The following is a 144,179-nucleotide window of genomic DNA, read 5'->3' on the forward strand; positions in this document are numbered from 1 at the left end:
GGATATATAAAGAGAGTTTCGAAAAATTAGGGCTTTTAGAGAGATGATTGAGGTTAGCAATTAAAGAAAACTATGTCCACACACGAGTTCTCTCTCGCGGTCCCCAGAAAAATTCCAACATGCGGCTTCATGAAATTGACGAATACACATTCGTTAACCATTAGATCACGCTCAAATTTTGTGGAGATTATGACAATATATTGTTCTTGAGTTTCTCTGGTGTGATTGATGAGAAAATATGTGGAAGTGTATCTTTGAAGGATAAAACTGAACTGGTCAGACTTGGATCAGGACTGGAGAGCTCAACACGCAGTCCCGAGAAAACGGTAAGTATGTGTTTGTTCTAGGTCGGAATGCAATGAAATTTTGAGGAGACCTCCACGATACCTAGTTCTTCAATTTCACCAAATTAATCAAGCATCAAAGATCTAGAGATCCCCTTGCCCTTGTGATATTAACAGTCCTTGTCGTTGTTTTGCCCACCTCTCACTGTTCCTCGCTGGTTGTCCTCACCACCCCCTTGCTAGCAGTCGTCATTTGAGTCAGTAATCCAACTCACATAATATGCGAAGTCATTTTTTATTCAAATATTCAATTGGTAAATTGTGGCTATTCAATTCTAACATGATTTGGCGTGAGATTTTAGGCATACCCTGGATAGGAATTTTTCTTACTGAATCATGCATATAATTGATAATTTGATCTTTAAGACTCAAGATCAGATTCTCGATTATTTTTGTTTCCTCTTTTGGGTTGAGGTGAATATGTGAATTATATAACTTTGTTACATTGCATGTTGCTAATTTAGTAAATTTTCCTATTATAAAAAAGCATTCAGAATTGCATATTTAGGAGCCATGTAATAATTTGTAAGTTACCTATTTTAGAATAGGATTAATTTAAATTTATTTCCTAGTTTAAATTAGGTAATTACAAATTTTAATTAGTTTCCTATTCTATCTTCAAAGAAAAATCATTAAAAAAAATACTTATATCTTGTAGAAGTAGTTTCATCATGGCCTCATCATCAAATGCCATGTCATTTAGTGATTGCATGTTTAGGCTTATATAAATTAGATTGCATGTCATATTAGATTAATTCATAATTTTTGTTCATAATTAGAATTAGGTTGCATATAAATTGCATGTCATATGTCATTAGTTAAATTAGGGTCACATAAACTTAGATTAAAATTACATCTCATGCATTGCATATAGTTTAATTTTTCTAAAAAGAATAAAAACCCCCAAAAAATAAAAAAGAATTAGATATCAACATGTAGAAATCATATTTAGGACATGCATGTATTTTCTAGTTAATATCTTGCAGAACATTCGATGCATTGCATTTAATGGGCTTTTTCTTGCTTGGGGTATTTATGTTCTTGCTCTATCTCTAGCAATTTATTCACTGCTTTGATTATTGATTGTTAAATTCTTGTTTGTGCACCCACACTATCACTCATTACATGTTCGTGGCTTAAGACTAAAATTGACCAAGATGACTTGCAAGATAATTTTGATAACAAAGAGAAAAGGAATGAAAAGGTGTTGGTTTAATCTAGTGTAACCAAGTTTTCGTATCCATGATATTTTTTGTTTCCAGAAGTAAAGTGGAGAACACTTGGATTTCTAATCGACTTGTAATAAATTAATGGCAACTCCTGAATAAACAGATTTGCATGTTAAGTTAATTAAATTAAAATACAAAAGTTGTGGTTGACAAGGATTTGAGAGAGTCCACGTTTCTATGCCTAGTCATCCATTAGCTTTTTGTTTTATGGTTCACTTCGTTGCGACAAAGACTTCCAAATTTTTTGGTTCCCAAATTCTATTCACCGAGATGGGAATACCTATTGAAAGCATTATATTAACTACCGTACTCAGAAATAAGTATCCTTATTTAGGAAATTTTTAATTTTAAGAGTACTGATTACGCATATCTTACAGAAAAAAATTATGAGCACTTTGAAATTGAAAATTTATTTATTTAGCTATCTAAGTATTGTGTTGGGGATACTCCGCTTATAAATTTTCAAGCAATGGATTGGCATTTTTGAGCTGTTTAAATTCTTGATGATGTCGTGGGTGGATGGCAGACAAGCAATCACGAGCGGAAAGTAATTGTGGCTATCGTAACAGGGTCAAGTACTTGTTCACGCAGCTTGGTGTTGCTTACAAAGGCACTGAACTCAATGAGGGGAGTACGTTTATGTTATCCTCATCGTGTTGGATGCTGGTAGAGATAAATCTATGTGGTCTTTTGCTTAGTCCGCTGAAGAGTGTCCCTACTTGATATGATTGAGGTTTGAGCTTCGATACTTAGGTTCCATTTGTTTCGCATAAAATGTGGCATTTCTGGAAAATATTTTCCATGAAGTCATTTTATAGGCAAATGTAATTATTTTCCGATGTCCGGATGAAACTTGAAAATGAAGTGAAAAATATATTTCGCTGTTCAGTAAGAAAAATATTTTCCTTCATATACTCTTTTTCATTTATCTTATTTTTTTAAATGGATGTTTCATATTTTAAAAAATTGATTTTTAATCAATTTTAATTTTTAAAATCTATTATTAATTTTTTTTTCATTTAACTTTATTTTCCATCTCCTTCTTTCTTGGTTGGTTGCCGGCCATGGCGATGGCTCACAACCGGCCACAAATGAGCCTCGAGTTCATCGACGAGCACGAGGCTTGCCGCTCCCTAGATTGGCGAGCATGAGCGTCGAGCTCGAGGCTTGCCGATCGACGAGCATGAGCTTGAGATCGACGAGCTCGAGGTTCGCCGGCGACGGCCGACAACTAGCCAAGAAAGAAGAAGATGGGAAACAAAAAGAAAAAAAGAAAAAAAGAAATAGAAAAGACAAAGGAAATTAAAAATAATTCGAATAAAAAAAGAAAAGAAGAATAAGAAAGGGGAGGAGGAAGTAAGGATTTATAGTGAAGTGAGATAAGAGAGATTAAGTGAGGAAAATGTTTTTCACTTTTCAAAAGTGGAAAACATTTTCCCATAATTTAAAAGATTTTTTTTTTCCTTTCATGAAAAATATTTTCCCCAAGAAATTCATTTTCCATGAAACGAACGCTGAAAAATCCGAAAACATTTTCTCGAAATTATTTTCCATGAAACGAATTGAGCCTTAAGCCGTGGCACGGGACAGGCATGAGATTTAGTCAGCTCTAGCAGGGTGGACCAGCGGCAAAAACATCAGTGGCTCTGATGTTTAAGTTTATTGAATGCAGTACGGAGTCATCATATCACTAACATTTCTCACATAGCATTAAGTCTTCCAATTAGTCATCGACTCTATCTTGTTGCAAAGGTTGTTAAGATGCACCGTTCGGGAATATTGACGCCCCTCCTTATGGATGCTGGAGCAATCGCTGACAACTCTACTGGGCTGGATTTAGCCATGCCTCAACCTCCACTTGTTCTTGCCTCCGGCCTCCCTTTTTCTTGTTTTACTTGGTCTCTACGAACTCGGAACCATAAAAAGGCCATAGCTTCGACTTGCTTCGTCATTAATTTAATCCCTCAATCAATTTGCCGCAGAAAGGGTTCTTGAAAGCCGTGTTAGGACTCTTCGGGCTTGCCACCCTCAAACAAATTGAGTTGAGTGGATTTCCATTCGCACAAATTATACTTTATGCGAGCTAGAGAGAGAAAATAAAAAGTTGAATCCTAAAGCTGTGTTTCAGTAGTTGTCTTTTCCTTTTCATCAAACACTTCATGTGCACTCTCGCTATCCATGCACGTTGTTAAAAAGTTTTGGATTTGTGCATGTCATGCCCCAATTCTCGAACGCGTGCCCATCCCTTACCTGGTCGATTAATAGCGACGTCCCAAGAGGCATCGCCGACCTTTTTATTTTAATATACGCATGCGGAAGCATATAATAATCCCCAAACAATAAAACACTTGGGATAGAAAAGTAGGGTTTCAAATTTCCATCTTAAAATCATCCACACTTATATACATTGCCAATCATAGTGCAAATATATACAAGTCGAATTGTTAATTCAACTTTAAATCACGAGTTTCTAAAACAGAGTCTGCAAAATGGAATCGGCTTTTATCAAAAGAGAATTGCCCTATGACTAGCTAGTCCAATAGGATCGTCAATTTTTCAGGCTTCCCCTTCCACACTTTGGGTCTCTAGTCCTTCACCGATGCCATCTAAGGACCTAAAAATGGTTATTCAATAACTAGTGAGACAATGTCTCAGCAAGTTCTACCCCCTAAGACCTAATTAGTAAATCAATACACTATGAGCTGCCTAAGCACACACGGGTCAAAGGACTTACCTTAGCCTCAGATTCCGCCTGCAAATCAGTACAGTCAATAGGCACCCAAACAATCACAACAGATCGAAACATTGATCAATCGATCTAGTCGATTATATGTCAAACAGACCACCCCTCGTCATTTCAATCAATACTGTCCATTCTTCGAAATAACTTATTGGGTTATCGAGCCAGTATTTTAAACAATCCATTCTTTGAAATGACATTATAAGTCACCAAGTATATTCATCATAACGTACATTCTACAAAATGACATGTTGAGTCACCGCGCCATTATGGCATGTCGTCCATTCTACAAAATGACCTATAGGGTCACCGAGCCGGTAGTGCATACCGTCCATTTTACAAAATGACATATAGTGTCACCGAGTCGGTATTGCATACTGTCCATTCTACAAAATGACATATAGTGTCACCGAGCCGATATTGTATAACATGATACTTTGAACGTACAATCAATTTATCCTTTTATTCATTTCTGACAAAAGTATACGTGCGTAGGCACACGATCAGCTTTAGCCAAAATATTATAATTTCCTTTCCACAAATCCTACCCTTATCTGTAGTCCACCAAAAAAAATTTGGTGCTGTCAACCGACACTCAGTTATTCTTCAATTAATTATCCAAATTAATTAATTTAGGAAAATAATCTTATAATCACAAATATTTCATTTTAGCACAAAATAAAGCTTAATTAAATAAATGGACTGCACCACAACAATCGGCATAAAATTCCCATCGTCGACCATCCTAGTCTAATTTTCAGAAAATAAATAAATAATTAATTAATTTCGAAAATCATTAAATAAATATAATAAATCCAATTTAGGCCCAAAATGCCTAATTGGAAGTCGATACGAGCCTAGAAAATTACCGAGACTCGTTCAATAAATAATAGAGCATGTCTACTTGCTAATTACACTAACCATTTGCCTAACATGCATAGGTAAATCCCTAATTTAATTATTTTAATCTAATCTATCCACCTAATTACACTTAATTAAATCTAATCAACCTTTAAGCATCATTAGCATACTAATAAGGGATTAGTGAGCAAAAATCACTTGAGCAAAGTGAAGACCGGAACACCACGACGGCGACGTGATAGCGGCCAAATTTGGGCTTGCGATGACACCAACGGGGTTGGACTCGGGCCTTAAACTTGGCCCAACAAATTTTAGTCCAAACTGAGATTTGTTATTGCGTTGGACTGGGCTTGCTTCGCGGGCTTGGGCTCAGAACTGGGCTTGACTGCGCGGGCCTCAAGTGAGCTGGAATTGGGTCGAGGATGGGCTTCAATTCTGGGCTTGGTTGGAGGACTGAAAGTGGACTGTTGGGCTGCATGTTGAGCTGAAGACTGCTGAGGTGAATTCGTGGGCTTCAATAGGCCGAATTTTCCTAAGCTGAGGCGAACTTGAATCGAGTTGAAGATGGCCATGCAAACTGGATTTGCTTTGGCCAAGCTGCTGGCATGAGAAGATGCGAACGAAGAGGCAGCTGCCTCGATCGTTGGTGCTGGACGCAGGAGGAGGGGGCCTCATTTGTTGGCTCACCGACCAAGTGGCGGCGAGGCAGAGCTGCTCGGTTAACCAAGGAGTTTCGGTGGGCTTGCTGTTGACCAAGCGTAGAGAAGACACGAAGCTACTACAACTTCGGTGGATGCTGAGCTTCTCGATGAGTTGTGGGCTCCAGGGAGTCAACAACGTTCTGCTGTGTTGACTGGCGTGCTGGCAGCATGAGGAACGCTCGGTGGAGAGAGAGACGCGCGTGAAGATGGAGGGTGATGGTGGAGATGGCCGCGTGGCTTAGGTGAAGGAGCAGAACCGAGGAGGGGCGGTCTTCGTTGCTAGATGCTGACCGAAGGGAGGCAAACTACGGACGTGTGACAACTTCTTCAGTGGGGGCTTCGCTCGGTGGGAGGTGTGAGGCGAAAAAGGAAAGCGTTGAAGCAGTAGCTGGCCTTCGGTAGCTTCTCTGGTCTACTTGGCTGCTGGTCGCACAAAATGGAGGGAGAGAAAGGGTCTTGGGCGGTGGCTGACCAAGAGGGAAGAGAGAGAGGATAGAGATGAGGGGAATGTAAGGGCCCTTTGGCCTTGCTTTTGCACCAAGTTGTCTCCCACAACTTGTCCAAGAAGCCAGCTTTCCTTGGCTGAAATTGAGCCATCAAAACTCTCTTTTACAACATATGAAATGGTCCAAAGTGCTAGGGAGAGGGGGAGCTACGAAATTGCTTGAGTTCTCCTCTAATTGGCCATAAAATCTCACTTGATTAAATCTCAATTGGCTTCAATAAATTCAATTGGTCATCCATCGACCATCTCAGCATTTTTCATTACCCATATATCCATCTTGCATCTCAATTTTGCAACCAAAATAATCCCCGACCTTAATTGAACGAAAACGGTCCTAAACCGACTTTTTCCCAAAAAGTCTCGGTTGTTAGAAAAATCTTCTGAGATTGAGTCGATACTCCTAGAATTTATTGTGACACAACAGAATCTTCAATTTCTAAAATCGGACTTGAATTGATAGTTAATTTCCATTCGGCGTGTTTTTAGTGTAACCTAGACAATCGGGTAGTTTTCAGAACTTTTTAGGGCAAATGACCCATGGTCGATTTTCTTCGAGCCACAATGAACCCACTCGACACATTGGCCATTCTTGGTTGTCGTGAAAATCTCGAGGATCCAAATACGGACACAGGGTACCAAAACGATAGTAAAATCAAATTAGCGTCGGTCGATGAGAATTTCCCAATTTTGTGAAGTCACCCACGATCGGTCACACCTCTCAGTCGAACCATTCTATCTCTGATTTCAATTCGATTTTTAACTGTGTTGTAATGGCCTCTAAAGATAAGCACGATCGAGAAGTCGGTTTTTGATCAAATTCTCAAGTCTATTGCCTTAACATTTCTTAATAGCTTCCCTAAGTAGTCTAGTTATCTCGAGAGTGATTAGCTCTAAGAACAACCTTATAGGTGCGTCAATGAAATGCCCAATTTATTCAGTAGAAGACATGATTGAAAATTTGGGATGTCACAGTGCATGCGGAAGCATAGTTTTGGTATTTATGATAGTTTTTGGTTAGTGGTGTGTGTAAGTGTATGGTATAATTTGTAGTGGATGGACAAGGGACAAGATAGGATAGTTCAAGAATAAAGAACATGGATATGGGGGAAATTAGTTTCATTAGTTGAACAAAGTAGTTTGATGGAGGTGTTGGTAGTCACTCTCCATATGGTCATGATGGAGGTCTAAGACCTCTTACAGTGGAGGGTTCACCCCCACACACAATGTCACGCCCCGATCCTCAGGCATGCACACATCCCTTACCTTGGTCTATTTTAGAATGCGATATCTCAGGATTATGTATCGCCGACCTTTTCATTTTTGATAGCACATGCGGAAGTAGTTATAAATCCCCAGACAATAAAATAATGGAATAAAAAAGCAGTGCCATAATTTTCATACTGAAATTCACAACCACACTTTTATACAAGCACCTCATGGTATATAATACAATACTATTCACAGGGGTATAATCTAACACTTATCCACATATAATCAAGGTCTGACAAAACAGGATGGGATCTTAGTCCTCATCCGGGTCGTACTCAGGATCCTCCGCTGGATCATTTTCTTTTTGTTAATCTTCCTTCTCCTCAGATTTCACATCAGGGTTCTCCTCCTCAGGTTCCTCCTCCTCAGGCTCCTCATCAGGGTCCTGCAATGGTTATACAATAACCATTGAGACCACGTCTCAGCAAGTTCTACCCCCCCTAAGACTTGATTAGTAAACCAATACGCTAACCGGGCTGCTTATACACACACGGGTCAGAGGACTTACCTTGGCCTTGAATTCTACCTGCATATTAGCACAGCTCAATAGGCACCCAAGCAATCACATCACAGATCGATATCTCGATCAATCGGCCTAGTCGATTTCACGTCAATCGGACCATTCATCGGTCATTTCAATTCAATCAATCAATTCACGACATCAGATCAAAGCAATGATCAATCGACCTAGTCGATTACATGTCATCTCGACCCTTTCTTGGTCGGCTCATCTCATACTATCTATAAGTCCGTTCATATCAGGACTACTTACTGTTAACCTGATAAATAGATAGTATAGCTCGCTTCTGAGACGATCGGGTATATTGCTCTCTGCTAAGCTGCCATATTGCCCTTAGGTTGATATAGTATACTGACAGTGCTCAATCTAAGCTGACAAGGTATACTGTTCTCTGCTAAGTTGTCATATCAGAGCCCATAGATTAATATAGTATACTGACATATTCAGTCAAAATTAAGGTATATTGCTCTCTGCTAAGCTGACATATCGCCCGTAGACTGATATAGTATACTGATATACTGCTCTATGCTAAACTGACATATCACCCGTAGGTCGATGTAGTATACCATCCCAATCATACAACCAATTCCATCTTTTTATCATACTCGATAAAATATCGTGTGTGGGCACACGGCAAGCCTTAACCAAAATATAATATTTTCCTTTCCATAACTCCCACATTTTCAGTAGTCCACTCAAATATTTTTGGCATTATCAACTGATGCCCGGTTATTTTTCAATTAATAACTAACGATTATCCAATTAAAGAATAATTCCCACTTTCACAAATAATTCAATTCAACATGAAATAAAGCTCAATTAAATAAACAGACTGCACCACGACAATCAGCATAAAATTCCGATAGTCGGCTATCCTGTCTAATTTCCAGAAAATAAATAATTATTTAAATTAATTTCAACAACTAATAATTAAATACTAAAAATCCAATTTAGGCCCGTAATGCCTAATTGAATGCCAGAACGGATCGGGAAAAATCCCGAGATGCATTCAATAAATAATAGTACGTCTCTACTTGCTAAATGCACAATTCAATTGCCTAACATACATCACAATTATCTAATAATCACTAATCCACTCTAATCTAACCACCTAATTGCACTTAATTAAATCTAATCAACCCTTAAGCATAATTAGCAAACTAAGAAAGCATTAGTGAGTAAAACTCACTTGATTAAAAGGAGAGACCGGATCACTGCAACGACAGCGTGACGGCGGCCAAATTCCAACTTTTCGGCGGCGTCGACGAGCACACGGACTGGGCCCAAAGGCCTTGTAAGCCCATAGAAAAAGCCTGGCTTAGGCCGAATTTGGGTCGACTAGCTTCGCGGGCTGAGCTGCTGAAACTTCTTGGGCTTCAAATGGGCCTGACGTGTGAAGATGGACTGCTGCATTTCATGGGCTGACCAAGAAAGCCCGAAAGAGCAGCTAGGCCTAACTGAAACTCATATGGGCTGAGCTAATCCTAACCAACTGTGGGTTAGAAATCACGCGGGCTGAAGCTTGACTCAATGGAGATGGGCTCACGACGCTGGAATGAAGAAATCGAGCAGCAGCTTCGGCCAATGGAAATGCTTCGTGCGGTTGGCGTTGAAGACCGAAGGGAATGGCAGCTTGGTGGAATTCCGGTGTGAGGCCATGTGAGCTTCGGTCAACAAAAGCCTTGGTGAAAGATGTGGCTTCTACTGGTGACTTCGCTGGTTTGGTGAGATGCGAGACTAAGGGGCTGCTTCGGTCAATAATCTGGCTGGAGAAGACCACGCAGGGAGAAGACGTGGACATGGCAACTTGGACGGTGTTTTGTTGGGCTAAGGGCAGTTGTTTCGGTAGAAAATTCTCCGGTGGAAGCGTGCTGGCAGAAGCAGGGATGCTGGCAGCAATTGGTGATGTTGGCCAGAAGACTCGGTGGGAAAAAAGTGAAAACATGGAGGGGGCAGAGAGGCGTCGGTCTTCGTTTGCAGAGAAGCGAAACGGTGGAGTTAACCGAACAAAGTGTAGACGCGACCAAGTGGCAGCGTGGAGAAGTAGCAGTTGCTCGGTGGAGAATTAGCAAGGAGGAAGCAGCAGGCATGAGGTAGTCCCGGCGTTGCTGGCTACTTCTGTTTCCTCTGGCTTCTTGATTGATGTGGGCGTGCGAAATGGAGGGGAGAGAGAAAGCTTGGCTAGTCAACGAGATAGGAAGAGAGAGAGGATAGAGATGAGGGGGTATGGGGTCCATATGGCCTTATTTTCCAAACTTGGTCTTCAAGCTTTCATTCTTGGCCAAGCATATATCCTTGGCTCACATTGAACCACACTTGCACTTCTCACAACCTCTTGAAATGGTCCGAAGACCATAAGGAATGGGGGCACACGAATTTCATAATAATTGGCTTCAATTGGACTTAAATTCTCTCTTGAATTAATCCCAAATGACCTAAATAAATTCAATTGATCACCCATTGATCATCTCTGCATTTTTCCTCACTCAAGAATCCATCATGCATCTCAATTTTTCCATCAACAACCATCTTCGGCATTTTCCGCACAAAAACGACCCGGCGACGACTTTTTCCCAAAAGTGTCGAGTGTCAGAAAAATCTTTTGAGACTGAGTCGATACTCCTAGAATTTATTGTGACATGACAGAAACTTCAATTTCCGAAATTGGACTTGAATTCGTGGTTAATTTCCACTTGGCACGTTTTTAACGTGACCTATAATACCGGGTAACTTTCAGAAATTTTTAAGGGCAAATGACCTGTGGTCGATTTTCTTCGAGCGACAATGAACCCACTCGACTCATTGGCGACTCTCGGTTGTCGTGAAAATATCAAGGATTCAAATACGGACACAGGGTACTAAAACAATAAGAAAATCAGTCTAGTGCCAGCCGATGAGAATTTTCTAATTTAGTGGTGTCACCCATGATTAGCCACACCTCTGTCAAACTAGTCTATCTCTGATTTCATATCGATTTTTAACTGTGCTGTAATGGCCTCTAAAGATGGACACGGTCGAGTAACCGATTCCTGGTCAAATCCTCAAATCAATTGCCTTAAAATTCCTTAATAATTTCCCCAGGTAGTCTAATTATCTCGAGAGTGATCAGCTCTGAGAATAACCCTATAGGCACATCAATGAAATGCCCGATTTATTTAGTAAGAAATAGGACTGAAAAATCTGGATGTCACAACTCTTCCCCTCTTATAAAAATTTCATCCTCGAAATTTAAACATTTACCAATCCTTAAACAAAAAGGTGGGGGTGCCGTCGTCTCATCGAGTCTAATTTTTCCATGCTGTTTCTTCGATCTCGTGGTGTTGTCAGACCACTTTGACCAAGGAGACCATCTTGGTACGCAGAATCTACTTCTTTTGAACTAACAACTGAACCGGCTTCCCATGTACGACACTCTATCGTCCACACCTAATACTTTAAGATTTAGCACGTGGGTCAAGTCAGGCTCATATGTCCTCGACATCGACACGTGAAAGACGTCATGCACTTACGCCTACTTTGGCGACAATGCAAGACTATACGTTAGGATCTTGATTCTTTCTTTAGAATCCCTAAGGAACTTACATACCTCAGTCTCATCTTTCCCTCATTGCTGAAGTGCAAGGTATTCCTCATTGGTGACACCTTCAAAAAGATGCAATCACCAATTCAGAACTTTAAGGGCCTTCATTACTCAACGATTTAACTTTTATGGCGATTCAGTGTGGTCTTTACTCTAACAATAATCACGGCAATTGCAATCACTGATTACTAAGCTGACCCTGGCCTGTGATTTTCTTCACTTCTCTTTCTTCTCACCACTGAAATTCTATACTCATTGCTATGTAAGCTTCAATAGGAACCATCTAAAAGTTCTGCCAAAACTGAAAACCTCTGATCTAGATCTGACATATAATCCTTCCCTGGCATTCTATGCAGATGAATTATCTGATACATACACACCCATTCAAATCGTGTTCTTTTCTTTGCATCTTGATCAAGTGAGTTGGCTCCATCCATCTATTGACCACAACTCCAAATGGAATCGGTATTTCCCGACTCCTTAGTAAGCTTGTCACAACATTCTATCATGATATACTTTCATTCCCACTCGGAACTCTCGAGTGATTATAAATGTCCTCTCAACTTGCATTACTGAACTTTCACTTATTAGCACATCTGACACTTGCAACATGTCCGACGATAACTATCTTCACATCGGTCTACCATTCGAGCTGACGTTGATGCTGACTTACCTTGCACTGTATGTCAAATAATGCAATTGCTACTGTGAATTCCTGACCACGTCTCTTCCCTGAGTGCTACCTCGTCAGGTACACTCAATCTCTCTCGGAACTTAAGTATTCAATCCTTAGAATTTTGAAGGCCAGCCCCTCTCTTATCCGTATCCTTTCACAGGACCTTCTGAACCTCCCGGTCGGTCAACCGAAGCGTCTAACTCCAACTTGAGTATCCGGTTCAATTTTGAGGGCAGCCATAAAATTCAAAGGTGGCCCACCTCAAATTTAAAAACCGAATTTCAACTTTCTCAAGTAAGGTCCATACTTTAACTAGCATATGCACAAATGAAGACTCTCGACTCAACGCATCAGTGACTTCTTTCATCCTTCTAAGGTGATACCAGATACTACCCTCTTATCCTTCAAAAGTTCTTATTCACAGCGTTATCTCATGTTCAATTCATTCTGAGAGAATAAATACTTGAGACTTTGTTGGTTAGTGAAGATCCAGAATCTTTCTTCACACAATTAACATCTCCAAGCCTTCAGTATGAAAATTAATGCTGTGAGTTCCAAGTTACGCGCCAAGTAGCTCAACTCATGGGGTATCAACTGATGGGACGCATATGTAACACTCTACCATGTTACATCAACACGCAACCCAATCCTCTAAGCGACGCGTCACTATAAATTTTGCACCCTCCCGAACCATAAGAAATGGTCAACACAAGTGCGGTAGTCAACTTTTACTTAAGCTCTTGGGAATTATCCTCACACTCGTCTGTCCATATGAACTTCTCTCCTTTCTTCATGAGTCGAGCTAATGGTGACACTGATGGTGAGATTTCTTCCACGAACCTCCTATAGTGACTTGTCCAACTCAAACGGTTTCTAATCTCTGATACTGCTGTCGGTCTTGGTCCACTGATAACTGATTCGATCTTGATCGGTTTCATGGAGATTCCTTCACCATTCTCAAACATCTCTTGAGCTGCTTAGCATTCCTCGAATACACCGGAATATCATTACACAACACGATCACAACTAATCTAGACATTCTTTGAACACTCGATTTGTCAAATCCATGACAATGCTAGAACGCTCATCGACCCAATGGCATTACATTGCACTAACAAGGGCCATATCGAGTATGAAACACTATCCTTAGTATAACCTCCCTCCTGGTTCTCTACTGATGATAACTTGACTTCAAGTCGATCTTCGGCAATGCACACTTGTCCTTGCTCGTCACCTAATTGAGTTGACAATGGTTGATGCATAATTGCAACGAACCATCTTTCTTTCTCTCACCACAAAACTGATGTTCCATAAAGTGATGCACTGATATACATGAATTTCTCATTCATCAATCCTCACATTTGCATCTTTGGTTCTATCAATTTAGGCAACAACAACTGGTAAGAAGCCTTAGAGAGTGGCTCCGTTCTCGTTGTTAACTCGATCATAAGTTCTATCTCTTTTTCCTAACGACAAGCCTGACCATTCCTTTTTGGCAACATATCTAGAAATTCTTGGACTATTGAGATGTCCTCAACCTTCAGTTCTCCAATCTATCCTACCTATGACAATCGCTAAGTAACCTTGGCAACCTTCGTCTAACAAACGGGTTGTCTTCAACCAACGAGATTAATAAAAGCAAGATTCTTTTCGACTCCCAATAACCTCGACACTTTCACATGCTATTGGACTAAGCTGGATTACTCCATGACCATAATTCATTACCACAAGATGCTCCATGAGGCCCTTCTACTCATGTGGTGTCCCAATTATTTCTTGGCAACTAGTCAAACCCGACTATAGTTAGCGTTTCCCCTTTTTTCCACTTTATTTCAACTAATTGAAATTCTATAAACGCAGTCCAACGCTCTGTTGCACTACGCAGTCCAAGAACATTCTTACTTTGATTGGTGTAGAGTCGGTTCCATTCCTGTCCCTTTCGCCATCCTAGTGGCGTCCTAGCTGTAGTAGCAGTGTTTATGCTACCTTAGACTTTCATTGACAACCCCTCACCTGATGGCCATGCTGGTCATCATCACAGCATGTTCTAGCCATACCCAGACACTGGATTTATCTACGCTTCCTTCCATACTTTTGGCACCCATCTGGTGAGTCTCCTATCTCCTGTCAAGTGACAGCACACGCTCTTTCTAGTTATCCCATCGATCTGCTAGGACCACTCCTGACCAGATATCCCTGTCGGCTACACTCCGAACAATTTCTTGTCCTAGGAAGGACATAAGATCGATCTCCGCCATCATGCCCGAAAACAACATGATCCATTTGACTCAATGCTGACCTGACTGCCCCCACCCTTCCTATTATGCGGAATAGAATACTCTTCTCTCGACATCGGTCCTTTCCTTGACCGATTTCCATTTATGCTTGAACTGAATCTTGACTCAGACGTAACAGTTCACTCACAGATCACATCTCTATGCTAGACCTCAGTAGGTGCGGTAACGACAGTGATGACAACATTGGCAGCAGTAGTAACAGCAGCAACAACGGCGGCTTGATCCTGAGCTTACTAACTCAACAAGTTCCCAAGGAACACTAGCACCTGAACGATCCAGTCGAACCTAGGATCGCTCGGTGCTGCTACACTAGTACTAGCCTACGGCGGTACTTCTACACTCGCATTGGTCTGAGCCAATGCTCTGCCACAACTGCCTCAGGCACCGATCCTTGTCGGTGTTCCACCCCGAGTCACGGAGGTTACAACCCTCTTACTAGGAGTCCTTAGCTCCTGCTTGCTCATGATTCAACCTTTACACTGAAACCTGTCTTCCAAATCCACACTGGATTAGAAGATGAGCGATCCACACACGATAAACAATTCTAGCACTTAGTTATCATAGACATGCACCGGTTGCAAATTTAAAGGTCTTTCCTACCATCTATCCCATGGTCGTCGCACCTTATCACTCCAATTTCTAAACTTCGCTCTGATACCACAAAAAAAGGGGATGTCACGCCCCGATCCTCAGGTACGCACACATCCCTTACCTTGGTCGATTTTAGAATGCGATATCCCAGGACTATGTATCGTTGACCCTTTCATTTTTGATAGCACATGTGAAAGAAGTTATAAATCCCCAGACAATAAAACAATGGGATAGAAAAGCAAGGCCATAATTTTCATACTAAAATTCACAACCACACTTTTATACAAGCACCTAATAGTATATAATACAATACTATTCACAAGGGTCTAATCTAACACTTATCCACATATAATCAAGGTCTGACAAAATAGGATGGGATCTCAGTCCTCATCCGAGTCATACTCAGGATCCTCCTCTAGATCATCTTCTTCTTCTCAATCTTCCTTCTCCTCAGATTTCACATAAGGGTTCTCCTCCTTAGGTTCCTCCTCCTCAGGCTCCTCATCAGGGTCCTGAAATGGTTATACAATAACCATTGAGACCACGTCTCAGCAAGTTCTACCCCCTAAGACTCGATTAGTAAACCAATACGCTAATCAGGCTGCTTATACATGCACGGGTCAGAGAACTTACCTTGGCCTCAGATTCCACCTGCATATTAGCACAGCTCAATAGGCACCCAAGCAATCACATCACAGATCGATATCTCGATCAATCGACCTAGTCGATTTCATGTCAATCGGACCATTCATCGGTCATTTCAATTCAATCAATCAATTCACGACATCAGATCAAAGCAATGATCAATCGACCTAGTCGATTATATGTCATCTCGACCCTTTCTTGGTCAGCTCATCTCATACTATCTATAAGTATGTTCATATCAAAACTGCTCACTGCTAAGCTGATAAATAGATAGTATAGCTCACTTTTGAGACGATTGGGTACACTGCTCTCTGCTAAGCTGCCATATCGCCCTTAGGCTAATTGATCATCTCTGCATTTTTCCTCACTCAAGAATCCATCATGCATCTTAATTTTGCCATCAACAACCATCTTCGGCATTTTCCGCACAAAAATGACCCGGCGACGACTTTTTTCCAAAAGTGTCGGGTGTCAGAAAAATCTTCTAAAATTGAGTCAATACTGCTAGAATTTATTGTGACATGACAGAAACTTCAATTTCTGAAATCGTACTTGAATTCACGGTTAATTTCCACTTAGCGCGTTTTTAGTGTGACCTATAATATCGGGTAACTTTCAAAAAATTTTAGGGGCAAATGACCCGTGGCTGATTTTCTTCGAGCCACAATGAATCCACTCAACTCATTAGCAACTCTCGATTGTCGTGAAAATCTTGAGAATTCAAATACGGACACAAGGTACTAAAACAATAAAAAAAATCAATCTAGTGCTGGTCGACGAGAATTTTCTAATTTAGTGGTGTCACCCATGATTAGCCACACATCTCTGTTGAACCAGTCTATCTTTGATTTCATATCGATTTTTAACTGTGCCATAATGGCCTCTAAAGATAGACACAGTTGAGTAGCCAATTCCTGGTCAAATCATCAAGTCTATTGCCTTAAAATTCCTTAATAATTTCCCCAGGTAGTCTAGTTATCTCAGAGTGATCGGCTCTAAGAATAACCCTATAATGAAAAGCCCAATTTATTTAGTAAGAAATAGGACTGAAAAATCTGGATGTCACACACAAGGTGGAGGTTTCACCTCTCCCATCTCAAATGTTGAACTACATGCTTATTGTGACATCCCAGATTTTCAATCATGTTTTCTATTGAATAAATTAGGCATTTCATCAACGTGCCTATAAGGCTGTTCTCAAAGTTGATCACTCTCGAGATAACTAGACTATTCAGGGAAGCCATTAAAGAACTTTAAGGTAATAAACTTGAGAATTCGACCAGGAATTGACTTCTTGACCGTGCTCATCTTTAGAGGCCATTACGGCACAGTATAAATCGATTTGAAATCAGAGATATGTCTATTCGACTAAGATGTGTGGCTAATCGTGGGTGACACCACTAAATTGGAAAATTCTCATCGACCGACACTAGACTGATTTATCTATCGTTTTGGTACCCTGCGTTTATATTTGAATCCTCGAGATTTTCACGACAACCGAGAGTCGCCAATGCGTTGAGTGGGTTCATTGTGGCTCGAAGAAAATCGACCACGGGTCATTTGCACTAAAAATTTATGAAAACTACCCAGTAGTCTAGGTCACGCTAAAAATGCGCTCGAGTGAAATTAACTGTGAATTTGGGTTCGATTTCAGAAATTGAAGATTCTATCATGTCATAATAAATTCTAAGAATGTCACTCGTCTCAGAATATTTTCCCACAACCCGAGACTTTTGGGAAAAAAAGATAAAAACGCTTTTTGTTAAGAAAAAGGCTGGGAATGTTTTTGATCGCGAAATTGAGATACAAGATAGATCTATTCGCAAGGAAAGATATCAATTAGATCAAGGACTCGACAAATGGATTTATTGAGATCGAATTGAGTTGAATTGAGAATCAGTAAGTGACCAATTTGAGGAGAAACCATGCAAATTTGTACGCCCCTTCATCCCCCATGGTTTTGGACCATTTCAGAGGTTATGAGAAGTGCTTTGGTGGTCATTGACAACCAAGGAGCAGCTGGTGGCCATGGTTGGTCAAGGGGACAAGGCATTGGAATAAAATGGCCATGGTGGCCCACCCCCCTTATCCCTTCCCTTTCTCTCCCCCTAGTTGCTATCCACCCCACTTCACTCTCTCTCCTTGCTTTGTTTGAACCCTCAAACTAGCAGAAAAGCTAGCAAGCCGCCGGAAGCAGCCGCCCCTTCACGCTGCGACCACCGCACGCCGTCCTCGCCCCACATTGCCTCGCCGTCGTCCCGCTGCTGCTCTGTTTCCCTCACGCCATTCCAGCAGCTCCGCCGAGCAGCTCAGGCCACCGCTAGAGCTCCCTGCATCGCCGTTCAGCACCGCCGGACCCGAACCTAACCCTCGCTGCCTCCGCCAACCGTGCCTCACCATTTTAGCCACCGGAGCAACATCAACCAACAACAAATAGAGGATAAGAAAGTGGGTTTCCAGCACTATTCCGGGCCCATTTTGAGGTGTTTCTAGGCCTCGAAACCTCGGCCCGTTTTGGAGAAAAGTGAGCCCCTCGACGTTCCCGTTGGTTTGATCCGACCCATTCATTAATCAAGTGAGTTTTGCTCACTAATCCTCACTTAGTAGGCTAATGATGCTTAGGGATTGATTTATTTAATTAAGTACAATTAGGTGGATAGATTAGATTAAAGTAATTAAATTAGAGACATATCAATGCATGTTAGGCAAATGGTTAGTGTAGTTAGCAAAGAAATAGGTCCTAGTATTTATTGAACGAATCTCGAAAATTTTATGGGTCCATTTTAGCATCCAATTAGGCATTACAGGCCTAAATTGGATTTATTATATTTATTGAATATTTTCCGTAATTATTTAATTAATTAATTATTTTTCGCTAATTAGGCTTGGATAGCCGACGACCGGAATTTTATACCAATTATCGTGGTGCAGTCTGTTTATTTATTTGAGTACTAAATCGTGCTGAATTGATTTAATTTTGATTTTAGAATTTTATTCCTAAATTAATCAATTTTGATAATTGATTGGAAATTAACCGTTCGTCGGTTTATAGCGCCAAAAATATGTAATGGGCTATTGAAAATTGTGGGAATTGCGGAAGGTGAAATTATTATATTTTCGCTAAGACCGACCATGTACCCACACATGACTATTTTTATCGGTTATAATAAAAATGAGAAATTAACCATATGGTTGGAGTGGTATACTATATCAACTTATGGGTGATATGTCAGCTTTGGGTGAGCAGTATATCGGTATATTATATCAGCTTACGAGTAATATGTCAGCTTTGGGTGAGCAGTATACCTTATTATATGTTTTGGGCGAGCATATATAGTATACTCTGATGGCCTGAGGGCCCTAATCAATCAACTTTAGGCGAGCATATATACAATATACTATATTATCAGTTTTGGGCGAGCTATACTATCTATTTTCAGTTTTGGGTGAGCAGTCCTAGACTATGGTCGGACTTTATAGATAGTATTGAATGTACCGACCAAGAGATAGTCGTGATGACATGTAATCGACTAGGTCAATTGATCGATGAGTCAATCTGAATTGATTGAGTGTTATGTCTGTCAGTATTTATGAATTGAACTAACTTGCAGGAAGGGACTGAGGCTAAGGTAATTCATCTGACTCGTGTTGTGCTTAGGCAGCCCTAAGGTATATTGGCTTCCTAATCAATTCTTAAGGGATGGAACTCGCTGAGACATTGTCTCACTAGTTATTGTATAACCATTTTCAGATCCTTAGATGGCATTGGTGAAGGACCAGAGGCCTAAAGAGTAGAAGGTGAAGCCTAAAGAATTGACAATCCTGTCTGACTAGTTAGTCATAGGACAATTCTCTTTTGATGGAAGTTGATTCCTTTCTGCAGGCTTTGTTTTATGAACCGGTGGTTTAGAACCTAACTTAACAGTTCACCTTGTATATATTTGCACTATGATTTGCAATGTATATAAGTGTGGTTGCTTTTAAAGTGTGAAAATTTGGGGTCCTACTTTTCTATCCCATTGTTTTATTATTTGGGGATATGTTTATATGCTTCCGCATGCGTATTAAAATTAAAACTTCGGCAATGCGTCATGGGACGTCACTATAAAATCGACCAAGGTGAGGAATGAGTGTGTGCCCGAGGATCAGGACGTGACACCTATTTATAGGCAATTACAACCGACTTAGTGACCACCATAATTTAGCTGTAAGACAACTAATTTTCTTCTTCTCCAAGTACTCTCGCTGCCCACGTACTCTTGATCCTTCTTTCTTCATGGTTAAGAGTCAACAATAGTGGGCTGCAACTTTTCCTTCACGTTCAAGTTAGCAAGTTGAAGCTTGCTTTTCTACTTCTTGAAGCTCCTATATATAATATTTTATAATGTGTGCCCCCCTTTTCTTGATCAGCTTGTGGCTTCTTCACGTGTTTCCCATGCTCGTAGACTTCTCTAGCTTATTCTAGGATTTCTTCTTCAATTTGGCTTCTGCTTACTTGCATTCCCACGTGAATCTTCTAGGTTCAGCTAGCAATTCTTGCCTTCATGATTAAGTCAGTAGTTTCTAGATAATTTTAGGGAAAATGGATCACAATTTCCAACACACGTGTTACGCCTGCTGCAAGGTCTTAGCTCACACCCTCAACTTTGCCTTCATCTTTGTTTCTCTTCCTGTTAATGAAGAATTGGTGTACATGGCTGCTTGCGCTTTGCTGAGTGGTGGTGAAATTGGCAGCGACAAGGACGATGAATATGGCTGCCACAAGAGCCCAAGCTACATGAGCTCCTCCAACGTCAGCGGTGGGGGCGGTGGTAACATTGATCATTGAGGATCAAAGACGAGGGAGAATGCTCACCAAGTGCGAAGATTGACGAGTTGTGATCGGTGTAATCGAAAAGGGAGAAGAGAGGAGTGAAGATGTGAGACCTGTTTTTTAATTTTAGTATCCTGGGTTAAAATTGGGTTTATAAATAAGCCGACAAAACCATTCTTGCGGTTTTTTGTTTGGAAACCATTAAGACCCACATTTCATATTTAAGGTGATTCATATATAAATCACTTTAATAAATTTGAGTTAAGATATGGGTTTGTTACGTATTTTTACAGTCTTGGTATAATAATCTAAATATTTATAATTATTATTCTAGATAATGATATAATATGTCTACCTTGCCAAACTTCACTACGAGTAATCTTTGGAAATCTCTCTCTTTTCTTTTTTTTCAGAGATTCGATTTTTAGGTAAGGAGTAGCTTCTTCTGTAGAAGGATAACTGTAACAGAAGTTGTTGTCAGTCTTTTGTTGATTTTGGCTTCCATTCTTTGTGTATAGGAGTGATTGAGTTGGAGATCCAGAAGCTGTAGATGAAGCAAATGGCCATTCCACTTGTGGGTGTAATAACATCTCTTATTGTAAGGGACTTATTATCTCATCCTCTGAAATGATTCACAGTGGAACATGGCTTTATTCAAGTCAGGTGAGCAGGCAAAGGCAACCTTGGCAACACGTGATGTCCTAGATTAATTTTTTTAAATATGTTATTTGAATCATGTTATGCCAAATTACACTTTGCACCCGAACATGTTCTTGTGGCTCAAAATGCGAGGTTTCTCGACACAACTGTTATAAATGAGAAACCAAGTTACGCAAGATCCTACAGCCACTGAACTCTCAAATGAGCTTTGTAACTTATAGCCTACTCAAATGGATGCGAATCTCACAAAGCTTGGTAGTTCTCTTCCAGTCCCAAGTGTTCAGGAGATGGCAAAAGAACCCATAACTGAAGTCCCGCCTCGCTATGTCCGTGCCAACCAAGATCACCCGTTCATGCATGCTGAGCTTGGGACATCGTTGCTTCAAGCGCCAGTAATTGATCTGAGCAAGCTCTCATCAAGCAATGACGATTTTATGGAGTCTGAGCTTGAAAAGTTGCACGTTGCATGCAGAGATTGGGGATTCTTCCAGGTAAAATGTTAGAAAAGCAGCTTTTACTTTTTCTTTCTGTGAGGATTATTGAGACAAAAGATCTGGATTTCTTTTTCAAGAATCAGAGTTTTGAAGTTCATTAATCCCTTTTTGCGCATGCAGTTGATAAATCATGGAGTGAGTTGTTCATTGGTGGAAGAGGTGAAGTTGGGAATACAAGAGTTCTTCAACCTTCCAATGGAGGAGAAGAGGATGTTTTGGCAAGAAGAAGGAGACATGGAGGGTTTTGGGCAGACGTATGTCGTGTCGGAGGAGCAAAAGCTTGATTGGAGCGACGTCTTCTTCATGGTGTCCCTCCCAAGACATTTGAGAAAACCTCGCCTTTTTCCCATGCTTCCTTCTCCGTTCAGGTTCTCGCTCACTCACTCATGCATTTAGTACGCTCTACACCTATGAGACATTTAGTTAAGATGAGGATTCTTGTGAAAGGAGCGAGAGGTGGCAACAATGGTAGCAGAGCCGGGGTTTCGGGGGTAGATAGATGTCAAACGTGCACGCGAGAGAGAGAAACACGGACGACGGCCCATGGTGAAAAAGGAGGGACGAAAGAATAGAGTAAATTTACTATAAAAAAGAATAACATTGAATTAAAAAAATCTTTTAACGAAATAGTTCACAAAGTAGTTGAAGTAATTTTAGTATACAAATTAGTTCATCTAGCCTGACACGATGCAATAATTTACGTAGCGTCCCCTTCATGACCACGTGATGATTGAGACTCTGGGGTGTGGGGACAAAGAATTGTCGTTTTCGCTGTTGGCAAATTCAAGATAAATGATGCCGTTCCTTTTTGCTGTTCATGGGCAGGTAAGATGATTGTCGACGCAGTTAGAATGATTTGCCCATCCCTTGCTCCTAAAGAACGATACAATCAAAGTGAGATTAGGAAGCAATCGAATGATTCATCGGATTTCTTGTGCCTATTGAATAACGGTTTCATGGGGGATGGGTACCCGTTTAAGAATAAGTCTTAAATACTTTTTGAAGTCTTTTTGAAGTTTTTTTTATTAGGTTTTGGAAAGAAATTACAATGAAATATGCTTATGTATATGGTACTTCTACGAAAAATAATTCTTTAAGTGTTTTTGTATTCTTGTGAGAAAATTCATGCTCTCTCTCTCTCTCTCCCTCTCCCTCTCCCTCTCACACACACCTTGCTAACCTGTTTTTATATGTATCAACTTATTTTTATGCAGAGACGTCTTGGAAAAATACTCCTCAGAGTTACGAGATCTTGCAATGAAGATACTACTTCTCATGGCAAAACCTCTGAAGATGGACACCAAGGACGTGATGGAACTGTTTGATGGAGGCAGGCAAGCCCTTAGGATGAATTATTACCCTCCATGTCCACGACCCGAGCTCGTCATTGGCCTCACTCCTCACTCTGACGCCTCAGCCCTCACCATCCTACTCCAAGTCAATGAAATGGAAGGTCTGCAAATAAAGACAGAGGGCAAGTGGGTCCCCGTCAAGCCTCTTCCCAATGCTTTCGTTGTCAATGTCGGAGATATTTTAGAGGTAAAGCTTTTCGATTGGCCCTATATCTGTTGTTTGATGTGGAATGCCACCAAATTTTGTTTGATATGCGAGCCAGTATTGCTAGATTCATGTGCGATTGACGACAAGAATGTCATTCCATTCAGAATATGCACAACTTTTTTATTTATGCTTTATGGGGGAAAAAAAGCCTTGGATTAGTCTATCTAAATGAAAATTTATGCAGTTGAGAATGCAATAGTAATCTTGAATGATATGGTGGACTAAACCAACCATGGAGTGCACGAAATCTGTGTAGTTACGTAACTATTTTCCCAACCCTTGTGTGGGCATCATTGTTTATTCAGATGCATTGAGTTACTTAGTTACATAAAATGAGAATAGATGATAGAATTTTTGGAACAAAATCCATCAGAGTCATGACATTATATTTTGTGTATCTGATGATTGACACAGATCGTGACAAATGGTACTTATCGTAGCATTGAGCACCGAGCTACAGTTAACTCGATGAAGGAAAGGCTCTCATTTGCCACATTTTACGGCCCAAAGTTGGACGGTGAAATGGGTCCTGCACCGAGCCTGGTCACATCGGACAAGCCAGCATTATTTAGAAGAATAGGCGTTGCCGATTACTTCAAGGGACGTTTTTCTCGTGAGCTTCAAGGGAAGTCATATCTTGACACTATGAGGAATATTCAAGGTGAGAAAGAGGGAATTGAATTTGGCCATTGAGAAAGCAAACTATCATTTTCCTTTTACCGTAAACTATACTAGCTGAGATCATATCTTTATGTTGACACTCTCCATGTACCTCGAACAAGTTGATTACACATATTCCTTTCGCTTCCTCCCTGCTTTTGTTGATCAATTTTACCACTTGATTTGCTGGATTAATGACATTAAGAACTTTTAAACTGGCATTCATTTTTTTTTGTCGGGAACGCAAGGGAACATTCAAAATAAAGAAAGTAGTGTAAATCTGCGACAGAGAAAGTATTAGTTCAACATTCCCGCATTTCTACGAATCTCTGTTATTCTTTCCATCGCAAAATGTGCATCGTTCATTTCCAACAAAGTAAAGCTAAATTATTCGTAATGAACCCACAAAATTGATGGGAGAACGGTAATAATTCGAATAATATCGAATCAACACAGCGGAATAAAATAATCTCCCCTCTTGTGTAAACCTAATAGGAATCGATATAGTAGAGAAAATAAATACCAAAGACGCGAACACAAGACGATTTTTTACGTGGAAAACATCCTCGATGTGAGGAGATAAAAACCACGGGACTGGAGTCCACCTGAAAATCTTCACTATCAATAAAATTGTTCTTCTCTAGCAAATACTAGAGGTACATAGCAGCAAACACCTCAAGAACATAATTCTTGGCAATACACATGAACTTCACAAGAGATCAAGGATAAATCGACCAAAAACGCAGGTTTGATCAATCCACGAAAAACCTGATGTATGGAGCTTCAAACGAAAATCAAACCGTTTAGATTCGAATAAATTGCGCCACGAACATGCTGACAAAATTTCAGCTCAATCGGACCACGAATCAACCTCCGACACCAGCTTGATGTAAATAAGATATCGCCCCAAACCTCAAATTTTTCGCTTTTTTTTTTCTTGTTGTTGTTTCCTTTTTTACCGCTACCTCTTTATATGATAGTGAGAAACCCTATTTCCTCATATAACTTATTATATGCCAAGCTTTTGGCCAGACCACGCTTCCTCCACATGTGAGTGAACCGCCTAACAAATCTCCCCTCACGACAATGTGGAGGATTCACCATCCCCGCTATCAAACAAAGAATGTTCAAGCTTCTCTCTTGGTAGAGTCTTCGTCATCATATCAGAGCCATTATGATCCGTATGAATTTTCTCAAGTTCCAACAACTTTTCATCTAGAACATCCCTTATCCAATGATATCTAACATCAATATGTTTCGATCTAGAATGAAAAGATGAATTCTTACCAAGATGAATTGCGCTTTGATTATCACAAAATATTACATACCTCTTTTGCTTGAACCCAAGTTCTTCTAAGAACTTCTTCATCCATAGCATCTCTTGACTAGCTTCAGTCGTTGCAATAAATTCAGCTTCAGTTGTAGAAAGTGCAACACACTTCTGCAATCTTAACTTCCATGACACAGCTCCACCCGCAAAAGAAATCAAATAACTAGAAGTAGATTTACGAGTATCAATATCTCCTGCCAAGTCGGAATCTGTGTATCCAACTAACTCAAGTTTCCGGTCCCGAAACCGAGTTTCAAATTTGAAGTTCCCCGAAGATACCTCATAATCCACTTCACCGCATTCCAAAGGTTTCTCTACTTGGATTTGACAAATAGCGACTAACAACGCCAACTGCATGCGCCAAGTCTGGGCGTGTACATACCATCGCATACATTAAGCTTCCTACAGCTGAAGCATATGGAATACTTTCCATATCTTTCTTCTCTTTATCGTCCGTAGGACTTTGCATCATATTTAACTTAAAGTGGGCAGCAAGAGGAGTACTAACCACTTTAGCCTTGTCCATGTAAAATTTCAAGGATGTTCTCGATATATTGCTCTTGCGACAAAAATAACTTCTTAGCATCTCTCTCTCGGTAATTCTAATGCCAAGAATCTACTTCGCCGAGCCCAAGTCTTTCATGGCAAAAGACTTGCTCAACTGTTTCTTCAATAACTCAATTCTTGAAGCATTCCCGCCAACAATCAAAGCATATCATCAACATAAAGCAAGAGAATAATAAAGTCATCATTAGAAATTTTTGGACAAACACATACGTTATCTCGAGGAAGTCTTCTTATAGCCCCGTTCGTCATAAATCGACGCAAATTTCTTATACCACTGTCTCGGTGCTTGTTTTAGGCCATAGAGACTTTTCTTCAATTTGCACACATAAGCCTCTTTCTCTTTCACTTTGAAACCCTCAGGTTGTTCCATGTATATATCTTCCTCCAAGTCACCATGTAGGAAGGCTGTTTTAACATCCATTTGCTCAATTTCCAAATCTAGGCTAGCTGCCAAGCCTAGTACCACACGGATAGAAGACATTTTCACTACCGGAGAAAATATATCATCAAAATCGATACCCTTTCTCTGACCGAATCCCTTAACAACCAATCTAGCTTTGTACCGTGGTTGTGAAGTATGTTCATCTTGCTTCAACCTATATACCCACTTGTTCTTCAAAGCTCTTTTACCTTTAGGTAACTTCACCAATTCAAAAGTATGATTATCATAAAGTGATCGCATCTCATCTCGCATAGCATCGAACCAATTGCTTTTGTACTCATCTTCTATTGCTTCGCATAACACTCGGTTCACCTACATCAGTCAATAATACATACTCATCTTCAGAATACTTGGTGGAAGGTCGTCGGTCTCTAACGGATCTCCGGACTGGAACATCCAGTGGAACATCTAATTGAGCCTCTGGTTCAGGAATAGTATTATCTATTTCAACATGTTCAGGAATATGTTCATTATTTGGAACATTGACTTCCCGCTGCTCTTCATCAACCTGTGTAGGAATATTTGTAAGAGGAACTGGATCTAAATCAACCAGATTATCACTAACCTGTGGTACTGAAATCATCTTCGATTTCTCAATATCCTCTATTGTTTGATCTTCCATAAACACGTCTCTGCTTCTTACAATTTTCTTTTCAAGTGGATCATAAAATTTGTAGCCAAGCATATCCTGTCCATAACCAATAAATATGCACTGTCGTGTTTTCACATCAAGTTTAGACCTCTCATCTTTGGGAACATGCACAAATGCTTTGCACCCAAATACACGCAAATAATCATAAGAAATATCTTTGCCTGTTCAAACTCTATTAGGAACATCAAACTCTAAAGGAACGCATGGAGTAAGATTTAATATATGCACAATTGTACTTAAAGCCTCACCCCAAAAGGATCCAGATAGCTTTGATTGTGAAAGTAAGCATCTTACCCTTTCAATCAATGTTCTGTTCATTCTCTCAGCTAAGCCATTTAACTGAGGCGTCTTGGGAGGTGTCTTTTGATGTCGAATACCTTGTTGTCTACAGTAATCATCAAAAGGCCCAATATACTCTCCCCCGTTATCAGTTCTAATGCATTTCAATTTCTTTCCGTCTTGTCTCTCAACCGAAGCCCGAAATTGCTTAAAAGCATCTAACACTTGATTTTTAGTTTTCAAGGTATAAATCCAAATTTTCCTTGAAAAATCATCTATAAAAGTAACAAAATAAAGAGAACCACCAAGTGATTTTGTTTTCATATGACCGCAAACATCAGAATGCACTAAATCCAGTATACCTGACTTTCTTGAAGGAGGGGAGCTTTTAAAAGCAACTATGTTCTGTTTTCCTGCTAAACAGTAAGCACACTTCTTTAGCGTTGAACTTTTCAATCCTGAAAGGAGCTTCTTCTTGGCCAATATTGACAAACCCTTCTCACCGATGTGACCGAGCCTCTTATGCCATAACTCAGCCTGCATCTTCGCTATCTACTGCATTAATTTTGTCTATAGACAACTTTGCCTGCATAATGTATAACAAAGAATATTTTTCACCTCTAGCCACAACAAGAGAACCTTTGGTAAGTTTCCATTGACCATTACTGAAGGTGCTGCAATACCCCTCATCATCCAACTTGCCTGTAGAAATCAAATTCAAGCGGATATCGGGTATATGTTTAACATTATTCAATACTAACCTTGTGCCATTGCTGGTTTCTAGGCACACATCACCGATGCCTACAGCTTGAGTTAGTCCATTGTTTCCCATCTTCACAGATCCAAAGTCACCGACTGTATGATGTAAAGAAATCCCTACGAGATGTAGCATGAACGGATGCACCACTATCAATTACCCAACTGGTCTCATGAGAAACAAAATTCACCACATCACCATAAAAAATAGTGAGAAAGTCTTCTTTAAGTGCAGCGACACAATTGTCATCACTGTCATCATCACTTTTCTTCTCTTTACCTTTCTCCTTTTGTTTTTCCCTTTTTAACTGGCGACAAAACCTCTGAATATGTCCCTTTTGATGACGATAATGGCACTCAACATTAGCAAATTTATTATACTTACCTCTGCTTTTGTCTCGACTTTTATCTCTATTTCTCGGACCTCGAGATTCACTTCTCCCCCTTTTCTCAACAACCAAGGTATCATAATGTGAAGAGGACGATCCCTGTGTCTTCCTTCTCATCTCTTCATTCAAAATACTACTCTTGGCTAAATCCATGGTAATTGTACCATCCGGGGCAGAATTAGACAAAGATGTTCGGAACGTCTCCCATGAGTCCGGCAAAGTACCAAGCAACCATAGTGCTTGTATCTCATCATCAAACTTGATTCCCATCGCAGCCAACTGATTTATAATTCCTTGAAAAAAATTTAAATAATCAGTCAAAAGAGTACCATCATGATATCTCAGAGCCATCATCTGTTTTATCAAAAATAACTTATTATTTCCAGTCTTTCGAGCATATAACTGTTCGAGCTTATTCCATAAACTGCATGCATGTGTTTCCTCAATAATATGGTTTAAAACATTATCATCTACCCACTGCCTGATATAACCACACACTTGACGATGAAATATAAACCATTCAACGTCAGTTTTATTCTCTGGTTTCTCCTCAGCAAATACAGGCAAATAAAAATCTTTCACATATAAAAGATCTTCCATCTTCCCTTTCCAGATATAATAATTCGAACCATTCAGTGTAACCATTCTACTCATATTCGTTTCCATTGTTTAACACAAGGCAGAAAAATCAAGCAATAACCTGATGCTCTGATACCACTCTGATGGGAGAACGGTAATAATTCGAATAATATCGAATCAACGCAACATAATAAAATAATCTCCCCTCTTGTGTAAACCTAATAGGAATCGATATAGTAGAGTAAAATAAATACCAAGCATGTGAACACAAGACGATTTTTTTACGTGGAAAACCTCCTCGATGTGAGGAGATAAAAAACCACGGGACCGGAGTTCACCTGAAAATTTTCACTATCAATAAAATTGTTCTTCTTTAGGAAATACTATAGGTACATAGCAGCAAACATCTCAAGAACATAATTCTTGGCAATACACATGAACTTCACAAGAGATCAAGGATAAATTTGACCAAAAACACAGGTTTGATCAATTCACAAAAAACCTGATGTATGGAGCTTCAAACGAAAATCAAACCGTTTAGATTCGATTAAATTGCGCCACGAACATGCTGACAAAATTTCAGCTCAATTGGACCACGAATCGACCTCCGACACCAGCTTGATGTAAATAAGATATTGCCCCAAACCTCAAATTTTCTGCTTTCTCTTTTTCTCTTGTTGTTGTTTCCTTTTATGCTGCCACCTCTTTATATAGATAGTGAGAAATCCTATTTCCTCATATAACTTATTATATGGGCTCAAGCCCTTTTTGGGCTTGCAACTCATTAGGCTTCCTCCACATAGGAGTGAACCCAACTAACAAAAATAAGTGGAGCACAAAAGGTGGTTATAAACGTTGTTGATGGGATTCTACTTCGCAAGTGTGGAAGTCTAAGTCACTCCCCATGAGCCACGGTTAGATCCGTCAAAAAATGGGTCTTAAATACATATATGATCACTTCAAATTTGAATAGCTGCTCATAATGTGTTCTAAAATTTAAAGCCTAAAATAAAAATAAAAAAGGTCTAAATGGGTTCAGTTTAGAACCCATTTCCAACCCATTAGAGCTCAAATTGTCTTCCCTCTCCCATATTACTTTGTTCTCTCCAGTCGTCGTCTTTTTCCAGACGCCTCAACTCACACATTAGTATCTCGTTGGATGCTTCCACCTCTATCACCATTAGGGATGTGCAAAACGAATTGCCTGGACTGGGAACCACTTGGAACAAACCGGACCGACTAGTTTGGTTCGGTTCCCAATAATGTTGATCCATTTCCTAGTTTCTAAAAGTGAAACCAATGTTTAGACAGTTCGGTTCCCAATTCTAAGGGGAAGCCAAACCAGACCGACTAATACACTTTTTTTTTTATTTCTTAAAAAAACAGTAAAATGTGAACTAAACACTACCTTGGTCCAGTTCCAAGTAATAGGAAAAAATAAGTGACTGGCCTAGTTCTCAATCCTAGAACCAACTGGTTTGGTCCTCAGTTCTGACTATTGGAAGTGGATCAGGAACCGATCACCCATAATCACAACCATAATTGTTAAAATATGTTTTCAGTTTGAGCTCACGAATGAATCTTGACCCAAGAGAAATATATTTGTGGACGTTTGAATAAATGCATGTGAAAATATGACTGAAATGACTAAAGTACAGCCCAAGTGCCACAACGGAGGGACATTTAAGTGTAAAATTTTTTGAAAGGTACACTTAAGTGCCAAAATCAGAGCAAAATTGATCATTTAAGTGCCAATTTGGTCAAAATCCGACCAAATTGCTGACGTGTCAATTTTCTAGTGAGGTGGGTGCAAAACGGCATTGTTTTGCATGCCGATGTGACAAAAAAATGCAAAAAAAGACGTTGTTTTGTCTCTGATGTTGTCAATAATTTATATAAAAACTAATTTAATTAAATTAAAAATTACATTTATTTAGAATATTTTAAAAAACTTTTAAAAAAAAGGTGGGGGTATGTGGGACAAAGGGAGGCAGTTGAGGGTTGAGCCCTTGCCACCACTGCCAGGAAGGGCCGGCGACAGAGGGGGAGGCTTGTCGGGGTTGCCGGCCCCGGGCCGACCAAGCAGCGAGGGCTGCGAGCCCTCATCTCCTCCCGCTGTCGCCAAGAAGGGCTGGCGACGCTAGGGGAGTGTCGGCCGGGGTTTGCCGAGCCATGGCTGGGGTCGACGACATCGGTCGACCGGTGGCGAGGGCCTACAAGCCCTCACCCAAATCTAGCGAGGGTTGCGGCCCTCGCCCAAATCCGGTGAGGGTCGGCCTGCCGACCCTCACCCTAGATCCAACAAGGGCTCGCAAGCCCTCGTTGTAGACCGGCCAAGGGCCGGCGATCCGAGCGAGGGTCACAGTTGTTGCCCAAATCCGGCAAGGGCTCGCGAGCCCTCACCATCGGTTGGCTAGGGGTCAGTGACCCTGACCGACCCTCTCCCCTTCGTCACCGACCCTTCTTGCTGGCGGCGAGGAGGCGGCAGCAATGAGGGCTTGCGAGCCGTCACCATCGATTGGCCAAGGGCTGGCGACCCCGACCGACCCTCTCCCCTCCATCACCGACCCTTCCTCGACGGCGGCGAGGAGGTAGCAGCGATGAGGGCTCAGCCCTCGGCCACCTTCCTTCCCCCCCTTTTCTTTTTCTTCTTCTTTTTAAAATTTTTAGTTTTAATTTTTTAAATATTTTATATAAATTTAGTTTTAAATTTAATTTAATTAATTTTTATATTAATTATTTACTACGTAAAGATAAAATATGTCATTTTTGCATTTTTTTAGCCACGTTAGCGTGCAAAACAATGCCGTTTTGCACTTACCTCGCCGGAAAATTGCCACGTTAGCAATTTAGCCAGATTGGCATTTAAGTGATCCACTTTGTTCCAATTTTGACACTTAAGTGTACCTTTCAAAACTTTTGGGACTTAAGTGTTCCTCCATGCCAAGTTTTGGCACTTGGACTGTATTTTAGTCTGACTGAAATCATTGAACGTTCTCGGACGTGGTGTAAATTAGCAAAGTCCGTATCAAAGTTTGATCATTGTTGACTTGGATCACTTCTTGGAGACTGACTTTTGGTTAGAAAACGAGAGAAGGAAATCACCTTCTAACTGAAGTCAGCGCAAGAGAAATTTATTTTACAAGGAAATATTCAGAAACCTATTGCACGTTCGAGATAAGGATTAAATTTGAAGAGTCAATCTAGACTTTGAGCTTTCTTTCTTTGACTCGGTCAACATTGGTAGGAAGAAATAACAGATAAGATGCACTTTCGTTATTTTGTTGAAGTCACAGCAAAGAAAAGACAAAATAGGAAAGTCCAATTTTTGGACTTGGTTGACCGAAGCTCACCAAGATTTGATTTTCTTTTTCTCCAATACTTGGTGACTTGTTTTGCATATATATATATATATCAAGAAGCCACGATGTTGTTAGAAATTGCATGAAGCATCACTTTTACATGAGTGCTTGGAAGAGATTGTTGTTGATGCACATGGATGGGTTTTTTTTTTCTCCGCTGGTTCATTCATGCAATTACACCAAGAAGTTTTTAGAGTTGAAGTTGATTAATTTCTTATGTTAAGAATTTGTGTATAATTATTTCGTGAGATTGAGAGAATATTTCAAGAGGAATTGTGAGGCTAAATATTGTGTGCATTATTGGATGTAATTGGGGTTGAGATCCACTTAGAGTGTTTGAATTATTTGAGCATGTAATTTCCGTTGTATCACTTGATTTATAGTAAAATTCATTGTTGCTCTCCACGTGAATGTAAGTCGCTAGGACCGAACCACATAAATATGATGTCTAATGTTTTGTCTATTTTATTATTCATTCGCCCACTTTCCACAACAATTGGCATTAGAGCTAGGCTTGGTTGAGTTGAAGTGAATAGATGGTGACTGAAGAAAGAAAGTGAGAATCAACAGATTTGATGGGAAGGATTTTGGTTTTTGGAAGATACAGATTGAAGATTATCTCTATCAAATGAAACTGCATTTGCCAGGGAGAAGCTAGAGACAATGGAATAGGCTAATTGAGAATTGCTGGATAATTGAGTTATAGGTGTTATTCAACTAACATTGGCTGGTAACATTATGTTCAACATTGTGAAGGAGAAAACCATTGTGGGTTTGATGAAAGCCTTATTTACTACAAGAAAAGCCCCCTCTCCGATCAACAAGATTTATTTGACACATGTTTGTTTAACTTGAAAATGAGCAAAGGTGCATCAATTGTGGATCATATCAAAGAATTCAATGTGATTGTTAGTCAATTGAGTTTGGTTGAGATTGATTTTGAAGTTGAGGTATGTGCTTTCATTTTGTTATCCTCATTATTTGATAGTTAGAATACTATTGTTATTGTAGTTAATAATTCCTCTAGGTCAACAAACTTGATATTTGATGGGTTTGAGATTTAATAGTGAGTGAGGACATCCATAGAAGAGAATCTAGCAAACCAGTATCTACTATTTTAGTAGGTGAAAATAGATAAGAACCAATACATGAGTAGTCGTTTTTATGTCGCCGGTCTATTTTATATGGTTTGCTCATGTGTAGGTTAAGATGAAAGATAATAAACAAACTTGTGCGACACTTGATATCTAATCATTAAATGAAAGAAGAAAACCATTGGTAGCGTTGGTGGCAATGCCTCGTTCATGAGAACGGGATGCCTTGGTTGAGTTAGGATACTTGGGTTGAGCTCGAATGCCTCGAGTAAGTTAGCCCTCGAGATGCCTCGATTGAGCGGAGATGCCCTAGTTGAGCTAGGATGCCTAACTTGAAGCCAAACCCCTCAATTGAACCAAGATGCCCTAGTTGAGGCAAGATGTATGTTAATGAACCTTTTATGCATGCCGGTAAGTTTATTACTACATGACTTGGTGTGTTCATGGATAAACTGAAGGTAAGCATGCATTGAAGTTACGTCGAAGGGATACATATGTGTAGTCGAGGTGAAGCAATAATATTTCTATCAACATGCCATCAATATTTTAATACGAGTACTATTCATGCTAGATTTGATGACAAGTTGTCATTTTAGTAGAGGATTAGGGATTTTTACTTACTGAGTTCGAAATATGAAAGTTCGGGATTTTGAATAAATTAAACTTGATATTATCACAATTAGTTATAAATATGTGCTTCAAGGGTTCACAAAGAGGGTTTGGAAATACATAATAGAAAAGAACAAGAGCACAAGAGAGCACAAAAAAACACACCCACATGAGCTCTCTCTCTAGCGACCCCCCAGAAAAATTTCCACAGGCAGTTTTATGAAATCAACATGCACGTATTCCTTAATCGTTGGATCATCTCAAATTTTTTGGAGAGTTTGGTAAGATATTGTTCTTGAGCTTGTCCGGTGGGATTGATCATAGAATATTTGGAAGTATATATTTGATGGAGAAAACCAAACCAGTCAAACTTGGGATCAACACTAGAGAGCTCAATGCTTGGTCTCGCGAAAACGGCGAGTATGTGTTCGTCCTAAGTTGGAATCCAACCAAATTTCGAGGAGACCTTCAAGACAACTAGTTTTTCAACGTCACCAAGAAAATCAAGCATCAAAGATTCAGAGATCTCCTTGTGATGTTCACACTCCTTGCTATTCCCACCTCTTGCTCTTCCTCACCATTCCACCGCTGTGAATCTTCCTTGCGACCCCCTCGCTATCGGTCATCATTTGAGTCAGTAATCCAGTTCAGGTGAGTTCCAAGTTTACTTGTTCACTTTGAATACCTAGTTACCTAATTTGGATTATTTCGATTCTAACTCAATTTGGTGCAATATTTTAGGTGTCCCCACAATAGAAAGTTTCGTAGTTTGATATATTGCATTATATGCTTAATAAACGAAAATTCAATCTTAAAGACTTAAGGTCGAATTTCCAATTATCTTTTTCTTTCCTATTTTGGGTTGAGGTGAATGTGTGGAATTTAGGGGCTTGTTAAATGACATGTCATTGAATTAGTAAATTTTCTAATCATGAGAAATGTAAAAATTGCATTTCATGATTGGATAGATTGCATTTATATCTGTTTCTTAGGTCATCACATGTTTAAGCCAATTTCCTAATATAGTTTAAAGGAGTATCATAAAAGTAACATGCATATTTCATATAGAATTATTTGCATTATTGTTATCTCATAGTTACTACGTCATCATATCACCAAGTCATAATTTCCATGTCATCAAATCAATGTCATTTAGTTATTGCATGTTTAGGCTGATATAAATTAGATTGCATGATAATCTGTTAGGTTACGTATAGATTGCATGATAATCCTCGTCCAATGTCATCAGTTAGATTAGCTCACATAGACTCCTTTTTTTAGTCAAATATTCACATAGACTTAACCCAGAATTATATTGCATCTCATGCACTGCATAGTGTAATTTTTTTTTTAAAACAAGAAATATCCAAAATAAACATTATCACTAGTGCATTTAAAAATTATTACTTAGGACATGCATATTTTAGTAAACACTTGCAGAACACTTGGGGCATTAATATGGTGAAGTTATGCTTTGCTTAATTCATTGAGATTGTTGTTACCTCCCCAAAGCGAGTGGAACCACCTAGGGGTTCACTAACAAATTATTAAGACTAGAGTTTACTCGGATTCTACCAAACTCATACCAATTCACAACTCAGGGTTCATATTTTTAATATGCAAATCATTTTCAATATGAAGTCGCTACTAATTAGTTTACGGTAGGTCAATTAAACAACTAAGTAAAATAATGGGAGAATTATTTTGTTTCTCCTATGAAGCAGAGATTTTGAATACAAGGACTTAATTACACTATATTTCTCTAATGTGATACCATTCTTTTCATGAATATATATATATATATAGCATGCAACTTTGATCAATTTATTACTTCCTAACTATAAGGCGATTATGCGGGTGCACAAATCACAAATTTAAGAACCAATAAAGTAGAAAATAAATTACAGGACTCACCTTATAGTAATGAAAGCATATGCAATGTTAACTCATAATTCACATCAACAATTCTATATATGATTTTTAATTAACATGCAATCACTCAATTTTTTTTCCGGGTTTTCACTTATTTAAATGAAACTTAGAAACTATGTAGAATGCAATGCAATGATGTGCAAAAAAGGTCAACTGAAATAACATGTGACACGTGGCATACAACCTAACATGCAAACTATATGTCACGCAATATTATTTAATTCACCTATTCTAATGATGAGAAAAGATTAGTGCAATTATTCTAATATGTCATGCATTTTAATTTAAATGACCCTAAACATGTAATTTACTAGATGGCGTGCAATGAATGAACTACTCTTACGTGACATGCACATGTTTTGTTGTGTTTTCCTTTTAATTAAAATTCGAAATTAAAAATGCCTAATATTTAAACATGCAAAATATCCTAGAATAAGAAAATCCAATTTATTCTAAAAAGAAACTTTTCGTATTCTATTTAATTTGGAATTATAATATAACCAAAATAAACATGCAATCAATCTTAAAAAAAAAAATTAATTTAATCATATCTAATTTTTTTAAGAAATAAAATCAATTAAAATCAAACAAAAATGGAAAGAAATTAAATCCACATTAAACATGGCATCAAATCACACAAGATAGTATCAATATCCATCTAATTTCGGAAATAAATTGACGAGACGTATCTTGAGCGTAAGATTAGACTAGCCAATTTTTCATGTAATCGTGAATCACATCATGAGATCAAATTGATGATTTTCTATGCAATTGCGAATCGTATCTCGGATATAAGATTAGATTAATGATTATAGCGCGTTAAGAAATTAGGAAATGACTCCTAATTTAGAGGCTACTCAGGTTTCATCACTATGACATCTTTAAAGATTTGAGTTCAATCACAATATCAACAAATTATGAAATTAAGTAATGAAACAACTAAATCACATTTTTTCACAAATAATCCAATTTGATGACAAATGTTGCACCCCCCAAGCCTAGCTCCGAATTTACTTAATTTGCACTTAAATTTCATCTCCAATCTCTCCAATTTGAGGTCCAATTTCGCTTGAAGAAAAAGCCCACACAATTTCCACACTTTCCTTTCATGAAGTAGCTCGGTTTGGAAATCAAAAATCCCTTCAATTTGGCCAATCCAAATTTCCATTCATTTCTGATTCGTCCAAATTGATTTTTCATAAAAATCGCAAACTCAGCGGAATTTTTCCGAAAGACAAGACGACGTTCTATAAATGACTTGTGACACACTCGAATGTCCGAATTCCAAAACCGAATTCAATTTCATGATTAAAATCGACCGAACGCAATTTTAGTCCAATCCAACCAATTAGGTAACTTTTAGGAATTTTACCGCAGTTATATCCCTGAATAGTTTCACCCAATAGATTAGTTAACTCGTGAGTGATCAGCTTAGAGAAAAAGGACCATAGGTGTGCCGACAAAAAGCCCATTTCATTTTATCGAGACGGGTCGAAAATTCAGGATGTCACAACTATTTTCCTCTTAAAAAAATTTTGTCCTCGAAATTTAAATCATTACAATTCTTCTTCAAAATGGTGGGGGTATTGTCGTCTCATCGAGTCTTCACTTTCTCATGTAGCTCATTCCGTCCCGTGGTGTTGCCAAACTACTTTGATCAAGGGGATCGCCTTGGTGCATAGAATCTTCTATTTTCGATCCACAATCTGAACTGGGCTTTCCACGTATGACATTCTGTCGTCCATGTCTAATTCTTCAAAATTCAGCACGTGGTTCGGGTCAGGCTCATAAGTCCTCAACATCAACACGTGAAAGACGTCATGCACTTATGCTGATCTCAGCGGCAATGCAAGACGATACTTTAGGATCCCGATTCTTTCCAGAATTTCAAATGGACCTATGTACCTCGGACTCAGCTTTCCCTTTCTTGACAAAGCGTGAAGTACTCCTCATTGGTGACGCCTTTAGAAATGCGTGTTCACCAACTTGAAATTCCAATGACAATTGACGCTTATTAGTGTAACTTTTATGGTAGCTTTGAACGGTCTTTAATCTGTACCTGATGACTGTAGCTGCATCAACTAACTGCTAGACTAACTCTGTGCTTGTGATCTTTTGTTCTCGGATCTCATCGCAACACACTGGTGTTTTGTACGTTCTGCCATACAATGCTTCAAAAAGAGTCATCTGAATACTCTGTTGGTAGCTATTGTTGTAGGCAAACTCAACAAGGTGAAGCTATTCCTCCTAGCTTCCTTTGAAATCCAACACGCAAGTTTGCAGAATGTCTTCGAGGGTTTAAATCGTCCTCTTAGACTGGTCATCCGTCTGAGGATGATAGGCCGTACTATACTGCAGCTTCGTTCCTAAGGCGGTCTGTAAACTTTCCCAAAAAGCAGCTATAAATCTTGGGTCTCGGTTTGATGTGATCGTCACCAGCACTCCATGCTGACTAATTATCTGACGCACGTACAATTCTACATGCCTATCCAAATCAAGGTCCTTTCATACTGCAATGAAGTGAGCCGACTTTATCAATCTGTCGACCACTACCCAAATGGAATCATTACCTCTCTGACTCCTTAGTAAGCCCGACACAAAATCCATTGTGACGTGTTCCCATTTCCACTCGAGAATCTTAAGAGGTTGTAGAGGTTCTTCCAACTTACAATGATGTGCCTTCACTTGCTGACATGTCAGACACTTGGTGACATACTTAGCGATATCCACCTTCATACCGGACCACTAATAGTGTTGACGTAGATTCCGATGCATCTTTGTACTGTTAGGATGAATGCTGTAACTGTTACAATGAGCTTCTGACAAGATCTCTTCCCTAAGCGCTACATCGTCAGGTACACACAATCGTCCTCAAAACCTTAGTGTTCCGTCATCAGAAATCTGAAAATCAGTCTTTCTTTTATTGGTATCCTCTTGCAAGTTCTTCTGAATCTCTAGATCTGTCGGTTGAAACGTCTTGATTCTAATTTGTACTTCCGGCTCAATTCTGAGGGTGGCCATAAGATTTGGAAGGTGGCTTATCTCAAACTTAAAAATCGAGTCTCGAGCTCTCTCTCGAGTAAAGTCCATTCCTTAAATACCATCTGCGCTACTGAAGATTTCCGACTCAGCGCATCTGTGACCTTGTTAGCCTATCCAAGGTTATATAAAATATCACAATCATAGTCATTCAGGAGTTCCATCCAGCGATGTTGTCTCATATTCAACTCCTTTTGAGAGAACAGATACTTGAGACCTTGATGGTCAGTGAAGATCTGGAATCTTTTTCCACATAAGTAATGTCTTCAAATCTACGAAGCGAAAATAATTGATGCGAGTTCTAAGTCATGCGTTAGGTAGTTCAATCCATGAGGTTTCAACTGACGGGACGCGTACGCAACCCAGTCCTCTAAACGACGCATTACTATTGATCTCGTATCTTCCAAGACCATATGGAATTGTCAACGCAAGTGCGGCAGTCAGCTTCTACTTAAGCTCTTGGACATTACGCTCGCACTTGTCTGTCCATACAAATTTCTCTTCCTTCTTCAATAGTCGAATCAACGGCGAAGTTAATGTTGAGAATCCTTCCACAAACTTTCTGTAGTACCCTGCCAAACCCAAAAAGTTTCTGATCTCTATCATGGTAGTCAATCTTGGCCAGTTGTTTATTGCTTTGATCTTGGTCGGGTCCACGGAGATTTCTTCATCTGAAATCTCGTGACCTAGGAAAGCAACATGAGCCAACCAAAACTCGCACTTGCTGAACTTGGTGTACAGTTCATGATCTCACAGAGTCTGAAGTATTGTCCTCAATTGTCTTTCGTGCTTCTCAGGACTTTTCGAGTATACCGGGATGTCGTCGAAGAAAACATTCACAAACTGATCCAGATACTCATCGAACACACGATTCATCGCAACAAGTGGCTCCTTGAGCCAAACCCTTTTATATATATGATATCAAAGTTATATATAGGCAAAATATTCAAGTACAACCCTAGCCAGTGATTCTCCTTTCTACAACTTCATCACAACAACTGAGGTTATATAAATTTAACCAAAATTCTGCTGTGCTACTCTGATAAAATTGTTCTGGGAATACTGTCCTTCCTGTCCAGTGCATGACTCGATTCATCTCTGAGATGGCAGCCTGTTCAATCCACTCCGCAGTGCATTTTACAGCGCAATTCGTTGGTTTTGACCCATCGGTGGCGGTGGCGGTGGCGTCCCATCGGTCTTCGGGGACAATTCCTAACTATGTGACCCTGCTGGCCACATTCATAACACGTACCCATCTCAAAATGGCATGGGGCCGATCCATGTCATTTTCTACAGAAGTGACACACGCTATTCTGTCTTGGCGCTGACTTTTTGATCTCACCATTCTTGTTGAGCGTAATAGGATATATTCCTCCAGACATAGGTCTCTTCCCAAACCTATTCCCATCTCTATTCAAGCCAAACCACGACCCAGATGAGGCAGCTCTTTCTTTTTTATCTCTCTTTATCATATGGACCCGTTCATACAAGTCATTATAGTTCCTCAGGTTGAGTAGTATCAGCGAACTCCTCAGTTCCGGCCTATGTCCATCTTTGAATCTCCTAACTCGATTTACCAGATTCTCAACCAGTTCAGGAGCGTACTACGATAGTTCAGTGAACTTCGCCTCATATTGATCTGCCGTCATTGAGCTTTGGCGAAGATGCTGGAATTCTGCCATCTTCAGTTCTCTAGTAGTCTCAAAAAAGTATTTGTTGTTAAAAACCTCAACAAAGGCGTTCCACTATGGGAACACACCTTCCGGGAAAACTATCCCTGTAGTGGCTCTCCACCAAGTGCTTGCAATTCCCTACAGCTAATAAACTGCAAGGACGACCTTTTCTACCTCAGTGCACATCGGCAGTGCAAAGGCCTTTTCCAATTCCTAGATCTAGAGGGTTGCAGCCTTGGGATCTCTAACGCCAGTGAACTTCGGCGGTTTCAACTTTAAAAACTGCTCCACAAGCTTGTGCATCGGCCTCACTCTCTCAGCAACCACGTTCCCAAGTGGAACCTCGACAGGTGCGGCAGTGGCTATGGCAGCAGCAACAATAGCATTGGTTGCGGCAATAACGACAGCTATAGCAGCGGCAGTAATGGCGACGGCTTGATTTTGGGCGTACTGCCCCATTAAATCTCTCATCCCCTCTAGCGTCTACATGATCCCAACAATTCTCGGATCACCAGGTGTTGCTACACCAGCACTGACTAGAGACGGTGCTACTCCACTTGGAATGGCCGCAGCCTACGCTCTACCACAACCGCCTCGAGTATTGACTCTTGTCGGCATCCTACCCCGAGTCATAAGGCCTACCACCCTCTTCTTAGGAGTCGTTTACTCCTGGTCACTCATGCTACAGGATCTTTATAGAAACCTGTTTTCCAATTCCAATACTAGATTAGAATTTGAGTGACCTCCATAAAACAATTTATCTATAAGCTATCACTTACATGCATCAGCATAAAATAAATGTCATTCCTACTAAATATTCCAAGAACCCATCGCACCTTATCACTCCATACACATACCTAATCTCCGATACCACTTAAACGAGGATGTCACGCCCTGATCCTCGAGCTCGTGCCCATCCCTCGGTGGTCGATGAAATTTTGCGACTTCCCAGGATGAGTCACCGACCCTTTCATTTTATTGTACATGCAGAAACGAATAACAAATCCCCTGACAGTAACTATCTTGGGATAGAAAATCAGAACAATAGATTCAAAAACAAAACATGATGTTGTAGACCAACTAAGTCATATACAATGGGCTATACCCAAAAGATTTCAAAGGATCAACTCTCAAAAGAAACTATTCAATCTGACCTACATTTCAGATCACCTCAGCTCGGCTCCAGGTTCTCCACTCTACAGCCTTGAAAAATGAGCCCATGGACAGGGTGAGATATAAACGCTCTAAACTTCGATTAGGAGAGTAATATGCACAATCATATAACCACGGAGACTTACTTTGTCTCAGATCCTCCTTGCAGGTCAGTACAGTTCATATCACAACCATATGCATATAGCAAATTCACACATCAATTGGAATATTTAAATCAATCACTGCTAACACAAGCAAGAATTACAGACACACTTTGGTTCATCAATTCAATCAACATGCGTTCCAATTAATTAATACTACCAGCACAAGCAATTTTACCCGACACACGCCGGTCCTCTATCCACCGACACACACCGAGGATAGGTAACACCCAACGACAAACACCGGGGATAGGTAACATCCACCGACACACGCCGGGGATAGGTAATATCCACCGACACACACCGGGGATAGGTTACATCCATCGACACACGCCGGGGATAGGTAATATCCACCGACACACACCGGGGATATGTAATATCCACCAACACATGCCAGGGACAAGCAACGTCTACCGACACACGCCAGGGATGGGTTCTTTTAACCAGCACCCGATCATTCAATTTTGGCCAAGGAAATTGTGCTTTGCACTCACAAGCCTCAATTAAGATAATTACCTTGGCATATTTTCTTCTTATTAAAAACATCCGGTGAAAATATCGTGTGTGGGTATATGGTCAAATTGAGCCTGAAAAATTGATATCCTCCCTTTTTAAAATCCCACTGTTTTATATAATATATTAGACTATTTTCGGTGTTAAAACCTGACACCCAGGATTTTCTAGAATAAATATTTAAAATTCACAATTTTTGGAATAAATGACCAAAAATCCAATCAGCACTCAATTTGCACAAATTAACACTCAATTGCAGAAATTAACCACACCATTGCAATTAGAATGCAATTCTGGTCATCGGCTATCCCGGTATAATTTCCGGAAAATAATTAATAAACAATTAATTACCAAAATTAATTAAATAAATACAATTTAATTCCATAAATGCATACTTAGGCAGTAATTGCTAAATTAACCACCTAAACAGGCTGGGAAAATTCCCGAACCTATCAAGATAAATAGCACATCCTATCTAGGCCTTAATTACTCTAATCTAACCCCCTAACATGCATAATTGAATAATTAAATCACTAATCTAATCTAACTAACCACCTAATCCATGATTAACTTAAACTAATCATCCCATAAACGTCATTAGCATACTAAGTAGAGTTTAGTGCATAAAATCACCGGTTTACACGAAAACCGGTTTGCCGCGACAGTGGCTGCAACTCAAGCTTGCGGCGGCGCCAACGAGGGCTTGGACCAAGCCAAAAACAGTCCAACAAATCTCAGCCCAAGTTGAGATTTGTTCTTGAACTAAGCTGGATCAAGGTTAGGCTGAAGCGGCTGGAGTTTGCGGGTTCAATTAGAGCTGGAAAATCGCGTGGGCTATAGCGAGGCTTCGAGATGGGCTGGATTGGCGTGGCCTGGAGTTGCTAGATGAAAGAGGTGGAGATGGGCTGGCGAACGAAGCGCAGCTATAGGGAATTCGGTGGAGACGGACAGCTTGATTCAGTGGCTACTTAACTCGCTAGGCTTCTCGCGGACGGTCGGTGGATGATTAAGAGACGTGCGACAGAAATTGGAACTGCCTCAGTCAACTATGGGGAAGTGGCTGACTTTGTGCAGCCGAAAGAGGGACAAACCAAAGTGGAGCAGCTTCGGTGCTGCTTGGGGGAAGGCAGCTAGCAGCTTAGCAGTAAAGAAGAACCGAGGGAGATGGGGTGGCGCAAACGTTGACTCAGTGGGGGGCTTCGGTGGCTTGACTTCGGGCAGTTGGGATGAAGACATGAAGAAGGTGGAGTAGTAATTTCGGTGGTGTTGCAAAGAAGGGAGGGATGAAAGAGAGGTGACATGGAGAGGTGGCTTCGAAGGAAATGAAAGAGAGACCGTGAAGGAGGAAGACAGCTAGACGTGCGAAGGAAGGAGGGGCGGCTGAGCTTGGCATGAGAGAAGATTGAGGGAGAAGGGCAAAAGTCACAATAATTATCCAAATCAATTAAAGCTTGGTCCCCCAAAGTCTCCAATCTTATCCCTCTTGTCCCAAATTGCTTTCTTGCTCATAATTTCCACAAATAATCCAATTTGATGACAAATGTTGCACCCCCCCAAGCCTAGCTCCGAATTGACTTAATTTGGACTTAAATTTCATCTCCAATCTCTCCAATTTGAAGTCCAATTTCCCTTGAAGAAAAAGCTCACACAATTTCCACACTTTCCTTTCACCAAGTAGCTTGGTTTGGAAGTCAAAAATCCCTTTAATTTGGCCAATCTGAATTTCTGTTCGTTTCCGATTCGTCCAAATTGATTTTCCGTAAAAATCGCGAACTCGATGGAATTTTTCTGAAAGACAAGATGACGTCCTATAAATGAATTGTGACACACTTGAACATCTGAATTCCGACACCAAATTCAATTTTGCCGTTAAAATTGACCGAACACAATTTTAGTCCAATCCAACCAATTAGGTAGCTTTTAGGAATTTTACCACTGTTATATCCCTTAATGGCTTCACCTAATAGATTAGTTAACTCGTAAGTGATCAACTCAGAGAAAAATGACCATAGGTGCGCCGACAAAAAGCCCATTTCGTTTTATTGGGACAAGTCGAAAATTTAGGATGTCACATGGACAGACCGACTGTTGAAATTCTTTCCGCTCAACTTTGGAAGTTGCAATTGAACGGAACTAGTAGATACCATTTCTAGCTTTGATATCAAATGTAAGAACTAAAAAAAAATATAATAATGGCAACTTTTGAAAGTTTGGAACCAGATACAAATGAAGATCCACAACCAGAAATAATGGAAATGCAAATGCTCTTTGCTTGATGTAACTACAAATCAGAAATCCACAACCTTTTAAAGTGGTTGACATGCATGTAGCTTAACTAACATTGAATGAGCAAAATAAGAAAGTCCAAAATGCTGAAGAAAAAGCAGAGACAAAGAATCTTTGCTCCTTTTGACAATGAAAAAATCTCACGTTCTTTGAATAAAGAAAAACAAAAAAGACCTCTCATTTTTAATATGAAAGCATTTACTCATTGTTGAATGGTGGAGGGGCTACCCAAACATAACCCATCATAAATGATGCCGATATCCTTCCGTCTTCAATCTTCTTTTGACACCCACCAAGATCAAGCATTTTGAAGAATAGGAACAATAAATCCAACATGTTCAAATCTTCAACAATCAATTTTATTTTATTTTAACATACACAACGTAAAATGGTGTTTCCGAGTGACTTTTGGGATAGCAAATCCAAATTCAATCCCCTTTGTTTTCCCCACCCTGAATCGTCCTCATGATATCAAGATATGACTTTCCTCGCAGCTCATTAGAGTAAAATCCCCTGAAGTAATCGGCAACACCTATTGTTCTGAACAATGCTGGCTTGTCCGAAGTGATTAAGCTCGGTGTAGGACCCATTTCACCTTCCAATTTTGGGCTATAGAATGTGGCAATCGAGAGCCTCTCCTTCATTGAGTTAACTGTTGCTCGGTGCTCAATGCTACAATAATTACCATTTGTGACAATCTGCGTCAATCATCAAATACACAAACTATTCAGTCATGCCTATGTTGGATTCTTGTTCATGAAATTCTATTCTCTACTCATCCTAACAAATTGCATAAAGTTCAGTTTAGGTAGACTATTCATCGAAAGGTATCTGTAAGTATACCAATTTTTTTTAGATAACAGTCTTGTCATCAATAGCTCATCGAATCTAGAGAACATTGGCTAGTATATAAGACAAAATTAGGTGGCACTCTGCAGCAAAACTATAGAGATTTGGCCGATCGAAAATCTTTACCTCTAAAATGTCTCCGACATTGACAACGAAAGCATTAGGAAGGGGCTTGATGGGAACCCACTTGCCCTCTTTTCTTACTTGGAGACCTTCCACTTCATTGACTTGGAGAAGAATGGTAAGGCCTTTAGCGTCGGAATGTGGAGTGAGGCCAATGGCCAGCTCAGGTCGCGGACACGGAGGGTAATAGTTCATCCTCATGCCTTGCAGGCCCTCATCAAACAGTTCTATCATCTCCTTGGTGTCCATCTTTAAAGCTTTTGCCATGAGAAGGAGTATCTTCATTGCAAGATCTTGGAGCTCTGTGGAGTATTTATCCAGCACATCTCTGCATAATAATTACACATATAAGAATAGGTTACAAAGGTGAGAGAGAGAGAGAGAGAGAGAGAGAGAGAGAGAGAGAGAGAGAGAGAGAGAGAGAGCATGGATTTTCACACAAAATGTGAGGCAGTGATATGAGTATGTTTGTTTTCAGTATGTAATTAATTATTCATCTTGACGTCGAGAGATTTGGGATTTGTAGAAAATAGTTACACAGGTTGTTAATACAATATTCATCATGCTGCTAAAGTTAAGGTATTATTGATGATGCGGGCTAATCATCAAGCCAATCTTTCATGCATCCCGCTCATATAAGCCCAACTCACATGAATCATTGGTCACACACGCACCCGGTGTAGCCAAGAATTTTTCAAACTTATTATCTTTTATTCGATTGTTGATGTATCAACCAATTATAGTAAATTAAATAGTTAGCTAGTAAAGGAACCAAAAGTCCAATAGGAGGAGAAGGTGAAGGCCAAAGTTTTTGCGTCTCTCTTAGAAATGATGGGGGGCACACTTTAGATATTGCGAGATGTATATTTGAGCTTTTAGTTAAAAAATAAATATAAAAAAAATTAATGCCATTGATCCTTCAACAATGAATGTTATTGTTTCGTGTGACGCTTGGGATTACAGAACTTGGTATATAAAATTAGTTACCCTGTTTCTCGGACTAATTTTGCTGGAAAATGGGTTCTTTGTATCTCTAATGTTTAAGTTTCAGTGACGAGCAGGGGCGGGATTTGCGCATGTGGCCTCTCAGCCTCTGTCGATCTTCAATCTGGGTTGACTAAGGGTCATCCAATGCAACATGGGAGGGAGGATAGGGAAGGACATGATGGACGAGGGAGAGAGCGGGGCCATGTGTCGATAGCGATGGTGGCTGCGATGGTGACATGACCAATGGTCAGGTCCCGTGGCTTATCAGCGCTCGTGGGAAGACGACGGTGGAGGCGGTGTGTGGAGGTGCGAATGGGAAGGGCAAAAGTAGACAAAGAAGAAAATTAAATCCGGCCAGTTCAAACCTCCATCTTAATGCGTCAGCCTTGGAAGGGTAAATTTACGGCATGCATTCAGACAATCTCGATGGATAGAGTACTCAATGCACGAGAGAGAGAGAGAGAAACCTGAAGGGAGAAGGAAGCATGGGAAAAAGGTGAGGTTTTCTCAAATGTCTGGGGAGGGACACCACGTAAAACATGTCGCCCCAATCGAGCTTCTGCTCCTCGGACACTACAAACGCCTGCCCGAAGCCCTGCAAGTCTCCTTCTTGTTGCCAAAACCTCCTCTTTTCCTCCATTGGAAGCTTGAAGAACTCTTGTATTCCCAACTTCACCTCCTCCAACAACGAAAAGCTCACTCCATGGTTTATCAACTGCATCCACAAAAAGGGGATCGATTAACTTAAAAGCCGAATTCTTGAAAAACAGATCTAGACCTCACGGAAGACCTGGAAGAATCCCCAATCTCTGCATGCAGAGTGCAGCTTTTCAAGCTCGGACTCCGTCAAATCGCCATCGCTCGACGAGAGCTTGCTCAGATCAATTACTGGTACTTGAAGCACCGAAGTCCCATGGTCTAGGTCGGTACGGATATAGCGAGGCGGGAGTTCGGTTATGGCCTCTTTTGCCAACTCCTGAACGCTCGGGACTGGAAGAGAACCACCAAGCTTATTGACAATCGCGTCCATCGTCGCAACGAGAGGATCAGATGACGAAAATCTCATAAGAGCTGGCTAAGGTGGTTTCTCATTTATGGCAGTGTTGTCAAGAGACCTTGCATTTCGAGCCACGAGAAGTACACGTGGCTTCCGGCCAAACCCAATCTACTGACCGACAAACTTGTGGCTTCGTGATCGGTAGTCGGTGGCCTTGTCTTATTTTAATAGTAGAAGCTTCAAGAAATAAGATTTGAAATTGGCCATGAGATCATGCTGACTACTAATCAAACAAATTATTACGGTTGACCCGATAAACTAGCAAGCGTAAGCAAATCACTTTTGTGTTGATTTCTAAAAAGCGATATCGCAAGAATTAGAATTTACGGAAGCAACAAAACTTGAGTAAACTAAATTGTCATTACCTTTCGAAGATTCAATTAATCAATTTTGGTCAATTATAAACCCAAATGAAGTAAAAGAGAATATTTTACTTTTATGAACCAGAAATTTAATGAATTTGGGGACATGATTACGTTAAATAGCCTTACACTTTTTCCTTCTCGATCTCATTTGAAACAACCCCCTTTCATCGAAAAATGCTCACTTTGTTAAATCAAATCTGATTTGTTTAAATCTCCACACCTCTCACCAAATCACCGAATTGCCCTCAATTTCCAATCTCCAACGGAACTCCTTTTAATTCCTTCTTATTAGGATTATTCATTGAGTCAAATTCAAGTTCTGACTATCTCAACAGGATCATGGCAGAGCGTTATCTTATTCTGCTTGGCTTGTTTAGTAACATTATCCCCTAGCTCATGGTTTTCATTTTTCAAATAGAATCTGCTGTGCTTGCCGGATAGTGACCAAACTCCCAAATCCCACTGGTCGCGCCTTATATTTTTAAACTGACCGAATCCGTCGATCTTCTCTCTTCAAATCCTGCTATTGTCTCCTATCACGCCATCGATTACGTGGGTTTTGAAATTTGGCCGTGGGATAAGATGAAAGAGAGATGGTCAACCATTATGAAGAAGAATCTGGCGCACGCTCACCATCATGATGAAAATAGAAATCCATGTGATTGGCATGTGATGACGACATGACTTCTATGCAGATGATATTTTTATTTTGGGGTCGGGGTCCATCAATTAATTATATAGAATAGCTTAAATTTGCGCGTCAAGAGGGATTTGAATAAACAGATGAAATTTTTGGGTAAGGTGTATTGATGGTGCTGCCTTGAAAACAGTGATTTCCTTCATATGATTTGTGATCCAAAGCAGTCGGTTCTAAAGCAGTCGGTTCTGATGGAAGTCCTGTCCCCATGATGCAACGCGCAGACACTAGCCTTCCTCACTTGGTCTGCGTTCTAAGCGAAATACGATCCCAATTCAAGCCTTGAAATGATAGTCTTGAGTTGATCTCGGTTTGTATGCAATTTTAAGAGACACGGACCAATGAACGTGCGGACCAATCTTCGTTCTAGTGGTCGCATGAAGACCACAATGGGAAGGGAAATTCATGCCGATCCACTTTGTGGGGTTCCCAATGAAGGAAACCGATTCCCTGCAAGCTATTTCCTTGAACCATGTGGCAAAATCAATACGAACCTTATTCTCAAAATATTAATTTAGATTTTGATCATATCAAAAAAGACTTGTCGGTTCTTTTAAGGTTGTGCGTTATAGGTCATGCTCTCATCCCGGTTAGCAAGAGCTTTAAAGCTTTATCATGACGCTGGGAAGCGATCCTAAATTCCACACTCACAAAGTCGAATCTCATCCTCCTTTTTCACTCCACTTGTCTAATGGGTTTGTTACGAATGATTAAGTTCAGCCTTTGTTATGATGTAGCAATCCACATTTTGCATCGGTAAGAATGAATATAGATTTGTAGAAATTTGAGAACGTTACACTGATACATTCTCTATAACAGATTTATGCTGGTTTGTTTTATTATGAGTAAAGTTCACTTGTTTTCCCCAACAAAAAAAGAAACGCATAAGAGTGAAAGGGCTCTATTTATCTCATCATAATGTCATCCAGAAAAAAAAAGGATGAAATTGATCAACAAAAGCAAGGAGGGAGTGAAATGAATATGGATTATACAAATATTCCATCAATACATGATCCACTTATTTGAAGTACATGGAGAGTGTAAACATAAAGATATTATTCAATCCTCATTACGTCAAGATATGACTTCCCTTGGAGCTCACGAGAGAAGAGTCCCCTCAAGTAATCGGCCATACCTATTCTTCTGAACAATGCTAGCTTTTCCAGTGTGATCAGGCTCGGTGTAGGACCACATTCCCCTTCCAATTTTGGGCTGTGAAATGCAGCAATCGAGAGCCTCTCCTTCATCGAGTTAACCATTACTCGATGCTCAATGCTACGATAAGTGCCATTCGTCACAATCTGTGTCGATCATCAAATACACAAACTAATTTGTCATCCCTCTTATGGATTCTATAGATCAAACTAACTAGCTCATTGCATATCAATAAACAATGATGTCCACATGGGGATTTGGAAAATATACTTGTAACTATACAAATTTCCCACATTTCGTAATTGAAATGTCTACCATTTTATTCAAGATTATTGTTGCGTTCACAGCACATAAATTTTCATTTAGATTGATAACTCGTCCCTCTTTAACATTTATAAGTGAAATGTTAGATGGATAGTGTATGATATTATAGTTTCGTCATCAACAGCAGATGGATATAGAAAATACTAGCTCATATAGCAAACAAAATTAGGTGGAACTCCGTGTCAAAGCAGTAGAAATAGGGCCAATCGTAAGACTTACCTCTAAAATGTCTCCGACGTTGACAACGAATACATTAGGGAGGGGCTTGACAGAGACCCACTTGCCCTCTTTCCTTACTTGGAGACCTTCCATTTCATTGACTTGGAGAAGAATGGTGAGGCCTGTGGAGTCGGAGTGAGGAGTGAGGCCCGTGACAAGCTCAGGTCGCGGACACGGAGGGAAATAGTTCATCCTAAGGGCCTGCCTGCCCTCATCAAACAGTTCTATCATGTCCTTGGATTCCATCTGCAGAGCTTTTGCCATGAGAAGGAGTATCTTCATGACAAAGTCTCGCAGCTCCGAGGTGCATTCATCTAAGACTTCTCTGCATAATGATAAGGTGATACATGTAAGAATAGGTTACAAAGGCGAGAGAGAGGACGGGATCTGTAGAAGATGGTAAACAGGCTGAGCATACAATATTCACTGTAAAGTTAAGATATTCTTGATGATGTAGGCTAATCCTGAAGCTAGTCTTCCATGCATCCGACTCATAATGTAGATTTATTATATTTTCGGCCCTTGCTAATCTTATCATGCAAACTTAGCATTAAGCCTAATAAGTGATTTGATCACATACTATAGACATAATTTGTTAACATAATTTCATTAATCTTACGATGTGTGCAAAATAAGTCATGTATGGTTTCCAAATCTTGTATATGTCATAAACGAGAGTTCTCTATAAATGACAGACCATTGATGTTCTTAATTAACTCAAACTCATTAGAATTCCAATAACGCACTTCTTATTCTTGAATTTAAGGCAACCAACTCTCGTACATTCACACTAATACTAATCTCTACTGGCCTTTCAATGAAGTATTTGTCCGTCGAAGTGTGTTGTAGCTAAGTAGATTTCATCGTTATTTTTACACAAAGTCTAGTAATACACAAACTCTAAGAAAGATCTTCAATAAAAATTAAAATCTACTTATCTATGATTAAATAGGTAGCAAACCCTTAAGAAACTGTTGCTCAATAGAAGCCAGAAATCCGGGCATAGGATCACCTCATAATCTCCCCCACTTTGATTAAATTGCTCTTTATGGACAAGGGATGTGCAAATCACTTGAGTTGTCAGTAGACATTATAAAATAATTTGAGTGTAATCTTCGTTTGATTTGGCCAGCTATAATTTGCCTGAATCCAAATATAGAATGTTTACGTACGTGTACCCAACAAATCGCGTGAACAATCATCTCGCCTGTCCATAAAATAATTTGAGTGTAATCTTCGTTTGATTTGGCCAGCTATAATAGAATGTTTACGTACGTGTACCCAACAAATCGCGTGAACAATCATCTCGCCTGTCCATGAAAAACTGAAAGCGACAATTTTTGTCCTCACTCCCAAGTCTCACTCGTCAACCAAATTATGCTTACGAAAGTGACTATGCTAGGACAAGTAGAGTAACGGTCCGATTATAGAAATCTTCCCTTTATAATGTGAATCGTTGCGGAAAGATCGTTCTACAAGGGCCTGGATGGTGCGAATTGCGAACCTCGACCTCCAATCAAACCTGTGATTGACAACCTCGGTATGAACGTGACCTGTTGATGAACGCGTGTCAACCAACTAACGTTATAGACGCCATGAGCGAAAGAATTTGCTATCTCGCTCGATAAATTAAATCAACCGCCACAAGAGAATCTTGATAAGGTCAAATCCTCAAAAAAACAGTAGAAGAGAACCGCTCAATTCTTTTTCTAAAAAATAAAAATATATCTGTCCCCAAAGAAATTTGGCAAATCCTTTATATAGGCTTTCTAGCTGCCACACAAACCCTAAAACCAACCCTAGAAATCTAATGCGTCATATTCTATAATATTCCTAAACAAGAAGATATATATTATTTTTTTTTACTTGGTCAAATATTTGATGACCAGATAATTAAATTGCGCCAAGATTTCCAAAATTCTTCAAGATTTGATCCAAGGTCATCTCCGCGCCAATGATCACAAACCATGACACCAACAGCTTGCCTAAATTGCTTGGCCCACGCTTGAGTGATCGAACCAGTAGGAATAGACAATGGGTCCTTAGCACCTCCTCCTCGATATGACTCGATATGCACATCATTCCCTCCCCCGTGCAAAGGATTTGCCCTCAAATTATCACTGACATCGAAAAGAGTCAAGTCATAAACATTAAATGTGGCACTAACGTCATACTTACCTGGAAGATCAAGCTAGTAGGCATTATTGTTAACTCTTTCCAAAACCATGAATGGTCAATCCCCTCACAGTAATAACTTAGAATGTCGCTACTCAGGAAATCTCTCTTTGCGCATATGAACCCAAACCCAATCGCCTAGTTCAAACACCACTTCCTTGCGCCCTTTATTGGCTTGTCTTGCATATTGGTCAGTCTTGCACTCAATATTTGCGCGCGTCTTCTCATGCAACGCCTTGACAAATTCAGCTTTCTTTACTCCATCTAAATCCACACACTCATCAATAGGTAAAGGGTTAAATCTAACGGAGTTAATGGATTAAAATCATAGACAACCTCAAATAGTGTAAATTTAGTAGCATAATGCATGCTCCTATTATATGCAAATTCAACATGTGGCAAACAATCTTCCCAAGATTTTATGTTCTTTTTAATAATAGCACGCAACAATACCCCTAAAGTTCTATTAACTACCTTGGTTTGACCATCGGTTTGTGGATGACAAGTAGTAGAAAATAACAACCGTAGTCCTAGTTTTTTCCACAATGTTTTCCAAAAGTAGCTAAGAAATTTAGAATCTCGATCTAAAACAATCGATTTAGGCATGCCATGCAAACGTACAACCTCCCTAAAGAACAAATCAGCAACATGAGATGCATCATCAGTTTTATGACAAGGTATAAAATGAGCCATTTTTTAAAACCGATCAATAACCACATAAATAGAATCTCTACCATACTTAGACCTAGGCAATCCTAACACAAAATCCATAGAAATATCAGTCCAAGGATGCGTTGGAATAGGTAATGGTGTATACAAGCCATGCAGTTTAGTTGTAGACTTCGATTGCTTACAAGCAATGTATCTCTCACAGACACGTGTGACATCTCTTTTCATATGTGGCCAATAAAAATGTTCATGCAGCACTTCATAAGTCTTATTAATGCTAAAATACCCCATTAAGCCACCACTATGTGCTTCTCACACCAACAATTCACGCAAAGAACACTTAGGCAAATTGTTTGCTTTCACGAAAAAGATAACCTTCACGTATATAGAATTTATCAAATGCAGCATGCTCACATGCTTCAAACACTCTCCCAAAGTCATCATCATCAGTATATAAGCCCTTGATATGCTCAAAACCTAGACACTTTGCTTCTAAAGTAGTTAGAATCGCATACCTTCGAGAAAGTGCATTGGCTATCACATTCTCCTTACCTTTCTTGTACTTGATCACATTTGGAAAAGTCTCGATGAACTCCATCCATTTGGCATATCTTTTATTCAACTTTTGATGCCCTTTCAAGTACTTCAAGGTCTCATGGTCGGTGTGGATCACAAACTCCTTCGGCCATAAATAATGTTGCCAAGTCTCCAAAGCTCGCACTAAAGCATACATATCCTTATCATAGATAGGATAATTCAATGTTTCTCCACTCAATTTCTCGCTAAAATAAGCTATGGGACGCCCTCCTTGCATCAACACGGCTCCAATTCCTGTACCAGAAGCATTGCACTCTATCTCAAGAGTAGCACTAAAATTCGGCAAAGATAACAAAGAAGCATTAGTTAACTTATCTTTTAGCAGATTAGATGCTTTCTCTTGCTCTTCTCCCCACATGAAATTCACGTGCTTCTTGATAACCTCAGTTAAAGGTGTGGCAATGGTGCTGAAATTTCTCACAAATCGTTGATTAAAACTCGCCAATCCATGAAAGCTACGTACCTCTCCCATGGTCTTAGGTGTTGGCCATTCACGAATTGCTTTGACCTTTTCTTCATCAACCTGTATACCATAAGCACTAACAACAAATCCTAGAAATACTAATATGTTGGTAACAAAAGATCACTTTTTTAGATTATCGTATAATTGCTCGGCCCTTAAAACCTGCAAGACAACTCGCACATGCTCAATATGGTCATCAAGGCTTCGGCTATATATTAAGATGTCATCAAATAGACAAACACAAATCGACCAATAAAAGCACGCAAAACATGATTCATAAGTCGCATAAACGTGCTCGGTGTATTAGTTAATCCAAATGGCATGACTAACCACTCCTATAATCCATACTTGGTCTTAAATGCAGTTTTCCATTCATCACCTTCTTTCATCCTAATTTGATGATAGCCACTTTTCAAATTGATCTTAGTGAAAATGCAAGAACTATGCAACTCATCCAACATGTCATCTAACCTAGGAATAGGATGTCGATACTTTACCATAATGTTATTAATTTCTTGGCAATCGACACACATTCGCCAAGTTCCATCATTCTTTGGCACCAACAAAACAAGGATAGCACACGGGCTAAGACTCTCTCTCACATACCCCCGTTCCAATAGTTCGCTAACTTGCTGCTGAGGTTCCTTTGTCTCCTTGGGATTGCTTCGATATGCGGGTCGGTTAGGTAATGGCGCACCAGGAATCAAGTCAATTTGATGTTCTATGCCTCGAATAGGTGGTATCCCTCCAAGAAGTTCATCAGGAAAGACATCTTCAAATTCCTGCAATAAAGACACAATAGGACTAGGCAAACTTGCGTCAAGATTGTTAGTAGAAAATAAAACCTCCTTGTACAAAAGTACAAGCATCGGTTGGTTTAGAACTAAAGCTCTCCTCACCTCACTCAATTTTGAATAAAAATTCTTTTGTCTATTTTCTTTCCTCTCTTCTTTTCCCTCAGTTTTTACCACAATTCTCCTCTCGGCCTCTCCTTTTCCTTGCATCTCAGACACATCATGCAAGCCCTCAAACTTATCACATTCTCTCTCTCTCTCTCTCTCTCTCTCTCTCTCTCTCTCTCTCTCGACTTCTCGTTGTAACTTTAACTGATCTTGATACACCTCACTAGGTGTCATTGATACCAAGGTATAAGTCTTTAGATTCATCACCAATGAATAACGATTGGTATACCATCATGATGTACCTTTTGATCATATTGCCATGGTCTTCCAAGTAAGTTATGATCCGCTTGCATAAGTACAACATCACACTCTACCTCGTCCTTATATCTCCCTATCTCAAATGGGATTCAAACTTGCTTCGACACTTTCACCTCTCCACTATCATTTAACCATTGAAGTCTATAAGGCCTAGGGTGCTTTGTCATCTTCAAACTCAACTTATCCACCATAATGCAACTTGCCACATTTGCACAACTACCTCCATCAATTATCAAACTACAGATCTTACTCTTCACCACACATCTTGTATGAAACAAGTTATCTCTTTGTTGATGATGCTCCTCCTCCTTTACTTACACACTAAGAGAATGCCTAACCACCAATAGGTCTCTTTTTATAGCTATTTCTCCATCACTACAATCCTCCAACGGTGGCATCTCATCATCCTCTTCTTCCCTTTCACTTTCGGACTCAATAACACCATGTCCAGTCATGATCATCACCATCCTATTAGGGCATTGATTTGCCATATGACCCTTGCCCAAACACTTAATTTAATCTCACGAGTTCTAGTGTTAGGGTTTTCAGTTTTACCTGAAGCCGAATTCGTTCCAACTATACTGTCCCTCTCCTTCTCCTTTGAGGTTTCGATTTGGTGTTGTTTTCTCTCCAATTTGGCTTCTCATCTCTCTTCCAATTGGATCTCCAATTCTGATTTGAACCTCCTCCACTCTTGTGATTTCGGTCCAACTTAAATTGCCGCTCAACTTTGATGGCTTTGTCCACCAATTCCTTCAATTCAACATAGTGTTGTAGCTCCACCACCCTTGCTATGTCTCAGCTCAAACCACTCAAAAATCTTGACATTGTGGCCTCACGATCCTCCACCACATTAGCACGGATCATGGCAATCTCCATCTCCTTGTGATACTCTTCCATGCTCTTATTGCCTTGTGTGAGATTTTGTGACTTTTGAAACAAATCTCGATGGTAATGACTTGGTACAAAACACCTCCTCATCACCGCTTTCATCTCATCCCACGTCTCTATCGATCTTTCACCATTGCATCTCCTACTAGTCACAAGTTTATCCCACCAAATTATAGCATAATCAGTAAATTCAACAGCTGCAATTTTTACCTTTTTGAGCTCGGAGTATCATTGGCAATCAAATACCATCTCCATGCATTTCTCCCATTCTAGATACGCATCGGGATCATTCTTCCCTTGGAAAGAAGAAATCTTCATCTTGATATTGCCAAGTTCATTATCTTCTCGGTGTCTATACCCTCAGGCTCCATTCCACCTTTCAAATCGAGCATCTCAATCATCCTCCATGTCGGCCTCATCATCATCATCATGCCGTTGCCTTCTATGTCGTGTTCTAGAGGCGTCTCGCTGATGTTGCGGCCTTCCCCAAGGTAGCTCTCGATCACCAACCCTCATGCCATTCCCCATCATTCGGCCACTAAGCTCCTCCACTACAGCCCTCAATTGTTGGATGCTTTCCACAAGCAGTTCATCCCTTCGTATGGAGTCAACCTCCCTTTGATTCAGGCTTTCTTCGCGTGACATATTTTAGACCTGCAAGTAAACATTAGTCACAAAAATTCTTACCAATCGCTCCCTCACGTGTTTCTCTCAAGGTGTTTGTCACTCCCCTCGTGTTTAACTCAAGTCTAGGCTTTTTCCACCCTCAATTAAGCTTACACACTCTTGCCTTTTCCCTCTCGTATTCTCTTTTCACAAGCTCTTTATTGGACTCAAAACCTGTCTCTCAACCCCCTCACGATAATCAATCAAACTAATCAAACAAGATTAGATCACTGTTGATTTTGTTTTAGCAAGTAACAATTTCAAACCAACAAGTACAACTTTCGAAATTCCAATTGAAACGCAAATTACTACTGATTTTATTTCAATTCGGTCTACTAACAAACAAGTCGCCTTCTTGATTTTTTTATTGTTCGGCTATTTTTTTTTTTGCCGAATCTGTTTTTTTTTCTTGCGCACGTTTTTTTTTATGTGTGCGTTTTCTTTCTCTCTTTTTTTTTTTGACGAACTTTCTCATCTTTTTTTGACGAACTCAGATACAATTTAAGATGCTAGAAAAAAAATTTAAAACTAACAGCAAATAAACTACGTATGGAAGCACAAAAGCAATCGGATTCCTAAATTAGCTAGAACCGAAACCCTAGCTCAATAAATCTCAAATTGCTGAATATCAACATAAAATTAAAGATAAATAAATCTTGTCGAAGCAAGCTTTGATACCAAATGATGTGAATCGTTGCGGAAAGATCGTTCTACGAAGGCCTAGATGGTGCGAATTGCGAACCTAGACCTCCAATCAAACCTGTGATTGACAACCTCCGTATAAACATGACCTGTTGACGAACGCGTGTCAACCAACCAACGTTATAGACGCCACGAGCGAAAAAATTCACTATCTCACTCGAAAAATTAAATCGACCGCCATAAGAGAATCTTAATAAGGTCAAATCCTCAAAAAAACAGTAGAAGAGAACCTCTCAATTCTTTTCCTCAAAAATAAAAATATATTTGTCCCCAAAGAAATTTGGCAAATCCTTTATATAGGTTTTCTAGCTGCCACACAAACCCTAAAACTAACCCTAGAAATCTAATGCGTCATATTCTATAATATTCCTAAACAAGAAGATATATATATATATATATATATATATATATATATTGACTTGGTCAAATATTTGGTGACCAGATAATTAAATTGCACCAAGATTTCCAAGATTCTTCAAGATTTGATCCAAGGTCATCTCCACGCCAAAGATCACGAACCATGACGCCAACAGCTTGCCTAAATTGCTTGACCCGTGCTCGAGTGATCGAATCAGTAGGAATAGACAATGGGTCCTTAGCACCTCCTCCTCAATATGGCTTGATGTCCACATCACTTTACATGAGCATGAAGACAACCCCACATGAATTATTGTTTCGTGACACACCAGAGATACCAACATTGGTATATAAAATTAATTCAGCTATTTTGTGAAATAGAGAGAGAGAGAGAAAGAGAGAGAGGGATCACCACAAAAGGCCGCAAGAGAAGGGGCAAAGAGTGGGGCTAGGTGCGACATAGTGATGCTAATATGATATGTTGAAATATCTCATATCGCTTGACTATGAAGTTTATATATTCATTATATATATGTAATCTCCATTTACTTATCAGCTTAAATATTTAGGTTGAACCTTCAATATTAGTGTCAAAGTCGTCCACCTTAGTCTTTAATATCTCCCTTCACCTATTGGTTTAATTTTTGACATAATGAATGGTGAGGGTCAAGTGGCTTATCAGTGAGGGTGGGGCGACAGCGGTGGAGACGTCCTGTGTGAGATATGGTCAGGTAGGAAGCTATGTTAGTGCACGTTGGGAATGAGAAGGGCAGACGTAGAAAGGGAGAAAATAGAAGAAAAGAGGGGGAAATTGGGGAAATCAAATCTGCCAATTTAATCCTACTCCATCTTAATGTCTTAGGCTCGGAGGGGTAATAAGTCTATTCCACCAAATTTAGACAACCCCGATTTGTTTTAAAACGAAATATCTATTTGATGTAAAGTGTCTCAATGCATGAGAGAGAGCGAGAGAACCTGAACGGAGAAGGAAGCATAGGAAAAAGATGAGGTTTTCTCAAATGTCGTGGGTGGGACGCCATGAAGAAGAGGTCGGCCCAATCAAGCTTCTGCTCCTCCGACCCAACAAACATCTGCCCAAAACCCTCCACGTCTCCTTTTTGCCAAAACTTCCTCTTCTCCTCCATCGGAAGCTTGAAGAACTCTTGGATTCCCAACTTCACCTCCTCCACCAAAGGATCGATTATTCTTGAAAAAGAAATCCAGACCATTTGTCTTAAGTAATACTCAGAAAGAAAAAGTAAAAGTACGCCTTAATGAAAATTGTACCTGGAAGAATCCCCAATCCCTACATGCAACGTGCAACTTTTCCAGCTCGGACTCTACCAAATCTTCATGGCTTGACGAGAGCTTGTTCATGTCAATTACTGGTACTTGAAGCAACAAAGATCCATGATCATCACGCATGAACGGATGATCTTGGTCGGTACGGACATAGCGAGGCGGGACTTCGGTTATGGCCTCTTTTGCCAACTCCTGAACGCATGGGACTAGAAGAGAACTGCCAAGCTTCATGAGATTCACCGCCATCGTCGCAACGAGAGGATCGGACGACAAGAACCTCAAAAGATGTGGTAATTTGTAATGGATAAAGAGCTAATGAACTTACAACTCTTTTTTAGTGGGCTTCACTATAATGGCTTACTTAAAGGCACGCTATCTTTATATTTGTATTCGCTTTCATCCCCACGAGATTCCTGATGCCAATTAAAGAAATTAAATAATTATTTCATTATATTTTTCTTCATCCAAAATGACTGTTTAATTATATGCCGTTGTCATTGTTATAGTCAGCATCATAAGCTAGCAAACTTAACCAAATCACTTTAAGATTGTTTTTAAACAAGCAATAACGCTAGGATTAGGATTTAGACAAGCAACCAAACTTAAGTAAACTGACTTATCTGGATTTATAATAAAAAATAAAAAAAATAAAGGAATTAAGATTAAGATGTATAGAAAATTACTTCACCTTAAAATTCTATGCAAACGAAGGCTAACTAATGTACTAATATATTATGACTCCCATACTAGAAATAAGTATCTCAACTTACATAATATGCAACAAATTTTAAAGTAGCTATTGTAAACTCAGTTACTATTTATATAAAATTCACGAAACATGATTTATTATCTACTGCTGAATAACAACTAGATTAATAAATAAAAAAAGGCTTCTTTATATGATAGTATCTTGTACTTGAATTGGTGGCTCATTTTTTCTAAGTAATGGGGAAGAGGACCGAAACATGCTATAGTTCCTCCCAAATAATAAATGGGATTATCATAATCTCAATTTAAGAGGTATAACGGCTGCCACATTGTCAGGCCCCTCTCAAATGATTATGTTGTCAATATTGTAGACATACTGCAGGAAAGGGACTTGATTATATGTTTCGGGCAGTATTAGAGTAACCCTAGATAAAGAATGACTAGTTTGAAAATTTTATATATTTAGTAAAGTGGTAGATTGCAAGGAGATGTTTAAATGAGTGGATCATATCCAATGCCTCATTAGAGTAAGTCGATCTTCTCTAGATCTATTCCAATGTCGCATGTATAATTGAAAATTCATGCTCGTTTCTTAAATTATTATACCAAGCTTGTGGAGTTAGATACAGCTGATAGATAATATGTGCATAACCTGAACACTCCTTTTCTGCCACCCCACTCTCTCCCCTTTCCTTTGTCATCAGCACCACTTAGCCAGCCTTGACATGAAGCTCATGCCTACAATGGCTGATTTAGAGAGAGAGAGAAGATAATTGAAAAGAACGAACAGTAAAAAAGGGAATTAATAGAAAAGGAAAAAACAAAAATGAGTTTTGGTTGTTTACTTGCATTCTTGGTAGGTATCAATCTCTCAATAAATTTAATTGGGCAAGGAATGCAATCTTAAATTTACAATTTGTGAAAGATAAACTTGTAAAGTATTGTAATACTTCGTTAACATATGGATATTCAATTGTTTTCTAGCTAGTATCCAATTACAATTTCATATTTTGATTGGTTCTATTATACCCTTTAATAACATTCATATGTATTATAGTGAAATTTCTAACTATTGGATGAAAATCGATACTTATTTCGAAAATGAGGGACATATGACAAATGGGTCAATACCAAATCATTGAATATCAAATCTATTAACACATAAATATTGACTGGCTATTTAAGTTTAAATTAGAGATTGGCTTGGCCCTAACAAAAAGAATTTTCATGAATTACACACATATAGGTATTAGGATCATTTGCATTAATAGTACTATTTTTTTTATTTTGAAAAAAGAAAAAAAATACTAAATGAAATGGGGCAGGATCAAACAGCCCATTTCCTTTCCTAGCCGGGCCCTGACCTGGTCCCCTACTTTTAATAATTTTCCGAATTTTCTAAATTTTTTAAATAATTTTCTATTTTTTTCAAATTTGTTAAATTTTTTCCTAAGATTACTTATATTATGATCATTTTCTGAACTCTTTTTTTATATTTTTCGAAAATTTCTTTAAATAATTTTTATCTTTTTTAAAATTTGTTCATTATTATTAATATTCTCTAATATTAATATAAAAGAAGTTCGGTCGTATCAAGAAACCCGACCAAACTAACCAACCCGAACCCTATCGGATCGAGTTCGACTAAAAAAACTAACCCTAAAGCCCATTCGGAATTAATTAAACCAGCCCAAGAACACTTCCTTTTCTGTTGGCCCAAACTCTAAAAGAACCTAGCCCACAACCAAAACCCATCTCTCCTTTCTTAATATTCTCTAATTTTTTTACTTTTCTGCACTTATTCTCTTTTCCCCTTTTTTATTTTTTATTTTATTTTATTTATTTATTCCTCGGTCTTCTTCTGCCCAGAATTGTCTTCAGCCTCTAGCTCCTCCTTCAATGAGGCCGAACTCAGCAAACAAACTAGCACAAGCACTTTAAAACAAAGAGGAAAGCTGACTCGAGAAGCCTTGAACCAAGGACAGGGGCTCGCCGGCGAGAGGCTTCGGTAGTGTATTCTTTCTCCGGCAACACAAAGACGATGGGCATGTAATCGCAAGAAAAAACACAGGAAAAGCACAATATTAGACGTCATGCGAAAACGCAAGAATAATCAATGCATTAAGCCAGGTTCATAAAAGTCGATCTGCCTATGAAGATTTTGGCAACTCCTTTAGGCCTTTCCTCAAACAGCTAATGAGCGGTTTAACAACGGTGTCCAGAGGAAGATTCCATGCAATTTTTTAAACCCCAACACACGCAGGTCTGGATTAACATTTTTCGTGCTGGATTAGTCTTATTTTGCTATGATTCACTTACACCTTACGTCATTAGATTCGGTATTCTTGAAGGTTCCTATGCTTCCTTCAAGCAATATATCAAACGGTCGGCACGCACTGATGCACACGAGCTTGAAGTCTAAATCTAAAGTATTCATCAGTCCACGCGCGACGCATTAACCTCGAAACATCATGAATTGTCTTAAACTTGCTTTTGCCCAAACCAAACCATCGAGCCTTCCTCCGTTTTTTCTTTCCAATGCTCGGAGCCTCCTGCTTATGTAAATCCTCGAGCGATCCTCAACAGGGAATGTTTTTCTGTAAGCCTTCCCAGCTCACTGTTCTAGAAGGTTCGGAATTGCTCCCGTCTACTATACGTGGCTCCTCTCTCGCTCACGGGCGCATGCTCACAGCTTTCATTCGGTCACAGTCAAAGAGCGTCCCCCTTCTTGCAACACAGACGTCAGTTGGGCCAAAGAAGGAAGCAATAATATGGGCTAGGCGTTGTTAAGCTCTCACGGGCTTTGAAAATAGGGAAAATGATACTGGCCGAGATCCCTGCAATCCCCTTTTCTTCTCTTGTATTAGAAAGATATGCCAATTGCCAATATATAAGAGATCTTAAGAATAACAAAATAATATGCCCATCTCTCACACATGAATATCTTAGAATATCCTGCCGATTGCTTTCTTTGCCATGTGACCCAAAATATAAAACTTTATTGTGAATAATTTCGGCCATGAAGAGAGTGACTGGCTCTACCAAAGTTTAATACCATCATGGGCGCAATCTAATCCATTCAGTTCAAAACCATTCATCTAAGTCCATTTGTCACAGATCCAATGCAAATGCAATTAATGAAAATAGAAACTAAATAATAAATGCTCCTAAAGCTATATGCTATGTAATTTATCTTCTAATATTTTTATTTAAGGGTTAAGAATTAATTTCTAAATTTCTATGCAATAAATTAATGACTGGATCACTAAAATTTAGGCATCAACACAGACTTGTCATTTCTCTAGTAATTTATATATTGCTTTAATTATTCATTACAAAAATTCTTTTATGCGCACCTGCACAATCAACTGTTACATGTTAGTAGATTAGGCTTCAGTTTGACTAAGATTGCCTACTAAATATTTTTTGAAAACAAAGAGAAAATGTACTAAAAGGGTGCTAGATTGGAGAAAGGATGTCACAAGTGCTGTGACTTTCAAAAGACACTCACTTGAGTGCCATAACCTCTCTTTTTCTTCTTTTTTTTCGATCATTTGAGTCCAAACTCCATTTGCAATATCAACTTTGTGGCCTTTTTCAAATAGTTGCTCAACATTTAGCAAATTCCAAAAAAGTCATAACAAAAAGTAAACATCCACAATAGTAATATTAGTACCATATTTTGACTTGATATTAATGTTTCCTTTGCCCATCACAGGAATTATTTATTTATCCTCGAAGTAGACTTCACCATGACTCATCTTGTCCAATTGCGAGAATAGTTTCTTTCAACCAAACATGTAATTGTTGTAACCAATATCCAAATACCATAGGTTAATGTCTGAGTCATCCTTTTTACATGGTAGCACCATATACTCTTTAGCATCGTACGTCGCCTTTATCTGGCATTTGGATTTATAATGTCTAAATTTATTGCACTTAAAACACTTGACTTTTGATTTGTCACACGTTTGATAGTTTTCAGTTAAATTTGAATTTCCACCTCTATCTTGGCCTCTTCCATGGCCTCAACCGTTTTGATAGCCTCCTTGACTTGATGGAGCAACCCCACTTTGCAATGCTTCCTTGAGATTTCAACCAATGGACTTTGATTCATTCTTTGCTCATACAAGCACAATGAACCCATCAACACCCTAATGTTGGGGTTGACACATCTTGCCCTTCTTCGATCGCTATGATGACGTAGCCAAATCTTTCAATCAAAGATCTCAAGATTTTTTCTACAATTCGTACATCTTGGAGTTCTTCACCATTGACCGTCAATTGGTTAAAGCTGGTTTGCACACAATCAAAATATACCAAGATTGATTTAGAGTCATTCATGCATAAAGACTCAAAATCACCTCGAAGTATTTGAAGCTACATCCACTGGACATGGTCATCGCCTTTGTAGGATTTTTGCAAAATATCCCACGCTTCTTTTGCGGTCTCTACACTCGATACTTTTTCAAATATCATTTCCTCAACAACTTCAAAGATCACATACAAGCTTTCTAATCTTTCTTCTGACACTCCACCAAATTTTCTTTCCCCTCCTTTCTTAAAGCCTCAAATGCTTCAGCATCAGCCACTTCGGTGTAGTTGTTTTCCACCAAACTCCATGAATCTTGCAATTTGAAAAGAACCTTCATCTGGATTGTCACGCCCAGATCCCCAAGTGCGTGCCCATCCCTCGATGGTGGATGAAATTTTGTGACTTCTCAGGACGAGTCACCGACCCTTTCATTTTATTACACATGCATAAGCGAATAACAAATCACTTGACAATAACTATCTTGGGATAGAAAAGTATGACAACATATTAAAAAACAAGACATGCTGTTGTAGACCAACTGAGTCATATACAAGGGGATATACCCAAAAGATTTCAAAGGGTCGACTCTAAAAAAAAACTGTTCTATTTGACCTACACTTCATATCACCTCAGCTTTGCTTCATGTTCCCCACTCTACGGCCCTGAAAAATAAGCCCACGACGGGGTGAGATATAAATCTTAGGGAGTTCACACTCTAAACCCCAATTAGTAGGGTAATACACCTAGGGCATCCAAACCACACAATCATACAATCACAGAGACTTATCTTGTCTCAAATCTTCCCTGCAAATTAGTACAGTTCATATCACAACCATATGCATATAGCAAATTCACACATCAATTGAAATATTTAAATCAATCACTACTCACACAAGCAAGAATTACTGACGCACATCGGTTCATTAATTCAATCAACATGCGTTCCAATTAATTAATACTACTTGCACGGTAGTTTTACTCGACACATGTCGGTCCTCTATCCACCGTCACACACCGGGGATAGGTAACGTCCACCGACACACACCGGTGATAGGTTACATCCACCGACACACGTCGGGGATAGGTAATATCAACCAACACACGCCAAGGATAGGTAATATCCACAGACACACGCCGAGGACAGGCAACGTCCACCGACATACATTGGGGACGGGTTCTTTTAACCAGCACACGATCATTCAATTTCGGCCAAGGACATTGTGCTTTGCACTCATATGCCTCAATTAAGATAATGACCTTGGCCTATTTTCTTCTTATTAAAAACATCTAGTGAAAATATCGTGTGTGGGTACACGGTCATATCGAGCTCGAAAAATTGATATCCTCCCTTTTTAAAATATCACTGTTTTATATAGTGTATTAAACCATTTTTGATGTTAAAACCCGACACCCGAGATTTTTTAAATAAATATTGGAAATTCACAATTTTAGGAATAAATGACCAAAAATTCAATCGACACTCAATTTGCACAAATTAACATTCAATTGCATAAATTAACCACACCATTACAATCAGCACGCAATTCTGGTCGCCAGCTATCCCGGTCTAATTTTCGAAAAATAATTAATAATTAATAATTAATTAATTACCAAAATTAATTAAATAAATACAATTTAATTCCAAAAATGCATACTCAGGCCCTAATTGCCAAATTAACAACCTAAATGGGCTGGAAAAATTCTCGAACCTGTCTAGATAAATAACACATCCTATCTAGGCCTTAATTACTCTAATTTAACCCCCTAACATGCATAATTGAATAATTAAATCACTAATTTAATCTAACTAACCACATAATCCATAATTAACTTAAACTAATCACCCATATATTTCATTAGCCTACTAAGTGGAGTTTAATGCATAAATTCACCGGTTTAACGAGAAAGCCGATTCAACGTGACGGCGGCGCGACGGCAGCCGAAACTCAAGCTTGTGGCGGCGCCAACTAGGGCTTGTACTGGGCCAAAAATGGTCCAACAAATCTTAGCCCAAGTTGAGATTTAGTGTTGAACTAAGCTGGATCAAGGTTGGGCTGAAGCGGCTGGAGTTTGCGGGCTAAATTAGAGATGGAAAATCGCTTGGGCTGCAGTGGGGCTTCGAGATGGGCTGGATTGGTGTGGCCTGGAGCTATTGGATGAAGCAGGTGGAGATGGGCTGGCAAACGAAGAGCAGCTGCAGGGAATTCGATGGAGACGGACAGCTTGATTCGGTGGCTGCTTGACTCGCTGGGCTTCTTGGGGACGGTTGGTGGGCGATCAAGAGGCATGCAGCAAAAGCTGGAGTTGCCTCGATCAACTATGGGGAAGTGGCTAACTTTGTGTGGCTAAAAGAGGGACAAACCAAAGTGGAGCAGCTTCGGTGCTGCTTGGGGGAAGGCAGTTGGTGGCTTGGCAGTAAAGAAGAACTGAGGGAGATGGGGTGGCACAACGTTGACTCGGTGGGGGGCTTCGGTCGCTTGACTTCGGGCAGCTGGGATGAAGACATGAAGAAGGTGGGGCAGTAATTTCGGTGGAGTTGCAAAGAAGGGAGGGATGAAAGAGAGGCGACGTGGAGAGGCGGCTTCGAAGGAAATGAAAGAGAGACTGTGAAGGAGGAAGACAGCCGGACATGCAAATGAAGGAGGGGCGGCTAAGCTTGGCGTGTGAGAGAAGATTGAAGGAAGAGGGGAAAAGTCAGCAATAATTATCCAAATCAATTAAAGCATGGTCCCCCAAAGTCTCCAATCTTATCCCTCTTGTCCCCAATTACTTTCTTGCTCATAATTTTCACAAATAATCCAATTTGATGACAAATGTTGCACCCCCCAAGCCTAGCTCCGAATTTACTTAATTTGCACTTAAATTTCATCTCCATTCTTTCCAATTTGAGGTCCAATTTCACTTGAAGAAAAAGTCCACACAATTTCCACACTTTCCTTTCATGAAGTAGCTCGGTTTGGAAATAAAAAATCCCTTCAATTTGGCCAATCCGAATTTCCATTCATTTCCGATTCGTCCAAATTGATTTTTCATAAAAATCGCAAACTCGGCAGAATTTTTCCGAAAGACAAGATGACGTTCTATAAATGACTTGTGACACACTCGAATGTCCGAATTCCTAAACCGAATTCAATTTCATGGTTAAAATCGACCGGATGCAATTTTAGTCCAATCCAACCAATTAGGTAACTTTTAGGAATTTTACTACGGTTATATCCCTTAATAGCTTCACCCAATAGATTAGTTAACTCGTGAGTGATCAGCTTAGAGAAAAATGATCATAAGTGCGCTAACAAAAAGCCCATTTCGTTTTATCGGGACGGGTCGAAAATTCAGGATGTCACAACTATTTTCCTCTTAAAAAAATTTCATTCTCGAAATTTAAATCATTACAATTCTTCTTCAAAATGGTGGGGTATTGTCGTCTCATCGAGTCTTCACTTTCTCATGTAGCTCATTCTATCTCGTGGTGTTGCCAAACTACTTTGATCAAGGGGATCGCCTTGGTCCGTAGAATCTTCTATTTTCGATCCACAATCTGAACCAGGCTTTCCATGTATGACATTCTGCCGTCCACATCTAATTCTTCAAAATTCAGCACGTGGTTCGAGTTAGGCTCATAAGTCCTCAACATCGACACATGAAAGACGTCATGCACTTATACTAACCTCAGCGGCAATGCAAGACGATACATTAGGATCCCGATTCTTTCTAGAATTTCAAATGGACTTATGTACCTCAGACTTAGCTTTCCCTTTCTTAAAAAAGCGTGAAGTACTCCTCATTGGTGACACCTTTAGAAATGCGTGTTCACCAACTTGAAATTCCAATGACAATTGACGCATATTAGTGTAACTTTTCTGGCAGCTTTGAACGGTCTTTAATCTATACCTGATGACTGTAGCTGCATCAACTGACTGCTAGACTAACTCTATGCTTGTGATCTTTCGTTCTCTAACCTCATCTCAACACACTAGCGTTTTGCACGTTCTGCCATACAATACTTCAAAAAGAGTCATCTAAATACTCCATTGGTAGCTGTTGTTGTAGGCGAACTCAACAAGGTGAAGCCATTCCTCCTAGCTTCCTTTGAAATCCAACATGCAAGTTCACAGCATGTCTCGAGGGTTTGAATCGTCCTCTCAGACTAGTCATCCGTCTGAGGATGATAGGCCGTACTATACTACAGCTTCGTTCCTAAGGTGGTCTATAACCTTTCCCAAAAAGCAGCTATGAATCTTGGGTCTGGGTTTGATGTGATCGTCACCAGTACTCCATGCTGACTAATTATCTGACGCACGTACAATTCTACGTGCTTGTCCAAATCAAGGTTCTTTCATATACTGCAATGAAGTGAACCAACTTTGTCAGTCTGTCGACCACTACCCAAATGGAATCATTACCTCTCTGACTCCTTGGTAAGCCCAACACAAAATCCATTGTGATGTGTTCCCATTTCCACTCGAGAATCTCAAGAGGTTGCAGAGGTTCTCTCGACTTACAATGATGTGCCTACACTTGTTGACATGTCAAACATTTGGCGACATACTTAGCGATATCCACCTTCATACCAGACCACTAATAATGTTGACGTAGATTCTGATGCATCTTTGTACTGCTAGAATGAATGTTGTAACTGCTACAATGAGCTTTTGACAATATCTCTTCCTTAAGCGCTACATCATCAGGTACACACAATCATCCTTGAAACCTGAGTGTTCCGTCATCAGAAATCTAAAAGTTAGTCTTTCTTTTATTGGTATCCTCTTGCAAGTTCTTCTGAATCTCTAGATTTGTTGGTTGAAACGTCTTGATTCTAATTTGTACTTCCGGCTCAATTTTGAGGGTGGTCATAAGATTTGAAAGGTGGCTTACCTCAAACTTAAAAATTGAGTCTCGAGCTCTCTCTCGAGTAAAGTCCATTCCTTAAGTACCATATATGCTACTGAAGATTTCTGACTCAGCGCATTTGCGACCTTGTTAGCCTATCCAAGATTATATAAAATATCACAATCATAGTCCTTTAGGAGTTCCATCTAGCGATTCTATCCCATATTCAACTCCATTTAAGAAAACAGATAGTTGAGACCTTGATGGTCAGTGAAGATCTGGAATCTTTTTCCACACAAGTAATGTCTTCAAATCTACAACGCGAAAATAATTGATGCGAGTTCTAAGTCATGCGTTAGGTAGTTCAATTCATGAGGTTTCAACTGATGGGATGCGTACGCAACCCAGTTCTCTGAATGACGCATTACTATATATCTTGTATCTTCCAAGACCAGATGGAATGGTCAATGCAGGTACGGCAGTCAGCTTCTGCTTAAGCTCTTGGACACTACGCTCGCACTTGTCTGTCCACGCAAATTTCTATACCTTCTTCAATAGTCAAATCAACGGCGAAGTTAATGTTGAGAATCCTTCCACAAACCTTCCGTAGTACCCTGCCAAACCCAAAAAGTTTATGATCTCTATCATGGTAGTCGGTCTTAGCCAATTGTTTATTGCTTTGATCTTGGTCGAGTCAACGGAGATTTCTTCGCCTGAAATCTCGTTACCTAGGAAAGCAACACGAGTCAACCAAAACTCGCACTTGCTGAACTTGGTGTACAGTTCATGATCTCGCAGATTCTGAAGTATTGTCCTCAATTGTCTTTCATGCTTCTCAGGACTTTTCGAGTATACTAGGATGTCATCGAAGAAAACATTCACAAAATGATCCAAATACTCATCGAACACACGATTCATCACAACAAGTGGCTCCTTGAGCCAAACCCTTATATATAAATGATATCAAAGTTATATATAGGCAAAAAATTCAAGTACAACCCTAGCAAGTGATTCTCCTTTCTACAACTTCATTACAACAACTGAGGTTCTATAAATTTAACATGTTGCGCTACTCTGATAAAATTGTTCTGGGAATACTGCCCTTCCTGTCCGATGCATGACTCAATTCATCTCTGAGCTGGCTACCTGTTCAATCCACTTTGCAGTGCATTTTGCGGCGCAATTCGTCGGTTCTGACCCATTAGTGGCAGTGGCGTCCCATCGGTCTTCGAGGACAATTCCTAACTATGTGACCCTGTTGGCCACATTCATAACACATACCCATCTCAAAATGGCATGGGGCCGATCTGTGTCGTTTTCTACAGAAGTGACACACGCCATTCTGTCTTGGCGTTGACTTTTCGTTCTCACCATTCTTGTTGAGGGGAATAGGATACATTCCTCCAGACATAGGTCTCTTCCCAGACCTATTCCCATCTCTATTCGAACCAAACCACGACCCATATGAGGCAGCTCTTTCTTTTTTATCTCTCTTTATCATCTGGAGCCGTTCATACAGGTCGTTATAGTTCCTCAGGTTGAGTAGTATCAGTGAACTCCTCAGTTCCAGCCTATGTTCATCTCTGAATTTCCTAACTCGATTTACCAGATTCTCAACCAATTCAGGAGCGTACTATGATAGTTTAGTGAACTTCACCTCATACTGATTTGCCGTCATTGAGCCTTGGCGAAGGAGTTGGAATTCTGCCATCTTCAATTCTCTGGTAGTCTCAGAAAAGTATTTGCTCTTAAAGACCTCGACAAAGGCGTTCCACTCTAGGACCACACCTTCCAGGAAAACTATCCCTCTAGTGGCTCTCCACTAAGTGCTTGCAATTCCCTACAACTAATAAACTGCAAGGACGACCTTCTCTGCCTCAGTGCACATCGGCAGTGCAAAGGCCTTTTCCAATTCCTAGATCTAGAGAGTTGTAGCCTTGGGATCTTTCTTGCCAGTGAACTTCGGTGGTTTCAACTTTAAAAACTGCTCCACAAGCTTGTGCATCGGCCTCACTCTCTCAGCAACCACGTTCCCAAGTGGAATGTTGGCAAGTGCGGTAGTGGCTATGGCAGCAACAACAACAACATTGGCTGCGACAATAGCGACAGCTATAGCAGTGGCAATAATCGCGACGGCTTGATTCTAGGCCTGCTGCCCCATTAAATCTCTCATCGCCTCTAGCGTCTGCATGATCTCGACAATTCTCGGATCACTAGGTGTTGCTACACCAGCACTGACTAGAGACGATGCTACTCCACTTGCAATGGCCTCAGCCTACGCTCTACCGCAACCGCCTCAGGTATTGACTCTTGTCGGCATCCTACCCCGAGTCACAGGGCCTACCCCCCTCTTCTTAGAAGTCCTCTACTCCTGGTCACTCATGCTACAGGATCTTTATAGAAACTTGTTTTCCAATTCCAATACCATATTAGAATTTGAGTGACCTCCATAAAACAATCTACCAATCAGCTATCACTTACATGCATCAGCATAAAATAAAGGTCATTCCTACTAACTATTCCAAGAACCCATCGCGCCTTATCACTCCATACACAAACCTAAGCTATGATACCACTTAAACGGAGATGTCACTTCTTAATCCTTGAGCTCATGCCCATCCCTTGGTGGTCGATGAAATTTTGCGACTTCCCAGGATGAGTCACCAACCCTTTCATTTTGTTGTACATGCATAAACGAATAACAAATCGCCTGACAGTAACCATCTCGGGATAGAAAAGTAGGACAATAGATTCAAAACAAAACATGATGTTGTAGACCAACTGAGTCATATACAAGGGGCTATACCTAAAAGATTTCAAAGGATCAACTCTCAAAAGAAACTATTCAATTTGACCTACATTTCAGATCACCTCAGCTCGACTCCAGGTTCTCCACTCTACGGCCCTGAAAAATGAGCCCACGATAGGGTGAGATATAAATATCAACGAGTTCACATTCTAAACCCCGATTAGGAGGGTAATATGCACAATCATATAACCACAAAGACTTACTTTGTCTTAGATCCTCCTTGCAGGTCAGTATAGTTTATATCACAACCATATGCATATAGCAAATTCACACATCAATTGGAATATTTAAATCAATCACTGCTAACACAAGCAAGAATTACCGACACACTTTGGTTGATCAATTCAATCAACATGCATTCCAATTAATTAATACTACCCACACGGGCAATTTTACCTGACACACGCCGGTCCTCTATCCACCGACACACATCAAGGATAGGTAACACCCAACGACACACACTAGGGATAGATAACATCCACTGACACATGCTGGGGATAGGTAATATCCACCGACACACACCGGGGATAGGTTACATCCATCAACACATGCCAGGGATAGGTAATATCCACCAACACACACCGGGGATACGTAATATCCACCAACACACACCGGGGACAGGCAACGTCCACCGACATACGCTAGGGATGGGTTCTTTTAACTAGCACACAATCATTCAATTTTGGCCAAGGAAATTGTGCTTTGCACTCACAAGCCTCAATTAAGATAACTACCTTGGCCTATTTTCTTCTTATTAAAAACATCCGATTAAAATATCGTGTGTGGGTATACAATTAGATTGAGCTCGAAAAATTGATATCCTCCCTTTCTAAAATCCCACTGTTTTATATAATATATTAAACTATTTTCGGTATTAAAACCTGACACCCAAGATTTTCAAGAATAGATATTTAATATTCACAATTTTTGGAATAAATGACAAAAAATCCAATCAGCACTCAATTTACACAAATTAACACTCAATTGCAGAAATTAACCACACCATTGCAATTAGAACGCAATTCCGGTCATCGGCTATCCAGGTATAATTTCCGGAAAATAATTAATAAACAATTAATTACCAAAATTAATTAAATAAATACAATTTAATTCCATAAATGCATACTTAGGCAGTAATTGCTAAATTAACCACCTAAACGGGCTAGGAAAATTCCCAAACCTGTCTAGATAAATAGCACATCCTATCTAGGCTTTAATTACTCTAATCTAGCCCCCTAACATGCATAATTGAATAATTAAATCACTAATCTAATCTAACTAACCACCTAATCCATGATTAACTTAAACTAATCATCCCATAAACGTCATTAGCCTACTAAGTAGAGTTTAGTGCATAAACTCACCGGTTTAACACGAAAACCAGTTCACCGCGACAGTGGCGCGACGGCGGCTGCAACTCAAGCTTGCGGTGGCGCCAACGAGGGCTTGGACCAGGCCGAAAATGGTCAAACAAATCTTAGCCCAAGTTGAGATTTGTTCTTGAACTTAGTTGGATCAAGGTTAGGGTGAAGCGGCTGGAGTTTGCGGGCTCAATTAGAGCTGGAAAATCGCGTGGGCTACAACGAGGCTTTGAGATGGGTTGGATTGGTGTGGCCTGGAGTTGCTAGATGAAGGAGGTAGAGATGGGCTGGCAAACAAAGAGCAGCTACAGGGAATTCGGTGGAGACGGACAGCTTAATTCGGTGGCTGCTTGACTCGCTGGGCTTCTCGCGGACCGTTGGTGGATGATTAAGAGACGCGCAGCAAAAGTTGAGGCTGCCTCAGTCAACTATGGGGAAGTGGCTGAATTTGTTCAGTTGAAAGAGGGACAAACCAAAGTGGAGCAACTTCGGTGCAGCTTGGGGGAAGGCAGCTAGCAGCTTGGCAGTAAAGAAGAACCGAGGGAGATGGGGTGGCATAAATGTTGACTCGGTGGGGGGCTTCGGTGGCTTGACTTCAAGCAACTGGGATGAAGACATGAAGAAGGTGGGGCAGTAATTTCGGTGGAGTTGCAAGAAGGGAGGGATGAAAGAGAGGCGACATGGAGAGGCGGCTTCGAAGGAAATGAAAGAGAGACCGTGAAGGAGGAAGACAACTAGACATGCAAAGGAAGGAGGGGCGGCTGAGCTTGGCATGAGAGAAGATTGAGGGAGAAGGGCAAAAGTCAACAATAATTATCCAAATCAATTAAAGCTTGGTCCCCCCAAGTGTGACATCCCAATTTTCCAATTCTATTTTCAATAAATTGATACGGGCATTTCGTTGGCACGCATTTAGTTATTTTCCTTGAGTCGGCCACTCATGTGAAAACTAGTCTATCGGGTGAAGCCGTTAAGAGTTTCTAATGCATCAGACTCAAGAATTTGATCAGGAAGCGATCTTTCGACCGAGTTAATCTGCAAGGGTCATTGCGGCACAATTAAAATTCGATTAGAGATCGGAGATAGGTCGACTCGACAGAGGCATGTGATCAGGTGTGGGTGATTCCACCAGATCGCACAATTCGTGTCGATCGGCACTGGACCGACTTTTCTATCGATTGGGTACCCTGTGTTCGTATTTGAAACCTTGAGATTTCCCCGACAACCGAAAGTTGCCAATGTTTCAAAGATGTACATTGTGGCTTGAGATGATCAACCACATGTCAAATGCATAAAAATCTCTAAAGGCTACCCGGTAGGTTGGGCCACGCTAGTATCGTGCCAAAGTGAAATTAACCGTGGAATTGAGATCGAATTTAGAAATTGAGAGTCTGGGTGTGTCACAAATCATTTTAGGAATATTGACTAATCTCCGGAAGATTTTTCATGCAAGCCGAGTTTTTCAGCAAAATAATCAGAGATTGGCTAATTTGGCTCGAGAAATTAGTAGGCCTGCGTTTGGTCGTACTTTTGGGACTTAAGTTGGTTCTATGGACAAGTGAAGATGTGAATTGAAGTGTGGAGACATCGGATTAATTTTATGGACTTTAATTTGGACTCAATTGAAATAGAATTGACGAGAATTGAAGAAATTTGATGTACAAGGATTTGGACCCCGGCGGAAATGATATTCCACCCATTGAAGAATGTTGTGGGAGAGGAGATAGTGGAAGATGACATCATGTGGGTGATGTCATGCTGATTGAAGCCAAGCGAATGGGGTGTTGACAAGTGGCAAGAGCCCATTGGCCCTCATAAAGTGGGGTTTTTCTCTCTCACCTATCAACATCATCTTCTTCCTTGGACCTTGGGAGAGAGAGAGAAAGAGGGGGAGGGAGAGCTTCGACCGGACCAGCCCCGACGCCGCCCCCCTTCGGCCGCTCGGTCGCCTGCTCACCGCCGCACGTTGCCGTCGTCGTCATCGTTCCACCTTGGCCGCACGCCCTCCGTCTTCCCCCTTCCTCTCCCGTCACCTCTCTCCTCCATTGTTGTTGTGCGAAGATCAGAAAAATGGCAGAGAAGAAGCTGGAGCAGCCATGGCCGTCCGCCCTCTTCGTCGTTCGCCCGTCGCCGCCAGCTCGCCGCCGGAGCCGCCACGGTCATCACCGTCGCCGTGCGTCCGCACGAAGCCACGTGCCAGCTCGCCGGCCGGCTCGCGCTCAGCCCGCACCTCCAGCTCGTAGACCAGGCCGTCTCGAGCTGTTGCCGCCGCCGCCGCCGCCGAAGGGTCGCCGGAGCTGCTGTCTCACCCGCACGAGCTGCCGCCGCCCTCCTCCGCCCTTCTCGGCCCCAAATCAGTGGCTGGAAAAATGGGTATTCCAGCTTGGTCTTGGCCCGTTTCGGCCGCCTTCCCGAGCCCGGATGCTCGGCCCGCTTTGAGGAAAGTCGATCCCCGCGTCGTTCCCGTCGTTTTGGTCCGCTCGGCTCGCTAATCCGGTGAGTTTAACTCACTAAATCTTGATTAGAGTGTTAATGATGCCCTAGGTGTGCTTAGTTTAAATTAAGTAAGTTTAGGTGTGTGGATTAGTGCATTTAATTATAAATTGGATTAAGATGTTGGTTTATGTTAAAGTATGTTTAAATTAAAGGTTAAAAGAAGTTATTTAAAGTTAAGCCTTGATGTGACACAAAATGATTTTAGTTTTGAATTATTTAAGTGCTTCGAAATTCTGGAAAATATTATATTATATTATAATCCGAAATTATTGAAATATTATTTTTTATAAAAAAAAAATCAGAAAAATTATTTTTGACCTTATTTGCTCAGAATTTCGTACCGATCGCTGCTGTGCATTTAGAATTTGATATTGATGATTGGTTGTGGAAAATTGAGTGTGATTGCGATATATAGGGACTCTTTATAAAATCCTAAGTGTGGAAATGAATGGGCGATTGGCCGTGATATACCACCTATTAGAGGTCGCGCCCAGTGGAGCCGTGATATGCCACCTATTAGAAGTCGCGCCCAGTGGGGCGTGATATGCCACCTATTAGAGGTCGCGCCCAGTGGGGCCGTGATATGCCACCTGATAAAGGTCGCGCCCAATGAGGCTGTGAAATACCACCTATTAGAGGTCGTGCCTGATGAGGCCGTGAAATACCACCTATTAGAGGTCGTGCCTGATGAGGCCGTGATATACCACCTATTAGAGGTCGTGCCTGATGAGGCCGTGAAATACCACCTATTAGAGGTCGTGCCTGATGATGCCGTGATATACCACTTATTAGAGGTCGTGCCTGATGAGGCCGTGATATACCACTTATTAGAGGTCGTGCCTGATGAGGCCGTGAAATACCACCTATTAGAGGTCGTGCCTGATGAGGCCGTGAAATACCACGTATTAGAGGTCGTGCCTGATGAGGCCGTGAATTACCACCTGATTACAGGTCGTGCCGAGTGGGGCCGTGATTGCCACTGGTTGCTAAATCTTCCTATCAGGTCGAGATGGGTAGTAGTAATTGATTTGTTGGAATGACCTGTAATCGGCCAAGTCGATTGATCGCTGAGACGATCCAAGTGGTTGAATTGTTTTGATAATGTGATTGAGCCATGGTTGTTTGGTTATAACAGTCTTGTCATCAATAGCTCATCGAATCTAGAGAACATTGGCTAGTATATAAGACAAAATTAGGTGGCACTCTGCAGCAAAACTATAGAGATTTGACCGATCGAAAATCTTTACCTCTAAAATGTCTCCGACATTGACAACGAAAGCATTAGGAAGGGGCTTGATGGGAACCCACTTGCCCTCTTTTCTTACTTGGAGACCTTCCACTTCATTGACTTGGAGAAGAATGGTAAGGCCTTTAGCGTCGGAATGTGGAGTGAGGCCAATGGCCAGCTCAGTCGCGGACACGGAGGGTAATAGTTCATCCTCATGCCTTGCAGGCCCTCATCAAACAGTTCTATCATCTCCTTGGTGTCCATCTTTAAAGCTTTTGCCATGAGAAGGAGTATCTTCATTGCAAGATCTTGGAGCTCTGTGGAGTATTTATCCAGCACATCTCTGCATAATAATTACACATATAAGAATAGGTTACAAAGGTGAGAGAGAGAGAGAGAGAGAGAGAGAGAGAGAGAGAGAGAGAGAGAGAGAGAGAGAGAGAGAGAGAGAGAGAGAGAGAGAGAGAGAGAGAGAGAGAGAGAGCACGGATTTTCGCTCAAAATGTGAGGCAGTGATATGAGTATGTTTGTTTTCAGTATGTAATTAATTATTCATCTTGACGTCGAGAGATTTGGGACTTGTAGAAAATATTCATCACGCTGCTAAAGTTAAGGTATTATTGATGATGCGGGCTAATCATCAAGCCAATCTTTCATGCATCCCGCTCATATAAGCCCAACTCACATGAATCATTGGCCACACACGCACCTGGTGTAGCCAAGAATTTTTCTAACTTATTATCTTTTATTCGATTGTTGATGTATCAACCAATTAGAGTAAATTAAATAGTTAGCTAGTAAAGGAACCAAAAGTCCGTTTGGAGGAGAAGGTGAAGGCCAAAGTTTTTGCGTCTCTCTTAGAAATGATGGGGGGCACACTTTAGATATTGCAAGATGTATATTTGAAATTTTAGTTAATAAATAAATATAAAAAAAAAAATTAATGCCATTGATCCTTCAACAATGAATGTTATTGTTTCGTGTGACGCTTGGGATTACAGAACTTGGTATATAAAATTAGTTACCCTGTTTCTCGGACTAATTTTGCTGGAAAATGGGTTCTTTGTATCTCTAATGTTTAAGTTTCAGTGACGAGCAGGGGCGGGATTTGCGCATGTGGCCTCTCAGCCTCTGTCGTTCTTCAATCTGGGTTGACTAAGGGTCATCCAATGCAACATGGGAGGGAGACAGAGCGGGGCCATGTGTCGATAACGATGGTGGCTGCGATGGCGACATGACCAATGGTAAGGTCCGGTGGCTTATCAGCGCTCGTGGGGCGACGACGGTGGAGGCGGACTCTATGCAATATGGACAGTGGCAAGCAACGTGTGTGGAGGTGGGAATGGGAAGGGCAGATAGACAAAGAAGAAAATCAAATCCGGCCAATTCAAACCTCCTTCATCTTAATGCGTCAGCCTCGGAAGGGTAAATTTACGACATGCATTTAGACAATCTCAATGGATAGTGTACTCAATGCACGAGAGAGAGAAAAACCTGAAGGGAGAAGGAAGCATGGGAAAAAGGTGAGGTTTTCTCAAATGTCTGGGGAGGGACACCATGTAAAACATGTCGCCCCAATCGAGCTTCTGCTCCTCGGACACTACAAACGCCTGCCCGAAGCCCTGCAAGTCTCCTTCTTGTTGCCAAAACCTCCTCTTCTCCTCCATTGGAAGCTTGAAGAACTCTTGTATTCCCAACTTCACCTCCTCCAACAACGAAAAGCTCACTCCATGGTTTATCAACTGCATCCACAAAAAGGGGATCGATTAAATTCGAAAGCCGAATTCTTGAAAAACAAATCTGGACCTCACGGAAGACCTGGAAGAATCCCTAATCCCTGCATGCAGAGTGCAGCTTTTCAAGCTCGGACTCCGTCAAATCGCCATCGCTCGACGAAAGCTTGCTCAGATCAATGACTGGTACTTGAAGCAACGAAGTCCCATGGTCTAGGTCGGTACGGATATAGCGAGGCGGGAGTTCGGTTATGGCCTCTTTTGCCAACTCCTGAACGCTCGGGACCGGAAGAGAACCACCAAGCTTATTGACAATCGCATCCATCGTCGCAACGAGAGGATCGGATGACGAAAATCTCATAAGAGCTGGCTAAGGTGGTTTCTCATTTATGGCACTGGTGTCAAGAGACCTTGCATTTCGAGCCACGAGAAGTACACGTGGCTTCCGGCCAAACCCAATCTACTGACGACAAACTTGTGGCTTCGTGATCGGTAGTCGGTGGCCTAGTCTTATTTTAATAGTAGAAGCTTCAAGAAATAAGATTTGAAATTGGCCACGAGATCATGCTGACTGCTTATCAAACAAATTATTACGGTTGACCAGATAAGCTGGCAAACGTAAGCAAATCACTTTTGTGTTGATTTCTAAAAAGTGATATCGCAAGAATTAGAATTTACAGAAGCAACGAAACTTGAGTAAACTAAATTATCCTTACCTTTCGAAGATTCCATTAATCATTTTTGGCCAATTATAAACCCAAATAAAGTAAAAGAGAATATTTTACTGACCGAATCCGTCGATCATCTTCTCTCTTCAAATCCTGCTGTCGTCTCCTATCACGCCATCTAGTACGTGGGTTTTGCAATTTGGCCATGGGATAAGATGAAAGAGAGATGGTCAGCCATTATGAAGAAGAATCCGGCGTACGTTCACCATCATGATGAAAATAGAAATCCATGTGATTGGCATGTGATGACGGCATGACTTCTGTGCAGATGATATTTTTATTTTGGGGTCGGGGTCGATCAATTAATTATATAGAATAGCTTAAATTTGCGCATCAAGAGGGATTTGAATAAACAGATGAAATTTTTGGGTAAGGTGAATTGATGGTGCTGCCTTGAAAACAGTGATTTCCTCCATATGATTTGTGATCCAAAGCAGTCGGTTCTGATGGAAGTCCTGTCCCCATGATGCAACGCGCAGACACTGGCCTTCCTCACTTGGTCTGCGTTCTAAGCGAAGGACGATCCCAATTCAAGCCTTGAAATGAAACTCTTGAGTTGATCTCGGTTTGTATGCAATTTTAAGAGACACGGACCAACGAACATACAGACCAATCTTCGTTCCAGTGGTCGCATGAAGACCACCATGGGAAGGGAAATTCATGCCTATCCACTTTGTGGAGTTCCCAATGAAGGAAACCGATTCCCTACTAGCTATTTCCTTGAACCATGTGGCAAAACCAATACGAACCTTATCCTCAAAATATTAATTTAGATTTTGATCATATCGAAAAAGACTTGTCGGTTCTTCTAAGGTTGTGTGTTATAGGTCATGCTCTCATCCCGGTTAGCAAGAGCTTTAAAGCTTTATCATGACGTTGGGAAGCGATCCTAAATTCCACACTCACAAAGTCGAATCTCATCCTTCTTTTTCACTCCACTTGTATAATGGGTTTGTTACGAATGATTAAGTTCAGCCTTCGTTATGATGTAACAATGCACATTTTGCATTGGTAAGAAGAATATAGATTTGTAGAAATTTGAGAACGTTGAATTGATACTTTCTCTATAACAGATTTACGCTGGTTTGTTTTATTATGAGTAAAGTTCACTTGTTTTCCCAACAAAAAAGAAATGTACAAGAGTTAAAGGGCTCTATTTATGTCATCATAATGTCATCCGGAGAAAAAAATGATGAAATTGATCAACAAAAGCAAGGAGGGAGCGAAATGGATATGGATTATACAGATATTGCGTCAATACATGATCCATTTATTTGAAGTACACAGAGAGTGTAAACATAAAGATATCATGCAATCCTCATAATGTCAAGATATGACTTCCCTTGGAGCTCACAAGAGTAGAGACCCCTCAAGTAATTGGCCATACCTATTCTTCTGAATAATGCTGGCTTTTCCATTGTGATCAGGCTCGGTGCAGGACCAAATTCCCCTTCCAATTTTGGGCTGTAAAATGCAGCAATTGAGAGCCTCTCCATCATTGAGTTAACCATTGCTCAATGCTCAATGCTACGATAAGTGCCATTCATCACAATCTGTGTCAATCATCAAATACACAAACTAATTTGTCATCCCTCTTTGTGGATTTTGTTCGTGAAATTGTTTCATCTGTAGATCAAACTAACTAGCTCATTGCATATCAATAAACAATGAAGTCCACATTGGGATTTGGAAAACAAACATGTAACTATACAAATTTCCCGCATTTCATAATTGAAATGTCTACCATTTTATTCAAGATTATTGTTGCGTTCACAGCGCATAAATTTTCGTTTAGATTGATGAGTTTGTCCCTCTTTAACATTTATAAGTGAAATGTTAGATGCATAGTGTATGATATCACAGTTTTGTCATCAACAGCAGATGGATATAGACAATACTAGCTCATATACAAACAAAACTAGGTGGAACTCCGTGTCAAAACAATAGAAATAGGGCCAATCGTAATACTGACCTCTAAAATGTCTCCGACGTTGACAACGAATGCATTAGGGAGGGGCTTGAGAGAGACCCACTTGCCCTCTTTCCTTACTTGGAGACCTTCCATTTCATTGACTTGGAGAAGAATGGTGAGGCCGGTGGAGTCGGAGTGAGGAGTGAGGCCCGTGACAAGCTCAGGTCGCGGACACGGAGGGTAATAGTTCATCCTAAGGGCCTGCCTGCCCTCATCAAACAGTTCTATCATGTCCTTGGGTTCCATCTGCAGAGCTTTTGCCATGAGAAGGAGTATCTTCATTGCAAGGTCTCGCAGCTCCGAGGAGTATTCATCTAAGACTTCTCTGCATAATGATAAGGTGATACATGTAAGAATAGGTTACAAAGGCGAGAGAGAGGACGGGATGTGTAGAAGATGGTAAACAGGCTGAGCATACAATATTCACTGTAAAGTTAAGATATTCTTGATGATGTGGGCTAATCCTGAAGCTAGTCTTCCATGCATCCGACTCATAATGAAGTTTTATTATATTTTCGGCCCTTGCTAAACTTATCATGCAAACTTAGCATTAAGCCTAATAAGCGATTTGATCACATACAAAATAAGTCATGTATGGTTTCCAAATCTTGTATATGTCATAAACAAGAGTTCTGTATAAATGACAGACCATTGATGTTCTTAATTAACTCAAACTCATTAGAATTCCAATAACGCACTTCTTATTCTTGAATTTAAGGTAACCAACTCTCGTACATTCGCACTAATACTAATCCCTACTGGCCCTTCAACGAAGTATTTCTCCGTCGAAGTGTGTTGTAGCTAAGTAGATTTCATCATTATATCTACACGAAGTCTAGTAATACACAAACTCTAAGAAAGATCTTCGATAAAAATTAAAATCTACTTATCTGTGATTAAATAGGTAGCAAACCTTTAAGAAACTGCTACTCAATAGATGCCAGAAATCGAGGCATAGGATCACCTCGAAATCTCCCCCACTTTGATTAAATTGCTCTTTATGACAAGGGATGTGCAAATCATTTGAGTTGTCAGTAGACATTATAAAGTAATTTGAGCGCGATCTTCGTTTGATTTGGCCAGCGATAATTTGCCTGAATCCAAATGTAGAATGTTTACGTGCGTGTACCCAACAAATCGCGTGAACGATCATCTCGCCTGTCCATGAAAAGCTCAAAGCGACAATTTTTGTCCTTACTCCCAAGTCTCACTCATCAACCAAATTATGCTTACGAAAGTAACAGTACTAGAACAAGTACAGTGGCGGTCCGATTATAGAAATCTTCCCTTTACGTGTGAACACGAAGACAAACTCACATGAACTATTGTTCCATGTCACACTGACATTGGTATATATTAATTCAGCTATTTTGTGAAATTGAGAGAGAGAGAGGAGTGGTGGTCCGATTATAGAAATCTTCCCTTTACGTGAGCACGAAGACAAACCCACATGAATTATTGTTTCGCGTCACACCAGAGATACCGACATTGGTATATGAACTTAATTTAGCTATTTTGTGAAATTGAGAGAGAGGTGTGATTATAGAAATCTTCCCTTTACGTGAGCACGAAGACAAACCCACATGAATTATTGTTTCGCGTCACACCAGAGATACCGACATTGGTATATAAACTTAATTTAGCTATTTTGTGAAATTGAGAGAGAGGTGTGATTATAGAAATCTTCCCTTTACGTGAGCACGAAGACAAACCCACATGAATTATTGTTTCGTGTCACACCAAAGATACCGACATTGGTATATAAACTTAATTTAGCTATTTTGTGAAATTGAGAGAGAGGTCCGATTATAGAAATCTTCCCTTTACATGAGCACAAAGACAAACCCACATGAATTATTGTTTCGTGTCACACCAAAGATATCGACATTGGTATATAAACTTAATTTAGCGATTTTGTGAAATTGAGAGAGAGGTCCAATTATAGAAATCTTCCCTTTACGTGAGCACAAAAACAACCCCACATGAATTATTGTTTTGTGTCACACCAGAAATACTGACATTGGTATGTAAAATTAATTTAGCTATTTTGTGAAATAGAGAGAGAGAGGGATCACCACAAAAGGCTGCAAGAGAAGGGGCAATGAGTGGGGCTAGGTACGACATAGTGATGCTAATGACATATTGAAATATCTCACATCGCTTGACTATGAAGTTTATATATTTATTATATATATGTAATCTCCATTTACCTATCAACTTAAATATTTAGGTTGATCCTTCAACATTAGTATCAAAGTTGTCCACCTAATTCTTTAATACCTCCCTTCACCTATTGGTTCAATTTTTGACATAATGAATGGCGAGGCTCAAGTGGCTTATCGGTGAGGGTGAGGCGAAAGCGGTGGAGACGTCCTGTGTGAGAATGGTCAGGTAGGAAGTTATGCTGGTGCCCGTTGGGAATGAGAAGGGCAGACGTAGAAAGGGAGGAAATAGAAGAAAAGAGGGGAAAATTGGGGAAATCAAATCTGCCAATTTAATCCTACTTCATCTTAATGTCTTAGGCTACCGACCAGAAAAAAAAAAATCTTAATATCTTAGGATCGGAGGGGTAATAAGTCTATTCCACCAAATTTAGACAACCCCGAATTTTTTTTAAATGAATATTGCTTCCTCCACAACTTCAAAGATCACATACAAGCTTTCTGATCTTTCTTCCGAGACTCCACCAAAGTATCTTTCTCCTCCTTTCTTAAAGCCTCATGCTTTAGCATCGGCCACTTCAATGTAGCTGTTTTCCACCAAACTCCACGAATCTTGCAATTTGAAAAGAACCTTCATCTGGACAGACCAACTGTTGAAATTCTTTCCGTTCAACTTTGGAAGTTGCAATTGAATGGAACTAGTAAATATCATTTCTAGCTCTGATATCAAATGTAAGAACTAAAAAATTATAATAATGACAACTTTTGAAAGTTTGGAACGAGGTATAAATGAAGATTGGAGAGAGAAATAACGGAAATGTAAATGCTCTTTGCTTGATGTAACTACAAATCAGAAATCCACAACCTTTTAAAGTGGTTGCACATGCATGTAGCTTAACTAACATTGAATGAACAAAATAAGAAAGTCCAAAATGCTGAAGAAAAACCAGAGACAAAGACATGAAATCTTTGCTCCTTGTGACATTGAAAAAATCTCACGTTCTTTGAATAAAGAAAAACAAAAAAGACCTCCCATTTTCAATATGAAAGCATTTACTCCTTGTTGAATGGTGGAGGGCCTACCCAAACATAACCCATCATAAATGGTGCTGATATCCTTTCGTCTTCAATCTTCTTGACACCCACCAGAGATCAAGCATTTTGAAGAATACAAACAACAAATCCAACATGCTCAAATCTTCAACAATCAATTTTATATTATTTTAACATACATAACATAACATGGTGTTTCTGACTGACTTTTGGGATAGCAAATCCAAATTCAATCCCCTCTATTTTCCTCACCCTGAATCGTCCTCATAATATCAAGATATGACTTTTCTCGCAGCTCACGAGAGTAAAATCCCTTGAAGTAATCGGCAACACCTATTGTTTTAAACAATGCTGGCTTGTCCGGAGTGATTAAGCTCGGTGTAGGACCCATTTTGCCTTCCAATTTCGGGCTGTAGAATGTGGCAACCGAGAGCCTCTCCTTCGTTGAGTTTACTGTTGCTCGGTGCTCAATGCTACGATAATTACCATTCGTGGCAATCTGTGTCAATCATCAAATACACAAACTATTCAGTCATGCCTCTGATGGATTCTTGTTCATGAAATTCTATTCTCCATACTCATCCTAACAAATTGCATAAAGTTCAGTTTAGGTAGACTATTCATTGAAAGGTATCTTTAGAAATACCAGATTTTTTGAGATAATAGTCTTGTCATCAATAGCTCATCGATTCTAGACAACATTGGCAGTATTTAAGACAAAATTAGGTGGAAATCTGCATCAAAACTATAGAGATTTGGCCGATCGAAGATCTTTACCTCTAAAATGTCTCCGACATTGACAACGAAAGCATTAGGAAGGGGCTTGATGGGAACCCACTTGCCCTCTTTTCTTACTTGGAGACCTTCCACTTCATTCACTTGGAGAAGAATGGTAAGGCCTACGGCGTCGGAATGTGGAGTGAGGCCAATGGCCAGCTCAGGTCGCGGACACGGAGGGTAATAGTTCATCCTCATGCCTTGCAGGCCCTCATCAAACAGTTCTATCATCTCCTTGGTGTCCATCTTTAAAGCTTTTGCCATGAGAAGGAGTATCTTCATTGCAAGATCTTGGAGCTCTGTGGAGTATTTATCCAGCACATCTCTGCATAATAATTACACATATAAGAATAGGTTACAAAGGAGAGAGAGAGAGAGAGAGAGAGAGAGAGAGAGAGAGAGAGAGAGAGAGAGAGAGAGAGAGAGAGAGAGAGAGAGAGAGAGAGAGAGAGAGAGAGAGAGAGAGAGAGAGAGAGAGAGAGAGAGAGAGCATGGATTTTCACTCAAAATGTGAGGCAGTGATATGAGTATGTTTTCAGTATGTAATTAATTATTCATCTTGACGTCGAGAGATTTGGGATTTGTAGAAAATAGTTACACAAGTTTTTAATACAATATTCATCATGCTGCTAAAGTTAAGGTATTATTGATGATGCGGGCTAATCATCAAGCCAATCTTTCATGCATCCCGCTCATATAAGCCCAACTCACATGAATCATTGGCCACACATGCACCGGGTGTAGCTAAGAATTTTTCTAACTTATTATCTTTAATTCGATTGTTGATGTGTCAACCAATTAGAGTGAATTAAATAGTTAGCTAGTAAAGGAACCAAAAGTCCAATTGGAGAAGGAGGGGAGAGCCAAAGTTTTCGCGTCTGTCTTAGAAATGGTGGAAGGATACGCTTTAGATACTTTCGAGATGTATATTTGAAATTTTAGTTAATAAATAAATATAACAAATTTAATGGCATTTGTCCTTCAACAATGAATGTTATTGTTTCGCGTGACGCTTGGGATTACAGAATTTGGTATATAAAATTAGTTACCCTGTTTTTCGAACTAATTTTGCTCGAAAATGGGTTCTTTATATCTCTAATGTTTAAGTTTCAGCGACGAGTAGGGGTGGGATTTGCGCATGTGGCCTCCCAGCCTCTGTCGACCTTCAATCTGGGTTGACTAAGGGTCATCCAATGCAACATGGGAGGGATGAGAGGGAGGGACATGATGGACGAGGGAGACAGCGGAGCCATGTGTCGATAACGATGGTGGCTGCTATGGCGACATGACCAATGGTGAGGTCCGGTGGCTTATCAGCGCTCGTGGGGCGACGACGGTGGAGGCGGACTCTATGCAATATGGACAGTGGCAAGCAACGTGCGGGGGAGGTGGGAATGGGAAGGGCAGAAGTAGACAAAGAAGAAAATTAAATCCGGCCAATTCAAACCTCCTTCATCGTAATGCGTCAGCCTCGGAAGGGTAAATTTACGACATGCATACAGACAATCTCGATGGATAGTGTACTCAATGCACGATAGAGAGAAAAACCTGAAGGGAGAAGGAAGCATGGGAAAAAGGTGAGGTTTTCTCAAATGTCTGGGGAGGGACACCACGTAAAACATGTCGCCCCAATCGAGCTTCTGCTCCTCGGACACTACAAACGCCTGCCCGAAGCCCTGCAAGTCTCCTTCTTGTTGCCAAAACTTCCTTTTCTCCTCCATTGGAAGCTTGAAGAACTCTTGTATTCCCAACTTCACCTCCTCCAACAACGAAAAGCTCACTCCATGGTTTATCAACTGCATCCACAAAAGGGGATCGATTAACTTCGAAAGCCGAATTCTTGAAAAACAAATCTAGACCTCACGGAAGACCTGGAAGAATCCCCAATCTCTGCATGCAGAGTGCAGCTTTTCAAGCTCGGACTCCGTCAAATCGCCATCGCTCGACGAGAGCTTGCTCAGATCAATTACTGGTACTTGAAGCAACGAAGTCCCATGGTCTAGGTCGGTACGGATATAGCGAGGCGGGAGTTCGGTTATGGCCTTTTTTGCCAACTCCTGAACGCTCGGGACCGGAAGAGAACCACCAAGCTTATTGACAATCGCGTCCATCGTCGCAACGAGAGGATCGGATGACGAAAATCTCATAAGAGCTGGCTAAGCTGGTTTCTGATTGATGGCGGTGGTGTCAAGAGACCTTGCATTTCGAGCCACGAGAAGTACACGTGGCTTCCGTCCAAACCCAATCTACTGACCGACAAACTTGTGGCTTCGTGATCGGTAGTCTGTGGCCTTGTCTTATTTTAATAGTAGAAGCTTCAAGAAATAAGATTTGAAATTGGCCATGAGATCATGCTGACTACTTATCAAACGAATTATTACGGTTGACCCGATAAGCTAGCAAATCACTTTTGTGTTGATTTCTAAAAAGCGATATTGCAAGAATTAGAATTTACGGAAGCAACAAAACTTGAGTAAACTAATGGTAAGATAGTAATTATCCTTTTTCAATTGGGAGAGATGGCTGAGTGGACTAAAGCGTCGGATTGCTAATCCGTTGTACGAGTTTTTCGTACCAAAGATTCGAATCCCTCTCTTTCCGTTTTTGTTGATGAATTGTTATTTCATTTTTTATTTTTTCAAAACATTTCCTTTGTTTTTGTTTTTTTTTTATTTCATATAATAAATAAATAAGGATGTACAATAGATAAAATCCTAAGTAAGAACATTGAAAAATTAAGCAAGTAAAAAGAAAGGCCTTTTTATTCTTCACGTCCAGGATTACGTCCTGGATCATTAGATAGGAATCCAAAGATGAAGAGAGAAACAAAAAATATCACTACTATATAAACAAAGAGTTTGAGAGTAAGCATTACACAATCTCCAAGATCTTTAAAAAAAAAAAAAAACAGAGAATAGATTCTCCATTTTTATACCCCATATCCTATTTTGACACCAATAAACAAAATGGTTTCTTGAAATCAAAAATCAAAAAGAATTTTCAGAAATTCATTTGGAATAAGAATCAAGTATTTCATTAAAAAAAAAAATCTTTTCCTATTTTGAAATGACTCTAAAAGGGTTTTTCAATAAATGAAAAAGAATCCGAATGAGGAAAGGATAGAGGGGAATTAGATTTTTTGCAGCTATCTAAGAATTGTATCCTTTTCTCTCGACATGCAGAGTCTTCTCTACCTCAACGGTAGCTTAGTTACCTAAACCCTAATTTTCCCATACAATTCCATCTTCATCTCGTACATGGCTTTCTCGTTTCCCTTGTATTCTCAACCCTCTCCTCTCTCGATGACATTTCCACTGGTACTCCATCCCGCTGCTTTCCCCTGATTTTGTTGGGCTTTGTCACATTCACAATCCTTCACCATCAATGCCCCAACGATGCTCTAACCCTTTTTCTCAAAGCCTTCATTCCATTTCTATTTGCTAGGTGACTTCGTTTCCTCTTCCGTTCCCTATTTCGGTCACTGCATGGCTTCAATTGCCCAATTCCGAAGTTGCTACCTTAAATCGTCCCTTCATATTTCAGTCACTTCTGGTTCTGACGCTTCACACTAGCTCCGCATGTATTGCCTTGCCTTCAATCGCCTCTGTGGGCTCATTTCATGGACCCCGAAGAATAAGAGAATTCATCCTGACTTGCTACCCTCTATCACAGATTGGGCTGCCTCTGCTCTGAACAAGAAATTGAGGTGTGGGACGATGAGCCGTCGCTTGAAAAACTGGAGGAATGCAGATTAAAACTAATAGGTAAGATCCATTCTAATCCCTCTGTCAATTTTCAAGCATTTCAAAGTACCTTGAAGCGTGCTTGGAGAACGGAACAAGTTGAGATATCCCAAAGAGAGGCCGGACTGTATGTTGCCAAATTCCATTCGACTGCAGAAAAACAGCGAATCTTAGAGGGCGGGCCTTGGTTATTTTCTAGTCATTTAGTCATTTTTAAACCATGGATACCCAATACACCACTGCACTACTACGACTTTTCCAGCTGTGCATTTTGGGTACAAGTTTTCGGCCTCCCTTTGGAATGGTGCACAGAGCAAATGATTAGCAAAGCAATTAAACATGTGGGCAAGGTTCTAGAAGTGAAAGTAGATATGAAAGAAGGCTAAACCCTTAGAGCTAGCAGAGCGAGGGTCAAAATTAATTTGCAAGAACCCTTGAAAACAGGCCAACTAATCGGAATTGATAACAAAACTCTATGGCTAGACTTCCGTTATGAATAGCTATCCCACTTTTGCTATTCCTATGGGAAGCTAGGACATTACACAATGTATTGTAAGGACTTTCCTTTTGATGAGGCAAAACTTGAAGGCAAAGACAAGATGGCCTATGGCCAATGGCTTCATGCAGAGGTTAATGAACACAGCCCTTACTAGCGGACTTACTATGAAGCAATGGAAAAAAAGAGCAACTAAACGAGGTTGTACCTGAAACTCCTCCCTCTTCGACCCATCCTCTTCCATTACCGCCTCCCGATGCCAACGCCGAAGCTGCACCCCTGCAGCAACCTACAGTAGCTATCAATTCTATTTCTAAAGTTCCAATGTGGCAAAATCGTCAAGTTGAAATGCTGCAGGGCAACTCCTCCGGCACTGCTCTGATGCTTGCAATAGAAAAGATGAAAGGCATTTAGACCCAATTAGTGGACCCACTGCAGACCAAGAAATTGAAAAGCACAAGACTCACTCCAAAAGTAGGAATTGCCAAAAAACTCAAAAGATACAATCCCTATGAAATGAGATATTCAGCACAAGAGAACCTAGATGAAGCTCTCCTTCTGGACACACCCATATTTCAAGCAGAAGAGGCAGGACAGTGGGCTAAGGTGGCTAGCCCTCAAGAGCCACCCACTCACAAATGAAGCTCCTGAGTTGGAACTATCAAGGTTTGGGCAATACCCTGACAGTTCAAGCTCTAAAGGCACTAGTGGCAAAGGAAAAGCCCGACTTTGTTTTCATGATGGAAACTAAAAATCAAGAGTTTGTGCTACAATGACTCCAGCGTCATTTACACTTTACTAATTCTCATATAAATAACTCGGTTGGCTCGACTGGAGGTTTGGCTGCTTTTTGGAATGATAGGATTTCTCTAACGGTGGCTCGGTCTACTTCAAATTATTTTGATATGATATGTGAGGATGATATGGATGGTAGAATCATGCGTCTCACCTGTATTCATGCCCCTGCAATTTATCACCACCGCCAACACTTATGGGATGAACTCAAACAAATCAGTTTCTCTAATCATTTACCATGGGTTTGTGCAAGAGACTTTAATGAAATCATTTATCATTGGGAAAAGGTTGGAAAGAGACCAGCTAACTCTTATCGCCTTATTTCTTTTCGAGTTGTTTTGAATGATTGTTCTCTAATGGAAATAGATACTAAAGGTTGTGCTTTCACATGGATGAACAATCGTGAAGGGGATGACTTTATAAAGGAACGATTGGATCGAGTGTTGTGTACTATGGATTGGCGCCTAATGTTTCCTGACGTTGAAGTTTTTGCTCTACCTATTGTGGGTTCTAATCACAGTCCTTTATTACTAAACACTATAGCAACTTCTGGTAAACATCAAAGACATTTTCTTTTTGAAGCCTTTTGGACCAAGGACCATGAGTGCCGTGAGGTCATTGCCTCAACTTGGAATTTAGATCAGGTAAAAGATTTTGATCTCTTGCAAAAATTATGGGCTGTCTCTATCGCTTTAGCTAAGTGGAGTCGCCATAAATTTTCGAATAGCCACCTTAGAGTAGCGACTTTGCAATAACAACTTCAACACCACATCAACCAACCACATAGTATCTATGACAACAAGACAGCAACGAAATTGAAAGGAGAGATCCACAAGTATGGCAACAAGAAGAACAATATTGGGCGATGCATTCTAGGATTAATTGGTTGAAATGGGGGGATAAGAATACCAAATTCTTCCATGCTACTACCATACAAAGGCAACAAAGGAACAAAACTAGCATGCTGCAGGATAACAATCAAAACTAGGTGCGAGATCCTCAGTAGTTAAAAGAGATGACAGCCGCCTTCTTCTCAAGCTTATATACAACAGTGGATAATCGAAACTATGGACCTATATTAGACCAATGCCCACGTGTTATCACAATGGAGATGAATGAGTTATTAATAGCTATGATTGTGACATCCCAGATTTTCAGTCATGTTTTCTATTGAATAAATCAAGCATTTCATTGATGCGTCTATAGGGCTGTTCTCAGAACTGATCATTCTAGAGATAACTAGACTATCTGGGGAAACCATTAAGAATTTAAAGGCAAATAGACTTGAGAATTCAACTAGGAATCGACTTCTCGACCGTGTCCATCTTTAGAGATCATTACGGCACAGATATAAGTCGATTCGAGATCAGAGATAGGTTGGTTCTACTGAGATGTGTGGCTAATCATGGGTGACACCACTAAATTGGAAAATTCTCGTCGACCAACACTAGACTGATTTTCTTATCGTTTTGGTACCCTGTGTCCGTATTTGAATCCTCGAGATTTTCACAACAATCAAGAGTCATCATGAGTCGAGTGGGTTCATTGTGGCTCGAAGAAAATCGACCACGGGTCATTTGCATTAAAAAAATCTCTGAAAGTTACTCAGTAGCCTAGGTCACGCTAAAAACGCGTTGAATGGAAATTAACCGTGAATTCGAGTCTGATTTCAGAAATTGAAGATTCTGTCATGTCACAATAAATTCTAGGAACGTCGACTCAGTCTCAGAAGATTTTTTTGACAACCAAGACTTTTCGGAAAAAGTTTTCGCAGGTTCATTTTTGTGCAGAAAAGGCTGAAAATGGTTTTGATCGCAAAATTGAGATGCGAGATGGGTTATTGGATGAGAAAAAATTGCAATTGATACATTGATGCATTGGTTGATTTTATGGAGACCAATTGAGATGGATTTGATGTGGATCAAGTGGCCAATTGAAGCCAATTCTTACAAAAATTCGTAGCCCCCCTTAAGCCTAGCAAGATTGGTCCAATTGAAAAGTCATTTGGGGTGTTGGGGTTGTCCATTGTGAGCCAAGGATTAATGCATGGCTAAGAATGGTTATTGGGAGATATTTGTGTGAGAATTAAAAGCAAATGGCCCCTCATCTCTCACTCTTATCCATCTCTCTCTCACCCCACCAACCGGTCATACTCTTTCTCCTCTATCTCTCCATTTCGACCACCACCACCAGCTGAAGAGAGAAACCGGAGCTGCCGTCGCCGTGTCTTCTTCCACCATCACCCTCCACTGAAATCCTTCCCCACTCATGCACGCCCACACCCTCTCTAAACTTTCCTCTGTCGGCCACCGTGTCAACCCAACAATTTCTTTTTCCCCATCGCTGATTTCATTGATTCCTCGCTCGCTGCCACATCCACCTTCCCTCCAGCGTTCGGACGCCAGTGAAGCCCCCACAAACTGAGTCAATCTTCTTGCGTTGGAGTCCCCGTGTTGACCTGCCAGCTGCCTTTCATTCTTCTTTCGGTTTGTGCGTTGTCCATCACTGAAGCAGCTGCCACGATCGTCTGCTCCATCTTCGTGTCCTCTCCAGCCTTCTCACGCTACCAGCGTTTTCGGTCCCCTCAGCCAGCGAATCCAGCAGCGTGTGACATCGGCCCAGCCCAGTTTTCTGCCACCGTTTGAAGCCAGCGAGATCTGCAAGAGGTGATCAGCCCAGCAGCAGTAAGCCGGACCAATCTAGCAGCTCTTCAGTTGGCAATTCTTGCTGCTTCTCGTATGACCTGAAGCTGCAGCCCAACGAGCCTGTAGGATTGATCCATATGAGGCCCATCTTCAGCAATATCAGCCCATGTTCAATTGAATTGAAGCCCTCAAGAGCAGTCCAGCCCATCTCGAGCCCAACAAGCCAGCCCATCTTCTGCAGGCCCAACCCAGCTTGGGTCCAGCCCAAAAGCGAGAACAAATCTCAGTTGGGCTGAGATTTGTTGGGCCCAAGTTTAAGGCTTGGTCCAAGCGCGCCGGTGTCGTCGAAAGCCCGATTTCGACCGCCGTTGCGGTGTCCCGGTCTCCGCTTTTAATCAAGTGAGTAATCTCACTAATCCTTGCTTAGTAGACTAATGATGCTTAACGGTTGATTAGATTTAATTAAGTGCAATTAGGTGGTTGGATTAGAATGGATTAGTGATTATTAGATAATTGAGATGCATATTAGACATTTCGATTGTGCAATTAGCAAGTAGATATAGTCTGCCATTTATTGAATGCATCTCGGGATTTTTCCCGACCCTTATCGGGCTTCAATTAGGCATTACGGGCCTAAATTGGATTTTTAGTATTTATTTATTAATTTTCGAAATTAATTATTTAATTATTTATTTTTCAGAAATTAGGCAAAGATAGCCGACAACCAAAATTTCGTGCTGATTGTCATGGTGCAATCCGTTTATTTATTTGAGCTCTACGTTGTGCTAAATCGAATTAATTGTGCAATTTGAGGAATTATTCCTAAATTGACTGAAATTGAGTGAAATTGAATGATTGATTGGTGGTTGACCGAGTGTGGTTATTTAGCATTGACAATGCTTTGATGAGTTGTAAAGTAGAGAAAATCGTGAGGCTAAACTGAAAATAATCTTGGCTGAGATCAATCAGGTACGAGGTATAGACATACGTGGTTTGGTGATAAGGAAATCACTAGTGAAAATGGCGTCTTAAAGAACGCACGAGTGCTGTCTATTACCTGCATCAATATAGACATATACGGTTCAGTGATAAGGAAATCACCGGTGAAAACGGCACCTTAAAGAACGCACGACTGCTGTTTACTGCATGCCTCATTACGGATATACGTGGTTCGGTGATTAAGAATATCATTGGTGAAAACGGCGCCTTAAAGAACGCACGAGTGTTGTCCAGTACATATGTCACCTTGGCGAAAACGACGCCTAAGAGCATTACTGTAGCTCTGTGACTGAGAGTGCAAATGGGAGGTTTTATATTGAGAAGTGATTTGACCTGGAAATGGTCCGACTGACATATAATCAACTAGGTCGATTGATCAATGATTTGGTCCGTTGTGGTGAATTGACTAATTGAGTGGAAGTGACCTTGAATGGTCTGATTGACATGTAATCGACTAGGTCGATTGATCGAGATATCGATCTGTGATGTGATTGCTATGGTGCCTATTGAATTGTGCTAATATGCAGATGGAATCTGAGGCCAAGGTAAGTCCTCTGACCCATGCGTGTATAGGCAGCCCGGTTAGCGTATTGGTTTCCTAATCGAGTCTTAGTGGGGTAGAACTTGCTGAGACGTAGTCTCATCCCGATTGTGGGACAACATTTCAGGCCCCTAGATGAGCCTGTGAAGAAGGAACCAGAAGAGGACGATGAGCCGATAAAAGATGAAGAGCTTGAAGGATATGAGCTTAGTGAAATAGAGTCAGAAAAGGATCAGGATGATCCTGAGTACGACCCGGATGAAGACTTAGATCCCATCATCTTTTGTGACTCATGTCTAAGTGTGAATAGTGTGACTAGAATGTTATGAGTAGTCTTGTGAATAGACTTTGAGTTATGACATGTATAAAGGTTTGGTTGTAGATTTCAATATGAAAAATATGGCATTGCTTTTCTATCACATTGCTTTATTGTCTGGGGATTTATAACTGCTTCCACATGTGCTTAATAAACGAAAGGGTTGGCGATACTTAGTCCTGGGATATCGCATTATAAAATTGACCAAGTAGAAGGATGTGTGCATGCCCGAGGATCGGGGCATGAGAATGATCACGCGTGAGGAGGTTTACCAGGCAACTTTTCAGTTAGGGATTACCAAAACTCTAGGCCCAGATGGTCTAAACGGACTTTTTTACGAGAATCACTGGGATATCATGCAAGATCTCTTTCAAATGGTGCAAAAAAAATTTATATCAGGGGAACTGACCCCCACTCTCAATAGGACCATTATCTCTTTGATCCCAAAAACTCCACACCTGGAACGGTTGGACCAGTACCACCCTATCGGCCTTTGTAATTATGTATATAAAATCATCTCCAAAGTGATTGCCAATCCATTAAAAACTTTGTTACCGAATTTGATTTCTGAGGAACAGTGTGCCTTTGTGGGGGCTTGGCAAATTCAAGACAATATTTTAATAGTCCAAGAGGTTCTTCATCAAATAAAGATTAGAAAACGGAAGCGACATTTCCAAGCAGTTATAAAAATGGATATGCAAAAGGCGTACGACAGAGTGGAATGTGATTTTCTTCGAGATTATCTATTCAAGTTAGGATTCCATTCTACTTGGATCCAGTGGGTGATGCAGTGTATAACAACAACATCTTTCAGTGTAAAATTTAATGGTGAACAGTTACAGTATTTCCATCCTACCAGGGGTCTTCGGCAAGACGATCCTCTATCCCCATATATCTTCATCTTTTTGGTGAATATCTTATCATACATTATTAACCAAGCTGTTAACATGGGACAAATCAAGGGTATCAAGCTGAACAAGTGGTGTCCTACCGTATCCCATATATTTTTCGCTGATGATGCAATTTTCATTTTAGAAAGTACCATTCAAGAATGTCAGAATCTAGCCAACATCTTGAATCAATACTGTTTAGCTACAAGGACAAGCGGTTAACCATAACAAATCTAGAAATTTTCTTAGTAAAACTTGTCCTTCTAGATTACAGGAAAATCTGGTGAGGGAGTTAAGAATACCAGTGCTACAAAAGACTATTAAGTATTTGGGAATACCATCTAATTGGGGACGTTCTAAAAAGGAAATGTTTTCCTGGATTTTGGGGAGAGTGCATGCGAAGTTGGAAGGATGGAAAGAAAATCTAATTTCAGAGGATGGAAAGGAGATTCTTCTTAAGACAATACCACAATATGCCATGTCTACCTTTAAACTCTCTGTGTCCCTTTGTAAATCCATTGAACAGAGAATTGCAAGGTTTTGGTGGCAGAATGATAGTCGCAAATTAAGAATTCATTGGCAGAATTGGGAAGTTCTAAAAAGCAAAAAGGAATATGGTGGGTTAGGTTTTCGTGATCTTCTAAATTTTAACAAGGCCATGCTTGGAAAACAGGCATGGCGTTTACTCCAACAGCCACTATCTCTATGGAGTAAACTCTTCAAAGGACTTTGTTTTCATACAAAGAATTTCCGTAGCGCATAAAAAGGACCTCGACCATCATGGGGGTGGCAAAGCCTTCAGCTTGGAAGGGAGTCTATATTACCTAATATCATATGGTCAATTGGAGATGGGCAAATGATCAACATACGTGAAGATATGTGGTTACCTATCAGGATATTAGGTGGACCTACTGATAGAGAAGAACCTGAGCTGGTGGCTGATCTCATCAATCCAGTCCACAACACTTGGAATTTTCCTATTCTAAACAGGTTTTTTGACAATCAAATCATAGCAATATCCTCACCATTCCAGTAAGACCCCACTATGCCAAGGATAAACTCATTTGGACTGCCACAAAACATGGCCAATACACTATAAAGAGTGCTTATCATGTTCTCACACATACAGCAACCGAACAAACATACAACAAGGCTTCCACTTCATATCAACACCCTAAACTGTTGTGGAAGAAAATTTGGACAATGTAGACTACCCCAAAAATTCGTACCTTCCTATGGTCGTTATGCCACAATGCCATATCAACCAAAGCAAACTTATTTCAGAGACATCACCACAAATCCAGTTTGTACCCTATGCAATCAACAGACGCCAAAAACCCTAGAACATCTTTTCCTGCTCTGTCCATGGACTCAGGGAATCTAGTCACATCCCCAGATCAATGTTCAGTTATTACCTCAAGCAATATAGAGAATTGATGCTTAGCTCACAGAAAGGGTAAGAACACAGCAACTATTACCTGTTTTGGAGACCATTGCTACCATCTTATGGCAAATCTGGCAAGCTCGTCATAGTTTTATATTCCGTCGCAAGCGTCTCGACCCAATACAAGTGGTGGAGGCAGCATTAGCTCAGACCCATGTTGCTCGGATATCTGCTTGAAACCAAACTAGAAAAGGGAGATCAATCTTGAACCGTGAATATCTTTGGAGGCCACCAGATTTGGGCATCCTAAAGATCAATATAGATGGAGCATATCAGCCTGGTAGCAAGGAAGGAATGATGACCTGTATTTGTCGTGATCATCATCAAAAACTTACTGATGGCTTCTCTAGATGTTTCCCCGCTACTTCGGCCCTACAGGCGGAGATCCAAGCTCTCTCTTTCACTCTCCAACACCTGCTTTAGCAAGGCTTCAACCACGCAGATCTTCTGATTTAATCGGACTGTCTCACCCTGGTCGACATAATGAACGCATGCAAAGAACCGCCATGGGAGGAGCGTGCCCTGTTTGCAGAAGCTGCTACTTGGTTGTCTCAATTCCCTATGTTAGAGAAATCTTCCTTATGTGTTTTGAAGTTGACAAAACGTTTCCTAGTCTAAAGACTTCCAGACTCTACTATCAAAGTCTGAAGATCGTCAAACTCAAGATTTAAAGTCTGCCCTAGTTAACAGTTTCTAGACCGACGAAGAAGTTTTATTCAGATATGAGTATATCTTTAAGGATTTGATTCGAATGGTTGAAGATTATCTCACGCCTAGAGATAGCATCTAAAGATCTATTATTCGTATGGCAATTAATTCGAATAATTCAGATATGTTGATTGGCGAAGTATACTTGGAAGGTTCTACTTATGAAAACCTAAATCCTGATTATATGAGCAAACAGGATTAGTGGGCTATCTTCATATTCCTTAAATAACACAAGATCTCCCTGATTCATTCTGTCCAATGGGTAAATTGGAAGAACTCCTTTGGAAGCTGCCAATGGTTATGTAGGCTGGAAAAGTATTTAAGGAAGACGCTCTAGTTATTTGAGTGTGTGCGAGATAGAGAAATTCCAAAGTCTGAAACTCCTTACTCTTTGCTGATTCAATTGTTGAGCATACATCTGTACTCAAAAGAGAGACTTTTGTGAGATCTCGAGGAAGTGTAGCAAAGTCTCTGCACTGTGGAATCACGGATGTGAGATTGTAACATCTCTTTTGATTCATAGTGAAATCCAACCAGTGGGCTGTCAACGCGGGAGAGTGGACGTAGGCTTGGTCTAAGCTGAACCACCATAAACACTGTGTTTCAATTCTCTTTCCTTATCTCTTTACTTAATCCGTAGTCATATCCATTAGATTACATTCTTCCATATCTTTATTCTATTATAAACTAAATTAAGTTGTTAAGATAAGAAGAATTTGTTTTTACACCTATTCACCCCCCTCTAGGTGTTCATACTAGCACTTTTAATTAGTATCAGAGATTGCGTACTCATTTAATTGAAGTGTTTTTACTTCTGAGTTAAAGATCCATGGCTAATACGTTGGCTCTAGGTTTGGTTGAAGGACAAAGTAACACCAGACCGCCTTATTTTGATGGAAATGAACATAATATATGGAAAAACAAGATGAAAGCATTCCTAAGATCGAAAGATCCTTTGGAATGGGATGTGGTGGATAAAGGAATCGTTCCTAAAGCTACAATAGTCGTAGAAAGAGGGAAAGAAGCTGCAGAGGCCAGCAAGATGACTCAAGAAGAGATAACCAAGAGGCAGGCTCTTGATGCAAAAGTAATTTACTCCTTATATTATGCATTATCTCCTACTGAATATAACAGAATATCTTCTTGTGAAACAGCTAAAGAAGTCTAGGATAGACTGCATATTACTTATGAAGGAATAGATCAAGTAAAGAAACCAGAATCAATATTATGCTCGGTCAATATGAAGCCTTCAAAATAAAGCAAGCAGAATCTATTACTGACATGTTTAGCCGTATTCAGAAATTGTGAATGGTCTTGAATATCAGGGTCAACCAATCTCAAGATCTATGAAGGTTAACAAATTGCTGCGTGAACTTTCCAAAGAATGGAATCACGTAAAGACTTCAATAAGGGAAACACATTTGCCACTTTCCGTTGACGAATTGGTTGGCACAGTTCAGTCCTATGAAATGGAGCAAATCAATGAAGAAGAAGAAGATCCCAAGGGTAAGAAATCTATTGCCTTAAAATCTACCAAAGATTCCGATGTTACAGACTCTGAAGACGACATGGACGATGAAGAACTTGCTCTCATGATAAGAAGGTTCAGGAAACTGAACAAAAAGGGAAGAAGATTCAACTGGAAGAAACAAAACTCTCAAAAGTTTCAAAAACAAATCAGTTGAAGATGATGAATCCAATAAAGATGTGATTTGCTTTGAATGCAAGAAAAATGGACACATCAGACCCAACTATCCCTTGCTAAAGAAAAAGAGAGGAAAAGCTGAGAAATACATAAAGGCGCATAAAGCATAAACTTGGAGTATACTGAATGCGAATAAAGTGATGATGATTATGCTAATATTTGTTTAATGGCAAAATCAGAATCAGACTTAGAATCTAAGATAGATACAGACTCAGACTCATACAGTGAAATCGAGGTAAGTAATTTCAAAGTTCCTACTAGAGTCTCGAAATATATTAATGAACTTTGTCTTAGTCTCAAATTGTCTCTTAAGAAGATTTTCGAGCTCAAAAAGTAGAATTCTACACTGAAGCAATAGGAAAACTCTTGGAAAGAAAAGTTTGAAAACCTAGACAAAAGTTTTGCTGCTTTAGAAGAAAATGCATACTCACTTTCAAAAGAAAATACACTATTGAAAAATGATATTTCAAATGTTTCAAAAAGATTTTCTATAGGATTTGAGAAATTGGAAAAGATTCTTTCAATACAAAGACCTTTAACAAATCAGGTTTGGGAATGACTTCTGAAACCATACCTCGGAATGATTTTCCAAAAGTAAAGGAAAGAATTAAACAGAGACCTACAAAAGCTTTTTTATAGAAATCATTTTCAAAAAGTTTTTGTTAAACCTGTTGGCCGAAGTGCTCTTAGATGTTCTAAGTGTAACAGCTCATAATACTTTGAGAAAGATTGTCCTATGGTTTGGAGACCCGTTAAGAAGGATTGGGCAAAGATTATGTATTGCACTAACTCCACTGGACCCAAGAAAGTGTGGGTACCAAAGAAAGCTTAAGTTTCTTTTTTAATTGCAGGTCACTATCAAGTAAAATGTTAAATGGTATTTGGATAGTGGCTGTTCAAGACATATGACAGGAGATTTAGGTTGCTTTATTAAAATCACGCAAGTAACTGGAGGAAAAGTTTCTTTTGGCAAAAACAACAAAGGAAGAATTGTTGGATGTGGAACTATAAAAATTGGAAGTCTCACAATCAACAATGTCTCCTTAGTGGAAGGACTCAATTACAACTTGCTCAGCATCAGCCAATTGTGCGACACTGGATTCAAAATCAATTTTCAAGAAGGAATATGTTCGGGAACTAGTAAAGATCTTTCACAATCCTTTACTGGGCAAAGGCATAGGAATGTCTATCTTTTGGATATCAACTCAGAAAGATCTCAATATCTAATCTCAATTCAAGATGAAGCAAATCTCTGGCATCAAATGCTTTGCCATATCAACATGAAGCAAATTGCCAAGATCTCTTCAAAGAAGCTTATTCGTGGACTACCCAACCTGAAGTATAAAAAATCTGAATTATGCACACCATGTGTATTGGGAAAACAGATTAGAAGTTATTTCAAATCAATAAATCAGATTCCACTAACCATGTATTGCAGCTCTTGCATATGGATCTCTTTGGACCAATTAGAACTCAAAGCATTGGTGGAAAGAAATATTACCTAGTAATAGTGGATGATTATTCACGATTTACTTGGGTCTACTTTCTTGCAAGTATGTCTGAAACTTTCTCTTACTTTTCAAAGTTTGCCAAGAAAATTCAGAATGAGAAAGGGTATGTTATTTCAAGCATACGGACAGACCATGGAGGTGAGTTTGAAAATCAAGATTTTACTAAATTTTGTGAAGAATTTGGTTTTCAACATATGTTCTCATCTCCATACACTCTTGAGCATAATGGAGTTGTGGAAAGAAAGAATAGATCTTTGCAAGAAATGGCTAGAACTCTTTTAATTGAAAGCAATATTTCATCTCGTTTTTGGGCTAAAGCTATTTCTACAGCATGTTATATTATTAACAAAGTTTTCTTAAAGCCAATTCTGGAGAAAACTCCCTATGAGGTATTCAAAGGAAAGAAGCCAAATGTTTCTTATTTTCGTGTGTTTGGATGCAAATATTTTATTTTGAAAAATGCAAATGATCAAATTGGTAAGTTTGAAGAAAGATCAAACGAAGGAATTTTCCTTGGATATTCAACCTCCAGCAAAGCTTACATAGTATACAATAAGAAGACTCAGTCTATGGAAGAATCTATGAATGTCAAATTTCAAGATTTTATACAAAATCAATCGATCTAGACTCATCCTAAAGAATCTGAACCTGCTCCAGACTCTACAAAGTCTACTTCCCCTGAAGCAGCTCAGACTTCAAAAGCACAATAACAAACTAATGTTGAAGACTCAACTGAAGAAAAAGTTCAGCAATCTATAAAACCAACTAGCACCTAGAAGCACAAGTCTAGTCATCCTGAAGAACTCATCATTGGTAACATTGATGAAATGATTCATACAAGATCCAAATGGCATGAAGAGTCTAGTGTAGTAGCTCTTATTTCTGAAATAAAACCCAAAAGCATAGAAGAAGCTTTAAGTGATGAAAACTGGATTGAAGCTATGCAAGAAGAGCTCAAGCAGTTCAATGTTAACGATGTTTGGGAACTGACTCCCAAACCAAAAGATAAATCTGTTATTGGAGCTAAATGGGTTTTCAGGAACAAGATGGATGAAAAAGGGAAAAGTTATGAGGAACAAAGCAAGACTTGTGGCCAAAAGATATATGCAATAAGAAGGGATAGACTATGATGAGACTCACGCACCAGTAGCAAGGTTAGAAGCAATTAGTTTATTACTTGCTTTTACTTATTATAAGAATTTCAAGTTATTCCAAATGGACATCAAAAGCGCATTCCTGAATGGATTTATCCAATAAGAAGTCTATGTGGAACAACCTCCCGGTTTCGAAGACCCAAGGAAGCCAAACTCTGTATTCATATTGAAAAAGGCTCTATATGGTTTAAAGTAAGCACCTCGAGCTTGGTACGACATGTTAAGTAAGTTCTTAATCCAAAAAGGTTTTGCCAAAGGTAAAGTGGATACGACTCTATTTATCAAAAAGGAAGGTAAAATTTTTTTACTTGTTCGAATTTATGTTGATGATATAATTTTTGGCTCTCCTAACGAAAATCTATGCAAGAAATTCTCTAAGTTTATGCAGGATGAATTTGAGATGAGCATGATGGGTGAATTATCTTTCTTTCTCGGATTACAAGTAAAGCAATTGAAGGAATGGATTTTCATTCACTAAGAAAAATATGCAAAAGAACTTGTTAAAAAGTTCGGTTTAGATAATTGCAAAAAGGTTGAAATTCCAATGTCTAGTTCTCTGAAGCTGGATAAAGATGAAGGGGGAAAGAAAGTTGACTAGAAACTTTATAGGAGTATTATTGGTTCACTTCTTTATCTTACTGCTTCTAGACCTGACATTTTGTTTAGTGTTTGTATTTATGCCAGATTTCAATCAGATCCAAAAGAATCTCATCTAAGGGCTGTGAAACGCATCATCAAATACGTTGCAACAAATTCTAAGTTAGGTCTATGGTATCTCAAAGAATGAGACTTTACTCTCCTTGGATATTCAGAAGCAGATCTAGCAGGCTGCAAAGTTGAAAGGAATAGCACTTCCGGTACTTGTCAATTACTCAGCAACAAGACAGTATCTTGCTTTTCAAGGAAGCAAAGTACTGTAGCTCTTTCTAAAGCAGAAGCAGAGTATGTGGCTCTTGGAAGTTGCTGTTCACAAATCTTATGGATAAAACAACAACTGAGAGACTTTGGAATCAAAGACTCTTGCACCAAGATCAAATGTGACAACACCAGCTCGATTAATCTTACCAAGAATCATATTCTTCATTCAAGAGCAAAGCATATAGAGATTTGACATCACTTTATTAGAGATCATGTTCAAAATGGAGAAGTAATGATCCAATTCATTGACTCTAAGAATAAACTAGCGGACATATTTACAAAGCCATTAGAGAAAAATCTATTTAAGTCTATTCGTACCAAACTAAATATCATATCACTTACTCAACAAAGTCTGGATACACTCAAGACTCAAAGCTAAAAGTCTGTAAGTGTTCAAACTCAGAAGACTAAGAGTTACGACTGTAAGTTGTTTATATTTTTAAATTTGAAAAGGTACGATTATTTATTAGCTATTAATTGATTGAAATTATCTTTCCAAATTTTCTTCAATTTTCAAAAAGGTAGTTATCGATTTTGAAAAGTCAGTTAATTTCACAAAGGGAAGTTAATGTTTTGAAATGGTATTTTTTATTTCCTTTTACGACGCTTCGTTTATCTCGCCCCACTTGCTTTATATACCGCTGAGACTCGTCTTCTTCGCTTTTACACCGAAACCCTAGAATACAAAATTCCTATTTTCTTTCACTTTCACTTTCACTCTCGATTCATTCAAAAGTTTTCACATTTTTTCAAACAAGTTGGTGATTCTCTCCATTGGAGCGACAATGTCTTCAAGAAAGTCATTGAGGATTGCAAGCAGGGGACCATGTCGCATGCCTGAGGGTCCTACCCATTTTGACTTAATCGAAGAAGAAGATTCTCCTCCAATGCGTCCTAGTCAGCAACAACCTTCTCAGTAGCGTCAACCTTCCCCGACTCGACCAAACGATGAGGTTATAGAGGAGGTTGAACCTGTAAGAACTCTAACTCCCAAGGTTGCTTACAAACTCTACTCTAATCTGAAGAAAGGAGGAACGCCAATGTCTTTAATTGATGAATTCTTGAAAGATAGAGGATTCAAGAATGAAACCTTGTTTTTGAGGGAGTTGGAAAGGCTAGGAGTTGTAGAGAAAGGATCGATTGAAAAAACATTTGCGAATATTTCAAGTGACCCACAATATGGCACTGCAAATCAACCGCAAACTCTGGACGATGATGAAAGGATGTTTACTCATTTTCTACCTAGATCTAAGGTGGCTGCAGACATTATTGATGATTCGAATCTATTTAGATCGAAGAATCATAAAAAGGTTTATTCGAGTCTTTTGAAGAGAGGGGTGATGAACCCTAGGACTATTGACTTCGATTTCCTCGATTCGATAAAAATCAATATGCGGGAGAAGTTTGCTTTACTGCAACCGGAAAGGTTCTATTTTGAATCCATTGCTGCATTTCCAAAGCTTACTGCATATTTTTATTCGAACCTAACTTTCTTGGATGCACAAAGTTTTACTTTCACTGTGAAGGATAATGAGCTTTTTGTGAACACAGACATATTGGCTGACATAATTGGGGTGGAAAGAACAAGTTTCCAACCAATTAGTGTGTCTATTGATCATGCTATTCTGTCTTTGGTGAGAGACAGGGATGTTGAAGGTAAACTTTCTTATTCAAGGATGAGTGCCTCTAACATTATGCTGCGCAAGATTGTGATTAACTGCATTCGTCCTAAATCGACATCCAAGATTGTGCAATCAATATTGGTTTTAAATTCTCTCTGCCTCACACCATATTGTTTCACATGTACCGAACTTTGGTGAAAGATAAGGGACAGCTTCCTTATTCTGCTCTTATCACACGTCTCTTTAGACACTTCAAAATTCACATCTCTGCACCATTAAGCTTGAAAGCCATCTCTCCAATGGTGATTGGTTTCAAAATGGTGACAAAGATGTGCTTAAAGGAGCTGAACAAAGTGTTGGAGCGTGTGAAGGAGAAATCTCCTCTGAAAGCAAAACAAGACTCTGCTACTGCTAAGAGAAAAGGCAAGGAGCCTATGGTTGCTCCAGTGAAGAAGAGAAGATCTCTCATCTTGCAAGATGAAGAAGACGAGGATGAGCTTACTCTCTCTGACTTAAGAAATTTAAAGAGTTTTGTCAGCTTTTGTGAGGGAAGAGAAGAGCCAAAAGAAGGAGGAAAAGAGAGAGAAAAATCAGAGAAGGAAGAAGAACAAAGGAAGACAGAGGAAAGAAGAAGAGAAGAAGAAGAATCAAAGGAAGAAGAGGAAGAAGAAGAGGAAGAAGAAGAGAGAGAAGGAGATCAAGATCAGGGTCCAGAAGACTCTTTCGAGCTGACTTTGGCTATCTCTCTGTCTCGTGAATCTGAGATAAGAGGAGCTAAATCTGTTGCAGCTCATCACTCTGAGGCTGAGGAAGCATTACCTACTCCACCTGAGGGCATCAAAACAGGGGGAGCTAATGGTCAAAAAGGTACTTCTTCACCTTTATTTGCTAGTGATGTAAGTCGCTCTGCAGCAAACCCAGAAGTTGTGTATGCCTCGCACTATCTAGAAGACAATCATGGTGGACCATCCACTGAAGTTCCATCATTTCTCAAATTCCCTGAATTACACTCTGCTGGTCCTAGTGATGCAACTGCTCAAACAACAGACTTTTCAAGACTGTTGGAAATTATATTGGATGTGCGGAATCAGTAATATGGTATGGGATTTGAGATACAAGATCTCAAGAATGTTGTTAAGGCCACTTCAGTGTCTCTGCATGACCAGTTAAATGCCCTGAAGATTCAAGTTCAGTCTAATGTGCAGGGTGAAGACTTTCAGTCACTGAAGCAAAGTTTTGACAAGCTTGAGAAGACAGTGCATTCAAAGGGAGAATACAAGCTTGTTCGCCTGCCCAAACAACCTTGATTCTTAATCCTTTTTCAAACCAACTCTTTTTGTTAGATCTCCACCTTTTGCTGTTGACAAAAAAAGGGGAGAAGTTTATGCAAATTTGATGATATTTCTTTTGTTTGATTTGATTTGGACTTTATCTTTTTGTTTGGTGTGGTTCTGTTTTGGATTGGTTTGAACTATTGAGACTTGCTAAATAACTTAAGTTATTATTGATTATGTTAAAGATAGTTGCGTTTATAGGACTAACATGCTTTATGTGATTGCAGATTCACTACTATCCTTTTTCTAATCTTTAATAATATTCGTATAAGAAAACTTGGTTTGCTTAAGTGTTAATTTGCAGGTCAAAGTGTCTAAATCTGCGATAAAGTTTTGTCATCATCAAAAAGGGGGAGATTGTTTGAGAAATCTTACTTATAAGTTTTGAAGTTAACAAAACGTTTCCTAGTCCGAAGACTTCCAGACTCTACTATCAAAGTCTGAAGACCTCCAGACTCAAGACCGCCAGACTCAAGATTTAAAGTCTGCCATTGTTGATAGTTTCTAGACTGACGAAGAAGTTTTATCCAAATATGAGTATATCTTTAAGGATTTGATTCGAATGGTTGAAAATTATCTCACGGCTGGAGATAGCATCCAAAGATCTATTATTCGTATGGAAAATAATTCGAATAATTCAGATCCGTTGATTGGCGAAGTATACTTGGAATGTTCTACTTATGGAAACCTAGATCCTGATTATATGGGCAAACATGATTGGTGGGCTATCTTCATATTCCTTAAATAACACGAGATCTCCTTAATTCATTCTATCCAACGGGTAGATTGGAAGAACTCCTTTGGAAGGTGCCAACGATTATGTAGGCATGGAAGAGTATTTAAGGAAGACACTCTAGTTATTTGAGTGTGTGCGAGATAGAGAAATTCCAAAGTCTGAAACTCCTTACTCTTTACTGATTCAATTGTTAAGCATACATCTGTACTCAAAAGAGATATTTTTGTGAGACCTCGAGGAAGTGTAGCAGAGTCTCTACATTGTGGAATCGCGGACGTGAGATTGTAACATCTCTTTTGATTCATAGTGAAATCCAGCTAGTGAATTGTCAGCGCGAGAGAGTGGACGTAAGCTTGGTCTAAGCTGAACTACTATAAACACTGTGTTTCCATTCTCTTTACTTAATTCGTAGTCATATCCATTAGATTACATTATTCCATATCTTTATTCTATTATAAACTGAATTAAGTTGATAAGATAAGAAGAATTTATTTTTACACCTATTCACCCCATATAGGTGTTCATACTAGCACTTTCACCCTAATCTTTGTTTTCGACACTGTAGACAAGAAGCCAATGTTGTTGCCGATTGGGCTGCCAAAGCCCATAGTAGCAAAGCCTCAACCCAAAACTGTGCCATCTCTCCTCCTTTGCTCGACCTTGTATGTGCGGATGCACTAGCCTCAAGCTGTACTGGTTATATCACTTGAATATACAGTCTTTCTCTTTCGACCAAAAAAAAAAAAATTATCCTTACCTTTCGAAGATTCCATTCATCAATTTTGGTCAATTATAAACCCAAATGAAGTAAAAGATAATATTTTACTTTTATGAACCAGAAATTTAATGAATTTGGGGACATGATTACGTTAAATTAATCTTACACTTACTTTTTCTCTGTCTCTCATGATCTCATTTGAAACAACTCCTTTCACCGAATAATGCTCACTTTGTTAAATCAAATCCGATTTGTTTAAACCTCCGCGCCTCTCACCAAATCACCGAATTGCCCTCAATTTCCAATCTCCAACCGAACTCCTTTTAATTCCTTCTTATTCGGATTATCGATTGAGTCAAATTCAAGTTCTGACTATCTCAACAAAATCATGGCAGAGCGTTATCTTATTCTGCTTGGTTTGTTTGGTAACATTATCTCCTAGCTCACGGTTTTCATTTTTCAAATAGAATCTGCTGTGCTTGCTGGATAGTGACCAAACTCCCAAATCCCACTGGTCGCGCCTTATATTGATGGTATTGATGGTGTATTGATGGTGCTGCCTTGAAAACAGTGATTTCCTCCATATGATTTGTGATCCAAAGCAGTCCGTTCTGATGGAAGTCCTGTCCCCATGATGCGACGCGCAGACACTGGCCTTCGTCACTTGGTCTGCGTTCTAAGCGAAGGACGATCCCAATTCAAGCCTTGAAATGATAGTCTTGAGTTGATCTCGGTTGTATGCAATTTTAAGAGACATGGACCAACGAACTTGCAGACCAATCTTCGTTCCAGAGGTCGAATGAAGACCACCATGGGAAGGGAAATTCATGCCTATCCACTTTGTGGAGTTCCCATTGAAGGAAACCGATTCCCTACTAGCTATTTCCTTGAACCAAGTGGCAAAACCAATACGAACCTTATCCTCAAAATATTAATTTAGATTTTGATCATATCGAAAAAGACTTGTCGGTTCTTCTAAGGTTGTGCGTTATAAGTCATGCTCTCATCCCGGTGAGCAAGAGCTTTAAAGCTCACAAAGTCGAATCTCATCCTCCTTTTTCACTCCACTTGTCTAATGGGTTTGTTACGAATGATAAAGTTCAGCCTTCGTTATGATGTAACAATGCACATTTTGCATTGGTAAGAAGAATATATATTTGTAGAAATTCGAGAACGTTGCACTGATACATTCTCTGTAACAGATTTACGCTGGTTTGTTTTATTATGAGTAAAGTTCACTTGTTTTCCCAACAAAAAAGAAATGCATAAGAGTTAAAGGGCTCTATAATGTCATCCAGAAAAAAGAAAAAAGGCATGAAATTGATAAACAAAAGCAAGGAGGGAGCGAAATGAATATGGATTATACAGATACTCCGTCAATACATGATCCACTTATTTGAAGTACATGGAGAGTGTAAACATAAAGATATTATTCAATCCTCATTACGTCAATATATGACTTCCCTTGGAGCTCACGAGAGAAGAGACCCCTCAAGTAATCGGCCATACCTATTCTTCTGAACAAGGCTGGCTTTTCCGATGTGATCAGGCTCGGTGCAGGACCACATTCCCCTTCCAATTTTGGGCTGTGAAATGCAGCAATCGAGAGCCTCTCCTTCATCGAGTTAACCATTGCTCGATGCTCAATGCTACGATAAGTGCCATTTGTAACAATCTGTGTCGATCATCAAATACACAGACTAATTTGTCATTCCTCTTATGGATTTTATTCGTGAAATTGTTTAATTTATAGATCAAACTAACTAGCTCATTGCATATCAATAAACAATGATGTCCAACTGGGGATTTGGAAAATATACATGTAGCTGTACAAATTTCCCACATTTCATAATTGAAATGTCTACCATTTTATTCAAGATTATTGTTGCGTTCACAGCGCATAAATTTTCATTTATATTGATAACTCGTCCCTCTTGAACATTTACAAGTGAAATGTTAGATGGATAGTGTATGATATTATAGTTTCGTCATCAACAGCAGATGGATATAGACAATACTAGCTCATACAGCAAACAAAATTAGGTGGAACTCCGTGTCAAAGCAGTAGAAATAGGGCCAATCGTAATACTTACCTCTAAAATGTCTCCGACGTTGACAACGAATGCATTAGGGAGGGGTTTGACAGAGACCCACTTGCCCTCTTTCCTTACTTGGAGACCTTCCATTTCATTGACTTGGAGAAGAATGGTGAGGCCTGTGGAGTCGGAGTGAGGAGTGAGGCCCGTGACAAGCTCAGGTCGCGGACACGGAGGGTAATAGTTCATCCTAAAGGCCTGCCTGCCCTCATCAAACAGTTCTATCATGTCCTTAAATTCCATCTGCAGAGCTTTTGCCATGAGAAGGAGTATCTTCATGGCAAGGTCTCGCAGCTCCGAGCTGTATTCATCTAAGACTTCTCTGCATAATGATAAGGTGATACATGTAAGAATAGGTTACAAAGACGAGAGAGAGGACGGGATCTGTAGAAGACGGTAAACAGGCTAAGCATACAATATTCGCTGTAAAGTTAAGATATCCTTGATGATGTGGGCTAATCCTGAAGCTAGTCTTCCATGCATCCGACTCATAATGTAGTTTTATTATATTTTCGGCCCTTGCTAATCTTATCATGCAAACTTAGCATTAATCCTAATTTGCGATTTGATCACATACTATAGACATAATTTGTTAACATAGTTTCATTAATCTTACGATGTATGCAAAGTAAGTCATGTATGGTTTCCAAATCTTGTATATGTCATAAACGAGAGTTCTCTATAAATGACAGACCATTGATGTTCTTAATTAACTCAAACTCATTAGAATTCCAATACCGCACTTCTTATTCTTGAATTTAAGGTAACCATCTCTCGTACATTCACACTAATACTAATCCCTACTGGCCTTTCAACGAAGTGTTTCTCCGTCGAAGTGTGTTGTAGCTAAGTAGATTTCATCGTTATTTATACACAAAGTCTAGTAATACACAAACTCTAAAAAAGATCTTCAATAAAAATTAAAATCTACTTATCTATGATTAAATAGGTAGCAAACCCTTAAGAAACTGCTACTCAATAGATGCCAGAAAACCGGGCATAGGATCACCTCGAAATCTCCCCCACTTTGATTAAATTGCTCTTTATGGACAAGGGATGTGCAAATCATTTGAGTTGTCAGTAGACATTATAAAATAATTTGAGCGTGATCTTCGTTTGATTTGGCCAGCTATAATTTGCCTGAATCCAAATGTAGAATGTTTACATACGTGTACCCAACAAATCCCGTGAACGATCATCTCCCTTGTCCGTGAAAAGCTGAAAGCGACAATTTTTGTCCTCGCTCCCAAGTTCAACTCATCGACCAATTATGCTTACGAAAGTGACTATACTAGGACAAGTAGAGTGGTGGTCCCGTGAGCACGAAGACAACCCCACATGAATTATTGTTTCATGACACACTAGAGATACTGACATTATTACATAAAATTAATTCAGCTATTTTGTGAAATAGAGAGAGAGAGTGAGTAATGCTAATATGATATGTTGAAATATCTCACATCGCTTGACTATGAAGTTTATATATTTATCATATATATGTAATCTCCATATACCTATCAGATTAAATATTTAGGTTGAACCTTCAATATTAATATCAAAGTCATCCACCTTATTCTTTAATATCTCTCTTCACCTATTGGTTTAGTTTTTGACATAATGAATGGCGAGGGTCAAGTGGCTCGTCAGTGAGGGTGGAGCAACAGCGGTGGAGACGTCCTGTGTGAGATATGGTCAGGTAGGAAGCTATGTCGGTGCATGTTGGGAATGAGAAGGGCAGACGTAGAAAGGGAGAAAATAGAAGAAAAGAGGGAGGAGGAAATTGGGGAAATCAAATCTGCCAATATAAACCTACTTCATCTTAATGTCTTAGGCTTGGAGGGGTAATAAGTCTATTCCACCAAATTTAGACAACCCCGAATTTTTTTTTAAACGAAATATCCATTTTATCTAAAGTGTCTCAATGCATGAGAGAGAGCGAGAGAACCTGAACGGAGAAGGAAGCATAGGAAAAAGATGAGGTTTTCTCAAATGTCGTGGGAGGGACGCCATGAAGAAGACGTCGGCCCAATCAAGCTTCTGCTCCTCCGACCCAACAAACATCTGCCCAAAACCCTCCACGTCTCCTTCCTCTTGCCAAAACTTCCTCTTCTCCTCCATCGGAAGCTTGAAGAACTCTTGGATTCCCAACTTCACCTCCTCCACCAATGTACAACTCACCCCATGATTTATCAACTGCGTGGAGAAAAAAAAAAGGATCGATTATTCTTGAAAAAGAAATCCAGACCATTTGTCTTAAGTACTACTCACAGAAAGAAAAAGTAAAAGTACGCCTTCATGAAAATTGTACCTGGAAGAATCCCCAATCCCTACACGCAACGTGCAACTGTTCCAGCTCGGACTCCACCAAATCGTCATGGCTTGACGAGAGCTTGTTCATGTCAATTACTGGTACTTGAAGCAACAAAGATCCATGATCATCACGCATGAACGGATGATCTTGGTCGGTACGGACATAGCGAGGCGGGACTTCGGTTATGGCCTCTTTTGCCAACTCCTGAACGCATGGGACTGGAAGAGAACTGCCAAGCTTCATGAGATTCACCTCCATCGTCGCAACGAGAGGATCGGACGACAAGAACCTCAAAAGATGTGGTAATTTGTAATGGATAAAGAGCTAATGAACTTACAACTCTTTTTTAGTGGGCTTCACTATAATGGCTTACTTAAAGGCACACTATATTTATATTTGTATTCGCTTTCATACCCCACGAGATTCTTGATGCCAATTAAAGATATTAAATAATTCTTTCATTATATTTTTCTTCATCCAAAATGACTGTTTAGTTTTATGCCGTTGTCATTGTTATGGGGCCGGATCAAACAGCCCATTTCCTTTCCTGGCCGGGCCCTGACCTGGTCCCCTACTTTTAATAATTTTCCGAATTTTCTAAATTTTTAAAATAATTTTCTATTTTTTTCAAATTTGTTAAATTTGTTCCTAAGATTACTTATATTGTGATCATTTTCTGAACTCTTTTTTTATATTTTTCGAAAATTTCTTTAAATAATTTTTATCTTTTTTAAATTTTGTTATTATTATTAATATTCTCTAATATTAATATAAAAGAAGTTCGGTCGTATCAAGAAACCCGACCAAACTAACCGATCCGAACCCTATCGGATCGAGTTCGACTAAAAAAACTAACCCTAAAGCCCATTGGGAATTAATTAAACCAGCCCAAGAACACTTCCTTTTCTGTTGGCCCAAACTCTAAAAGAACCTAGCCCAAAACCAAAACCCATCTCTCCTTTCTTAATATTCTCTAATTTTTTTACTTTTCTGCACTTATTCTCTTTTCCCTTTTTCTTTTTCAATTTCTTGGTCTTCTTCTGCCCAGAATTGTCTTCAACCTCTAGCTCCTCCTCCAATGAGGCCGAACTCCTGCAACTCATCACCGCCGACGAGAAACACTCGACACCACCGCCCTCCGGCCACCAGTATGATCCCCGAGCCAACACCACCAACCAGTGCCTACCATTTCCGGTTTGCTACTCCAACGACCACCGAACACCAAAATGAACATCACCCAGAAACTCAAAACTTCTAATATTAACAAACTCAGCAAAAAACTAGCACAAGCACTTTAAAACAAAAGAGAAGCTGACTCAGGAAGCCTTGAACCATGGAAAAACAGGGGCTCGCCCGCGAGAGGCTCCGGTAGTGGATTCCTTCTCCGGCAACACAAAAACGATGGGCGTGTAATCGCTAGAAAAAACAAAGGAAAAGCACAATATTTAGACGTCATGCAAAAACGCAAGAACAATCAATGCATTAAACCAGGTTTATAAAAGTCGATCTGCCTATGAAGATTTCGGCAACTCATTTAGGCCTTTCCTCAAACAGTTAATGAGCGGTTTAACAACGGGGTCCAGAGGAAGATTCCATGCAATTTTTTAAACCCCAACACACGCAGGTCTGGATTAACAATTTTCGTGCTGGACTAGTCTTATTTTGCTATGATTCACTTAAACCTTTCGTCATTAGATTCGATATTCTTGAAGGTTCCTATCCTTCATTCAAACAATATATCAAACGGTCGGCATGCACTGATGCGCACGAGCTTGAAGTCTAAATCTAAAGTATTCATCAGTCCATGCGCGACGCATTAACCTCGAAACATCATGAATTGTCTTAGACTTGCTTTTGCCAGAACCAAACCGTCGAGCCTTCCACCGTTTTTTTCTTTCCAATGCTCGAAGCCTCCTGCTTATGTATATCCTCGAGCGATCCTCAACAGGGAATGTTTTTCTGATAGCCTTGCCAGCTCACTGATCTAGAAGGTTCGGAATTGCTCCCGTCTACTATCCGTGGCTCCTTTCTCGCTCACGGGCGCTTGCTCACAGCTTTCATTCGGTCACCGTCAAAGAGCGTCCCCCTTCTTGCATCACAGACGTGAGTTGTGCCGAAGAGGGAAGAAATGATATGGGCAGGCGTTGTTAAGCTCTCGTGGGCTCTGAAAATAGGGAAAATGATACTGAATTTTTAATTTGTTCAATGTGATTTCTGAAATTTTTGTACATATTTTACATCGAATATTTTTATATAATTCAGGGATCGTATTGAACATATACTAAAAGTCCAGAGACTGTTTGTGTTATTATCTCTTGAAAATATAAAAGAAATGGGTTGGAAAAAGAAAAGAAATGATGGCTAAAGGACAAGTATTTTAGGGGGGAGGGCCGAAGATTATGCCAAGTGCATCGAGCATGACTGCCCATTCGATTTTTATTCATTTTGATTTCATTTTTTTTATTTTGTATCTTTTTATAAATTTATATATTTTTGTAAAACAAATGAATTTTTTAAATTTTGATAAAAATTCAGGTGTCAATTGGGTCTTGTGAGAAAAGGCAAGTCGATGAGCAATGTCATCGCTTGTGAAAATTGGAGCACGGCTAGGGGAGGACCTCGTTGGTTGCTAAGAAACAAGTTGTTGACACCTAAATTTTACTATTTTACTTAAAGTTTAATCGCATACAAAACTATGAATTAGTTGTTAAAAAAAAATCCAAAAAATTGTCATAAAAAAACAACAACAAAAAAAATGCTTAAGGGGTTGAGTTGGGCTGATCGGCCTAGGCCGGCCTAGCTCCCTTTCCCCTCCAGCCCACGCTGGCTGTCTTCCTCCTTTGCACGGACTGCAAAAAGAGAAGAGAAAGAGGGGCAGCAGGGGGAGTCCGAAGAAGCGAGGGAACACCGGAAGAGAGAAAAAAAAACGGAGAAAAGAGAGAGAAATCAGGTCGGGAAGAATCGGAGAGGGAGGCCTCGTCACCTCAACCCGAGCTCTTCCGAGCCGCCGCTCATGGTCCTCTCGCCGTGCCGCCACCGCTCCTGCAACCAGCTTCATCGCTGACAGCCGCAGCGACCACTGGAGAAACCGAGCAGCTCGCCGCCAAAGCTACTTGCAAATCTGTCCAGCGGCGACACTGCCGCCGCTGCTCGGCCCTTCGCAACGCCAAAGAACCCGCGAAGCCGGCGCCGTTGCTGCCCGAACAAACCAGATGCGAGGGAAGAGGGCAGCGGCGGCGCTACCCGACACCGTCCGAGCCGCTGCCCTCCGCACGCCATCCCAACAGCCTGCCTTTTGCCAAATCCTGACATATTCTCAAGTCATACTCACTGTCCCCATTTCCCTGTTAAAATCCTCACCTCGAAGTTTGCCAAACCTATCAACGTCATTGCTCTTATCGACACGGGAGCAAGTTGTTCCATTCTAGACACAAAAGTTCTGCTCGAAGAATTCGGACTCCTTACATCGATACTTCAGTGCTTCGGGAGATACTTTCTCCACAAATGTCGAACCACACCGAGTCCACCGTCCAGTTTTTCCTCGGTGTTCCATAACCACAAGAATTTTTGGATCAAGCCTTCCCAATAAAGATTTGATAATTAGGTGGGATATCATGACTCAAATCTCTCGGCTTCGAATTATTCTGGAAAAGGTCTCAGATTTAAAGACCAATTCTCGAGTTTGTCAATATTCAAAGACTCTTTTCCATTGAGATGAGTTTACTAGATCCAATCATGCAAAAGTTGCTTGAATCTTGTTCGAGAATCTCATTCAGAATTTGCCTGAGAAATGTTCTCATCCCTTATGGCAAAACCCTGAGTTCTTTGTTCGTCTTCCTTTCAAAAAAAATGAAGACATAAATCCAACCAAGGCTAGCCACATGGGAATGAAACCAGAACATTTGGTTTTGGCTCAAAGGGAATGCTCGGAACTTTTGCAGCAAGGTCTTATTGAAGTCTCCGATTCACAATGGGCTTGTGAAGCCTTTTATGTCAATAAGCGAGCCGAGCAAAACAGAGGAAAAATGAGATTAGTGATTAACTATCAACCTCTCAACCTTTTTCTCCAAGATGACAAATTCCCTTTACCATCCAAAGATTCTCTCTTTACTGGTTTGACCAAAGCCCACATTTATTCCAAGTTCGATCTCAAAGCAGGATTTTGGCAATTGGGCATTCACCCCGAAGACAGATCCAAAACAGGATTACGTATCCCAAACCAGCACTTCCAAAGTGGAAAGTTCTTCCTTTTGGTTTAAAGGTAGCACCATCCCTTTTCCAAAAGGCTATGTGCCGTATTTTCCAACCAATACTATCAAGTGCAGCTGTGTATATCGACGATATTCTGCTCTACAGCCCGGATGAGCACACTTGTCAACTCCTTGAACAGTTTGCAGAAATCGTGAGAAAGCATGGCATTATGCTCTCTCAAAGAAAGATGAACATTGCCCAAACAGAGATTGAATTTCTTGGTATGCACCTCAACAAAGGTACATACTACCCCGGGCCACATATTGCTCAAGAATTATTGAAGTTTCTGAAGACAACTTCACGACGAAACAAGTCCAGCAATTTCTTGGGATAATTAATTATCTCGAGATTTCGTCCCCAATATTGCAAAGCTTCGATCCCTTTGCAAATCATGCTAAAAAGCACTCCCCACCTTGGGGAAAGACTCGGACAAAAAGTCGGCGAGCTTAAGGAGATTATGCAGAATCTCCCGCCACTACAAATACCATCAACGAGATAAAAGAATTCTTCAAACGCGACGGTGATGAATACCGGGCAGCCGTTCTATTCGAAGAAATTGATGGTAAGAGACTCCTTTGTGCCCATAAAAGTGGAAAATTTTCCCAAGCTGAAATGCATTACCATTCCACTTTCAAAGAAATCTTAGCGAGTCAAAAATGGAATCAAAAATTTGAGTTTCATCTCATCGGCCACCACTTCTGGTGGAATTAGACATGGCATCTTTCCCTCGGATGACCAAGTTTAAACAAAAACAGATTCCAAATTCTCAACCGCTTAGATGGGCGGAATGGTTTTCAAAATACTCCTTTGAGACAAAGCATATTCCTGGAAAGAAAAATGTACTTGCTGACTTCCTATCAAGGCCAAAAGCACCAGCCGAGATCAACATGTATATCAAAAGGCCTGCTTTTCATATGCTCAACCATGGAGTAAAATACAAAATCGAGAACATCAGAGATCTACAAAGCTGGAAATATCCCCAGGAGATTATTCAGCAGATTCAGAATGATAGCCTTGCTGAAAACATGGAGAACCTTATGTGGCAAAGCCACACAGACCTATTCAGATTCAATGGAGGTTCGATTCTTTATCCTTTCGGGTTAAATATGAATTATCCATTCATTCATCCTCTTATCTGGAAGGAAGATGATTTCCCTGAACAACTCAAAACGTTATTATGGTACTTGACCAATAAGTATCGATAGCTTTTGAAATCCCAACCAGAAAATTCATTGCTAACCTCACAAGGATATTCTTGCTCGGGAGAAACATTCAAAAGGAATGTGATAGAAATCTTTTAGAATTTCTAAATTGGTTCTATCCTCCTACATGCTGGAAACAAGACTTAGAAAGAGAAGCGAGATCGATAACGCCAAACCCCGAAGTCCACACCATCCTGTTTGTTCGACGTCCTTGGAATTTTTGTAGAAATAATGGTACTATTCTCGATGCACCACTAGAAATAGGAACCACATCCTATAAACCTAACCTGAACAATCGAGAAGCTAGGATTTATAGATCTTATCCTACATCGTTTGACTCGTGAAAATGAATATCGAGAACTCCAGAGAATCTGTGCCGGGAAAACAAGACCATTCCCGAAGAAATTTGGAATAATGCACCCACTACGTGGGATCATTATGACCTAGCACCGAAGCTAAGGAAGCACTCGGACAATACGGACAAGCCACATCGTCCCAAGAGCCCGAGATGACAAGCGAAGATGACATTGTCCAGTCCACCAGGACCCCTATGCACGCTTTGGAGGACCTCTGTCCCGGGATCCCTATGAACAATTCCAAAGCATGGACACATCTTTCTATGCGAGCCATCCAATTGGCCTGACCAAGAATTCCCGACCGGAGGAAGATGAAAATACAAACCGGGCTGAAGAAGAAGCATCACACTTGGGCTCATGAACAAGCATCCTCATCTCGAGATTGGACCAAATCCTCTCACCGAGAGGACCTTGAAGCTCTTGAACGAAGTACGAGGCACATCTCCTCGAAGACAGCACGGATGATTCAGTATGCAGCTACAATGCTCGTGACGGATGAGACCGTTGAGTCCGTACATTTTTCACTGTAGCAAACCACTGTTCACTTTTACTGTAGCACTAGGCTAGGGAATGTACTGTTCACAGTACGGTTACTGTTCATAGTGTGCGAATAATTCCCTTTCGGTGCCCTTGTTTGTTCCCGGACCCGTGAGCTAGGTCCCTATGTGTCCTTGTGACCTCTTAATTGCCTATATAAGGCAAGGAGGGTGTAATGTTTTGGGCGAGTCCCCGAAGTAAAGTGTGTGCTTTGTGAAAATCTTTCCATGGCTTTCTAAGTTCTCTCTTCTTCTCCACTGGTAGGATCCTTCAAGAAATGCAGCTTGGGTAGGTTAGAAACGTTTCCATCTGGCATCTCTAGGTGTCTCTAGGCTCGAACTAAAGGGTGAGTAGTTTTTCGCTAAAAGGCTGTCCCGAAGGGCTTGAACGGGGTTGTTCGCCCATGTGGGATGCATACCTGCAGAAATACTTACTTTCCCTCCCTGGTTCTAAGTCTAGGTCCATTCTTGGTGCCTCCGCCTCTGCCCAGATCTGTCGGCCACGCCTCTGCCCAGATCTACCGTGCCGAAGCGCGACCCCGTGGCACCGCGCATCTGCGTGTCATCACTGCTGCAATCCGAGCGACCCACTGCGCCAAGCCGCCGTCCTCCTGCCCAAGCTTCCCACTCGAGCGCTCCGACGCCAGCAGATCTTATCCGGTCGCAACGCCGCGGCCCCTGCGCAGCAGTCGAGCTCCTGTTTGCCGACCCCGACGTCGTCACCGCCCCTCGCCGAACCACCGCCTCCCTACCTGCTGCTCCGCCCGGGCCGCTCGGACCAGCGACCCGACGCCGCTGCTCGCCCTCCTAGCCGCTTCAACCTGACGCCGTTCGAGCCAAGCTGCCGCCGTTGCCGTTCGACCAACGCTGACCGTCGTCGTCCGAGCCGCCGCCGCCCTCCGTCCCAACGAGCTGCTTGCTGACCGTCGCCGAACCGCCGCCGCCTTCTTGCTGCTGCTGCCGCCGTCCGCCGCCCACCACGTCTCCGCCGCCGAGACGCCGACGTGCGAAGAAACCCTAGGGTTTCAGCCATGAACCGGGTCGCGCCGGGTCGGACCGGAGCCTCCAATCGGGTAGGGTTTGGGCGAATTTGGGCTGTTTTTGCTTGTGGGTTTTTGGGCTTGGGCCGTTTTAGTATAGGCTTGTGGGCTTGCTTTCTTTTAAAAAGAGAGGAGGGGGACCTCTTGGGTTGGGCCCGCGATTCGGGCCCACCTGCTCCTAATCGGACCGAACCCGGGTCCGGTCTCCGACCGGACCCGATCCGAATCGACCCGGGCCGAACCGGGTTGGGTTGAACCAGACCCGACCCGGTCCGGTCCAAATTTTTACTTTTATATTATTTTTAAATTTTAATATATCTTTAAAACAATTTTGAAAATGCAAAAAAATTATTAAAAAATTATCTTTTTAAAACAATTTCGAAAATCCAAAAAGAATAAAAAAAATTAAAAAAAAATTAAAAAAAAAAAAAAAAAAATTTAAAAAAAAAAAAAAAAAAAAAATTATTTTTTCTTAATTTAAAAAAAAATTAAAAAAATTAAAAAAATTAAAAATTTCGAAAATCCAAAAGTGATAGGATTTAGTTAGGAATTGCTATATCTTGCTTTCTTAGTGTAATTAGACATTTATTTGCTCACATATTGATTATGTCGTATGTTTAATTTGCATATTTAATTATGTCTAATTGCACGTGTTTAATCTTATTGCAATTAAGATCTTGGTAGTTATGATTAGTACTTTAATGATTGTGCGCTTGCATGATCACCTCACATGTTAGTGGATAAATATAAAATCAATTCAAACCGCATGCCAAAAATCATTTTGTTAAAATGAACAAGATTAGGTACCGAAAGGGCACTAATTGGTTAATTAGTGTAATCAAGTCCCCGAACCTAAATTCTCTGGTTGCGTAGGAAGTGAGGCACGCTCCCATGCCTCACTTGGTTTCTAGCCGACCCTAATAGGCTAGTGGCGACTCCTTTTATGCAAAATTTCTTAAGAATATCCCAACGTCACGCGGGGTATGGGCTTGGGAGGGCTCGCGCCTAATCATGGGCCTTAGGCCCGTCTTTTAGGCAATACCCCTAAACCTGTTCCCTCCCCCCGAGGGTAGGTCGCGACAGCTTGGCGACTCCGCTGGGGACTTGGTTTTGAACCTTAGAGGACTTAGGCCAAAATTAATCTTGTTCAAAAGTATTTTTGTTTGGCAGCGAGGATTCCAGGTACGCCCCTAACATTGTAGGTGTTAAATGTTCTTACAGAATGGGAGGTATAAGGGGAAGTGTTTGCTCACCTTTGTCTTGCAGGGAAATGTAGGAATGTATGGTTTATTTTTATGTATGGAGTGTTGTTTGCCTATAAATTGTTGTGCATGTATTCTCTGCATTGCACTACACCATGGCACACACAACCTGCCGCCGGACCTGGGCCGCATAGGATCACTTAGGATGGTGTTGAGGTGGATACCACTCCGACTACAATCGCGTAGTACGAGTCGCCCACCTTAACCCCGAAATTTCTTTCTTCACGTCAAAGGTACCCACCCCGGTCTGCAACCGTGCGACATGGGTCGGTTCTTTGACGAAGCCGGAGTCATGGGTAACCCGACCCAGCCACGACCTTGTTGGTTCAGTCCGGTGATCCCATGGCTCTATTTTGGGCCGTATAGAGTAGAAATCGAACCACATTCCATGTGCATGTCTATGTAATTTTGAAAAAAAAAGCATGAGACAAAGGTCGGCACCCATTGTAAGTATCATTTCCCTTTTTATTTGCTCATTTTGTATTGCTTTTTCATCTTGAAATTTGCGGAAATCAATCGAATGCCCTCGGTGATGCAAGCTTATGATTGAAAAATTGACAATCACTTTTGACAAGTGAGCATCTGAATGTAAGTTCTAAACATTTTGATTTGGCCCTGTTGAACACATGGTTCTGTTTAAATTTCTAGTTATGGGCTCAAAATCATTTCGAAAAAAAGAAAGAAAAAAACTTTCAAGTTGTGATTATATTGGGACACAAAAATTGAAATTGCATTTTTTATCAAATTTTCTCATTCTCGCATTTTGGGACTATAACGCAAATCATTTTGTGTACAAATTCCTCAAAATAAAAATCACTCTAATTTTCTATGAGTAAAATCACAAATCAATCTTTCAAAAATCAAAGAGACTTTTGCATTACGAAACTTTTGGAATAAAAGTGGACATTCGATTGATGGTCGTGGATTGATAATTTTAATGATATCTTCTCTTATGATAAAATCTTGGCGAAATACTAAAGTCCTATAATAATGATTGTGGGGCATGTACCGTCGCCTCGATTTTATTGTAAGAAGTGACGTCATTAAAATATCATTTTCTCTCATTCACATTTTGACATTGTCATCTTTTTGCAGGTTACGCGTGATGCTCCATGACATTCTCGTGTTTGACTACATAGAGAAGTGAATTCTAGAGCTAGAATGAGAGTTGATTTTTACTCTTATCTATGCAAGAGTTTCTCGCATTTTATCGTTGTTTTTATTCTTGTTAAGAATCTTGTTTTCCATTTTGGGTTTTGATCGCGAATCCAATTGATGCTTTGGTAAATCATGCAACTCATTTTTTTTTATGATGGAATTCAATTTCGTGAAAATCATCCAAAAAAAAAAGAAAGAAAGAAAGAAAGAAAAAAAAACAAATTTAGAAATGTTTCAAGCGAACCTTTATGTCTACCTTCCAAAACGAATTTCAAGAAAACTCTACTTAAGGCCCTCTCTTCATGCAGTCGTTTTCTTAGGCTCATCAAACTTGAGAAGCAAGCATGCGTTGAGGCATCGTTGACGCCAATTTTCCATAGAGGCGGAGCGAAGTTGAATTCCATTTTAGGAAGTTTTGTTATTTGCAAATGTCTTAGGAACCAAAATAGCCCATCAATTTCGTTCACTCTGCATGAGGAGACAAATGAAGGGAGTTGCCAAACATCCAAAAGGGTGAAATCGAAGGAAGAGTAAACTGTATCGATTTCAATCATCAATTTCGATACCGTTTCGACATGGTTTTCTTTTCCATTATCAAGGAAACATCAAGAGTGTCAAGTTTTGTAACGTTCTTAACAAACACAGTGGAGCGTTTTAAACAAATAAAGATTTAGATGAAACAGAGGGGCAATATTATCCATTCCTCCATTAGAGATACCTTGGGATGTTGATCGCCCGACTTTGAAAATGATGTATCTCGTTCCTAAACTTGATTCTCTTTAGCATAAAAAATGACATGTCCTTTTTCTTTGATACAGGACGGGTTCGAACATAACAAAGGATTGTCAAATGAAGAGTGGCAGAGCAACGTCTGATTTTTTAAAAAAAATCTCTCATCTCCCCACAAACAAAGTGGTGATAAAAAAAAAAAAAAAAGGGTTACACCTGACCGCAGAAGCGGCGCCTTCTGCCAAGGAATCAGGAAAACATCAAACACTTAAGGGCAAATGCAAGGGAAGGGTATTGTTGAGTTGCCAAATATCCATGAAGGTGAATCCAAGAGATGTTAGCGTCAAAAGGATGAAAGCGAGTGAAGGGATTATCGGGTCGCCATCTTTGCAGGATTAAGTACCCTTCTTCTAGGTAAGTACCCTTCTTTTTTTTTTTTTAAGTAAAAAAAAAAGAAAAAAAAAAGAGAATTTCCATTACAAAAGAGAACTTTTGGGCTTTCCTAGAGAAAAAAAAAAAGAATAATAATTGAGAAAAAAATTACAAACCTTTTGAACATCCTTTCTATCTCAAAATTGTTTTCTTGTCTTGTGGATTATTCATTTTGAATCAAAATTCCCTATGGAGATTGATATACTCGAATGATATCGGTAGAGTGAAATGGAAATGTTAACCATGCCAAACAAGAAGTGCTTAGGATGAAGAAAGGCAAGCCTATTTCCAAACACGTCCTTTAAACACTTTTGAGAGTTGAGCATTATTCAAACACTTTTGAGAGTTGAGTGAAAAGAGACCTTCTCTTAGGACGAATGATTCATTCGCATTGAGCGCAAAGATCAAAATGATAAAGGCGTTTCCTTCATCAATCCCAAGCATTGCACTAATCTCTTGTTACCCCTTTGGGCTGAAAAAAAAAAAGATGATCCTTCAAAGTACCCCTATCGAGAACGACCCTACATTGGGGCAACATAGGAGGTTACGGTCGTGTTGTAAAACGAAAGGTTGAGAAAGATTATATTACTTTCACTTACATCAATCTTCTTGTGGTAGCTTCAGAGGAATTCTCATCGGAGCTTGACTCATCCCAAGGTGAAGAAGAGCATTTCCTTCTCTACCCAAACACGATACCCATTGCTATAACCAATTTGGGCACGATTATTCATTTCGAATCCCGAGCGGTGATCATCTCCCTTCACTGGGGCAAGGCATAAGAATTGACCAAATATAATTGACAATCACAAGGAAATGTGAAAAGCATCTCAAAAGTCATAAGAGCTACAAAAGTTCAAAAAGCAAAAAGTTTGAGGAATTAGGGGGCATGAAAAAGCAGTGTGCCTGGTAAAAGCAAGGCCAATGCCCGTCAAGAAAAAGAGCCAAAAGGTTGTATCTTATGTGATAGAAAAATTATCAAAATCCAAGTGCCGGTGAAAAAAAGAAAAAATCATCATCGCAAAGGGCAAAGGAAATTAGAGAAAGGAGCAAAGCTCCCATGTAGAAATGATTAGTCAAGGGGCTTTCGAGATGTGCAGCATTTCAAAAGCCAAATGCCTTCAAAGATCGAATGACATGGTCATGATACTATGATGATCACTGACTCTTAAAACCCCCTTGAGAATTTTAAGCCTTTCAAGCCTTTCCCGAGCCAACATTACAACCCTCTTCCGAAGTCTCTTCTGATTGGGATGGTTCGAGTGAAAATGAGAATGCCACAAAGAAGCTATTGCTTGAAGAAGTGGAAGTAATCATATCTTGTCTTATCTTTCAAGTCCTCGACTTGTAAACCCGACGAAGATAGCAACAAATGTTCCCCTATTGGCCTCAAAACAATAATTCCTTTGCGTAAGTCCTAAACGAGCCTATATTGCGGTCCTTTCAAAAGACCTTTTTGATCGATCATATTGTGCTCATTGCAAATGTTTCTGAAAGCCTTTGATCTGGGTTATGTGAGATACCCTCAGCAACCAGTTATCTCCCACATGAATGAATGGGATCAAGTAGCCATTTTATCGAAAGTGCGTGAAAAGCCCTTTCTGACTAAGAAGCTCTAGTTTGGCATGCTTAATGAACCTTTTTCACAAGTCGTGACCGTCTTGATAAGAGCTTGACTCCTAGAGAATTTGATGATTAATGGTATCTCCACGAGCAAGATGACAATTTTGTGCCACATATAAATCAAATGTTTTTCCAAACAATTGGACTTAGCTTGATTAGCATGTTCAATTAATGCTGTAATATTGCCAATACGTCTCTTGATGATGTCTCTAACGACATTTGCTCAAGTTGAGTTTGACAGGATTCCTCAGTGAAGTCATGCAGTTTTCATGGGGTTAGCGAGTGCTTCCCTAAAAACCAAAGGTTCATGGTCAACCTTAAACCATGCCATCTCCAAAGGTTCATGGTCAGCCTTAAACCATGCCATCTCCAAAAGTTCATGGTCAACCTTAAGCCATGTCACCTCCAAAGGTTCATGGTCAGCCTTAAACCATGTCATTTACACGGTTGGTGGGTTTATCCTTAAACCACGGGGTTGGTGGCTTTCCTAAACCACACGGTTTGTGGGTCTATCCTTAAATCACACGGTTGGTGAGTCTATCCTTAAACCACAAGGTTTGTGGGTCTATCCTTAAACCACACGGTTCGTGGGTCTATCCTTAAACCACACGGTTGGTGAGTCTATCCTTAAACCACAAGGTTTGTGGGTCTATCCTTAAACCACACGGTTCGTGGGTCTATCCTTAAACCACACGGTTGGTGAGTCTATCCTTAAACCACAAGGTTTGTGGGTCTATCCTTAAACCACACGGTTGGTGGGTCTATCCTTAAACCACGGGGTTGGTGGCTTTCCTAAACCACACGGTTTGTGGGTCTATCCTTAAACCGCACGGTTGGTGAGTCTATCCTTAAACCACAAGGTTTGTGGGTCTATCCTTAAACCACACGGTTTGTGGGTCTATCCTTAAACCACACGGTTGGTGGGTCTATCCTTAAACCACGGGGTTGGTGGCTTTCCTAAACCACACGGTTTGTGGGTCTATCCTTAAACCACACGGTTGGTGGGTCTATCCTTAAACCACGGGGTTGGTGGCTTCTCCTAAACCACACGGTTTGTGGGTCTATCCTTAAACCACACGGTTGGTGAGTCTATCCTTAAACCACAAGGTTTGTGGGTCTATCCTTAAACCACACGGTTCGTGGGTCTATCCTTAAACCACAAGGTTTGTGGGTTTATCCTTAAACCACACGGTTGGTGGCTTTTCCTAAACCACACGGTCAAAACCCGTTTGTACACGGTGAGACCTTCCTCCTAGTCAAAACCAGTTTTTACACAGTGAGACTATCATCCGGTCGAAACCCGTTTTTACACGGTGAGACCATCATCATCCGGTCGAAACCCGTTTGTACACGGTGAGACATTCCTCTCAGTCGAAACCCGTTTTTACACGGTGAGACTATCATCCGGTCGAAACCCGTTTGTACACGGTGAGACTATCATCCGGTCGAAACCCGTTTTTACACGGTGAGACTATCATCCGGTCGAAACCCGTTTATACACGGTGAGACCTTCCTCTCAGTCGAAACCCGTTTTTTACACGGTGAGACTATCATCCGGTCGAAACCCGTTTTTACACGGTGAGACTATCATCCGGTCGAAACCCGTTTATACACGGTGAGACCTTCCTCTCGATCGAAACCCGTTTTTACACGGTGAGACTATCATCGGTCGAAACCCGTTTGTACACGGTGAGACCTTCCTCTTAGTCGAAACCCGTTTTTACACGGTGAGACTATCATCCGGTCGAAACCCGTTTGTACACGGTGAGACCTTCCTCCCAGTCGAAACCCGTTTTTACATTGTGAGACATTTTTTACAGTCTAAACCACACGGTTCGTGGGTCTATCCTTAAACCACAAGGTTCGTGAGTCATCCTTAAACCACACGGTTCGTGGGTCATCCTTAAACCCCGCTTTTAAAATGTTCATGAGTTTATTTCTAAACTGCAATTTTTCAAAAGGTTCATGGTCAACCTTAAACCATATTATCTACAAAGGTTCATTGGTTTTCCTCAAATCATGCGTTTTCAACCCAGTCAAAACCCATTGTTATATGGTGAGACCTCATTCCTCTCCTTCTTCTTATGACACGGTGAGCTTTTGTAGCCCGGAGAGCTTTTGTAGCCCGGAGAGCTTTATAGCCCGGAGTCCTCCTTCCTATGACACGGTGAGCTTTGTAGCCCGGAGAGCTTTTGTAGCCCGGAGAGCTTTGTAGCCCGGAGTCTTTCTTACTATGACACGGTGAGCTTTGTAGCCCGGAGAGCTTTTGTAGCCCGGAGAGCTTTGTAGCCCGGAGTCCTTCTTCCTATGACACGGTGTGCTTTGTAGCCCGGAGTCTTTCTTCCTCTTATTGACAAGACGCGCTTCCATAATTATGATTTCTTTCCATCGACCTAATACGTGCTTATGCACCTAGGTTTATCGTGAAAATAATTTAGGTGTCTTTTGTCTTTGAAATGAACCTCTTCGAGCTCCCATTCAAAGAGGGGCAGCTGTTGACACCTAAATTTTACTATTTTACTTAAAGTTTAATCGCATACAAAACTATGAATTAGTTGTTAAAAAAAAATCCAAAAAATTGTCATAAAAAAAAAACAACAAAAAAATGCTTAAGGGGTTGAGTTGGGCCTGATCTGGCCTAGGCCCGGCCTAGCTCCCTTTCCCCTCCAGCCCACGCCTGGCTGTCTTCCTCCTTTGCACGCGGACCTGCAAAAGAGAAGAGAAAGAGGGGCAGCAGGGGGGGAGTCCGAAGAACTGAGGGAACACTGGAACAGAGAGAAAAAAAAAACGGAGAAAGAGAGAGAGAAATCAGGTCGGGGAAGAATCGGAGAAGGGAGGCCTCGTCACCTCAACCCGAGCTCTTCCGAGCCGCCGCTCCTGGTCCTCTCGCCGTGCCGCCACCGCTCCTGCAACCAGCTTCGTCGCTGACAGCCGCAGCGACCACTGGAGAAACCGAGCAGCTCGCCGCCAAAGCTACTTGCAAATCTGTCCAGCGGCGACACTGCCGCCGCTGCTCGGCCCTTCGCAACGCCAGCAACCCGCGAAGCCGGCGCCGTTGCTGCCCGAACAAACCAGATCTGAGGGAAGAGGGCAGCGGCGGCGCTACCCGACACCGTCCGAGCCGCTGCCCTCCGCACGCCATCCCAACGGCCTGCCTCGCCCCGACCACCACTACGCCGTGCCTCCGCCTCGCCGGATCTGCCGGCCACGCCTCTGCCCAGATCAAACGTGCCGAAGCACGACCCCGTGGCACCGCGCATCTGCGTGTCGTCACTGCTGCAATCCGAGCGACCCACTGCGCCAAGCCGCCGTCCTCCTGCCCAAGCTTCCCACTCGAGCGCTCCGACGCCAGCAGATCTTATCCGGTCGCGACGCCGCGACCGCCCTGCAGCAGTCGAGCTCCTGTTCGCCGACCCCGACGTCGTCACCGCCCCTCGCCGAACCACCGCCTCCCTACCTGCTGCTCCGCCCGGGCCGCTCGGACCAGCGACCCGACGCCGCTGCTCGCCCTCCTAGCCTGCTTCAACCTGACGCCGTTCGAGCCAAGTTGCCGCCGTTGCCGTTCGACCAACGCCGACCGTCGTCGTCCGAGCCGCCGCCGCCCTCCGTCCCAACGAGCCGCTGCTTGCTGACCGTCGCCGAACCGCCGCCGCCTTCTTTGCTGCTGCCGCCGTCCGCCGCCCACCACGTCTCCGCCGCCGAGACGCCGACGTGCGAAGAAACCCTAGGGTTTCAGCCATGAACCGGGTCGCGCCGGGTCGGACCGGAGCCTCCAATCGGGTAGGGTTTTGGGCGAATTTGGGCTGTTTTTGCTTGTGGGTTTTTGGGCTTGGGCCGTTTTAGTATAGGCTTGTGGGCTTGCTTTCTTTTAAAAAGAGAGGAGGGGGACCTCTTGGGTTGGGCCCGCGATTCGGGCCCACCGCTTCTAATCGGACCAAACCGGGTCGGTCTCCGATCCGGACCCGGGCCGAATCCGGGTTGGGAATCGACCCGGTCCGGTCCAAATTTTTACTTTTATATTATTTTTAAATTTTAATATATCTTTAAAACAATTTTGAAAATCCAAAAAAATTATTAAAAAATATCTTTTTTAAAACAATTTCGAAAATCCAAAAAGAATAAAAAAAATTAAAAAAAAAAAAAAAAAAAATAAAAAATTAATTATTTTTCTTAATTTAAAAAAAAAATTAAAAAAAATAAAAAAATTAATTATTTTTCTTAATTTAAAAAAAATTAAAAAAATTAAAAATTTCGAAAATCCAAAAGTGATAGGATTTAGTTAGGAATTGCTATATCTTGCTTTCTTAGTGTAATTAGACATTTATTTGCTCACATATTGATTATGTCGTATGTTTAATTTGCATATTTAATTATGTCTCGATTGCACGTGTTTAATCTTATTGCAATTAAGATCTTGGTAGTTATGATTAGTACTTTAATGATTGTGCGCTTGCATGATCACCTCACATGTTAGTGGATAAATATAAAATCAATTCAAACCGCCTGCCAAAAATCATTTTGTTAAAATGAACAAGATTATGTACCGAAAGGGCACTAATTGGTTAATTAGTGTAATCAAGTCCCCGAACCTAAATTCTCTGGTTGCGTAGGAAGTGAGGCACGCTCCCATGCCTCACTTGGTTTCTAGCCGACCTCAATAGGCTAGTGGCGACTCCTTTTATGCAAAATTTCTTAAGAATATCCCAACGTCACGCGGGGTATGGGCTTGGGAGAGCTCGCGCCTAATCATGGGCCTTAGGCCCGTCTTTTAGGCAATACCCCTAAACCTGTTCCCTCCCCCCGAGGGTAGGTCGCGACACAAGTGCAGTGGCTCAGTGGTTCGTGAGGCGACGAGGATGAGCAACCACATAGGGGACTCGCGTTGTGAGCAGGGGGCTCAGCATGATGAGGCAAGAGTTGTGTGTGCCATAACTTTTTTTTTTTTTTTGATCATTTTAGTCCAAATTCCATTTGCAATATCAACTTTGTGGCCTTTTTTCAGATAGTTGCTCAACATTTAGCAAATTCCAAAAAAGTCCTAACAAAAAGTAAGCATCCGCAATAGTAATATTAGTATCATATTTTGACTTGATATTAATGTTTCCTTTGTCCATCACAGGAATTATTTATGTATCCTCGAAGTTGACTTCACCATGACTCATCTTGTCCAATTGCGAGAATAGTTTCTTTTGACCAAACATGTAATTGTTGTAAACAGTATCCAAGTACCAAATCTTAATGTCTGAGTCATCCTTTTTACATGTTAGCACCATATACTCTTTAGCATCGTACGTCACCTTTACCTGGCATTTGGATTTATCATGTCTGAATTTATTGCACTTAAAATACTTGACTTTTGATTTGTCGCGTGTTTTATAGTTTTCATTTAAATTTGTATTTCCACCTCTTCCTCGGCCTCTTCCATGGCCTCAACTATTTTGATAGCCTTCTCGACTTGATGGAGCAACCCCACTTTGCAATGCTTGCTTGAGATTTGAACCAATGGACTTTTGATTCATTATTTGCTCATACAAGCACAATGAAACCATCAACCCCCTAATGTTAGGGTCGACACATCTTGCCCTTCTTTGATCGCTGTGATGACGTAGCCAAATCTTTCAGTCAAAGATCTCAAGATTTTTTCTACAATTCGTACATCTTGGAGTTCTTCACCATTGACCGTCAATTGATTAACGCTGGTTTGCACAAGATCAAAATATATCAAGATTAATTCAGAGTCATTTATGCATAAAGACTCAAAATCACCTTGAAGTATTTTAATCTACACTCATTGGACATGGTCATCGCGTTTGTAGGATTTTTGCAAAATATCCCACGCTTCTTTCGCAATCTCTACACTCAATATTTTTTCAAATATTGCTTCCTCCACAACTTCAAAGATCACATACAAGCTTTCTGGTCTTTCTTCTAAGACTCAACCAAAGTATCTTTCTCCTCCTTTCTTAAAGCCTCAAATGCTTTAGCATCGGCCACTTCGGTGTAGCTGTTTTCCACCAAACTCCATGAATATTGCAATTTGAAAAGAACCTTCATCTGGACAAACCAACTGTTGAAATTCTTTCCGTTCAACCTTGGAAGAACTTGCAATTGAATGGAACTAGTAAATATCATTTCTAGCTCCGATATCAAATGTACGAACTAAAAAAAAATATAATAATGGCAACTTTTGAAAGTTTGGAACGAGGTACAAATGAAGATCGGAGAGAGAAATAATGAAAATGCAAATGCTCTTTGCTTGATGTAACTACAAATAAAAAATCCACAACCTTTTAAAGTGGTTGCACATGCATGTAGCTTAACTAACATTGAATGAGCAAAATAAGAAAGTCCAAAATGCTGAAGAAAAAGCAGAGACAAAGACATGAAATCTTTGCTCCTTTTGACAATGAAAAAATCTCACGTTCTTTGAATAAAGAAAAACAAAAAAGACCTCCCATTTTCAATATGAAAGCATTTACTCATTGTTGAATGGTGGAGGGGCTACCCAAACATAACCCATCATAAATGGTGTTGATATCCTTTCGTCTTCAATCTTCTTTTGACACCCACCAGAGATCAAGCATTTTGAAGAATACAAACAACAAATCCAACATGCTCAAATCTTCAACAATCAATTTTATATTATTTTAACGTACACAACGTAAAATGGTGTTTTCGAGTGACTTTTGGGATAGCAAATCGAAATTCAATCCCCTTTGTTTTCCTCACCCTGAATCGTCCTCATAATATCAAGATATGACTTTCCTTGCAGCTCACGAGAGTAAAATCCCTTGAAGTAATCGGCAACACCTATTGTTCTGAACAATGCTGGCTTGTCTGGAGTGATTAAGCTCGGTGTAGGACCCATTTCGCCTTCCAATTTCGGGCTGTAGAATGTGGCAACCGAGAGCCTCTCATTCGTTGAGTTAACTGTTGCTCGGTGCTCAATGCTACGATAATTACCATTCGTGACAATCTGCGTCAATCATCAAATACATAAACTATTCAGTCATGCCTCTGATGGATTCTTGTTCATGAAATTCTATTCTCTATACTCATCCTAACAAATTGCATAGAGTTCAGTTTAGGTAGACTATTCATCGAAAGATATCTTTAAAAATACCAGATTTTTTGAGATAACAGTCTTGTCATCAATAGCTCATCGAATCTAGACAACATTGGCTAGTATTTAAGACGAAATTAGGTGGAAATCTGCAGCAAAACTATAGAGATTTGGCCGATCGAAAATCTTTACCTCTAAAATGTCTCCAACATTGACAACGAAAGCATTAGGAAGGGGCTTGATGGGAACCCACTTGCCCTCTTTTCTTACTTGGAGACCTTCCACTTCATTGACTTGGAGAAGAATGGTAACGCCTGCGGCGTCGGAATGTGGAGTGAGGCCAATGGCCAGTTCAGGTCGCGGACAGGGAGGGTAATAGTTCATCCTCATCATTTGCAGGCCCTCATCAAACAGTTCTATCATCTCCTTGGTGTCCATCTTTAAAGCTTTTGCTATGAGAAGGAGTATCTTCATCGCAAGATCTTGGAGCTCTGTGGAGTATTTATCCAGCACATCTCTGCATAATAATTACACATATAAGAATAGGTTACAAAGGTGAGAGAGAGAGAGAGAGCATGAATTTTCACACAAAATGTGAGACAGTGATATGAGTATGTAATCAATTATTCATCTTGACGTCGAGAGATTTGGGATTTGTAGAAAATAGTTACACAGGTTGTTAATACAATATTCATCATGCTGCTAAAGTTAAGGTATTATTGATGATGCGGGCTAATCATCAAGCCAATCTTTCATGCATCCTGCTCATATAAGCCCAACTCACATGAATCATTGGCCACACATGCACCGGGTTTAGCCAAAAAAATTTCTAACTTATTATCTTTAATTCGATTGTTGATGTGTCAACCAATTAGATAAATTAAATAGTTAGCTAGTAAAGGAACCAAAAGTCCAATTGGAGGAGGAGGGGAAGGCCAAAGTTTTCGCGTCTCTCTTAGAAATGATGGGGGACACACTTTAGATACTGTGAGATGTATATTTGAACTTTTAGTTAATAAATAAATATAAAAAATTTAATGCCATTGGTCCTTCAACAATGAGTGTTATTGTTTCGTGTGACGCTTGGGATTACAGAACTTGGTATATGAAATTAGTTACCCTGTTTCTCGAACTAATTCTGCTAGAAAATGGGTTCTTTGTATCTCTAATGTTTAAGTTTCAGTGACGAGCAGGGGCGGGATTTGCGCATGTGGCCTCCCAGCCTCTGTCGACCTTCAATCTGGGTTGACGAAGGGTCATCCAATGCAACATGGGAGGGAGGAGAGGGAGGGACATGATAGACGAGGGAGAGAGAGCAGGGCCATGTGTCGATAACGATGGTGGCTGCTATGGCGACATGACCAATGGTGAGGTCCGGTGGCTTATCAGCGCTCGTGGGGCGACGACGGTGGAGGCGGACTCTATGCAATATGGACAGTGGCAAGCAACGTGTGGGGGAGGTGGGAATGGGAAGGGCAGAAGTAGACAAAGAAGAAAATCAAATCCGGCCAATTCAAACCTCCTTCATCTTAATGCGTCAGGCTCGGAAGGGTAAATTTACGACATGCTTTCAGACAATCTCGATGGATAGTGTACTCAATGCACGAGAGAGAGAGAAACCTGAAGGGAGAAGGAAGCATGGGAAAAAGGTGAGGTTTTCTCAAATGTCTGGGGAGGGACTCCACGTAAAACATGTCGCCCCAATCGAGCTTCTGCTCCTCGGACACTACAAACGCCTGCCCGAAGCCCTGCAAGTCTCCTTCTTGTTGCCAAAACCTCCTCTTTTCCTCCATTGGAAGCTTGAAGAACTCTTGTATTCCCAACTTCACCTCCTCCAACAACGAAAAGCTCACTCCATGGTTTATCAACTGCATCCACAAAGAGGGGATCGATTAACTTCGAAAGCCGAATTCTTGAAAAACAAATCTGGACCTCACGGAAGACCTGGAAGAATCCCCAATCTCTGCATGCAGAGTGCAGCTTTTCAAGCTCGGACTCCGTCAAATCGCCATCGCTCGACGAGAGCTTGCTCAGATCAATTACTGGTACTTGAAGCAACGAAGTCCCATGGTCTAGGTCGGTACGGATATAGCGAGGCGGGAGTTCGGTTATGGCCTCTTTTGCAAACTCCTGAACGCTCGGGACTGGAAGAGAACTACCAAGCTTATTGACAATCGCGTCCATCGTCGCAACGAGAGGATCGGATGACGAAAATCTCATAGGAGCTAGCTAACCTGGTTTCTCATTTATGGCACTGGCGTCAAGAGACCTTGCATTTCGAGCCACGAGAAGTACACGTGGCTTCCGGCCAAACCCAATCTACTGACCGACAAACTTGTGGCTGTGGGTTCGTGATCGGTAGTTTGTGGCCTTGTCTTATTTTAATAGTAGAAGCTTAAAGAAATAAGATTTGAAATTGGCCATGAGATCATGCTGACTGCTTATCAAACGAATTATTACGGTTGACCCGATAAGCTAGCAAACGTAAGCAAATCACTTTTGTGTCGATTTCTAAAAAGCGATAACGCAAGAATTAGAATATACAGAAGCAACAAAACTTGAGTAAACTAAATTATCCTTACCTTTCGAAGATTCCATTAATCAATTTTGATCAATTATAAACCCAAATGAAGTAAAAGAGGATATTTTATTTTTACGAACCAGAAATTTGATGAATTTAAGGACATGATTACGTTAAATTAATCTTACACTTTTTCCTTGCTTTTCTCTCTATTTCTCTCGATCTTATTTGAAACAACTCCTTTCACCAAATAATGCTCACTTTGTTAAATCAAGTCTGATTTGTTTAAACCTCCACGCCTCTCACCAAATCACCGAATTGCCCTCAATTTCCAATCTCCAACGGGACTCCTCTTAATTCCTTCTTATTCGGATTATTCATTGAGTCAAATTCAAGTTCTGACTATCTCAACAGGATCATGACAGAGCATTATCTTATTCTGCTTGGTATATTTGGTAACATTATCTCCTAGTTCACGGTTTTCATTTGAGTCAATACCCTGAAAAACCTTAAACTGGTACACCTGTGACAAATTTACCAAAAATTATTTTTTTTTTACTATGAAAAACCCCAAACTAGTACACATGTAACAAATTTACCCTGACTACTAATAAAAAAAAATTCTAAATTGGTACATTTATGACAAATTTACCCCAAACTAATTTCTTCGACCGCAAAAAACTCCAAACTGGTAAATTTGTGACAAATGCCCTATGCTAAATTGGATTAATATCACAAAAAAATCACAAAAATTGTAAAATGTAACAAATGGAGTGTAAAATCCCAAATTGGTATACCAGCCAACTATCATGAGTCATTTAACTTAATAATTTAACAATAAAATTTAACAAAAACTAATAGAGGGTAAATTTGTCACAAGTGCATTAGTTTGGGATAAATCTATCAAAGGTATACTAGTTTGGGGTTTTTGGTGGTCAAAAAAATAGTTTTTGGTAAATTTGTCACAGGTGTACCAGTTTGGGGTTTTTCAGGATATTAAGCCATTTCATTTTTTCAAATAGAAACTGCTATGCTTCCTGGATGGTGACCAAACTCCCAAATCCCACTGGTCGCGCCTTATATTTTTAAACTAACCGAATCTGTTTATCATCTTCTCTCTTCAAATCCTGCTATTATCTCCTATCACGGCATCCATAACGTGGGCTTGGAAATTTGGCCAGTCATTATGAAGAAGAATGTGGCGCACGCTCACCATCATGATGAAAATAGAGATCCATGTGATTGGCATGTGATGACGGCACGACTTCTATGCAGATGATATTTTTATTTTGGGGGCGGGGTCGATCGATTAATTATATAGAATAGCTTAAAGTTGCACCTCGAGAGGGATTTGAAAAAACAGATGAAATTTTTGGGTAAGGTGGATTGGTGGTGCTGCCTTGTAAACGGTGATTTCCTCCATATGATTTGTGATCCAAAGCAGTCGGTTCTGATGGAAGTCTTGTCCCCATGATGCAACGCGCAGACACTGGCCTTCCTCACTTGGTCTGCGTTCTAAGCGAAGGACGATCCCAATTCAAGCCTTGAAATGAAACTCTTGAGTTGATCTCGGTTTTGTATGCAATTTTAAGAGACACGGACCAACGAACATACAGACCAATCTTCGTTCCAGTGGTCGCATGAAGACCACCATGGGAAGGGAAATTCATGCCTATCCACTTTGTGGAGTTCCCAATGAAGGAAACCGATTCCCTACTAGTTCTTTCCTTGAACCATGTGGCAAAACCAATACCAACCTTATTCTCAAGATATTAATTTAGATTTTGATCATATCAAAAAAGACTTGTCGGTTCTTCTAAGGTTGTGCGTTATAGGTCATGCTCTCATCCCGGTTAGCAAGAGCTTTAAAGCTTTTTCATGACGCTGGGAAGATCCTAAATTCCACACTCACAAAGTCGAATCTCATCCTCCTTTTCACTTCACTTGTCTAATGGGTTTGTTACCAATGATTAAGTTCAGCCTTCGTTATGATGTAACAATGCACATTTTGCATTGGTAAGAAGAATATAGATTTGTAAAAATTCGAGAACGTTGCACTGATACATTCTTTGTAACAGATTTACGCTGGTTTGTTTTATTATGAGTAAAGTTCACTTGTTTTCCCAACAAAAAATAAATGCCTAAGAGTTAAAGGACTATATTTATGTCATCATAATGTCATCTAGAAAAAAAAAGGGATGAAATTGATCAACAAAAGCAAGGAGGGAGCGAAATGAATATGTATTATACAGATATTCCGTCAATACATGATCCACTTATTTGAATTACATGGAGAGTGTAAACATAAAGATATTATCTAATCCTCATTACGTCAAGATATGACTTTCCTTGGAGCTCACGAGAGAAGAGACCCCTCAAGTAATCGGCCATACCTATTCTTCTGAACAATGCTGGCTTTTCCGGTGTGATCAGGCTCGGTGCAGGACCACATTTCCCTTCCAATTTTGGGCTGTGAAATGCAGCAATCGAGAGCCTCTCCTTCATCGAGTTAACCATTGCTCGATGCTCAATGCTACGATAAGTGCCATTCGTCACAATCTATGTCGATCATCAAATACACAAACTAATTTGTCATCCCTCTTATGGATTTTATTCATGAAATTGTTTAATCTATAGATCAAACTAACTAGCTCATTGCATATCAATAAACAATGATGTCCAAATGGGGATTTGGAAAATATACATGTAACCATACAAATTTCCCACATTTTGTAATTGAAATGTCTACCATTTTATTCAAGATTATTGTTGCGTTCACAGCACATAAGTTTTCATTTAGATTGATAACCCGTCCCTCTTTTAACATTTATAAGTGAAATGTTAGATGGATAGTGTATGATATTATTGTTTCGTCATCAACAGCAGATGGATATAGACAATACTAGCTCATATACAAACAAAGTTAGGTGGAACTCCGTGTCAAAGCAGTAGAAATAGGGCCAATCGTAATACTTACCTCTAAAATGTCTCCCACGTTGACAACGAATGCATTAGGGAGGGGCTTGACAGAGACCCACTTGCCCTCTTTCCTTACTTGGAGACCTTCCATTTCATTGACTTGGAGAAGAATGGTGAGGCCGGTGGAGTCGGAGTGAGGAGTGAGGCCCGTGACAAGCTCAGGTCGCGGACACGGAGGGTAATAGTTCATCCTAAGGGCCTGCCTGCCCTCATCAAACAGTTCTATCATGTCCTTGGGTTCCATCTGCAGAGCTTTTGCCATGAGAAGGAGTATCTTCATTGCAAGGTCTCGCAGCTCCGAGGAGTATTCATCTAAGACTTCTCTGCATAATGATAAGGTGATACATGTAAGAATAGGTTACAAAGGCGAGAGAGAGGACGGGATGTGTAGAAGATGGTAAACAGGCCGAGCATACAATATTCACTGTAAAGTTAAGATATTCTTGATGATGTGGGCTAATCCTGAAGCTAGTCTTCCATGCATCCGACTCATAATGAAGTTTTATTATATTTTCGGCCCTTGCTAAACTTATCATGCAAACTTAGCATTAAGCCTAATAAGCGATTTGATCACATACAAAATAAGTCATGTATGGTTTCCAAATCTTGTATATGTCATAAACAAGAGTTCTGTATAAATGACAGACCATTGATGTTCTTAATTAACTCAAACTCATTAGAATTCCAATAACGCACTTCTTATTCTTGAATTTAAGGTAACCAACTCTCATACATTCGCACTAATACTAATCCCTACTGGCCTTTCAACAAAGTATTTCTCCGTCGAAGTGGGTTGTAGCTAAGTAGATTTCATCGTTATTTCTACACAAAGTCTAGCAATACACAAACTCTAAAAAAGATCTTCAATAATAATTAAAGTCTACTTATCTATGATTAAATAGGTAGCAAACCCTTAAGAAACTGTTACTCAATAGATGCCAGAAATCCAGGCATAGGATCACCTCGAAATCTCCCCCACTTTGATTAAATTGCTCTTTATGGACAAGGGATGTGCAAATCACTTGAGTTGTCAGTAGACATTATAAAATAATTTGAGCGTGATCTTCGTTTGATTTGGCCAGCTATAATTTGCCTGAATCCAAATGTAGAATGTTTACTTACGTGTACCCAACAAATCCCGTGAACGATTATCTCGCCTGTCCATGAAAAGCTGAAAGCGACAATTTTTGTCCTCGCTCCTAAGTTCAACTCATCGACCAATTATGCTTACGAAAGTGACTAACTAGGACAAGTAGAGTGGTGGTCCCATTATAGAAATCTTCCCTTTACGTGAGCACGAAGACAACCCCACATGAATTATTGTTTCGTGACACACCAGAGATACCGACATTATCATATAAAATTAATTCAGCTATTTTGTGAAATAGAGAGAGAGAGAGTGATGCTTATATGATATGTTAAAATATCTCACATCGCTTGACTACGAAGTTTATATATTCCTATCAGCTTAAATATTTAGATTGAACCTTCAATATTAGTATCAAAGTCGTCCACCTTATTCTTTAATATCTCCCTTCACCAATTGGTTTAGTTTTTGACATAATGAATGGCGAGGATCAAGTGGCTTATCAGTGAGGGTGCGGCAACAGCGGTGGAGACGTTCTGTGTGAGATATGGTCAGGTAGGAAGCTATGTTGGTGCACGTTGGGAATGAGAAGGGCAGACGTAGAAAGGGAGAAAATAGAAGAAAAGAGGGGGAAATTGGGGGAATCGAATCTGCCAATTTAATCCTACTTCATCTTAATGTCTTAGGCTCGGAGGGGTAATAAGTCTATTCCACCAAATTTAGACAACCCCGATTTTTTTTTAAACGAAATATCTATTTTATGTAAAGTGTCTCAATGCATGAGAGAGAGCGAGAGAACCTGAACGGAGAAGGAAGCATAGGAAAAAGATGAGGTTTTCTCAAATGTCGTGGGAGGGACGCCATGAAGAAGAGGTCGGCCCAATCAAGCTTCTGCTCCTCCGACCCGACAAACATCTGCCCAAAACCCTCCACGTCTCCTTCTTCTTGCCAAAACTTCCTCTTCTCCTCCATTGGAAGCTTGAAGAACTCTTGGATTCCCAACTTCACCTCCTCGACCAATGTACAACGCACCCCATGATTTATCAACTGCGTGCGGGAAAAAAGAAGGATCGATTAACCTCAAAAGTCGATTCTTGAAAAAGAAATCCAGACTATTTTTCTTAAGAAAAAGTAAAAGTACGCCTTCATGAAAATTGTACCTGAAAGAATCCCCAATCCCTACAGGCAACGTGCAACTTTTCCAGCTCGGGCTCCACCAAATCGTCATGGCTTGACGAGAGCTTGTTCATGTCAATTACTGGTACTTGAAGCAACAAAGATCCATGATCATCACGCATGAACGGATGATCTTGGTCGGTACGGACATAGCGAGGCGGGACTTCGGTTATGGCCTCTTTTGCCAACTCCTGAACGCATGGGACTGGAAGAGAACCGCCGAGCTTCATGAGATTCACCTCCATCGTCGCAACGAGAGAATCGGACGACAAGAACTTCAAAAGATGTGGTAATTTGTAATGGATAAAGAGCTAATGAACTTACAACTCTTTTTTAGTGGGCTTCACGATAATGGCTTACTTAAAGGCACACTATCTTTATATATGTATTTCCTTTCATCCCCCAGAAGATTCTTGATGCCAACTAAAGAAATTACATAATTCTTTCATTATATTTTTCTTCATCCAAAATGATTGTTTAGTTATATGCGGTCATCATTATTATTTGGCCATCTGCATGTTGATGGGCATCCTTTATGTTCAATCACAACTTTCATTCGAGGGTTTAATGATTGTAGGATGTTGCCTAACCTGATTCCTCATTTCGCCTCCAAACGACATTTTTTAGCATTGATGTAGGTCCTACGCACTAATTTTTTAGTTGGGTTGGACAACAGCTTTTCCTAATCTTATCTAGAGTGTATATTTATCTGAAAATGACGGAAGCCAAGTCAAAATTTGCATGTTTCCTCTGATATTGGGCTGTTTATTGGCTTCTAGCTGTACCCAACTGCCAGTATAGTCGAACAATATTTGATCCTTCGGGATCGGTCATTGGTGCATGAATCGGCCTTGTCTCATACGATATAGTGAAGTGAAAGCGTCAATAATTTTTTTTTTTATAATTTCCCATGAGATTAGGCTTACTAATTATCAATAAAATTATCATAGTCAGCATCATGAGCAACCAAACTTAACCAAATCACTTTAAGATTTTTTTTTTAAAAAGCATACGCTAGGATTAGGATTTAGACAAGCAACCAAACATAAGCAAACTGACTTAGCTGGATTTATTAAAAAAATAATAATAATAAGATTAAGATGTAGACAAAATTACTTCACCTTAAAATTCTATGCAAATGAAGGTTAACTAATGTACTAATATATTCTGACTCCTAGACTAGAACTAAGTATCTCAACTTACATCATATACAACAAATTGTAAAGTAGCTATTGTAAACTCAATAACTATTTATATAAATTTCACGAGCCATGATTTATTATCTATTGTTGAATAACAACTAGATTAATAAAATAAAAAAAGGCTTCTTTATATGTTATTGTTCCTCCCAAATGATTAATGGGATTATCATCATCTCAATTTAGGAAATATACCCGCTGCCACATTGTCAGGCCCCTCTCAAATGCTTCTGTTGTCAATATTGTAGACATACTGTAGGAAAGGGACTCGATTATATGTTTCGGGCAGTATTAGAGTAACCCTAGATATAGAATGTCCAGTTTGAAAAATTTATATATTTAGTAAAGTGGTAGCTTGCAAGGAGACAATTAAATGAGTGGATCATATCAATGCCTCGTTAGAGTAAGTCGATTTTCTCTAGATCTATTCCAATGTCGCATGTATAATTGAAAATTCATGTTCGTTTCTTAGATTATTATACCAAGCTGGTGGAGTTAGATACAGCCAATCGATAATATACGCATAAAAACCTAGACACTCGTTTTAATGAAAAGTGCCAAAAAAGTCCTAAATATTTTGCATTTATGCTAATTTAGTCATAAACCTTTTTTGGTGCAAATTAAATCCTAAACATTTTTTACGTTATGTCAATTCAGTCATTTCCGGCCAACTTTGGCCGGATTTTACTTGGACGCCGGTTGATTGACGTGGTCTGATTGACGCTGACGTGGACAACTTTTAATAAAAACAAAATTTTCTTTTTTTTTTTTCTTTTTTTCTTCTCCTCTGCCACCTCGCCAGTGGCCGTGAGGCCGGCCTCATGCTAGGTAGCGAGGCTCACCCATGGCCGGCGAGGCTCAACCTTGCCAGATCTGGCCCTCGAGGCCTAGGCAGCGAGGCTCGCCTTCACCGGATCTAGCGATGGTCAAGCCTTGCCCATGGCTCGGGGTTTGGCTAGGATAGTAAGGTGATAGCGTCGGGGGCTGGGTGGAGGCGGCTGCAGGAGTGACGGTTGTGACGGGCAGCAACGGCGAGTCCTCGGCTTCTCGGATCTGGGTCCTCCTTCCTCCAAATCTGACCCTTTCCCTTCTCTCTGTAGGTTCGCTCACCCTCGCCGGCCATGGGCGAGGCTCACCCTCGACCCTCGTCGCCCAGCATGAGGCCGCCCTCGCAGCCACTAGCGAGGTGGCCGGCAAGGTTGACCTCGACCCTACCGGCTGTCGCCTCTGGCCGGTCACCAAGGTCTTGCGTCCGATTGGAGGAAGAAGAGGAGAAGAAAAAAAAATTCAAAAATATTAAAATATTATTAAAAGTTGTTAACGTTAGCCCAGTTCAAGTCATGTCAGTCAGTTGGCATCCAGTTAGCAAAATCCAACCAAAATTAGCCAGAAATGACTGAATTGGCATAACGTAAAAATGTTTAGGATTTAATTGGTACCAAAAAAAGGTTTAGAACTAAATTGGCATAAATGCAAAAGGTTTAGGATTTATTTTTTTGATTTATTTTGGCACCCTTTTCTCTCTCCCTTTTCCACCACCCCATTCTCTCACACCACACACACACACACACACACACACACACACATATATATATATATATATATATATATTTTGACTAGCTATTTAAGTTTAAATTAGAGATTGGCTTGGCCCTAACAAAAACAATTTTCATTGAATTACACACATATAGGTATTAGGATCATTTGCATCAATAGTACTAGTTTTTTTTTTTTTTTAAAGAAAAAATTAATAAATGAAATAGGGCCGGATCAAACGGCCCATTTCCTTTCCTGGCCGGTCCCTGACCCGGTCCCCTACTTTTTTTCTTTCCACCACCACCCCTTTGCGGGCCGGCCCACTTCCTTTCCTCCCCGGCCCGGCCCGTCCCGTGCACGGGTCTTCTTCCTTCTCTCCCCTTTCTTCCTGGCGCGGCCGCACGGCGTAGGACACCCAAGAGACCGCCGGTTGAGGGAGAGGACCGGCTGGCGCTGCAAGGACCAGAAGGAGATGAGCTTCACCTGACTTGACAACTCAAGCTGTCAGTCAGGTCGAGGAGCTCAAGGCAGCAGGTCTGTCTAAGGCAAGGGACAGACCGGCGGCAGAGCAGGGAGGAGAGAAGGACCGCCGGTGTAGGCCAAGGACCGGCCGACGCGCAAGAGACCGGAAGGCGAAGGGCCTCCATTGATTGGACATTTCGGCAGGTCGATTCGTTGGAGAAGAGGGGCTGTAAAGGGGGGTCCGAACAGAGAGAAGGCGAGAGAGCGAGACCGAGAGTTGAGGGAGACCAAGAGTGAGACAGAGCCGAGAGAGGAACCGAGAACGAGTGAGGCGAACGGACGTAGTCCCACCGTCCGACGCCGCCGAGCCGGGGAGGGAGCATTTCCGACTGCCCCTGTTTTGCTTTCCTTTCTGTGCCCTGTTTTGGGCTCGCCGGACCGGGCTGCCGTCGTCTGGTTCGCGCTAGTCCGACCCCATCTATGTTGTGCTTTGCTGCTGTTGGGTTTTTTTTTTTTCGGTCCTTTACGATCTGTCTCGGTCCTCGTCTGAAGTCTCGGTTGAGCTTTCGTTCGTTCCTCAGATGGTGCACGCCACCTTGCTCGATGAAATGCCTGTTAGATGCTCGTTTGTGTCATTCGTTTGTGGCTAAGACTTGCTGTTTTTTTCATTCATGCTTGTAATGAGTGCAAACGAGTCGTCCCTGTACTGAAGCTGAATCTCACTTATTCATTGCTTGCTGATTTTGGTCCGAGTTCGCGTCTCGGACAAGTCTATAACCTCCTCTCAGCTGCCGCCTTCCGTGTGTTCGATGAAATGCCTGAGTGAGATTTGTGCAGTCGTTCTTAGTCTTCAGTCCATTTTGGGTGCTTGTTTTTCGTTAGATGCGTTTTGGTACATTCCCATCGCTATCCTTTGCTTTGTATGTCCTCGTTTTGTC

At 40.4% G+C, this 144,179-nt stretch overlaps 7 protein-coding genes, 1 long non-coding RNA gene and 2 pseudogenes across 11 annotated transcripts; 2 read left to right on the forward strand and 8 right to left on the reverse strand.

Moving 5' to 3' along the window:
- The first annotated feature begins 20,401 nt into the window (after positions 1-20,401).
- On the forward strand, positions 20,402-24,296 carry LOC104445090 (protein SRG1). 4 transcript variants are annotated; one of them, XM_018872917.2, is made up of 7 exons: positions 20,402-20,582; positions 20,693-20,877; positions 21,290-21,434; positions 21,702-21,922; positions 22,046-22,293; positions 23,140-23,464; positions 23,900-24,296. In XM_018872917.2, the coding sequence occupies exons 3-7, from the start codon at positions 21,416-21,418 to the stop codon at positions 24,176-24,178; spliced, it is 1,092 nt and encodes a 363-aa protein (XP_018728462.2). In that variant the 5' UTR covers positions 20,402-20,582; positions 20,693-20,877; positions 21,290-21,415; the 3' UTR covers positions 24,179-24,296. The 4 variants fall into 4 exon arrangements, with proteins under 4 accessions (XP_018728462.2, XP_039168964.1, XP_039168965.1 ...); XM_039313030.1 differs by lacking the exons at positions 20,402-20,582; positions 20,693-20,877 and adding an exon at positions 21,136-21,199; XM_039313031.1 differs by lacking the exons at positions 20,402-20,582; positions 20,693-20,877 and having other exon boundaries at positions 21,261-21,434.
- Positions 24,297-45,303: 21,007 nt separating this feature from the next.
- On the reverse strand, positions 45,304-48,006 carry LOC104445089 (protein SRG1). The gene is made up of 4 exons (XM_010058902.3): positions 47,710-48,006; positions 47,387-47,634; positions 45,936-46,260; positions 45,304-45,658 (listed from the first exon to the last, which is right to left on the reverse strand). The coding sequence occupies exons 1-4, from the start codon at positions 47,983-47,985 to the stop codon at positions 45,389-45,391; spliced, it is 1,119 nt and encodes a 372-aa protein (XP_010057204.2). The 5' UTR covers positions 47,986-48,006; the 3' UTR covers positions 45,304-45,388.
- A 2,037-nt stretch (positions 48,007-50,043) lies between these two features.
- Positions 50,044-60,139, reverse strand: LOC104445083 (protein SRG1-like). Its single transcript, XM_018874413.2, has 4 exons — positions 59,747-60,139; positions 59,452-59,682; positions 50,737-51,061; positions 50,044-50,339 (listed from the first exon to the last, which is right to left on the reverse strand). Exons 1-4 carry the CDS (start codon positions 60,022-60,024, stop codon positions 50,094-50,096), a joined length of 1,080 nt encoding a protein of 359 aa, XP_018729958.1. The 5' UTR covers positions 60,025-60,139; the 3' UTR covers positions 50,044-50,093.
- A 17,135-nt stretch (positions 60,140-77,274) lies between these two features.
- On the reverse strand, positions 77,275-79,734 carry LOC104445084 (annotated as a pseudogene).
- Positions 79,735-81,217: 1,483 nt separating this feature from the next.
- LOC120293508 lies at positions 81,218-82,950 on the reverse strand (annotated as a pseudogene).
- A 1,973-nt stretch (positions 82,951-84,923) lies between these two features.
- LOC104445085 (protein SRG1) lies at positions 84,924-88,198 on the reverse strand. Its single transcript, XM_010058897.3, has 4 exons — positions 87,822-88,198; positions 87,499-87,746; positions 85,951-86,275; positions 84,924-85,672 (listed from the first exon to the last, which is right to left on the reverse strand). The coding sequence occupies exons 1-4, from the start codon at positions 88,095-88,097 to the stop codon at positions 85,403-85,405; spliced, it is 1,119 nt and encodes a 372-aa protein (XP_010057199.2). The 5' UTR covers positions 88,098-88,198; the 3' UTR covers positions 84,924-85,402.
- A 4,922-nt stretch (positions 88,199-93,120) lies between these two features.
- On the forward strand, positions 93,121-95,585 carry LOC120293509. Its single transcript, XR_005551462.1, has 2 exons — positions 93,121-94,028; positions 95,297-95,585. It is a non-coding gene; the product is annotated as an uncharacterized LOC120293509 (long non-coding RNA).
- A 13,960-nt stretch (positions 95,586-109,545) lies between these two features.
- Positions 109,546-113,007, reverse strand: LOC104445087 (protein SRG1). Its single transcript, XM_010058899.3, has 4 exons — positions 112,630-113,007; positions 112,267-112,514; positions 110,319-110,643; positions 109,546-109,900 (listed from the first exon to the last, which is right to left on the reverse strand). The coding sequence occupies exons 1-4, from the start codon at positions 112,888-112,890 to the stop codon at positions 109,655-109,657; spliced, it is 1,080 nt and encodes a 359-aa protein (XP_010057201.2). The 5' UTR covers positions 112,891-113,007; the 3' UTR covers positions 109,546-109,654.
- An 18,590-nt stretch (positions 113,008-131,597) lies between these two features.
- Positions 131,598-134,545, reverse strand: LOC104445088 (probable 2-oxoglutarate/Fe(II)-dependent dioxygenase). The gene is made up of 4 exons (XM_010058900.3): positions 134,226-134,545; positions 133,902-134,149; positions 132,474-132,798; positions 131,598-132,194 (listed from the first exon to the last, which is right to left on the reverse strand). The coding sequence occupies exons 1-4, from the start codon at positions 134,499-134,501 to the stop codon at positions 131,925-131,927; spliced, it is 1,119 nt and encodes a 372-aa protein (XP_010057202.1). The 5' UTR covers positions 134,502-134,545; the 3' UTR covers positions 131,598-131,924.
- A 2,482-nt stretch (positions 134,546-137,027) lies between these two features.
- On the reverse strand, positions 137,028-140,410 carry LOC104445082 (protein SRG1). The gene is made up of 4 exons (XM_010058893.3): positions 140,029-140,410; positions 139,668-139,915; positions 137,780-138,104; positions 137,028-137,361 (listed from the first exon to the last, which is right to left on the reverse strand). Exons 1-4 carry the CDS (start codon positions 140,287-140,289, stop codon positions 137,116-137,118), a joined length of 1,080 nt encoding a protein of 359 aa, XP_010057195.2. The 5' UTR covers positions 140,290-140,410; the 3' UTR covers positions 137,028-137,115.
- Between the last annotated feature and the right edge of the window lie 3,769 nt (positions 140,411-144,179).

This window comes from Eucalyptus grandis, chromosome 5 (genome assembly GCF_016545825.1).
Source record: "Eucalyptus grandis isolate ANBG69807.140 chromosome 5, ASM1654582v1, whole genome shotgun sequence".
In the NCBI taxonomy this organism is placed as follows: domain Eukaryota; kingdom Viridiplantae; phylum Streptophyta; class Magnoliopsida; order Myrtales; family Myrtaceae; genus Eucalyptus; species Eucalyptus grandis.

Coding starts and splice junctions, on each gene's coding strand:
- LOC104445082 (XM_010058893.3), bottom strand. CDS start 140,289: ATGGAGGTGAATCTCATGAAGCTCGGCGGTTCTCTTCCAGTCCCATGC. Junction 139,916..140,028: donor GGGATTGGGGATTCTTTCAG/GTACAATTTTCA, acceptor TCCCGCACGCAG/TTGATAAATCATGGGGTGCG. Junction 138,105..139,667: donor ATGCTTCCTTCTCCGTTCAG/GTTCTCTCGCTC, acceptor ATCATTATGCAG/AGAAGTCTTAGATGAATACT.
- LOC104445088 (XM_010058900.3), bottom strand. CDS start 134,501: ATGAGATTTTCGTCATCCGATCCTCTCGTTGCGACGATGGACGCGATT. Junction 134,150..134,225: donor GAGATTGGGGATTCTTCCAG/GTCTTCCGTGAG, acceptor TTGTGGATGCAG/TTGATAAACCATGGAGTGAG. Junction 132,799..133,901: donor ATGCTTCCTTCTCCCTTCAG/GTTTCTCTCTCT, acceptor ATTATTATGCAG/AGATGTGCTGGATAAATACT.
- LOC104445087 (XM_010058899.3), bottom strand. CDS start 112,890: ATGGAGGTGAATCTCATGAAGCTTGGCAGTTCTCTTCCAGTCCCATGC. Junction 112,515..112,629: donor GGGATTGGGGATTCTTCCAG/GTACAATTTTCA, acceptor TTCTCCACGCAG/TTGATAAATCATGGGGTGAG. Junction 110,644..112,266: donor ATGCTTCCTTCTCCGTTCAG/GTTCTCTCGCTC, acceptor ATCATTATGCAG/AGAAGTCTTAGATGAATACA.
- LOC104445090 (XM_018872915.2), top strand. CDS start 21,662: ATGGATGCGAATCTCACAAAGCTTGGTAGTTCTCTTCCAGTCCCAAGT. Junction 22,294..23,139: donor ATGCTTCCTTCTCCGTTCAG/GTTCTCGCTCAC, acceptor ATTTTTATGCAG/AGACGTCTTGGAAAAATACT. Junction 23,465..23,899: donor ATGTCGGAGATATTTTAGAG/GTAAAGCTTTTC, acceptor TGATTGACACAG/ATCGTGACAAATGGTACTTA.
- LOC104445089 (XM_010058902.3), bottom strand. CDS start 47,985: ATGAGATTTTCGTCATCTGATCCTCTCGTTGCGACGATGGACGCGATT. Junction 47,635..47,709: donor GAGATTGGGGATTCTTCCAG/GTCTTCCGTGAG, acceptor TTGTGGATGCAG/TTGATAAACCATGGAGTGAG. Junction 45,659..45,935: donor ATGTCGGAGACATTTTAGAG/GTAAAGATTTTC, acceptor TGATTGACGCAG/ATTGTCACAAATGGTAATTA.
- LOC104445085 (XM_010058897.3), bottom strand. CDS start 88,097: ATGAGATTTTCGTCATCCGATCCTCTCGTTGCGACGATGGACGCGATT. Junction 87,747..87,821: donor GAGATTGGGGATTCTTCCAG/GTCTTCCGTGAG, acceptor TTGTGGATGCAG/TTGATAAACCATGGAGTGAG. Junction 85,673..85,950: donor ATGTCGGAGACATTTTAGAG/GTAAAGATCTTC, acceptor TGATTGACACAG/ATTGCCACGAATGGTAATTA.
- LOC104445083 (XM_018874413.2), bottom strand. CDS start 60,024: ATGGCGGTGAATCTCATGAAGCTTGGCAGTTCTCTTCTAGTCCCATGC. Junction 51,062..59,451: donor ATGCTTCCTTCTCCGTTCAG/GTTCTCTCGCTC, acceptor ATCATTATGCAG/AGAAGTCTTAGATGAATGCA. Junction 50,340..50,736: donor ACGTCGGAGACATTTTAGAG/GTAAGTCTTACG, acceptor TGATCGACACAG/ATTGTGACGAATGGCACTTA.